Here is a 144,179-nt window from a genome sequence, read left to right on the forward strand (position 1 = left end):
AACCTCATCTGCACAATGTGATTAGTAATGTTAGGAAACACAGGTGATGTAATTGAAAAACGTGCAAATATTTTTGCTCATTTCACAATCACATCACCTGTGTTTCCTCAGCTTAGCTATCTCATTGAGCAGATATAGTCTAGCATATCCAAGAGTACGCAGAAGGTGAGGACTGTATGCAGCAGTGCAATGTACATAGTTCTTCTCCAATGACAATTACAGAAGCCTCAGCATATCCATGCCCCCTAAACAGTCCTAAATGTATATCATAATTATCATAGTGACTATGAAACTCTAGCAGTACATATTGTGAAACCTAAATGACTTCAAGAAATGAGTTTTTAAACCATCAAAAAAGCAAATTATTCTCCCATATTCATGTTGGGAAATGAAATATTTATTTAAAAAAGCAGACCCCTTGTTGTCCTTCTCATAAATGTGAAAAGTATTTCTTTTTAAAAAAAAAACGATTTTCTGGTCATAATTTGAAAACACAGCACAGCTCCTATGTACAAGCACACCCTAGCTGGCTTCCTTATTTTCTCCAAAAAGCATACTAATCTCTTTCTAAACTAAATAAATCTTTTCTCACCTAAGCACGATTTTTAAACACATCATGTAAGCAAATTAGTCTCCCAGATTCATAGGAGAAGTACCTTAAAATTGTCTAGTACACATAGGGGCGTATTTACAAGGCACATACACCAGGGGAAAATGATTTAAATTTGCAAAGCACTCATGAGGGTGTATTTACAAGGACCTTGCACCACCTTTAAAGTCACTTTTAAAATGGGGAAAATGACGTGAATGTGTCTCATAAGCCTTGTAAATATGCCCCCATGTTGACTATGTAACTCTTGCAGAACATATTGTAAAACCTAAATGACTTCAAGAAACGAGTTTTTAAACCAACAAACAGGCAAATTATTCTCCCATATTCATGTTGGGAAGTGAAATTTTTATTTAAAAAAGCACACCCCATGTTATCCTTCTCATAAATGTAAAAAGCATGTCTTTTTGTTAAAAAACGATTTTCTGGTCATAATTTGAAAACACAGCACACCTCCTATGTACAAGCACACCCTGTCAGAACTAATACTTCACAGTCACTATAATTATAATTTGTCAAAGAAGCAAAATTTTTTGGGAAAAAATAATGAAAACACTTGACACAAAACAACATTTTAAATGCACAGCTGGCTTCCTTATTTTCTCCATAAACTATACTAGTCTCTATCTAAATTAAATGAATTTTTTCCGACCTTAGCAAATGCTTTTTGAATTTCAAAACAGTCTCAGACACACACCAATTTTTCTTTAGCAGAGCAAAGGGTATGCACTCCAGAGGCTGCAACCAACAAAGGCACAGACATGCTGTATTTCATCACACATATCTCTCATGTTACCCAATCAAAACTCTTCCCTCACTTTTTTCAAATCAACACCCTTCCCCCCTCTGCCCTTTCTGCCCTTTTTCCATAGCAACTACCTCCTGAAAGACCTCTCATGTTTACAAGTTCACACAACAATGTTTCAAATGAACTCTGAACTCTCAGTACACCTGCAAATCCACTGCAATGTTTCTTAAAATCATTTTTTCTTAACCATTCAAATTACATCTTTCAAAGAACACATCCATGCACCCTAACTTTCTGTTTTCAGAAATGGAAATCCACCAATTACTGCTAGTGAATCATTAGCACTGAAACTCCACAGTTTTTTTTCTTTACAAACTCCTACTGTTTCAACTGCCATTTCATTCCCACACTTCATCTGACTGCAGCAGAACCTCCTCTCACTATGTTTTCTGTCTGGATTCTTGGACATAGCTACATCTACTGGGCTGACAGGTATGCTGATAACAGAAATTTGCACAACCTCAATTTACAAAATGTGGAAATCAAATGGATTGGCCAAAGTGGATTGAGATGTCACCAATTGATACCATTGGTGAAAACCTTTTTACATTTGCCAAACCCTGACCTCATAATAGTGCACTGTGGAGGAAATGATTTGGGCACTTTGACTGGGGTAGGTTTGGAAATGCTTTTAAAGGACACCTTTGAGCAATTGATGGCACTTTTTCCTCAAACTGCCTTGGTATATTCCAATATATGCCAAAGACAGAAATGGAGGTGGTCCAATCAAATTTGTCCACAAATTGAGAAAGCGAGGAAACATGTAAATAAGTCTGTTTCAGCTTATATGAGAGACCATGGAATGGGCGCCATCTACAACAATAACTTGCGTTACTACATGCAAGATATCTACAGAGGAGATGGTGTGCACTTCTCAGATGAGGGAAACAGAGTTTTCATACAAAATTTAAGACTGTGTATTGGTACCTACTTATAAGTACCTAGAACTTACACAGAACCCAAAAGCTCTTTTCAGAGCTACCTTAACTATAATTACTCTTTTTAAATTTCGAATGTACCTTTTTTTACTAATTTCCCTTATGTTCGCTTCCCGGTTCGCTACCCGGTTCGCGTACCAGCAGCTAACCGCGCAAAAAATTCAATTTTTTTTCCCGACATATATGAGCCTCCTCAGCCACCCTCAGAAAACCTAGGGGGTCAGGATACGTCTCCCGTGCCCCCTTATACCCATTTCCCGCATTGTTTTCCCTCCATCTTGCGATTTATTTCATCCGAAACACAAAATGGCGAACTCCTGTTACGCTACCGGTGAGCTACCCGGTTCGCGTACCGGGAAGCGCTTCTACCGCGAAAAATCAATTTTTTTTATTTGCCCCACGGGACCCTTTAATAACCCCCCACATCATTCCTAGGGGGTCAGGAGGGGTTTACCTTGCCCCCTTTCATTAAATTCCCCCTTCGTTTTTCTCCACCTCTTGTCTCTCGATCCTACCGAGAGACAAGATGGCGGCCAGTCCGGACTGTTTAGAATGTTGACAGACACCGGAGAGCCAATCAGCTTCACTTCGCGAAGTTCCGTTACGCGTCAGGTACGCGAACCGGAGCGCTAACCGGAGCGCTGTTACAGATATATCTGTTTTTTAAAACGTTAATTTCTCAAAATCCACTGGAGCACATATATTGAGACATAGCAAAGGCACGTCGGGCAAACCATATCTACAATTTTGCCAAGTTTCGTGTAAACCCATTCAGCCGTTCGAGCTAAAAGTGATTCCAACCCCCCTATGGAAAAATTTATGGGAAAAATGCGTTTTGGGATCCCCCTTTTTTCTCGGCCCCCCCTTGACAAAACCCCCCATATTTACAGTGGCTGCTCAGAAACAAAATGTACAATTTTCCTGAAAATTTCAGCCAATTCCGTCTACAAACGCCAAAGTTATTCGACATAGAATTTTCAGAAATCCCATAGGAAAAAAATTCTAACTATATATACCTACTGGCGACTGCCAGTAGGTAATATATATATATATATATATATATATATATATATATATATATATATATATATATATATATATATATATATATATATATATATCGAACTAATAAAAGAACAATATTTATTTGAAGTATAATAAATTAAATTATTTAACATACAATGATAAAATATATCAAAGCCCGATCTTGGTCACAAAATACTTTTACTCAATATTTGTCTAATTCACTGAAAAAAGTAGGCCCCCACAGTGACCAGTTACAAAAAGTTATTTTCTCTGTGTTTAGTTAAATACTGTACTTTAGAGGAATAGGTCTACTTATGAATGCAATCACCTTTTATATCATGGCGTAGGAATTAACTAAAGTGCTCATTGAAATATATTTTACACTTAGGGGACAGTTACAATGTTGGTGTGATCGACACTGAGGTGCCATCAGTGTCAGTCCCACCGACATCCAAAACCGCAGTCAGACCGCTGCATTACGATTCGGTTGGACCGACCGACAGCTTTGGACGGGCTCAAGGATCCCGTCAGGCAGTTAGTTGGATTGCATTCCCCATAAAGGAGGCGGTGCCTTCTCAGGTACCGCTGTGGGGATTATGATCCACCTTTCTGCCAGCCATTTCACATCGGTTCTTCTCCTGTCTCCTGTGGCCCTCCGCTATGGATCCTGAGGGACACTAAACAGCCCTGCATTTTGTGGTAGGCACTGTGTGGTGCCTGGCACAGGGTTACGGGATATTCTAAACATGCCTTTTGGCATTGGGGCTTGTGCTGCAGTCCTTTTCCGGGTCGAGGACTTGGGTGACTTGGACCTCAAGAAAATTACTTAAGTCATAAGGTAAAGGTTTTAACTAGTGTGACCCATTTGGCGAAGAACTATTCGACTTCTGCTCAATTGAAACTATTCTCAGTTCTGGGTCACCCATGATATGTGACATCTGATAGGAGGTTTGTGTCTTTTTGGTGCTTGTCTTAAAATTATAATTTATATTTTCAATTTTCTTTATCTTGTATCAGTTGCAGTAGTGCTTTTTCCTCAATGCATTTTTCTATTTTTCTAAATTTGGAGTTTATTTCCTGAAAATTCTTGTTACTACCTGAACCAAGCATGCATTTCTCTGGGAAATAGCATGATGGTTGTGCCACACCTATCAGGAGTTGAAGGCCCAATAATCAGCATGATCCTTTTGTATATAATGAATTTTCGTTTTGCTGCACAATCTAGTGTAGAGAATACTACTGCAGTACTCAGTATGTCAAGTACAGACTTAATATGCAATCAAAAGCAAGGGCATGTGATAAAGTAAACAAAAAAGTACTTTAGCAAATTGCATAATCTAGTTGCTGCCAGAATGCCAGCCTTAGATCTATTTTTATTTGCGTTTTCTTATTTTTCTTTTGTGTAATTCCCACAAGGATAATATCCTTTGACTATGAGCATTGGTCACTTTGGTCCTAATCACGATGCCGGTCGTACAAGCATCTGACCGGCATCATGTCGGAATATAATTTGGTGGTTCCATCTTTCGAATTTGGATATGACCGCCATGAGGCAGTTGTAAACATCAATTTTCCTAATGTGGCTTGTGCAGCAGCCAAAAAAGGGCTGCTGCACAACCTTCATTAGGAAAATGGAAGTTTACTTCCATGTATTGTGAGCTCGGCACCATGTGGTGCCTGTCAGGCAGGGTATCAATGTCTGTGGTGCCCCCCAGGACTCTTAGGTTAAGCAGTGGAGGGCCAGGGGACCTGCTAGGGTCCCCCAAAGTCTGTTTCTGACTGCCTTTCAGTGGTGGTTGGACTCCATTAAAATCCTGACTGAAGAATGCACTGCAATCCCTACGACGGTGCCTGAACAGGAACTACCCCATTGTAGGGGCTTGGTCCCTCAGCCCTCTGGTCCCTGCCTCTGACTGCCGCATCATACTGCTGCGTTTGGACTGCATGTAAGGATGTCAGTCGGAACGCAACACACAGGCCATGTGTTGCGATCCGACCAACATCATAATCCGGCCCAATGTTGTCTTTTATGTTCAAATTAGTGTAGTATTCCAGTGTATAGATAGTGACACCAGAGTAAAGAGCTAGCATCAGTGTCACATTAGTTCTTCGTCCTATAGCAAAGTAACCAATGATTAGACAACCTAGAACATGTGACTTAGGACCCTCTCAGGAATGGTGGGAAGTGAGAACACTCTTTTGTTTTACTCTCATACCATTCATGAGATGGTCCTAAGTCACATTTTCTAGGTTGTCTAATCATTGGTTACTTTGCTATAGGATGAAGATCTAATGTGACACTCATGCTAGCTGGTTGGGATTTTCTAGGTACTGAGGTGAGTTTCTGGTACACCCCAATTCACTTATGTCCTAGGTCTGTGTGCACAGTTCTGTGTATGAGCAGAAATCCTTGCAACATGGGGCCCCACGTTCGGCGATTCGCTCAGTAAGTGTAAATTACATCTGGATCGGCAAGTCTCTCTGCATCCCTGGAATCTTCCAAGTGTGTGAAATCATGGCAAATGTGCTATCATAAAGGCGCCAGAATCTTGCTCGGCTCACAGCTGCCAAAATGTTGTGTCTAGAATGTGTTACTCGGACATGCCGATAAACAGGCTTACATGTTATGACAACCTTGGCGGCTCAGCACTCACTGTACATACTGGGGGCACGATGTATATCTAGAGATGTTGAAAAAAAAATCTGTTCTCATGTATAGACCTTCGTGAAAGCTAACTTGCAAAAACAGCTAAGCAGTGTTGTGTGCAAAAAGCAGCAAAAGGTAAAATAGTGTCTAACCTTCTAATAAGTCATGCTAACATAACATGCACGCAAAAAGAGGCCCTGACCATACTACAATTTGTTTTTAATCTGAAGCACACACGAGGTGAAATAAACATATTTCTCCTTGTTATACCTCACCTGGGGAGGCGTTGCAGTTTTGGCCCATTCCCAGGTCTACCACGTATTGCAAATTTATGGAATGCATCAAAATCCATAGGTTTTGCATGGGAGCATTACCCATGGAATGCCTCCCTGGGGCAGAGTAACACACCACAGCGAATTGTGCTGCATTGTGTTACTCTGGATCTATCAAGCGACTCAGGGCCATGATTCCAGTCTAAAAACATATCCTCTTCAAAGCATCTTGCTTGATTTTCAGAATGCATCATGCAATACTGCCTCCATTGTTACGCAAAAAGCTTCAGAAAGTTCTACTGACCTTTTAGCAAGACTTCCAACCCAATCTAGTTGGGCTTTACATCATGTTTGCCATATGGGGCGCCAGAGCCTTTAGGATGCAGTGAGTTTCCCTTTGGAGCGCTATCCCACCAGAAACTCATTCTACTCCTCAGCTGATAAACCTCAGGATAGGTATAAAAACCTGGCTTTTCCGAGATTAACTGCTCCCCTACTTCCTCCCTTGGACATCAACAGGAGCACCTAACGATCCCTTTGGAGTGATAGCTGTGCTCTACAAAACTATAAATCAATAATTCACATACTATCTAATATACCACAATTACGCAAAATGTGACATTCAATAAAATTTAACGGTATCATAATGCACTGTTTGTATTCACTACAAATTGTTGGAATATAGGTTTTCTGGTGTTGACTAAATAAATATTTTCCCTCTGATTTGAAACTATTCATGAGAATTGATTGAGACCTTACTTCCATTTGATGTTCATTATCAACTCTAGCCTTTAGACAACCATATTTGTATTGTCCTTGACTGTTTTCACATATTCTCTTGTAGTCGCTGCTTGAAGGTGAATCCGAATACCGTTGATAGTTATTCGAGTGGAATGCGTCTGTAAAGCAAGCAGAGAGACGATGGGTTTTAACGTGCTTCTTACTATTTCCCTTAAAAAAATCATCCTGTGTGTCAGATCCTATAAATACAGCATGCAATTCTTGCACGATGAATGCAGCTATGGTAATTTTATTTTCACTGCTTTGCCAACGGTTTATTTTGCATTAAATCCCTCAAGCAAAACAGTTTGAAAGCTCAATAGAATGCTGTCAGAATAATTATGTAATCTGTGCATTATTGCAGTCTCTTTACTCGGTGAAGACACCCTCACTGCCCTCTTGGCAGTTCTGATGAACATCTCCATTTGTTCCCTGTCAGGATGAAGTCATATTTTTATAATAAAACACCTGCATTTGTTGATCATTATGTTCATTAAATGCTACAAGGATGCTAATGTCTTCAAATATTGTTCTAAATTGAGCAATTACATTTTAAGTTACGTTGAGCAGCAGCAACTACAAAGGGAAGTCACTTGTGGGAAAAAAATGAATGCTCCTTATTTTTATTATTTTATTTTTAGGTTTTTGTAGAGTGCACGGCTACTCAGAAAGAGTGTCCCGGCGCTATGGTCCAGCAAACACAGTCAGAGGTAGCGAGGAAATATAAAAAGCCAGATTGAACAGCCAGGTTTTAGGCACCATTTGAAGAAACTCTCGTCTTTGGTGGCCTGCAGATAGAGGGAAAGAGCTGGAGGCGGCAAGAACCGAAAAGGAAGAGCGGCCCCATTTCTTCCTCCTGGTTTTTGGCACAACAGCAAACAAGGCTTCTGAGAAATGCAGAGTTGTCATTGGACGCTAGTGTGTAAGTCTATTGGCCGAGTAATCGGGACCAGTCTCGTAGAATGCTCTATTGGCTGTCACAACATGCCATTTGAACTGAACTCTTTCGCTGATAAGTCGTCAATGCAAATCTTTAAGGTGCATACAAATTTGGCAGAATTTCTGAAGATTTAAGAGAAGTCAGGCTGCCACATTCTACACAAAGTGGAAGCTGGCAAACAGGGGAGGCCTGAGTAAAATCGAATTTGACACCCCATGTTGCATATGACTGAGACAGGAGTAGGGCGAGAAGGAGCAGAACTGGACCAGAATTTCCCTCTCCATCTTGTACGATGAATGCAGTTATGGTAATTTCATTTGGAGGGCGAGAGCCAAAAACCAGTACTTCGGTTTTGCTGGTGTTACATTGGAAATTGCTCGGGGCCCATCCATTGAAATACAGCAGACAGACGTGCTATGAATCGGTTCTGAGCACTGAGAGTGCTACTGTCCCATGTGAGAAGGATTTGTGTATCATCATCGTAGGACACCATCTGCACCCCAAACAATTCCACTGGAGTTGCCAGAGGAGTCATGCAAACATTAAATAGCGTTGGGCTCAGGGCAGAGACCTGAGGGGCACCAAATCTTAACCGTGCAGGATCAGATGCAAAAGGTGGCATCCAAACTGACTGAAGTCTGTCAGACAGAAAAGACTTGAGCCAAGCAACGATGCCCCCTATCCCAAAGATACTCAGTCGCTGAAGAAGAATAGGGTGGAAAACCGTGTTGAATGCTGCCAGCAGATCCAAGAACTGGAGGGCCACTTGCTTCCCCTGGTCTGCTGCTACCTTGATGTTTTCAGGTACCTCCATCACTGTTGCCTATGTCCTGCACCCTGGGCAGAAGCCCGATTGAGATGCATGCAGCAGCTGATTAGTGTATTTTGACAGTTGGGCATTGATCAGTTTTTGAGAAATTTTAGAAAAGGCTGGCAATAACAAGATGGGACTGTAATTGGCCAGGATAGGCTTGTCTGCAGTCTTTTTTTTCGAAAATGGAATGAGATTTGCTTTTTTTCCAGGAGCTGGGTTCTGTAGATTGAAGTAAGGAGTCGTTTAGAAGGGAGTTAAGAGTCGTTTTTGATAGCCGATAGAGTGGCAGCCAACATATGAGTAAGGGAAGAATCATCTTAGAGAACCCGATTTGCAGGATTTTAAGGCTTCGGCCAAGTCCTCCAGAAAGATAGTTGCAAATTCCCTCAGGGAGCATGGTTGCATGGTAGTGAATAGTGAATGCACGTTTTCCAGTCCCTTAGTATCCAATTATGTTAGTAGGACCTGAAACTACCATGGCTGCAACAACACCCTTGATCTTGTTGTTAAAGTAGGCTGAAAGTTGGGCACTTACTTTGGGAGAGGCTTCAAGGGCTAAGATTTGAGAACTTCTTAACTATCTTAAAGACTTCCCTAGGTTTGTGGCTGGATCTCGCGATTTCACTAGCAAAGTACTTTGCTTGGGTCTCCCTTATGTTTTGTTAAAATTATTCGTAGAGTGCACGATTACCCAGAGATGTCTTGGCACTAGCTTGATAGGAAACCTGAGACCCAAAGCTCAAATATTCAGAAATTCTGCCAAATTTGTATGCACCTTAAAGATTTGCATTGACTACTTATCAGCGAAAGAGTTCAGTTCAAATGGCATGTTGTGACAGCCAATAGAGCATTCTACAAGACTGGTCCCGATTACTCGCCAATAGACTTACACACTAGCGTCCAATGACAACTCTGCATTTCTCAGAAGCCTTGTTTGCTGTTGTGCCAAAAACCAGGAGGAAGAAATGGGGCCGCTCTTCCTTTTCGGTTCTTGCCGCCTCCAGCTCTTTCCCTCTATCTGCAGGCCACCAAAGACGAGAGTTACTTCCAATGGTGCCTAAAACCTGACTGTTCAATCTGGCTTTTTACATTTCCTCGCTACCTCTGACTGTGTTTGCCAGCGACTAAGGTAGCTGTACCTGAGGCGGAAAGCAGGGGACGTTAAGCTAGGAATTCTTGCGAAATATTCTTTACTTGTGCTGCTAAAACCATTTTAGGGAAAATCTCTTTTAATTATCTTTCGACTTTTCATGTCACGTTTTTATTAAAATGAAAGCATTTTAAAGCCCTACTTACCGCCTGATTATTCAAGAAGGGCAAAACACCTCCAGGCTGCCGATTCAGGGCTCACCTGGACGCGTGATTCCCCTCGCGGGCGCCACTTTGGGTGAGTGAGGTCGGTGTGCTAATCTTGCGCCTCTCACTCGACCTACCCTACAAATGGAGCCCACCTGCAGGCACTCGACGACTAAGGTAGCTGTCCCTGAGGCGGAAAGCCGGGGAGGTTAAGCTAGGAATTCTTGCTACATTTTCTTTACTTGTGCTGCTAAAACCATTTTGGGAAAATCTCTTTTAATTATCTTTCGACTTTTCATGTCACGTTTTTATTAAAATGAAAGCATTTTAAAGCCCTTCTTACCGCCTGATTATCCAAGAAGGGCAAAACACCTCCAGGCTGCCGATTCAGGGCTCACCTGGACGCGTGATTCCCCTCGCGGGCGCCACTTTGGGTGAGTGAGGTCGGTGTGCTAATCTTGCGCCTCTCACTCGACCTACCCTACAAATGGAGCCCACCTGCAGGCACTCGACGACTAAGGTAGCTGTCCCTGAGGCGGAAAGCCGGGGAGGTTAAGCTAGGAATTCTTGCTACATTTTCTTTACTTGTGCTGCTAAAACCATTTTGGGAAAATCTCTTTTAATTATCTTTCGACTTTTCATGTCACGTTTTTATTAAAATGAAAGCATTTTAAAGCCCTTCTTACCGCCTGATTATCCAAGAAGGGCAAAACACCTCCAGGCTGCCGATTCAGGGCTCACCTGGACGCGTGATTTCCCTCACGGGCACCATCTTGGGTGAGTGAGGGCGGCGTGCTAGTCTTGCACCTCTCACTCGACATATCCTATATAATGCAGCCCCATTTTCGTACGCTCAGCGGACGCGCCGATGGCGCGCCGGAGGCATGCCAGATGCAAGCCCGTCTGCGCCTGACCGCGCCAGACCCGGCCCAGGGCCCAGCACTCCCTCTATTAGTGCTGTGCATCCTGTTGTTTATTCACGAGATACACTTATCCAAATCAGAGAGACCCCCCAGCTGGGCTGCTCTCACAACATCCCTATGAGGTACTCCCCTACACACTGCCCGAAGTGCCCCTTCCAACTTGAGGGACTCAACCGCCTTCCTTCTACACGGGCCCAGTTAATATGGCCCTGCTCAACTGCCGCTCGCTGCCCAAACATGCCCTGGAAATAAACATGCTGATACTAGACTACCACCTGGAAGTCCTGTTTCTCACGGAAACTTGGCTATCAGCTGACTCCAACCCAGATGTCGTGCAAGCCCTGCCCTCTGGCTTCTTGATTCAGCGACTTGACAGACCATCGCTATAATATACCAGGACTATCTCTCCTTTCGCCTCGCCCAGCCGCAGACTGCGAAAACATCCTCTTTTCCATTCAAATCTCCCCTTTGAAATCGTTATCAGGCCTTCTTGTTTACTGTCCACTGGGCCCCCCAGGCCATTTACCCAGTTCCCTCCTAGAATCCGCCTTTGCACTAGCTAGCACATCCTCTAATTTCATTATTTTAGGTGATTTAAACCTTCATTTCGATAATCCCAGTGACAAAGTAGCTTCAGAACTATAAATCGATCTCGCAGCGTATCAACTGCATCTTCTTAGCAACCACCCCACCCACGCAAAGGGCCACCTTCTCGATCCCCTATTCTCAAATATTCCCAATCTTAAAACACAAAACCCAATCCCCCTCCCTTGGTCAGACCACTTTTAAATCTGTTTTCGCTGGCATTCGCCAGCCCCCTATCGGTCTAAGCCTTCTACCACCACTCTCGAACGCCGCTGGTCGAAGATGGACACAGAAGCAAGGAGGCAACTTTAGGATTGCTCCATGCCACCTAACTACCTCCTCACGCACGTAGCTGATACCAAGTTCTCCGCATGGATCGAAGATTCCCTTGACATAATTCTTCCTAAGACCCCCACCCAGACTGCTAGGGTGAAGCCTAAATCCCACTGGTTCAACCATGAGCTATGCTTATTAAAAAAACTTTGTAAAAAAAATGAAAGGGCCTGGAGGAAAGAATTTGGTCCCCAAAAAAAGAAAGAGTATGGCCGCTCAATCCTTACTTACAAAAAGGCCCTCAAAACCACCCATGCAGCTTTCTTTGAGGAGAGAATCAGAACTTCCTCTAATCCTTCTAAAGAAACCATCTGCATTATCAATAAACTTTCAAAAGTGGCAGACCCCCCCCCCCACCCTGTCAATTCTCTCCAGGACCGATGTAACGAATTCGCTGAATTCTTCAACATGAAGATTCAAAACATATTAAAATCCCTCCCTTCCCTCACAGGAGAATTCTCCTTAGAACCCCCCCTTTGTACACAGTTGCAACATGGGTCAGACTTAAACGTCTTCTCCCCCGCCACAGAAGAGAATTTACTCCCCATCTTCTCTTCCATAAAAAGCGGCTCTCCACTTGACCCAGCCCCATCAAACATTCTAAAATCAGTCACATCGACCATTCTTCCATCATTGGTCCAACTCATTAGCACGTCTTTAACCCAAGGTATTGTACCCCCCGGCTGGAAAAAGACCGTTGTAAACCCCTTCTGAAAAAGCCCCACCTTGACCCAACAGATTTAAGCAATTACCGTCCTGTTTCCCTTCTGCCCATAGTAAGCAAAACGGGGGAGAAATTTGTTAATAGGCAGCTCTCAACCTATCTGGAACTCAATGGACTACTCCATCCATCCCAAACGGGCTTTCGCCCAGGTCAGGGCATGGAAACTGCTATAATCCCGTCGTGGAAGAGGCGAGAAAAATCCTAGATTCAGGAGGATCAGTTGTAGTGATTCTCCTGGATCTAAGCGCAGCTTTCGACACTGTCAATCACTCCCTCTTGATCCACAGGCTTAGGGAACTTGGAATATTGGGGTCTGCCCTATCGTGGTTGGAATCTTTTCTTCACAACCGTTCCTTCCAAATTGGGGAGGGAATCTCCAAATCTCACTCCACCCCTGTATTCTGTGGTGTCCCCCAGGGCTCTTCTCTGAGCCCTACCCTTTTCAACGCTTATATGTCCCCCCTCGAGGAAATAGTGTCCCCCCATGGAGTCAAGCTAGTGACGTATGCGGACGACACACAGCTTGTAGTTTCTCTTAGTCACCCCGATCGTCTTCCCGACAATCTTCATTCCTGTCTCCGAGACATCTCACTCTGGATGGACCACTCCCACCTTAAGCTTAACAGTGAGAAAACGGAGATCATGGTATTGGGAAACCCTTCTCACCTTGAGTCAAATCTCTTGTGGCCTCCATGCATGGGTCCAGCCCCAACTCCCAAACCCTCTATTAAAAGCCTGGGCATATGGTTAGGCCAGGACCTCACCTTCACCACCCAAGCCAGGAAGTCAGCAGGCGCATGCTATGGTATCCTTAGGACCACTCGTAAAATCCTTCCCCTGCTTCCCCAAGACACCAGGAAGCTTATCATACAGAGCCTTTTATTATCCAGACTTGACTACGGTAATGCTCTTTATCTTGGTGCCACCAAAAAAGTCATTGCCAAGCAGCAGGGGGTAAAAAACTCCGCAGCTAGGCTCTTACCAGGCACCAACCATAGGAGCTCTGCAAAATCCTCCTTGAAAGTACTCCATTGGCTCCCTGTACCGGAGCGGGTCCATTTTAAAACGCTCTGTACGACCCATAAAATTCTCACCGACAAAGGCCCCCCTATCCTAAAAAATCTGATTAAACATTACGAAACCCCAAGAAACCTGCGTTCCTCTCACATTCACCTGGCACATGTTCCTAGGATAAAAAGGGCCCGATCTGGGGGTCGCCTCTTTTCTTATATAGCACCCAAGCTGTGGAACTCCCTCCCACTCACTTTGCGCGCAGAACCCAACCTTCTTACGTTTCAGAAGCTTCTGAAAACCTGGCTCTTCCCCTAAATTTTCCCCTCTGCTACTACCCTGTCACTAGCGCTGGGACGCTCAAGGGCAGCCATGCGCTTTATAAATCTTGCTTTCATTTCATTTCATTAACAGAAACAAAATGGAAAATGCCCTCTGCCTTGGTACATAGTGAACAGAATAAACTTGTTTGTAATGCTTTCCTAAAGGCAAGCAGATGGTTTATAGTTTGTATGGTTTGCAGGTGGAATGGCAAGGTATTGAAAGTCTGCAATGCACAGATCACCCCCCCACCCCCCACCCTCCCCCCATGAGCTAAGTCAGACTTTTGAGACTGTTGCATTTTTGGCTGTGGATGCCCGCAATTTTCATGCTGGTCTGTACCATTTAAATGTGTTTTTAGGGTAATCAGGCCCCATGCCATGGAGAAATTTATAGGCCATGTGCACCAGGCCTTAAATGCAATTGTCTGCCTTATCAGCAAACAACTCAACTGTTTTAGTGTCATGGAGGCAGATTTGTATTCAAAATACCTATTAAGAGCTGTGCTGCTGCATTCCGCAGAATCTGTAGTTCGTTCAGATGTTGCTGTTGCATATTAATATATAGACCAATTCAATAGTCTAGTTTAGAAAGAATCTTGGAGGTAAGTATGTTTACTGCAGATTGGAAGGGAGGAAGGGTAAGATCTTCTTGATTGTCCTAAGGGTGTAAAAGGCAGAATAAGTGACCAAGTTCACATGACTACTGTAAGTAAGTTATCATCAATGATCACATTACGTTTATGGTCTCTCCTGTCTGGGGTCAGAAGGGTTCCTACCTCTTGTGGCCAACACAAATGGGACAAAAAATATGCTCCATTTTCAAATAGGATGACCTCTGTCTTACTTGAATTTCACTTCAAACAGCTACTGGCCATCCGGTCATTCACTACCCCTATGCTGTCATGGAATCTCGAGTCAGTGTCAAGCTAATTTTTAGTCAAAGAGACAACAACTTGGGTGTAACCAGAATACAATGTAAGTTGGAATCCAAACTGTCTAATCAACTTGACCAGATTAGACACATACATGTTGAACAGTATTGGACTCAACGAAGAGCCTTGCAGCACTCCACAAAAAAGAGAGAAGGGATCGGAGGTGTATTCATCTAGTGATACCATTTTTTTTTTGAGCAGACAGAAAAGAATTTAGAAGGGTATGGGCTGCTCCTCTAATTTCGATGTTATGTAGTCGGCCTGTCAGCAGCTCATGATTGACTGTGTCAAAAGCTGCTGATAGGTCGAGTAGGATGAGAGCAGCTTTTCCTCCCTGGTGAAGAGTATCTCTGATCTCTGTTGCCTTGATCAAGGCTGTCTCACTGCTGTGCCCACTTCTGAATCCATATTGCGTAGGGTCTAGAAGATTATTGTCCTGTATAAAGGATTGTGGAGAATTCATAAACTTCTCCACAATCTTTGCTGGAAAATACAAGTGAGAAATGGGCCTATAACTGTTTGGGCTGTAGGGATTAAGAGAAGGTTGTTTTTATGGCAATACTGAGGCTATCTTCCACTGAAGGGAAAATATCCAATAGCAAACATATGGTCGAAGATGAATGTGAGATTTGAAGCAATGATTTCCGGTGCCTGTTTGGTCACTGAAGGGGAACAGGGGTTGCATGGGGAACCCGATTTAGTAGTTACACTACTACATGCATAGGGCATAGGAGTTTCAAACACTACATCCCCTAAAGCCTGGCTCACTGCAACAGTGCATTTATTTATATGTCTGCAAACACATCAACCAACCAAATCATTCTCTCTCAATTTTCCGAAATAGACACTGAATCTAGACAAATAACAGTATTTCTTATAAATGGAGTGCATAGATACTGACTGGGGAAATGTGGGCCAGATACCTAAATGTGAAAATGGTTACACTACTACTTGCATAGTGCATAGAAGTTTCAAGCACTGCATGCTCTAAAGACTGTCTCACTGCAACAGTACATATACTTATATATCTGCAAACACATCAACCAACCAAATAATCTCTCAATTTTCTCAATGGACACTGACTCACACTGTGATTCTAGACAAATAACAACATTTCTTATAAATGGAGTACATATATACTGACTGGGGAAATGTAGGCAGGAAACACATGTGTGAATTTGGTTACACTACTAATTGCATATTGCAAAAATCCTTCTCTCAGAATGATTCCTAAATGCACACAGAATTACAATGTGATTCTAGACAAAAAATATGAAACCTTGCATTTTACAAAAACACATTTACTAGTCTAGAAACGGTAAGGTGACTAAACACATTATATATATGACTGCTGCAATTTACTATACAACCCTGCGTCATTGTGCAAGGGTGCCTGGGTGGTAGAGCAGAAAGGGGCACTTTCTCGCACAAACGCACAATTCAACACACTTAAAAAGAGGAAACAACAAGAAGAAATAAAGATATTTTTCCTCTTTGCGCCTCCCCTGGGAAGGCAGTGCATTTTGACACATTCACAAGTTTACCAGTGTTGGTAAAACTGGAAATGTGCCAAAATCCATGGGTGGTTGCATGGGAACACCCACACTCCACCCATGGAATGCTCCCGCCTCGCAGTGTTATGAAAGGAAGCGAGTTGTGCTGCGTGGCGTTACTCCAGATTTACGAAGCCATGCAGGGCCATGCCTTGCAATGCTGGAAAAATGTTACTTTAGTGTTGTATGGCCCTTGCACCCCCTTGCGTGGCACAAAATATGCCAATGTAATTTTTAATCTTGACGGAGATATCCACTTGGGAGTGGTAAATTCCATTCATGAGGAAATAGCCTTTCAGGTGTTCCTAAATGTAGTCAGATGTTCATAAAGGCACAGCGATGTAAAATATAGCTTTTCAAGAGGGACTTTTTTGTGGGAAAGGAGACCTTCTAATAACCACAACTTGCATTTTGTGACTATACCTTTCACTCTTTCATGTCTGCAGTCGACCTTTCCATCAATTTCAGGGGTCTCTTTTTCCTCTCCTCTCGAAACGTTGCCTGATACGTTCCAATGTCATACTTAGCCCCCTAGCTCCTTTGAAAGAATAAACATATCCTAGAGAGAAATAGGAAAAAATAAAAAATATATATCTAAGCAGAGATTGAGCAAATGTACTGTATATTTCAATTCCATTGCATTTGTTTCTCCTAGTTGTCTGGACTGTGAATGACCTCGTAAAATAATGTGAAGAAACGCAAGGAATGGGAGTTGTATGACGCGCACAAAATACATAACCTGGAGAGTCACACTGGTGCATTTAGAGTACAGCTTAAATAAAAAAGGTAGAACGCAGCTTTTCTTGTTTCAGTAAAGTGGCATTTAATAACACACATTTTTGTGTCTGTCATGTTATGGATTTTAATGCTCAAAACAGTAAAATGTCATGAAGCACAATATTATATCTGTACAAAGGCATACTCATTTGTGAAAACATGAAAATGAAATAAAGAAAAACACAATATATGTGGATACCCAGGACTGTGGTGTTTCTTTATAGAATGAGGTTGACTGTCGTGTTAATGAAATTATCTGACCTTTGATAAAGCATATGGGTAAATACATTTTATATGGATTTACTTCGTATAAATTAAATATAATATTTATAGATGAAAAGGTCAGATTTCGGTAAAGTTCATGCTTAAAAAAACATTTTTACTCTGGTAAATGAAAGACCTTAATTAGTTTCACAGACTGAATGCATAACGGAATACTCCCAGTTGGGAGCCAAAATCATTTCCCACTTAGAAGTACAGCCTTTCATAGCGTTTTCTTTTTTTCCATTCACAGTTATAATTGACTTAATATAAACGCTAGAGTAATACACACCATTTACTAACTTAAACAGGTTAAATAGTAAACACCTGGCATCTTTCTCAAGAGCCACGTTGGTGTACACATGATCAAATTAACAGGAGAGCAATATGGCTCAGTGAGTTACAAGCTCCTTGCAGGGTTGTATGACAACAGTCACACTGTCTCTACCATGAATACAATTACAGGATATTTTTAAGATTATTATTAGGATTAACTTTACCACACATACCTTATCCACACACCTTGTTTAAATAAATACTGCATAGCACAATCATAAGATGAAAACTGTTTACGGGGCTGTTATACATTTACATAGATATTCTAGCTTAAAAACACCTCGGGTCCATTATAATAGCGGGTGGATTGCCACCGCCTACAAGGCGGTGGCTATCCTCCCGCCATTATCTCCCGCTCACCTCCCATTTCCCCCGCCAAATTACGATGGCGGGGGGACCCCGGTGGACAGAAAGACCATCTGCCGGTTTTCCGCCCATCAACGAGTCGACCGGGCAGAAAAGGGGCTGAATATGGTGGCGGTGTCTGCAAGACACCGCCATCCATATTACAATTCAGTCGGAGGTGTGCCTTTTCATGGCGGTGTTCCCGCCATGGAAAGGCATGCAGTGCCTGAATGTGGGGGCCCAATGCAGGCCCGCAGGGTTTTGGGGGTTTCAGGGTGCACATGGGGGGTACCTATGGTACCCTGCTGGATTTGCATGCACAACCTAACAGGCACCGTGCGGTGCCGGCGACGTTGTACATGCATATGCACAAAGTGCATCCACAGCGTTCTGGCGGGCGGTGCTGTGAGCACTGCCTGCCACAATGTTGTGGATGGGGGATGCCACCACCATGGTGGCGGTGGCATCCGAATTGTCGGTGCGTGACCGCAGCACCACTGGTGGCCAGTCCCAGCACCGCTAAGGTGGCGGGCAGACGAAAATCCGCCTGCCATCCGAATAGACCCCATGGTTTGAATTAACATTGAACAATTGAAACATAGAAGATGTTAAATTTAGATAATGTCATGTTTGAAACTTCAAAAATAACATTCCTCTAAAATGAATGGTCCAGCCATGATTTGAAAGTACAACATTCAATGGATCTCATGCATATATTGTAGTTGTAATTTACAAGTTCTATAAATCAGTCATTCACCATTTTGTGTACACTGCTCTCTGAAGTGACGAGAGATGTTTCTCAGAGGAAGCACCTCTGACAGAGAGCTCAGCTAAAAGACACTGCCAGAGATCCACCACAAGACTCATACTCAACCTTTCCACCACACCAACATCTCAGCTCACCTCGGGGAGCGTCAATGGCTACACATTCACAAACACATTCAAACTCCTCACACTCACATGCAAAGCCCTACATAACACTTGACCCCAATACCTCAACAGTCGCATGCACTTACACAATTCATCCAGACACCAACACTCAACCTCTCTCTCTCTCGCACACACCACTGCTTTCACAAAAGCAGTGGTGGAGGTTGTTTGTTCTTCTACATCACACCCAATACATGTAAAGATCTCCAACAACACTTCATACTCTCCTCCCCACTGCAGGGGTTTCACAAGAAGCTGCAGAACTGGCTCTTCGAATAATGTTACAGTGACCACAACCCTTCACACATGCCCAATCACCTGGATACCCTTGTGGGTGATTAGTATGCTTGACAAATCAATGTAACATAACTTAAATGCTACTATAAATGTGATAAATTAGGATTTTAAAGTACTATTTATTTTAAAAACAGAAATTTAAATAATACACAGACTGTTTCTGAGGAAAAAGTAAGGAGCAAAACAAATGAAGTCTTCACAGTATCAAATCGGAAAATTATCAGTTTAATAGATACTAGCAGCCCGCCCCGGCGTTGCCCGGGGCAGAAGGGGACTGGGGGCAGCATCGCAGCAGGAGAGGCGCAGCAGAGCGGCCAGGAGCAGCGGAGCGTACTTACACTGTTTCCTTGCTCCGGTTTTGTTGGTCCAGGCCGCTTCTGCCCACTCTCGTGTCCGCTGTTTCCCCCGACGTCCGGACTTTGAGGAAAAGGCTTCCGAGCACTTATGGCCCCCGCCCGTCCCACGGTGCGCACCCGCGGCTCTTGTCCGCTGTTTCACGCGACGTCCCAACTTTGAGGAAAAGGCTTGTGAGCACTCATGGCCCCGCCCGTCCCTCCGCCCGTCCCTCGGTGCGCACCCGCGGCTGCTTCACTTACCTCAGCTGCCGCTGCTGAGTTTACCGCTCCACTGCTCCTCCGCTTCTCGCCGCTCCTCACCGCTTGTCTGCCGCTCGCCGCTCCTCCCCGCCTGTCCGCAGCTCCTCCCTGCGCACATGTCCGCCGCTCTTCCTCTTGCTCCTGAACGCCACTCCTCCCCGCGCACCCGATTTCATCACGCACGTCGCGGCCGGCGCTACTTGCAAGGGACTACTTTTTTTGTATTCCTAATTTTTTTAAAGATTGTATATTTTTTATTTTTATATAGCCTATGTCCTTCTGCTTGCCCTGAGGTTTTCAAAGATGTCTTGGGTGTTTGGATTGGTGGTGTACATTTCGAGTTTACCTGGCTCAAAGGACACAGTTCTCTCTTTATAATAGTAGTATAGATTGGCGTAAGTATTATTCAAAAGAAGTGTTCTTTATTTATTTTGTGTTTATTGCATCCAGTCATAAGTTTGCTCAGTCTTTTTAGTTATTCGGTATCATCTACAAATTAATTATCTGAGAAAAAATGACGAATTGTAAAAAAGAATCACAAGACACCTGAAGGGAGGCAGATTTACTATACTAACTCCAGTCAGGGCTTACTCCAAGGAAAATGCTGGACACTGCAAGAGGGGCAGATAAACTCTTTTAAATCAATTCAGGGATTGCCTCAGGGAAAATGCTGCACGGTGAAAGGGGGAAAATGTGCTACTCTAACCCTAGTCAGAGCTTTCCTCTCGGATGGTGCAGGACACTGTAAGGGCGCAGAATACATCAAATGTAAACAGATGTTGGTTTTTGCAATTAACATTTTCTAAAACGATTTTCATCACAAGAAAAAGAAATGGATGGTAAGCATGTCAATGGTCCTCTTTCATACTCCACCTACAATTAGTCTACTGCTTTCAGAACACCTTTGAGAGTTTCTGGAACCCAAAATCTTTACCTGTATCTTCCAACTTCGAAGCATCAAATGCAAATTTAAAATTAACTCCTCACATAGGCTAAACAGCAGGAACAATTAAAATCATATTTTGTATGTGTAAAATGGCTGAACACTGGAAGGGGAAGATCTACTACTTTAACACCAGTCAGTGCTTGCCTCACAGAAGGTGTGGGACACTGGAAGGGGGACACATGTACTATTCTAGCTCCAGCTGGGCTTGCCCCAGGGAACATGGTGGGCTGGAGGGGGTTCACATTTTCTATTCTAACTCCAGTCAGGGAAGGTGCAGGACACTGGAAGAGGACAGATTTATGTTCTAAGTAAGAAATCCAAATTGTAGAGCAGGAGGTAAGTTCCAAGAAGTTCCTTTTTTTTTTTCAATTGTAGATGTAGAAAGATGATGGTAAGATTTTAAATAAGATTGAAGTATAGCCCCACCAGGAGCAGTCTCCCTCTGCTCAGCCTCTCATCCCCAACTGACACCCTTTCCACCAGTCCACTCACCAACATTCCAAGACATTATACAGCATTCTCCAGCTATGCAGGCTGAACAGAAGAGAGAAGGTTGATGTAAAGAAAGAAGATAGGAATTAACCATTACAACAATTTACTATTCCAACTCCTTTCAGGCCTCACTGCAATGAAAGGTACTGGACACCACTGAAAAGGGGAGCAGGTATACTATTTTAACTTCAGACAGGGCTTTCCTAAGGAAAGTGCAAGACACTAGATGAAGGATGGGGGGGCAGGATACATAAAATGCAAACATTGGTATCTAAAGATCACATTTTCTAAAAATGTTTTCACCACAAGCATAAGAACTAGACAGTAGCCATTTCCACATGTCTCTTTCTATATCTAAAATAAGTTTGCTGCTTCCAGAAAAGGTTGAGTATTCCTGGTTCCCATAATAACTACCTGTATCTTTAAACATTGAAACATCAAAAGCAAAGGGATCTTTAATTTCTCTAATAGCTAAAGCAGCTTTCAACATAGGCTACTGTGAAGGGTTTGGGGTAGCAGGTCAGTGGCACTCAGGCAGGTAGCTAGTGTAATAGAATAGGTGGTGGTTTGTTTAGTGAGTGTGTGGTGCCTACAGGAAAGGGGGAGACCCAGAAACCCATGAAAGAGTGAGGACCAAGAGGCCCATCCCTCAGCAAGATAAGACAAAAACCTGGGCACACAATTAGTATCAACAGTTAATACAACAATAGGAAGTAAATGTTGTCGACACCGGTAGTTTTTCTTAAAGGTTTTTATATGAAGATGTTCATAGGATAAACAACGCCAGCCGACACGTGTTTCGTCACCAGGTCAGTGCCTGTGACTCTTTAGGGCGATGGTCCGGTGATAATTCCAACCCAGAGTGCGGGTAAAATTGTTACGGCCGGAACGTCAGGTAGGGGTTTTCGGGCGGGTGGGTACGTCCGTCTCAGTAAAGGAGCCTGTAGAAGCAGAACTCCCCTCGTGCTCGTCTCGTCGGAAAAGATAATTCCTCGGATTTATCTTTTCCGACCCAAGCCTAACTGTGGATTTTGGACCCTAGCTCAGCAAGCACCTGGGGAAACCTAGCAAACCTGTACATTTTTGTAAGTGTAAATTAGACATCAAGGGGAATCTGGGATGAGGGGACTGTGTGGCTCTTATTAGGTTCTGTTAACCAGAATCCCAGGAAAACCTCAAACTATGGAAAAAAAAAACATTTTCCTCACATTTATGTGTTGGAAAGTTCTGGATTCTATGGGGAAGCAACAAACTTCCACACACCCACGCCTTACTAGGGCTGAGCTACTGGGATTTAGTTTTAATTAATTCACCCTCATGTTATATTTGATAAAAGGATTGGGATTTTGGTGTTCATATATTCTTTACCTCCTCAAAAGTGCTATGTACCTCCTATTACTTTTTTTTATGGCCAGTTGCTTCATAGCGGTTGATAGTGTTGACAGAAGTGAAACATGTTTCAGGTTTCATACTGTCAAAATGGGGGAAGGAGGCTAGCTCCTCTACAAATTAAGGCTAGGTAGGTAATATGTACGTTGATCTCTCCTTTTCTCAATTTTTTTTTAGCCTGTCTAAATTGTCTGTGAAATAGCAATGAGACATTTAATTGGCTATTCAGTAATACTGTTTTAAACATTGTTAGCATTAATAAAATGAACAAATATATAGGTTTTATTACTGTCCATCCAGTTTGATGAAATTATGACAGGATCAGTAGTCTAGATTGTTGTTCCCTTATTTTGACCTTTAAGGGGAATTAGATGTGAGTAGTTTTGTTCTACAAGTCTTAGGTGATAACACCATTATTGTAGTTTTGCAAGGGCATTGCTAGTTTTATTTTATTAGCTAGTCTGTGTAAATAAACTGACAGTCCTTATTAGAGCTGATGTGGAGAAGTGTGGCTCAATGATAAGAGCGGCAGACCCTGATGCAGAGGTCTAGCCCGGGACCAGGATTCAATTCCCCGCCTCGGCGGGTCTTGATCTCAAAATTCTATGGACCTGATAATTCTCGCCTCGGTGCCTATTCCAATCATGGAGTCCCACTCTGCAACTCTGGGCAATAGCTTGCTTAATCTCCACAACGGCCCCCACAACGCTAAGGATGCCTGGCCTCCACCTTGGAGGTGCCCAGGAGTGGACACCTCACAGGGAAAGCCAGGATGGGTTCCACAGCTATATTTGTACAAGTACCTTAAGACCCTTGCAGGTGAGTAGTGCGCTATACAAGTATCAATTTACAATTTTTTTTACATAGTTTGGATGAAAAGTAGAACGTAGGGAAGATGACCATGTGATCCTTAGCAAAAAAAATGTTTTAAAGGAAATATTCTTTTATAGATAAGAAAACCTGTTAAATTAGCAGTTTAAGATTTTCCTGCTGCTCCTATAACATGAGAGCATGGTCCTAAAATGTCCAATGTAGGTGTTTTTTATTAAGACGAATCATTTTAGAAGTGTCTGCAGTCCTGTACAAGTCATGTAAAGTTTATGAGCAAAAGTGTAGAACATTTCCTTTTTTTTTTAAAGAGTTTTCTGCAGATAGACTTCCCATGTAGCTATCTACCCTTAAATGGCAGAGGATAATGCTCTCACATTGAAGTTAGTGAGGATAATGAAGAGTACCCAATTGAAGAGACTAGAAGTACTGCCTTTGAGAGTGACAGTGCATTCTAGACCAGAGTTGTCCCATGGCTTCTGGCCACCCCTTTGAAGATTGCAGGCCATCTGCCTGCAGTCCCATTGTTAAATACAATGAATTGATTTTGTACTATATTGAAGGAAACTAACAGCGGTGTCAGGTTCTTATATCACCAGGTTCTGCAAGATCTTCCAGAATAAAAGGAAGAGTCATAATAACCTGCAGAACGATGATTAAGATGAGTCCTAACTCCCATCAGTGACAGCTACAGATGAAGGGCAGACATCTTGGACCTACAGTCCCAGCACCCAGAAAGTAACAAGGCTGGACAGCGATCGCCAGCACGCCAACAATGGCATCTCCAAAGCATCGAGCCTTCTCCATCAGACGGTGTTGGACATCAGACAAGAGGGAGGAGCTGGTTCCCTGTTTGCCACAGAACTAGAGTTTCAGTACTCATTTGAGTTTAATAAAAATGTAACTTTTATATTTCAGCTTCTATGCCAATTTCTTCCTTGTTGGTTTAAAAGGACCAAGTATCAGTGGGACCCCTAGGAAGGTGTCTTGATTTCTTTAACTTGTGTGGGAAGGCCCAGTGCCGGTGACAGGTAATAGCCCTAAACTCAATGTGGGCACCTCACATTTTTCTTGTGAAAATAGACCAATATTTCACAATGTGCCTAACTGTGAATTTTGGACCCTAGCTCAGCCGGCACCTGGAGAAACCTAGCAGACCTCTACATTTTGGAAAAACTAGACATCCTGGACAAGCCAGTGTGTGGCTCTCACCAGGTTCTGTTAACCAGAAACCCTTGCAAACCCCAAACTTTGCAAAAAAACATATTTTACTCACATTTCTGTGTAGGAAAGTTCTTCTAATATGTAGGGAGCCACAAACTTCCACCCATTGAGCATTCACCCCTTATCCCTGATAAAAAATGGTACCTTACTTTTGAGGGTAGACCTAGTGCCCGTGACGGGAAACTGGCCAAAACCTAATGTGGGCACATAACATTTTTCCAGGGAAAACAGACCCTTTTTCCACAATGTGACTAGCTGTGGATTTTGGACCCTAGCTCAGCCAGCATCTGGGGAAACAAGCAGGGTTACTTATGTGGTTACAGGGACATTATACTCAGATATCACTCGTACAAAACCAGTGAAATTCAGCAGTTATAGATACCTGAGTTAACTATAACTTACGCCCCCGCAGTGCACTGCTTATGACATCACATATTACATTTCTCATGACATGGTCAGTGACATCTCAAATTACATCACTGATGACATCACTTATGATATCATCCAGTGATTTTGAGTGTTTTAAAAAGTTTATGAGTGCTAAATATACATATCAAAGCACTCCAAAGTTAAATTAGAATAGGTTGTGCACCACTAATACTATTTCTAATATATATTATGTGAGTGGCTGTGTGACAGTGTATATCTGTGTGTGAGTGGGCATGTGAGTGGTTGTATGGGTGTGTGAGTGGCTGTGTGGGAGAATAAGTGGGTCTGTGAGTAGCTATATGAATGAATAAGTGGGTGTGTGAGTAGCTATACTGGTGAGTGAGTGGCTGTATTGATGATGGAGTGGCTGTATGGGTGAGAGATGGCTATGTGAGTGGTAGTATGAGTGGGTGAAAGGCTGTGAGAGTGGCTATATTGGTGACTGAGTGGCTATGTGAGTGGCTGTATGGGTGAGTGGCTGTATGTGTAAGTGACTATATATGTGAGTGAGTGGCTGCTTGATTGGGCATTTGGTTAACTGAGTGGGTGTGTGAGTGGGTGTATATGAGTTCGAGTGTCTGTGTGCATGGCTGAATGGGTGAGTGAGTAGACGCATGAGTTGCCTATGGCTGTGTGAATCGCTATGTAAGTGATTGTATGGGTATGTAAATGGCTCTGTTGAAAGGCTGTATGGTTGATGTCGTGTAGTTTCCTGTATCAAGTAGGAACTGTGCTTTTGCAGATAACTTAAACTTAGGATGGTGCCAGACTGATTCCATGTGCCCCCACGTGATATGTTGGTGTTTGGACCAGCTAGCTCACAGTGCAACTGTTAGTCCCTCTAAATCTAGACAGGGAGCGACAAGTTCTAACAACTATTGAACATGGCAACCCTGTTCCCTCAGGAACCGTGGAAACAGACCTAAAACTTTTCACCCAGTCACTTGTGCTCTCTTTCGCACAGATAAACTTACAAAGAATAGACAAAGGGGTGTTTTCCGATATTTATCCAACCATAGTAACTTTGTTTAGAAAATGTGTGCTGCAATGAATAACAAATATAAGCAGACAAAAGTTATAAGGAGGGTCAAAACTGTGAATAAATGACGAGTTGAACCTTCTTGTTGAGACACCTTATATGCATACAAAAACAGTATTATAACGACCTAACGTGCTCCTACGATCCCAGCCCTAACCTACTTGTCTAGGGTGTGTGTGGATGGTCTGTCAAGAAACCCACTTGTGGGTGATCTAACCCATTTAAATGAAGAGTTAGACTGTTGGACCCATCTGGGTCATGAGCTGGACTCCTTTCACAGCGATGTCTGTCAGCTGCAAGGTGAAAGCTTTAGCATGCAGGGACCCCCATGAAGTCAGCAGAGTCCTAAGTCCTTGGATGGCTGCCACCACTTCCTAGTTGATCTGGTGGTAGTCAATTAGATCTCAGCAGGAGGACTTTCAGATCTATCGAGGCTCCTCGATCCTAAAAATATACAATTCTTTTTTGCATTAACTGATTTACTCCAAAACACAAAAAACGCTCTTTCAAGAAATAGCTTTCTCTTAAATCTGATGTAAATATGTTCAGTGTTCAGTAGTTTAGCCTGTTGCTATATATATCTATATCTATATTACCTACTGGTGGTCGACAGTAGGTAGTTATAGTTATGTTCTATTTTCCATAGGAAATCCGCAACATTGTATTCCCAATAACTTTGGTGCAGATTGTCGAATATTAGTGAAATTTTCAAAACGTTTGGCCAGCTCCAGTCCGCTCCTACCCTGAAAGTCTCGGGGTGATTCGTCAAGCGGGGGCCAAGAAAAGGGGGGTCCTGAAATGTGTTTTTCCCATGCAATTTTCCATAGGAACCTTTAGTCGCAGCTACAGCCCGAACTGGTGAACGGAATTTCACCAAATTTGGCAAAGAGCTAGCCCTTGGTTCACACTTGTGGCTTTTAGTTAAATGGTGTAAATCTGTTCAGTAGTTGCAGAGAAAATCGATAGTAAAATCACATATATATCAATGGCCGCGGTGAATCCGCACACCCTGAGTGCACCCTGCGCGCACCCTTCCGATCACGAGCTGCATGCTAATTGGCTGTCAACTAGCTGTCAACACTCCAAACCTGGAAGTGTTGGCTGCCATTTTGTGCCTCGGTAGAAGCGAGGCTCAGTGGAACTAGTGTGGAAAACGTATAAAGGAGGCAGGGTAGAAATACCCTGACCCTCTAGACCTGCTTAGGGGGTCTCACAAGGACCCCCAGGGCCCCAAAAATGATTTAATATTTTTTAAAACTGCAAAAAACGCACAAGGTGCGTGGATCCTGCCTTAAAAAAAAATGTAAACGAAGCGCGGGCTCCCGCGCTTCTTTAATAATTAGCCGCCGGAGGGGCTAAATCCCGGGGGCAAAAAAATGTAAATTTGATGGGGGGCCCAGGGACCACCACCCCCGGGGCTACAAAATAAATGGGTGGGGGGCTCAAATGCTAACCCCCAGCAAAATACATGGGTGGGAGGCTCAAAGGCCCCCCTGCCGCAGGGACCGCTACCCCCTGGGGCTTTCAAAAAAGTGGGTGGGGGTTCAAAGGCCCACCCAAGCCCCAGGGACCACCACCCCCGGGGCTAGGACTGCCACCCCCCAGGGCCGGCTCCTGCAGTGTCTCGGGGTGCCCACCACCAGGACACTGCTGTTTGCTATGCAGGGCAGGAGCCGAGGCTCCCACCCTGTCATAGCAAACTTGGTTTCGATTTTGAAAGTGAGAGCAGGGAAACCTCCATACGGTTACTCACACACATAGTCATACATGCAAACAAAGCATCACACATCCATTTACTTGCATATACAGTTATACACACAGTACCACACTTACATCTACAGAAACTTACACATACTTACTTTCTTAAACAATCACTTATAGAAAACACCTACTTATTTGACCAGGAACTCTTCCAATCTCTCACTCTCACATATACTTACTTATATACAACAATACTCACATATACTAGTTTAAAACATTTGTAGTTACTTATAAAGACACTATTGAAACAGTCATTCACTCCCTAACACACGCATACACACACTAATCCATCTATACAGTTCTGCAAACATAGGGGCCGATTATGATCGCGGACGGACTTGAGTCCGTCCGCAACCCCTGAGGAGGAGGGAACGTCCGCAGGGGCTGCGGCGTTCCCTCCGAGCAGATTAGGATGTGACCGCCAGGGTGGCGGTCACATCCTCTATCTTTAACATTGCGGCGGGTGGAGCTTCAAGCTGCACCCGCCGCAATGTTAAAAATGCATGCATCTCATTTGCATGCACAAAGCGGCAGGCACCGTGCAGTGCCTGCTGCTTTGTGCATGCAAATGCAGGGGGGTACCATAGGTACCCCCCATGTGCACCCCCCATCCCCCGAAGTGAAAGTCCATATGCTTTTCCACGGCGGAAAAGCTGCCGCCTTAAAAGCATGTCATTCCCACCATCCTAATATGTCTGGCGGTGTCTGATAGACACCGCCTGCCATGTTAGAGCTTTTCCGCCGTGGTCGGAAGGCGACAGCGGCGGAAAAACTGCGGACGGAATTCCAGACCCACCAGCCATCCTAATATGGCGGTGGGTCTTTGGAGGCTCTGCAGCGGTTTTTCCGCATCCTCCGGGCCGTCGGTGGCTTCCGCCGGGCCGGAGGATGCGGAAAAACCTTAATCATAATCGGCCCCATAATATGTTCAATACATACAAACAGTGAGTCACTTCTTCATGCATCCATGCACTAAGTAATACCCCCACTGAACCATACAGACACGCAGACACTCATACTGATACTCAAAAACACAACTAATAACCCATATAGACACTCATGTAGCTACTTACCAATCCATGCTGTCATGTATCCACATAGTGAGAGACTGATACAGATAGTTACATATTTAAACATTACTCACTAACCCATGTATTCACTAAGATACCCTTAATACAATCAATTTTACAACAAAATCATCCAATTAGACACTTATATACCCATTTATTCTTCCATCAACCTTGAGATATACATACCGTATTTTCCGGCGTATAAGACGACCTTTTAACCCCTTAAAATTTTCTGAAAAGTTGGGGGTCGTCTTATACGCCGGATACAAAATTAGACTGTTTGTTTTCGAGGTTTTTTTCAACAGCGCGGACTACTCCTGAAGGTTCTCGCGCTTCCGGCCCAGCCGGAGGTGGGGGAGGGTGGCTCTAATCCAGCCGGAGGTGGGGGAGGGTGGCTCTAATCCGCCCGCCAGCCACAGAGGTGAAGAGTTGAAGAGCATTGCATCCTGGGGGCTCCCGCGCACAATTGGCTTTCAAGCCGCAACTTCGCTCCAACTTCGCCCCTACTGCCTGGTGGGTAACCCCGAGGCCTCCCGCAGAAATTGGCAGCCATAATGCCGGAGGATTCCCGCCGGAGCATTGCATCGGTGGACAACGCTGAGGATCCGCGATAGCATTCACGAAGTCGGAGGACGCCGCCGGGCACTGGAGCTGCTTCACTGCGGTAAGCTGAGCGTACTCGGAGGACTAGCGGGTGGAGAGATTACGGTAGGCTTGCAATATTCCCAGCATACAAGCAAGGTGGAAGAAACATTTCCCGCCTAAGTTACATGGTTCAAAAGTGACAATAGCGAGCAACCAAAATACATGAGGTAGCAATCGGTACATTACAAGAGAAAAAAGTGATAAGTGTGCAGGTTATAAAAGCGTACAAGGTACAAGTAGAGCGTTGGACTGTGCTGGAAGTGGGGGTATTCTTGGGGTAGTCTTATACGGCGAGTATAGCACAAAACCTAAATTTGATCAAGCAAAGTGGGGGGTCGTCTTATACGCCGGGTCGTCTTATACGCCGGAAAATACGGTATATAAAACATATTTAATTTTCAGAAAAACACACATTCACTGGATGATGTCATCAGTGATGTCATGGGTGATGTCATTTGAGATGTCATCAGTGATGTCATGAGTGATGTCACTGACCATGTCATGAGTGATGTAATATGTGATGTCATCAGCAGTGCATTGCGGGCGCACAAGTTATAGTTAGCTGTACTAACTATAACGGGGGAATTTCAATGGTTTTGTATATCTCCCCGGGGCTCTAATATTTAAATTGGGGGGTCTGTGATGGACCCCCCAGCCCCTGGGACCACCACCCCCGGGGCTTTACAAATGATGGGAGGGGGGCTGTACGGTCCCCCTCCTGGAGCCTTTGATGGCCCTGGGGACCGCCACCCCCAGGGCAGGCTCCTGCAGTGTCCCGGGGTGCCTACCCCTGGGACACTGCTGTTTGCTATTGTAGGGCGGGATCCTCGTGGTTCCTGCCCTACCATAGCAAACTGCTTTCCTATTTGGAAACCTGCTCTCTCTTCCAAATAGTAAAGCATATTGCTTTTCGTCAGGGAGAGCAGCATGTAAGCTGCTCTCTCTGACGAAAAGCAATGCCAGCTCCCTAGGGACGCGGGGAGCCGGCTGGGACCGTGGGGGCTCCCCCCAGGGTCCCCAACATTTTGTTTGAACCCCAGGGGATGGGGTCCCCGGGGATAATAAGAATTTGTGATAGGGGCTATTTTTTTTACGGTAAATTTAAAATATGCGTACCAAAGCGCGGCCGGATGATATACGGTGCAAGGTTCCTGTCGTCCCGTACGCGTACCTAAGCAAGAAAAAAAGAATAATAATAATATGTTTTACACATATCTATCAAGCTTAATTGTTTATATATTGGTTGGTTCTTAGAAGAGCTTTTCTCTTTATTGGTATGTATAAGTAAGTACCTTTTGCAGAGCCTTATCTTGTTGAGTAGTGTTTTACAGAGAGTGTTTTAAAAGACATGGAAGGTCTCGGCTTCTCCATCAAACTCAACGAATCCTCGTCCTTCTCTGGAGGATTGATATATCGCCCCCCTGGCAGTGCCACCAGATTCCTGGACTCACTGAGTGACTCCTTAGGTCACCTCCTCCTTAAATACCCACACTTCACTCTTGTTGGGGACTTTAATCTACATCTGGAGTCCAAAACCGATGTACAAGCCAACAACTTTCTTCAGACCCTAGAAATCTTCAACCTTCATCAAAGAGTTAATCAGCCCACACACTTACTAGGGCATACTCTTGACGGGGTTTGCACTAACCTCTCCCTTCGACCAACCCTACCTCCTGTCCCTCAAATATGGACTGATCATAGCCTGATCCCGTTCCATATTAAAACTTCACGCGTGCAAACTACCAGTAAACCCAGCCCACACCCGAACAACCTCGTTAACTGGAAAAAGGTACAGGATAACATCGAGTTAAAGCCCATCACCCAATCTCAGATCCCTAATCTCACAGGTAACACTAAACATGATGCTAATCTTTTCCATAGTTGGATTTGTCAGGAAATCAAAGCCCGAGAACCTCCCAATCGTCCCCGAAAAATAGATAAAAAACCTAAGACCAATGCCCCCTGGTTCACCTCAGAGCTAGCAATAGCCCATCTAGCTTTCAGAAAAGCAGAACGCAAATGGCGTAGATTGTACTGCATGACAGACAAACTTTCATATATCCAGCTGAGGAAAACTTACTATTCCAACATCAAAACAGCAAAAAAAATCTTTTACACGAACGCCATTAAAGAGTCTGAACATAAACAAAAAACATTGTTTTCAATTGTGAAGACGTTCACCCAGCCCAGAGCGTTACAACCTGAAATCCCACCATCTCAAGAGTTTTGTAACCAAATTGCCGATTTCTTTGAGGAGAAAATCGACACCATCCAAAAAAAAATTCCTCCCCCCCAAGTAACACAGACCTCAAGCAAATCCGCCCAGAAAGTAGTTCCTGTTGGAAGTCTTAAAAACTTCACCTCAGTTAATTTAGATCAAACTAGAGAAGTTATCTTGGCATGCAAATCTGGTTCACCCTCTGACCCCTGCCCCCCCAAAATTCTCCATCAACTCATTGACGTAGTGAACCCAATTATTAATAAGATTGTTAATTCCTCTCTTAGCACGGGAATTGTGCCTCGTCTATGGAAACAGGGAATAGTTAAACCCCTGATGAAGAAATCTAATAAATCCCCCTCTGAACTCACTAATCTCCGCCCAATATCGCTACTTCCTGCACTAGGAAAGATTACCGAACAAATGGTTTATAGAGAACTTAAAAGGTATCTGGAAGTACATAACGTACTCCATCCCCAACAATCAGGCTTTCGCCCCCATCACTCTACAGAAACAGCACTGATTGAACTAACAGACTCTATAAAGCTGCTGCAGGATCAGAAGAAGAATGCCGTCCTCATTCTTTTAGACCTCACGGCGGCATTCAATACCATCTCGCATTCCATTCTGATTAGCAGACTGAAAGATATTGGTATCTCAGAGGTAGCTCTAGCTTGGATAACGTCCTTTCTAACGGACAGATCGCAAACGATCGCCCTAGGTCCTTTCCTCTCCAAAGAGAAGAGGGTCTCATCTGGAGTCCCCCAGGGCTCCATTCTGAGCCCTCTCCTCTTTAACATTTACCTAATTCCACTCATTTCTCTGATCGAGTCATTCGGCATACTCGTAACTTCGTATGCCGATGACACACAACTCATTGTGCCACTAGAGGAACATTCGACAGAGGCGGAGCAAAACCTCAAAAGCTGTCTGAAAGCTGTTTTTCATTGGATGGATCTAAATCATCTAAAATGCAATTCCAGCAAGACTGAGATCCTCCCAATGGGTAAAAATGTCAACTTCTGTCCAAGCCTATGGTGGCCTGAAGATTCAGCTGCTCCCCCCCAGACCGTAACCACTGCAAAAAACCTTGGAGTCCTGTTCGATACCGATCTGTCTTTCGACCAACACGTGATGACTGTGGCTGGCCGATGTTTCGGAATCATCAAATCTCTAAAAAAGTTTTTTGACTTTCTGCCAATAGACTCTAGAAAAACCGTGGCAGTGGCCCTAGTTCTTGCTCGCTTGGATTACTGCAACGGTCTTCTGGCTGGCGCCAAGAAAACTACACTTAAAAAACTCCAAAGTGTACTTCACTCTGCAGCCAGACTAGTTCTTAAGTTACCCAGAAAAACTTCAATATCTGCTGCTTTAAAATCTTTACATTGGCTCTCTCTTCACAAAAGAATATTCTTTAAGATTCTTATTGTAGCATTTCGGGCATTTAATCACTCCAGCCCAAAATATCTCATCAAGCGTTTCCCTCACTACAACCCTAGCAGATCCCTGCGCTCCTCCAAGGACAATTTAATCCTTCCTACTAGGTTCTCTCTGAAAACCAAAGGTGGCAAAACCTTAAATCATCTTGCCACTAAAGCCTGGAACAGCATGCCCAAATACCTGAGGTCCCTAAACCAAGAAAAACACTTCAGGAAATCTCTGAAAACCTGGATCTTTAACCTCCCCGATGACTACACCATGGCAGCCATCTAATTCTTAACCTTTGGAAGTAATTTGATAGTCTACCTGGAAATCAGCGCCAAGATGCTCCTTCCGGAGCGAACGTTGCGCTCTACAAATACCCCTACAAATTACAAATTACAAATTACAGTGTGCTGAACTTTTGACCTCTGTGGACAGTTGACTTTTGCATGATCTGTTGGGGGTAGGGTTCAAAGTTATGTCAGTTGGAAAGGGTTCAAATGTTCAACCAATAGAAATGTGTGTTTGGTTTTGAATTAATGTGTGAAGCAATTTGATTTGTCATTAATATGTATATATGTGTAAATTGAGAGGAAAAATGTGCCATTTTTTTGTTTTGCTGGGAACACTGAAGTAGAGAGATTCTGTATAAGAATATCTACTGTGGGACTGGCATTCTTCTTAATCTATAAATCAATTTGAAAGGTGAGTTGATAACTTGTAAGGGAATGTATGTGGTGCATTTTGTTTTTAGTAAGAGCAATGTGTTTATCCTTCTAAAGTGGGTAGAATCACATTCTGAGTTTGTCTGCATTTGGATAACTATTGTGATAAAACCATGTGGTAAGTTAATGTGTTTAGTGAGTAAGGTTTGTGCAATAAAGTGCATCACTAAAAAAATGTAGAATGTGTGCAGTCACTTTTTCAGTTGTAGAGTAGTTCATAGTTTTGCTTGTTTAGAATTAGGCTTGTGTTTTAAATTTACAATTTTCCTGTCAGTATACATACACTATTGTAAATTTTCTGGGATATATTTACAAGCCTCTTGTGCATCTTTGTGCTGCCATTGTGTTACTTTTTTGATGCAATGTACGCACAATAATGCAGCAAGTTGTTTATGTATTTGCAAAATGACTCATGGTTGTGCAGTACAATGCAGTCATTATATTTCTGTAATGTGTGCACCCATATTAGCCCTTTAAGAGTCATTGTTTTTTTTGTCTAGAATCAGGCTTGTGTTTTAAATATACAATTTCACAGTAGTATACATACACTGCTGCATTTACTCTGGTGCAGATTTACAAGCCCCTTGTGCTCTTTGTTGTTGTATTGTGTCACTTTTTTAATGTAATGTTGGCACAAAAAATGCATCAATTTGCTTATGTAGTTGCAAAATGCGTCAGGATTGACCACTAAAATGTAGTAGTTATATAAATGGAATGTGTGCAGTCACTTAACTGTTTCTAGACTAGTAAATGTGTTTTGGTAAAATGCAAGCGCTTATATATTTTGTCTAGAATCACACTGTGCGTCTGTGTGCATTTAGGAATTGTTCTGAAAGAAGCATTTTTACATGTTTTGTGCTTTCAGATACATATGTGGTTATAAATCTATCCTTTTTTCTAGTTTTGATCAAATTAAATACCGGTTATTCGTTTTGTATTTGCAAAATGACTCATGGTTGTACAGTCAAATGCAATAATTATATTTCTGTAATGTGTGGAGTGATAATAGCCCTTCAAGAGTAATTAGTAGTGTTGTTTGTCTGGAATCAGACTTGTTTTCTAAATGTACAATTTCCCAGTAAGTATACATACACTGCTGCATACACTCTGGAGAAGATTTACAAGCCACTTGTGCCTTCTTGTTGTTCTATTGTGTCAATTTTTGGATGTAATGTTGGCAAAAGAAATGCAGCAATTTGGTTATGTATTTGCAAAATGAGTCAGGGTTGTCCACTGAAATGTAGTAGTTATATACATGGAATGTGTGCAGTCACTTAACCGTTTCTAGACTAATAAATGTGTTTTGGTAAAATGCAAGGTTTTATATTTTTTATCTAAAATCACACTGTGCGTTTGTGTGCATTTAGCAATTATATTCGGCCCTTTTTCCACCTCCCCCCTCTTTCTCCTTATACTCCCTCCTCTTTCCCAATACACACCCCTCTCTCCTTATACTCCCTCTCTCCTCACACTCCCCCTCTCTCTTTTTAGAGTCTGCCTTCTCTCCTCATACTCCTACCTCTCTCCTTAAATTCCCTCCCCTTTCCTCATATATCTTCATCCCGTATGGCCACTTTAGATTATATATAGATATCTCTTACTGCCTTCCATCTGGCGCGCCAGCTCTTGATAATACCATCTTTAGACAGCGATCACACCATTCTAGTATGCAAGATTGCCCTTAGGCAGCAACACCGCCCGATTACTCCCCTGATTGGAAGGGAATCAAACCTTCAGAATGTAAGAAAACTGAGATGGTCTGAATGGAATTGTGAAGCAATAAAAGCGGAAGTTGATAATCTTCTCTCCGAACAGCGTCTGGATGGCACTGATTACTTGACAGGACTCTCCTGGGAAACAAGATTGAGCGAATTCAGAGACCAATTAGCATTAAAACGAACAAATAGCCCCTCGAAGGACCTTCCGGTCCCAACTACTTTGTTAGAGCAAAAACAACATATAATTTCCACAAAGAGTAAATTAAATAAGTTGCAACGAGCCCATGCGAACAACGAAAGCTAATACAAATCCCTGAAGAGTGACATATCAGCTGCCAGAAAAGACTACAGGTAGGTCTAAAAAGACAGGAAGAAGAGCTCCGTTGGGCGACAGTCTTTGAGATAATCAAAACTAAGGACCAAAGGAAATTTGAAATTGGGTAAATGAGGCAACCAAGGCCACTAAACCACCCACTGCAGCTAATATCTTCCCCGTTGATTGGGAGAATTACGTTAAAATATTGTACACTGCACCGTACACATCAAATAGCAGCAGCAGTACCCAACTTACGCTCGATCTGCGAATCACTGAGGATGGCCCAACCCCCACCATCAAGATAACAACAGAAGAAATAGTAGGAGTCATAAAGAAAATGCGCTCCAGTGGTGCCCCCGGACCCAACGGTATCCCTACGCAAGTGCTCAAAGCCTCCGCACAAAAATGGGCCGCGATACTGACCCCTCTCTTTGAGGATGCAATACTGGGACACACCATCCCGCCTTCCTGGCAAGGATCATTCCTTGTACCCTTCCATAAAAAAGGCTCGCGCTCCAACCCCGATAACTATCGGATGATAGCCCTACTTGATGTGGATGCGAAAGCCTACGTAAGTGTTCTCTTAAAATAACTTACAAAATGGGAGGAAACGAAAAACCTAATCCCTTTCAGCCAAACTGGTTTCCGAAAAGGCTGCCACATCGAGGACAACTTGATCTCCCTAGCCCACCTTATGGAAACAACCCTCGCTGCAAAAGGCAAATCAATGTACATGGGATTCATTGATTTCCGTAAAGCCTTTGACAGCGTTAGTCGGCCTAAATTGTTGGAAAAACTGGCAAGATGGGGTATCCCACGGGCGCTACTAAACGCACTAATAGCCCTACACACGGACACCTGGGTTAAAGTCAGAATAACATCGAAATGGTCTACCTCCAATAAAATTTATACAAATAGAGGCCTAAAACAAGGGTGCACTCTTGCACCATTACTCTTCAATCTGTACCTCGCCGACCTACCTGAAGGGTTGTCCCGATCAAGAGCCTTCCCCCCAGGAAGCGGTCAAAGCAAAATCCAAATTCTACAATATGCAGACGATACAATTCTTCTAAATCAAACCCAGGTGGGCCTCCAAAGAATGTTCAATTCCCTCGCCCAGTACTGTAACAGCAATAAGCTAGAGATAAACGTTAGTAAAACCAAAGCGATGGCAATTTCACCTGCGAATACAAAAAATATCATGTGGTTTATAGAAGGGAAACCACTGGAGACTGTCACTGTATATAAATATCTGGGCGTCTGGATTGATCATAAAGGGAGATGGCCGATGCATACAACCGAGATGCAGGCAGTAGCTCGTAGTATAGAGGGGGCCTTCATGAGAACGAAGAGCGCTCTGCATTCCCAAGACCTTGTCCCATTGATAAAATTGATCAACGCAAAATTCCTTCCTACAATCTCCTTTGGTGCAATAATTTTTAAAGACAAATTGAACAACTGGCTAGATAGAGCACAATCATCATGTTATTGCCGGGTCTTTCGATTGCCAAATTCGACTTCCCAAGCCCAAATACGGAAAGAATTTTCCTTATCCTCTATGCGCTGGATTATGGGTGCAAGATATGTCTCATACTGTCTGAAAGCGAAACAAGCTAACCCACATACGCTGAAGAGCTGCATATGGCTCCTGCTTAACAACCCAGCTTCATCATGGAATAAATACCTGACATTCTGCCTCAAATCCCTTGAAGCAGGAGACATATGGTCCTCTTCCTTGCTTAACGAAACGAAATCGAAGCTTTTAACCAGGCAAGCCAAAATCCTATCAAATCAATCGGACACGCAACAGGTTCTTCAGCTTTTTCATGGCACGTGGGCTGCCAAACTATATGCCCCGAAAACACTACCATCTTATCTCGCATCAGCAATGAAGCCGTATATCAAACACCAACTAATGAGATTTTGTTTTGGCTTAATTCCGTTGAAGGCATATAAGTTTGGCCAATGATACAAGAAAGAAGCCTCTTCTCAGTGCCGTTTTTGCAACCAGGGAGAGGAAAGCTTAATCCACATTTTGTGCATTTGCCATTGCCTTCGGGCGCAAAGAATATTCTGGCTGAGACCAATTTGGCTTCTTCTAGGCATCATGACATGTCAAGAAGCGCTCGAGGCATGTATGAAGTGGGACTCACCACACTTGGTGACTCGCTTTGGAAAATTCATCACAGAAATTAACTGCTTGACTCTACCATACGATCAAGCTTGAACTTTAACCCCCCTAAGTGACATTCCCTTGGCTTCTTTGCTTTCCCTTCCCTTTACCTTACCTATCAATTTTACTGTCTCTTATAACAGACCTGAATACACCTTTTTACTTAACTGGTTATTTTTGTATGTGCATATTGCAATGATTTTAAATAATTGTGCAATAAAATGTGTACTTACTTACTTACTTACTCCTCATACCCCCTCTCTCATCATACTCTCCCTCTCTCTCCTTATACTCCCCCTCTCTACTGATATTCCACCTTTCCTCATTCTCACCTCTCTCTCCTAATACTCCTCCCTGTCCTCATACTCCCCCCTCTCTCCTCTTACTCCTCCCTCTCTCCTCATACTCCCCTTCTCCTCATATTCCCCCCTGTCCTCATATTCCCCCCTCTCCTCATACTTCTTACTGTCTTCTTATAGTACCCCCTCTCTCCTTATACATCCCCTGTTCCTCTTTTGTCCACACTCTTCTCCCTCTCTCTTCTCCTCATACACACTCTTCTCTCCTTATACTCCCCCTTCCTCCTCATACTCGCCCCTATTTGCACATACTCCCCCTTCTTTCCTCATACTCCTCTCTCTCTTCTTATACTCCCCCCTCTTTCCTCACACTCTCCCTCTCTCTTCTAATACTCCCCCTCTCTCTTCATATTCTGTCCTCTCTCCTTATACACAGCCCTCTCTCCTTAACTACCCCTCTCTCCTCACACTCCCTGTCTCTCTGCTCATACTCTCCCTTCTCTCCTTATTCTCCCACCTCTCTCTTCATACTTTTCCCTCTCTACTCATACTCTCCCCTCTCATCATACTCATCTTCTCCCCTCATACTCCCCGTCTCTTCATACTTCCCCCCTCCTTATATTTTCTCCTCTCATCATACTCCCCTCTCTCTCCTCATACCCCCTTCACTCCTCATACTCCCCATCTGCTCCTACTCCTCCCTCTCTCCTCAAACTCTACCCTCTGTCCTCATACACCGCCTCTCTCCCTTTTCTCCACATTCTACCCCTTTTCTTCTCTTTTTATACACACCTCTCTTTCTTTATACTACTCTTTTCTCCTCATACTCGCCCCTCTTTCCACATACTTCCCCTCTATCTTTATACTCATACTCCTTCCCTCTCTCCTCACACTCCTTCTCTCTCTTCTTATGTTCCCTCCCTTCTCCTCATACTCCACCCTCTCCTCATACTTCCCCCTTTCTCCTCATACCCCCATCTCTCCTCATAGTCTCCCCATCTCCTCATAGTCCTGCCTCTCTCCTCATACTCCTTCCTCTCTCCTCATACTATCCCCTCTCCTAATACACCTGTTCTCTCCTTGTACTCCCCTTCTCTCCACATTCTCCCCTCTCCATTATCTCCTCATACTGTCAGCTCTCTTCTCATACTTCTTCCTCTCTTACCCCTTGTACTATGATGCATTTAGTACCATGTACTAATCCATTATCTGCTCAAAGTTCAACTACTGATAAATTGATTAAGGTACTCTTCTTTCAGATGTAGTTCTTGAAAGTTATATGCAGTATGTATGCACTTCTGTTATCAGTTACACAGTTGTTTTTTATACTTAATCATTTTACATTGTATTTATTTAGTAATATAATAGTATATTTCAAACATTTATTTTTATAATGTTATATATATTTTTTATAACAGATTGTATTTATCAACACTAAAAGAAATCCATCATGCCTTCAAAAAGTGAAAAGAGGAAACAACATAATAAAATGTATTATTTACCACAAGATTTACCTGAACAACAATGTGTGAAGAAAAAGAAAAAAAACTCCTGGTAATACAACAAAGATTTTTTTGAAGAACTTACCAAACACTAGGAGTAGTGTGGACAATGTCAGAAATACAAACAGTGTATCTGCAACTAAAAAGAAAAACAAGAGAAAAGAGAAAAACGATGTAAAATCATCTTGTAAACAAACACTGTATAGTAAAAGGAGGAAGAATAAATTTCAGGAAATTATAAAAAGAATGTTTTATAATAGAGTTGTGTCGAATTTGATGAAGGAAATGAAGAAATGTAAAACAGCATTTTATAAGAAGGAGAAACGTATGGAAAATATAATTGAGAAGGCTTCCAAATTGAAAAACAAGTTGTTTATTTTAGTAATCAGTAGAATTTGATCACTAGATACACCAATCCATTTAAGGAAGGCCAAAAGTAAATGGAGAAGAGTAATTAACAGAAGTAATTTTTCTGATGTTTTTTTGGGTGAATGGAAACATAGTTCAAGTTCTGAGCCTTTTTTTAATGAAGAGAGTTATTTTCAGAGTAATGATTTGTTGCATGCAGTTGACACTAGTAGTCATGCTTATGAGGTTAGAAATGGTTGTCCTATTGAGAAAGAGAACATTGTTCATAGAAATGCAGAAGAGGTGTTAGCTGATGAAGTTTTAGGTTGACGTCCAAAAGCTCCAGTATACACTTGAAATTGCAGTAGTTTTTGTAGTGTAAGGCAGATTTTTTATGCAATTTTGTACGTGAGTACACTAAGAAAAGTGTTAAACAAAAGATTAAGATGTTGCAAGGACTAGACCAAGCAGAGTGGGAGAAAATACTAGTTTGCAAGGGCATTATCTTGCTTGTCTTCCTAAAAAAGTATGTCGAAGAGTTTTTCACCATTTTTTTCACCATTTCAGGATGTTAGCAGTACAACATACTCAACATACTCAAATGAGGAAATTAGTCAGAACATTGTATTATGCAAAAAGCCCAGCACTAATGTTAAAAAATATGAACAGTGCTCTTTTGAGTGAATCTGTATCAGATGTCATGAACGTTTGTGATGAAATTCAGGTTAGTTAGTTTGGTACTGAGGAAGACAGTGCAGAAACTGATACATTAATAGAAGGAAATGTGGAAGAGAATGTACAACATTGTAGTACAGAACATTTTGAGCAAGAAATGATGAAGTTTAAGTTGATTTCAGGTGAAAGGCCAAATTATTCTTGTATTTGTTGTCGACGAACTCATTATAAAAATCAGACCAGGACTGTTGATTTGTATTTAAAAAGTGAAAAGGAAAAATGATAATGAGTGGAAGGATTTTGCAACTTACCTGTTGGGAGAGAATTGTTTTGAATTGGGTTCTGATCAGCGTATTTGTAAATACTGTTATAACAAATTAGACGAGAATAAAATGCCTGCTAGAGCTGTGCATAATAATCTTGAGTTGGTAAATATTCCTTCTGAACTGATGGATTTAAATACCTATGAGTCTATTCTTATTCAATGTGTGCATCCATTTCAGGCTTTTGTTCGTATGGAACCTAAGACAGGGTAATTGCCTCCTTCAGATTTATAGAGAGGATTAAAGGGAAGAGTTGTATATTTGCCTCTAGATTTAAAGAGAAATATTCAAGCAATTGGTGTAGAAAACGTAGAAGATGAACCTCTAGTTATTCTTGTTAATGCTGTTCCTAAAAAAAATATGAAAATCTGGCAAGAATTAGTGTATGTTATGAAACTGAAAAAGGCAACGCTGTATCTGGTAAAAAATAATCAATACTATAAAAATGTGTATGTGGGAGAAGAAGAAATAACTGTAGAAGAAGATAGTGACTCGTCAACTGGTCAAATTAAAAAAGTGGATGTGTCCAGAACTGAAGAAATCTACGAACATTACAGTGTTCATCCACTTAATTCCAAAGAAGTCATGGGGAATACTGTAGAGTTATTCCAAATGAAAGAAGCAAAGGGAAGCCCCATTAGTGCATGGGAAGAAAGCTTGGAAGCTCGTTGTTTTCCTCAGTTGTTTCCAACAGGAAAAGGAGGACGATATGATGACCGACCTGTGCAGATTCCTGCATCTGAATAGCGGACATCAAGATTGTATGCAGAAGATCCAAGATTTCGACAATGTATTCCGTATTTGTTTCATCTTTTGTTTGAGAGTGACTTGTCTAGACTTTCTTATGCAGTCAACCATATATTGAAAACAGGTGTACATCTGCAAAATGTTTCGGCATAGGAATTTATGGATAAAGTACAGCAGAAAGATAATGTTTTAGAATCTCAGCTGATTAATCTCATGGCATGTCAGCGTGGTACTAATGAGTACTGGTACCGTCGTCATGGAGAACTTAAATGTATGCTAAGGAACTTAGGAACCCCTACATGGTTCTTTACTCTAAGCTGTGCTGAATATCCTTGGGATGATTTACTTAAATTTCTTCTAGAGGCAAATCCAAATATAGTAAATATTGAATACAATATTTACAAGTGGAGTGGTGTGGCTCACTGGTTAGAGGCGGCAGACCCTTAAGCAGAGAACGGCCTGGGACCAGGGCACAATTCCCGACGCGGCAGGGTCGTGGACCAGGGTAAAAACGGACTCGATAATTCTCGCCTCTGTGCCTACTCTAACCAGGGAACACACTCGGCAACTCTGGGCATTAAGCTTGCGTCATCTCTACAACGGCCCCCCACAGACGCTGGGGATGCCTGGTTTCACCTTGGAGATACCCAGAAAGGGACCATCTCACAGAGAAAACCAGGACGGGTTCCCCAGCGGTCTTCAGCGCCAAGATACTCCATGGAGTTGCAGTGCGCTTTACAAGTACACCCACATTTACATACAAGACACCTGGAGAATTGTGCTCCTAGGATCCAGTTAATGTATGCAGGTATTTTAATCATAGATTTGAAGCTATGATGTCTTTTATCACCAATAAAAAAATCCTCCCCTTGAAGAGGTTCTGAATTTCTTTTGGAGAAAGGAGTAATAAAGCGAGATGTGCTCCTCACATACATATGCTAATATGGATCAAAAATGCCCCCAAATTTGGAACAGATTCGGATGATACTGGGTTGCCTTTTATTGAAGAATATGCTACATGTGCTATACCCAAAAGCACAGAGGAAAAGGACCTAAGATAACAAGTCTTGCGATTCGAAATTACAAATCTAAGGAAAAATTCTACACCAAATGTCGTTTTGGATGTCCACGTCCTGTAATATCAAAAGGAAGAGTGAACAGTTTTAAGTCATCTTTGCGCCATACTATCACAAGAAAGTCTCCAAAAAATACCTACAACTTAAGAAGAAACGAAGAGTCAAAATACATAAATGAGTACAACCCAGTTATTTTGTCCATGTGGAATGCCAACATAGATATTCAATACGGTGCAGACAATTCCATTGCTGTTGCTCGATATTAAATATCCTACATAACAAAATCTCAAAAGACGGAATTGAAGGAAATGTGGGAAGAGATTTCCCACGAGAAGAGTCTGAGTAAGAAATTATATAGTTACAGTTTGAAGATGTTATCTCATCGAGAAATTGGAGCGTATGAATGCTCGGATCGCTTATCACCTGTAAGTATATACTCCAAATCTAGAAGAATCATTTGGGTGAGTCTAGGTCTTGCTGTAACACGAAATCGAGTACATAAATCTGTACAAGAAATTGAATATTTAGCTGAAAAAGAGCCAGAAAGTACAGATATTGTGAAAACAAATATGTTAGATACATATTATCCAAATAGAAGTCATCATCTTGAGAATATTTGTCTCTATAAAGTGCTGCAGAATTATATTTTTTAACGGAATATTACAGAAAACATCAATATTGGTATATATGCCGTGATTGGTTCTGAAGGATGTTTGGTGAATCAAAGAAAAGGACATTTGATTAATCACCGTAAACTGAGTTCCGAAACTCCTGACAAAAGGGAATTTTACTATTTAGCTCTTTTGCAACTCTTCAAGCCGTGGCGTTCAGAATTGGAATTACTTGGAGATTTTGAGAGCTATGAAGATTCGTTCAACGCAAGTAAAGATACTATACAATGTCCTGTTTTTGCTAATTATGTGAAAATGTGGAACGACGAATTTGAGCAAGAAGCTACAATTGCAGCTGAAATTGCTAGAGACAGTTCTCAAGAAAGTCCAACTTCTGCTCCGTTGAGTCAGGATCCACTAGGAGAACCAAGTGTTCAAAATGAAGCAGCAACTTCTAAGGATGAGGTGCAAACAGCAATGTATCAAGCTCAAGAAGATGTAAAAAACTTTGGAAACTTGGAAGAACAACTAAATGTTGAGCAGAAACAAATATATGACCAAGTGAGAGAACAGATTAACCATGGATTACTTCCTGAAAAGAAAGAGTGCTGTTGCTCATCATTTCAACCTATCCGAAAGTACGTGAGCGGACAAGCTGGAACAGGAAAATGTTTTTTCATTAAATTAATTACAACTTATCTACAGAAAACAACTGAGTCGCATTTGTCTTGTGTTGTCACTCCTCCAACTGTGTTGGCAGCAAACAATGTTGAAGGAATTACTTTACATCATTTATTATTGTTACCAGTAGAACATGAAAATAAATTGGAATACCACAAGCTATCTGGAGAAGCTTGTTGTGAAGTTTCAAGAGTCTTGAAAAAAATGAAACTTCTCATTATTGATGAGGTAAGCATGGTATCAAACTTAATGCTTACCTTTCTTAAAACAGAGTATGACGTATTATTTGGAGGATAACGTCATAGTTTTTGGAGATCTACTACAACTTACTCCTGTAAAAGGACAACCAGTGTTTAAAACACTGACGCATGAAGATACCAGAAAGTCTTTGAGGAGCATTGGAACTGCTAATATTTGGTCATATTTTGAGAATAAGGTGCCTCATTTATGAAAAGTGATGGATCGCTGCGTGAAAACAGCGATGCTTCACTTTTCATTGCGCCCTCCTTGCGACACCAATGATGCGTCATATTTACAGTAGGAAGCATCATTGCGAGAGGATTTATAGATAGGTCAGTATTTTTGACGTATCTGTATGGCGCAAAAGTGACACATTGCTGAGGTGTGTCACAAAAGTGACGCAACTCCAGCAATGTGTCCTTTCACATGGGGCAAGCCCCATGTGAAAGGGCCTGCGTCTGTCTTACGCCTGCTGTGAGGTAGGCGTAAGAAATTAACGCATTTGCATTCTAGAAGTGGCACAGTGAAATCTTATAGATTTCACTGCGTCACTTCTATGACCTTTTCTTTCATCAGAACGCCCCACTGCATACAATATGCCTGGCGCAGGTATAATGTAGCGCAAGAGTTTACAAAGTGACGCATCTACCTAGATGCGTCACTTTGCAAATATGGTGCAACAAGGCACATTTTTTACGCTGCTGGTGCATCACAAAAAGTGACGAACCGGCGGCGTAAAAGTGACGCACGGCCTCATAAAGGAGGCCCAAGGAACTTATTACAAATATCCGACAGGCAAATGACGCTGATTATGGAACTATACTTCAAGATATAAGAATTGGAAAAGTGACTGAACATGGCAAACAAGCGTTACAGGGAAGATTACTTTCCAATTTGTTTTCAAATGAAAATATTGTTCCTGAGAAAATATATATGAGAATAGCAGAAAACAAATCTGTAATCTGCTTAATGCCAACACTGCGTGAATGTTCTATATTCAATGAAGAAATTCTAAACTTGGAAAATGAAGAAATTATAACATTGGAAGCTATTGATAAAATAGAGCATGAAGGAATCACTATTATATTGACAGAAAAGTTGAAGAGGAAATTGGATTCTTTAGAAAAATCGAAAAGTAAAAATGCAGGTTTAGAAAATAATGTATATGTATGTGTAAACTATAGGGTAATTTTACGACGTAATTTGAATGTGGAAAAAGGTTTAGTAAATGGAGCAATGGGTAAAGTTGTTGATTTCGTTAATTACGTAAATAGAGATGGTATTGAATTTTTGAAAATCAAATTTGATCAAATTGAAGAAGTACCACAATTAAGTCGTTGTTCAGCTCGGTTTTTGCTTGTAAAAGATTTGTATGTTTGCAGAAAACAGTTTCCTGTTTCTTTGGCGTATGCAGTGACCATTCATAAATCTCAAGGTTTAAGTGTAGATAGTGCTTTAGTGAATATTGGAAGTACTGTGTTTAAAGAGGGTATGGCATATGTTGCTTTGTCTCGAGTCAGAACTTTATCTGGATTGAACTTGATTGATTTTGATGAGAGAAAGATTAGTGCAGTTGCAAATTGTGTGAAAGAGTATAATAGGTTAAGAAGAGAATATGCTCCCAATTTAGGTCAATATCCAGTATTTCAAAAGTGTGTGGTAGGATTGAAAAAGAAGATATGAGAATATCTGTAGCGAAGCTGTAGAGAAAGAAATAAAAACAAGATGAAGTTGTGATTGCAAGAAAAAGGAAAAAGGACACTGTTGAAGAGATTGTTGGTTATCAGTTTGAAAATAGTTCTGGTGTCAACTGCTATGCTAATGTAGTTGTCAATGTTGGTTTTTTTCATGAAAGTTTGCAACAGCAAATTGTTTAAAATCGGGAAAAAAGATTTTGTTCGTTGTTGTATTCTTTTTATGAGAAATGTAGTAGTGATAAAAGTAAAATACAAAGTGTTTCTGATATTCGAAATGTTTTGGACATATGCTCTGGTTCTACTCAATTTACGCAGAATATTCAGCAAGAATGCTTGTTGTATTGAAAGATGAAGGTATAGATATTGAAAATCTTTTTGGCCTTAATTATAAATGGTAACATGACTGTGAAAATTGTTTGTTTACATGTAGTACTAACATAGACACTGAAAGATTTATATATTTGAATTTACCAGACTGTGAATCAGTATCTTTTAACAATCTAGTTAGAGGAGCAAGTCAAAACATGGAGTGTAGCCAATGTAAATCACAAATGTCATCAAGATTAGTTATACAAAGATATGGACAGTATGTAATTTTAATGCTGCAACATTGTAGAGCTGATGGAAGAAAATTGGAAATTTTAATTAAAAATGTTGTAGCTACTCAAGTATCAATATCAGGAAGAACTTTTGTAGCTGTAGGAATTATTTTTCATGATGGTCCTTCTACAACATCTGGACATTACAATGTTTATTTAAAATGTCCAAAAGGTTGGATATATTGTAGTGATAGTCAATTGGTTTTTAAACAAAGTTTGCCTAAAGAGCTACCAAATTCTTACATAATATTATTAAAGCCAAAATTTTAGGAACAAAATTTGGCCTTTCAGGATTACTGTTGTTAATGTAGGCTAGTCTGGTGTTGTAGAGTACTTTGTGAGTGAGGGTGAGGAGCTTGAAAATGATCCTCTTGTTGACGTTGAGGCAGTGTAGGTGTATCAGATGGTGGGTGATGTCGCTGCAGCAGGGGACATCGATGATCAGTCGGGCGGAGGTGTTTTGGATTTGTTGTAGTCATTGTAGGTGTTTGGCTGGAATTCCTGTGTAGAGTGTGTTGCCATAGTGTAGTCTGCTGCTGATGAGGGCCTGTGTCATTGTTCTTCTTTTGGTTAGGATCCACTTGTAAATGTTGCGAAGCATGCGCAGGATGTTGTAGCAGTATAAGGAGATGGTGTACCCTTGCTTACACATGGAGAGGGAGGAGTTGAGGATGAATCCTTGTTTGTGTACATGGTCGGTATGTGCTGGTACTGTTCACAGTTTAGTCGGCCACCAGAAGTGGGCCCAGGCTGAGGGTGTGGGTCTGAGAGTTGAGGTTTAGAGAGCTGATCCTTATGCAGTTGGCGATGGCTTTCATTCCCTTGTGGAGGTTGCTTTTGGTGGTATGTGGCTCCTTGGTGAGGGAGAGGATGAGCTGGGTGTTGTCGGCTTAGGAGATAATGTTGAGGTTGTGATGGCGGGCCACTTGTGCGAGGGTGGGAACGCCGCAAATGATGCTGGTGGTTTTGGATCAGAAGGTGGATGCAGATTCTGAGGATTACTATTGAACAACTTCCAAACTAAGGATTTGACATATACTATTTGGCCATGAGGAAAAGTATATAAAACTATTAAGGACTTTTTGTTGTATATTCTGTCAGCATATATTTGTAAGTAACATTATTTACAGTGTATGAAAATGAATGATACTGTTTTGTTATTTTAAGATTGTTTGAGATGTCCCATATTTACGTAAGAAATTGCTCCTATTTTTTAGATTGTTATTGAGAATGTTGAATGTTTTTTTAAGATAATCTTATTGATTGTCTTTTTTTCCCGCTGTTATGTGATGAGTACTATTGAACTCACTGTTTGTAGTGAAATTCAATATATTCTGAGAACAGCAAAAAAAGGCAAATGAAATGCTTTACAAATTATATTGAGTTGTAAAATATATATTTTAACTGTATTTTTTCTCGTCTTTCACATATGCTAATTTTATAATATGTACATTTTTTTACTATTTATTATGTTTAAGGTTAGTATAAATAACTATGGTCAATGGGATGTGCTTCTACAGAGCTGAAGGAACAAGAGTACATACCTGTGCAAAGATGGTTTGTATCTTTTAAAGACATTTGAGAAAGTTAACATATATACTGAGTGTACCTGAGGACCTACTATCTTTGAACATATATTCAAAAAATGCCACAGACTTTTATTATAGAGATTTTTAAAATGAAACATGGCTTCAGAACAGCTTTCTGCAACATACCAGTATGGTATTGAATAGAAAGACATGCCTGACTAGTAGAGACCAGAGAGTTTTAGGATTAAAACACATCATATTATTCTCCATAAAATATGTCACAGAGAGTGTTTTCAAATACTCTTTTATGTTTAGAAGGACAGGATACGTTTGTGTGTGTAGTTTTTCTTGGCTATGTAAATATGTCCTCATCATACACAATACTTTGTGTTGAAGTGTTGTTCTATACCTGTTGCTGTGAGTATTTTCAACTTTTATAAGGAATCACTGCTTTCTTATTATGTTAAAAGGTGGGTACTGTATAGGTCTTTAAGAATCATTGTGTGTGAAAACACATGAAGTATTCAAAAACTAGTGTGATAATGGTACCTAAATATACACAGATACACAGTATTATTTTGGACAACCAACAGTATTCCTTGCATTTTACTAAAACACATTTACTAGTTTGGAACAGGTAAGGTGAATAGACATATTCTACATTTTTAAGTACTGCATTTTACTATAACAGCCTGAGTCTTTTCCTATAGTCAGAAGGAGTGACTGGTTTGAAAATTTAAGAAAACTTATGAACAGGATATCCATATAAATAATTATATTTATATAACCTTATAAAGTACTAAAATGTTGGAATGTTATTAGACAATGGTATTTATATAATCTTTTTAGGCCAAAATAGTTGACAAAGCTAGTTTTGTGTTCTGTATTAAGACAACTGATAAAATGAAGTGTTTATGTTTTTGTACAAGGACCTACAACATAAGAAATTGATTATGGAAAGAGAACAGAACAATATCGAGAACACTTTGAACATTACCAACAGTCTGATAGAAGAACTAAGCATACCTCTCACAAGTAGCGAAAGTTAAGAACAAGAAATGAGTGCTGCAGATATGAGCTGTGATTTCCTAGACGAAAGCTTAGATACTGATTTTGTTGAAGCATTAGATTATATCGAATTTTTCGAACATATAAATTCCGAAATTGTTAACCAGGAAATTGATTTCAATAAAATACCTGATGAACTTCTTTTAGAAGCTCTGTTAAATTTTGAGATGTTAGAAGAATACATTTATTGTTTTATAATAATACTGGTTTGAGTATTATCTACTAATGCATTTACTGTAGTAAAAGTGAAGCACTTACAGATTCACTTATACATTTTTTACATTATTCTATTGATTCAAAGTATGCAAAGTAGGTCTCAGGGCATGGACTGCTCCAAACCCCATACAGTATGCATGTTCTCTTCTATGCACCTGAAAACTTGTCTTTTAAACCTTTAATTGCCCAGTCTGTATCCTCACACATCCTCCAAACACTCTGCCACTGCTGTTTCAGTATTGTAGTGAACCATACAGCAGTATGTGCTTATCTATACACTGTGCTACAAGTGAAACAGTTATACATTCAGCTCGACACTCTCCTTCCAGAACTGTAATCATTCAAACAGTACCTAAGTACTCATGCAGTAAAGTAGGTCTTAGGGAATGGGCTTCTTCAAATCCCTATACAGTATGCATGCACTCTTATATGCATCTGTAAACTTGTCTTTTAAACTTTCAAATGCCCAGTCTGTATTCTTACACTTCCTCCAAACACTCTGCCACTGCTGTTTCAGTATTCCAGTGAGACATTCAGCAGTATGTGCTTATCTATGCACAGTGCTAAAATTGAAGCTGTTATAAATTCAGTCAGACACTCTCTTTGTAGAATTGTAATAATCCAGTCAGTACCCAAGTACTCATGGAGCAAAGTAGGCCTTAGGCCATGAACTGCTTAAACCCCCTACAGACTATGCTTGCAGTCTTATATGCACCTGCAAACTTGTTTTTTACACCTGCAATTCCCCAGTCTGTATCCTTACACTTTCAGCAAACATTGTGTCACTGTTGATTCAGTATTGTACTGAGCCATTCAGCAGTAAATGCTTATCTATGCACTGTGCTAAAACTGAAAGTGTTATAAATTCAGTCAGGCATTCTCCTTGCAGAACTGTAATCATCGAGTCAGTACCCAAGTACTCATGGAGCAAAGTAGGCCTTAGGCCATGGACTGCTTGAAACCCATATAGACTATGCATGTAGTCTTCTGTGCACTTGCAAACTTGTCTTTTATACCTTCAATTCCCTAGTTTGTATCCTTACAATTCCAGCACTCTGTCACTGCTGTTTCAGTATTGTAGTGAACCATACAGAAGTATGTGCTTATCTATACACTGTGCTAAAAGTGAAACAATTATACATTCAGCCAGACAATCTCCTTGCAGAACTGTAATCATTCAGCCAGTACCTAAGTAGTCATGCAGCAAAGTAGGCCTTAGGGCATGGACTGCTTCAAACCCCTATAGCCTAGCCTATGCATTCACTCTTCAATGCAGCTGCAAACTTGCCTTTTAAACCTTGAATTTGTCCAGTGTGTATCCTTACAGTTCCACTAAGCACTCTGTCACTGCTGTTTCAGTATTGTACTGAGGCATTCAGCAGTTTGTGTTTATCTATGCACTACGCTAACAGTGAAGCAGTTATACATTCTGCTTGACACTCTGTTTGCAGAACTGTAATCATTCAGCCAGTACCCAAGTAGTCATGCAGCAAAGTAGGCCTTAGGGCATGGACTGCTTCAAAGCCCTATAAACTATGCATGTACTCTTCTATGCACCTAAAAAGTAATCTTTTAAACCTTTAATTACCTAGTCTGTATCCTTACACTCCCTCCAAACACTCTGCCACTGCTGTTTCAGTATTGTAGTGAGCCATACAGCAGTATGTGCTTATCTATACACTGTGCTAAAAGTGAAACAGTTATACATTCAGCTCGACACTCTCCTTCCAGAAATGTAATCATTCAAACAGTACCTAAGTACGCATGCAGCAAAGTAGACCTTAGGGCATGGACTGCTTCAAACCCCGATAGACTATGCATGCACTCTTCTATGCACCTGCAAACTTATGTTGTTAACCTTCAATTAGTTGTTCATTAGTTGTTTTTTTAAGTTAATTGAGTAAGTGTCGCTTAGATAGGCTGCTGGTGCAAGAGTCTTGTAGTGGTTTATCACCATCCAGGCGTGCAACCTTGATCTTAAGATATTTTTATCCGGTATCAATGAATGGAGTTATGATGCTTTGTTTACTGCATGTTTGAACAATTGGTACGGCAGATTTTTGTTCCATATTTCCGTTGTGTGCGTGGTCGACAGGGATTTGCAAACGTATCAGTTGAAAGGAGAATTTTTGTCCTCGTTTAGTTCAGTCCAGAGTGCCTCGTTGATTTTTTAGGCAGCAGTATTTAACTTGAAGTGGTACCAGGTTTTCACTGTTGCGTACATTCTGCCAACCTCTTCGTTTGTTATGCCAAATTCTAGGCAAACCTGTGCTGGAGAAGCTGACTTTTGAGTCTGGAACACTTATTTATAGATGGAGGCTATTAGTTGGTTTAAAAGCTCTCCATCCCCGCCATGGAAGGCTGCGCTGGAATAAGTTAAATTTGGCAGAATTTTTGCCTTCTTTACGGCGAGCAATGGTTTGTAGGAGGGGCCCCTCAGCCTTTTAGCAAGTAAGCTAATGGCAAATGTTAGGGCACTAGATCTATGAGACATGTAACATTTGTGCTCCTTAAAATTTCTAGAGTTGTCGATGTAAAGGCCTAAGTATTTATACTTTTTTACCTCCTCTAGTTGGATTCCATTAAGCCAGTTTGTCTGTCTTCTTTGCAGTTTTGTCCTGATCACCATAGTTTTCGTTTTGGCTGTGTTTATTTTCTGAGATATACACTGACATTTCATTAAGGCATCTTTGGAGGCCGATCTTTGTTTGGCTCATTAGAATCACCTCATCCGCGTATGACTTAGTTCACCAAGCTTTGGTGGGTAGGAGTTTGTGCTGTCCAGCCTTTGAGAGAGATCAAATAAGAACAAGTTAAAAAGATGAGGGGCCAGAACACACCCTTGCTTTAAGCCTCTGGTGGTAGTCAGCTTCCTTGAGAGTCTGGATCCGTCACCTATCTTGATCCTTAGCCACGTATTAGAATAGAATAACAGGATGCCTTTTAATAGCCTTTCAGGGATGTCCCAGGCTCTTAGCTTTTTCCACAACAGGTGGCGATCAACACTGTCAAAGGCTGCTTTAGATCTACAAAGCAGAGGTAAAGATGCAGTTTTCTCTGCTTATACTTGTTTGTAATTAGCAATAGGGCTAGAATGTTCGTGTTTGTTCAGAGGCCTTGTCTGAAGCGCGTCTGGTTGTCCAGGATGAGGTTAAGGTCATCAGACCATTCATTAAGCTCTTCTAGGACCAGTGAGACATAATATTTAGCCTCTACATCCAGCAGAGCTATCTGTCTGTAGTGCGCCGGGTTCGCTCTGTTTCCTCCTTTGAATATCGGGGTAAGAATTGAACCTTGCCAGTTTACTGGTATGGTGTTTAAGTTCTCTATTTCTTGATATAACTCAAAAAGATGTTTACTCCAAAACGGAGTATCATATTTGAAAATTGCTTGGGGGATACCGTTGGGGCCTGGCGCACCGTCGATTCTGCCTTTCTTAATTAGGCGTCTGACTCCTTCACTAGAAGGGGACGAGTACCTTGGTGCCCATGTCAGGGAGACCATTTCCTCCATTGGGTTTGTGACAACGTTTGGTAGCCCTTTTCTTTATGGAGTCACATCCTCTTCTGGGTGTGTGATTGCTACATGCCCAGTGCGCATGCCATTTAATACGGCTAGATGGTGGATGTTACCCATGATTGGTTCTTGGTGTGCTGCTTCCCCAAACCTCCTAGATAGAAATTCCGCCCAATTAGATTCTAGACAATAACACTGTTACTGATCGGTTCAAGTTGTTTATGATTGTCCAAAACTGTTTTGAGTTGGATTTCTTTGAACAACAGAGAAGTTCAGCACAGAATTTGTCGTTACACTTTCTTTTTTCTTCCCAAAGGCCTTTTTCATAACATTTCCTGAGCTGCCTTATCCTGTCCCATGCAACAGTGTGAGGAGATGTTCTTTTTAGCATCCTTATAGTTTTTCTAAGTTTACGCTTCATGGTTCGCAGAGCTACTGTTGTGATTTTTTCCCGGTCATTTATTTGTCTTTGCTTATGTGTCTGCTTGTGCCCTGACGGCATTAATGTTCTTAACTCTGCCGTGAAGTTTTCCCATGCTTGAATTTTGTCCTGGGCTCCAGTTTTGTTAGTAATTATCATCTTTTTTAATTTTAGCTGCAGAGTTTCAATCGTGTCGCTTGACCATTTTAAACGCTTTAGATCCACTGTGTCTATGTTACCTTCCAATATTGCATTTTCCTTATGCTTAGCAATTTTTGACCTGAAGTGTATCAATTGGTATGAGTGGTCACTCCTGGTTGTGAATTCTATCGAAAAATGCGATAGAGATGGTATCAGCGATACTGAGATTGCTGTGTAGTACAGTCTTGACCTTGTCTTCCCCCATGTAATGTAAATTTTGGGGGAAGTCATCTGGAGTTCTTCCGTTTAGAATTCTCAGCCCAAGAAACTCTAGAGATTGTACCACCCCCTGGCCTACGTGATCGACTTTTGGCCACGTTGGCTGATATTGATGTGGGACCGACCAAAATATGTTGTCTGCTGATGTGAATTCGTCCTCATCCGGAGTGTAAATTAGATTTGAGTTAAAATCCCCTGTGAGTATCAAGTACCACAAGGGAAAGGTGCACCGGATGTTAGAAATGGTATCAATCAGTTGTTTGTTGTGGGGCAATTGTTTTCTGGCCATAGGATGCATGTATGAGTTAATCAGGAGGACGATTTTTGTTCAGCTAGCAGGCCCTAATGTCAATTTAATCAATTGTATATTTGGTCCTACTGAGGCCAATTGTTCACCTTCAATCTTTAACTCGGCTGAGATGTATACTGCCAGGCCCCCTTTTGGTCGACCAAAGGTCTTAGTCTTGGTTGCTGGGACTATGTAATGGATGTAGTTTGCCAGGGGGAGGGCTTTAAGTACCCACGTTTCTTGCAGAGTTATTATGTTGTAGTTTTCCCATTTTTTTGGAAGCTCTCCGCTCTCCAGCCATTTTTTTGCCCCAGCGATGTTCCACGAGAGCATCTGTATGTTGCTTGTGCCTTGAGATGCTAGATTGTTTCCCGTTGGACAGTGGGTTGTGTTCGAAGTTAGCACACCCGGTAGCCAACCAAAATTGTCATTGGCCCTGTCCGTTCCGTTGGCCCAATCGTACTGTGGTCCCTCTTTCTGTGTTGTAGAATAACTGCCACCAATTGCTCCTTTAAGGAAGGTTTGAGTGTTTGCTGTATTTTCGCTTCACCTTTGACCTTTTCCTTTGCTGGTGGCACGAATATTATTTAGAGGGCTAGAATAGCGGGGTGTGGTTGGTTGTTGCAATTTAATTCCCCAAGCTTCAAATTGCCCCTTTGCATCCATAATGTGTTGTACGTCGTCTTCAGTGAGCCAGGTGGTCAGTGTTTGCTCCTTACTCTTTTGATGTTCCATTCCTATGAATTCCACTGCCAGTAGATTCACTGTGGTTAGATATTTTAACACTGGAATGTTTGCTGTTAGCTTCAGTATGTTCCCCCTGTTCAGTATGTACTGGTGCCCCTTTGAATCGTATTCGGGGATTAACAGCAGTTGCCGTTTTGTTAAGGCGTTATGGTGACCTGTCTGTGGCATTGTGTTTTCTTCCTTTTTTTTATTGTAATTTGCTTTGTGTCATTTGTAATTTCGACTTTTATGTTGACCAACTGGGGCTTGAAGTCCATTGCTGTGGGATAGTCCTGAAGGCTATCCAGCCGTCGTCTTGGACTGGCTGAAGGTTCCTGCTTCCTGTGCTGTATTCCTTAAGGATGTGCCTACTCCCTGTTTCGGTTGGGGTTCCATTTGGTTTTCCACCAGCCCATTGATTCCACTTATTTGGTGCCGAGGGGTAACCGTTTTCTGGTCGTCTTTTGTACTGTCACCACACTTTTAGTTCCCCATGTTAGGGATTTCTTGGTTATACGGAAGATTTCTTGTTCCTTGCCGTCCATCTGGGCGAACTCTTTTAATACCTTCATCCGATTCTGTTTTGTGTTGTCCTTGTTTACTTGCAAGTTTGTTCCGAGGACCCTTTGCCTCCGGACCGTTCTGAGCTGGCCGATTACTGGTCGTTGCACGTGGTTGGTCCAGACTTCTCATGTCTTCTCATGTCTTCCATGATAGTTTTTGTTCTGTTGATTTTTTGAGGCACTGTTCTTCGCTGTTTGTTGGGATCCGGTAAGGTCCCCTGCTCGGGTGATCATTTTGTTTGGCCCTTGTTTATTATCACCCTTACCTTCTACCTGTTTGTCCATTGGTTCTGATTGTAAGCTGGTAATACTGGCAGTAAGGTCGCCTGACGAGTTCACCGAGACTGCTGTTGTATTACGGATCTCTGGTAAGCGGAACATTGGATAGATCTTTGTTGTGTGCTGATCTATAGATAGGGTCAATTTGTTCCTTGCTTTCCTGTCACGCTTTTTTTGTTTGCGTGATAATTTTCGTTCTTTGGTGCTTAATCTTTCCCGATTGTCTGTCTGTTTATCTGTTATTTTATCGTTGCGATGTTCTGGGGTTAAAAGGACTTGGTTGTTTTCTATTTTTGCTTGAGTCAAATCCTTTTCTTTCATTGTTTCTTTCGCACCCAAGGAGGATTTGTTAATTTGGATTATCTGCCCAAGTAGTGTGGGCAACAAGCTTAGTTTATCTCTTATTGGGGAGCATGCGCACTGGACGGAGTATTTTGCCTAAGTGCTTGAAATAAATTTATTCATGTTCTCCAGTTTAGAATTATTCTTGGCTATTTGTGTTGCTATAATGTTCATCAGGTCTATTTGAATGTCCATCTTATCGTTTTGCATGTTAAATGCTGCTTTTGATGTCTGTAATGTATTTAATAAGGCTTTGGATGTCTCTGAGAAGACACTTTGATTACTGACTGTTTCTCCTTGTTTAGGCTGCTGTTTTGAGTTTTCAGTCATTTTAGTGCCAAGCTCTTGGATATATTTGTGTGCTTCGTCGTACTGGTCTCTACTACAGTTATTGTTGATGTGTCTCGAAGTAACTTTAGTTCCTTGGGGGGTTTCTTGTGGTGTTGTATTGTTTTCGGCGGTAGCATAAAGTTTTCCTTCTTGGGCAGGCATTCCAAACCCAATTGTTTGCATGATTTCTTCAGTTGTTGGAGAAATTCTTCCAGTAGGGCGAAAATTGTCTAAACCTTCCTGATCTTCTTGGTCCTGCTGGTGTACGTGAGCGACTATGTGAAGCCTTGTTGATCTAACCATGTTTATTACTGGCTTCGGAATGGACGATGTCTGATCCCCTTTGGCTATTTTGAGTATTGTTGTTGTCGAGTATGATTTTTCGCTGAAGCTTAAGGCCCTTTGATCAGGGATAGCTAAGCCTGTTGTATGGTTTAGGTGATTCGTTGTTTTTTTTATCTGTGTTGTCTTCCATGGTATTAGGTATGATGCCCTCATTATTTATCCTACAAGCGTGTGCCTGCGCGGAGTCCAGCCTCAGGCTTGAGCCCTCTTTGAGACCTGATCCTTTGCCTGTACCATGCGCCAACTCCTCCATTTCTGGTGCCATCAGACCGTACTTTTCCTCTTCCAGGCTTTGTTTTCGTAAAAGCCACTGTTTAATGGTGCGGTCAGGTTTTTGTCCCACTTCGTTTTGTATCTTGTTTATCTCATTCCCTGGCGAAAATAGAGTCTGGGGGGCTAAAGGGGTCATATGGAAAGGGGAGACCTCTCGGTCACCCCGAACGTATGGCTGGGTGCCCCGACCCACCGGGAAACCTTCGCAGGCGGGGGACGTGTCCCGGCCGGTATTCCCATAGTGGCGTGGTTGGAGCACGCCCCCGCCGCCTAAAAGGGTTGTCCTAACACTCGCCCGGAAGTCCGTGCACTTCTGGGCGGGATGGGGATGCTGCCCCGCCTTCCCGCTGCAAGATAAAAGGCGCGGGAATACAGGCAGGCGTCCTCTTGTTTCTGCGCTCTGAAGGCTTCGTCGCTCGTGAGCCCTCAAGGGAACAAGCTGCAGTTTTTTAATGTGTAATCGTTGTTTTTTCTGTTTCAGTGGTCAAGGCGTAGCAGGAGTTCGAGTCGCTACTGGAAAACAGGCAGAGAAAAACAGAATGCAGATATGCCTGGTAAGAAGAGTGGAAAGAGCTCCGAGATGGAACGAATGCTGCGCACACTAGTGAATCAAGTGTCGGCGATGGACAGGAAATTCGGTAAAGTAGACCAGCTGGGTCGCGGCCTAACGGCCCTCCGGAAACAAGTGGAGGCCCAGAAGGGTGCCCTCAGGGCGACCTAAGAGGATCGTGGGGCCTGCTTTACCAAACATTACTTCAGGGGGGGAAAAGGGGAAAAAGAGGAAGGGGAAAGTGGGTCCTAGCGAGTCCCCAGTCCCGATGGAGGTCCCGCTGGTCCCAGTAGCACCAGCGTCCAGCCTGGTTCCTACACCGGATGGGGGATTGCCAATCCCCGTGGTTATCACACCGCTGGAGAATGACCAAATGCCTCCCGAACTAGCGCTTCAGTTGGCGGCTGTGTTACCCTGGTTGAAGAAGGGAGCGGGGGGATCCACGGCTGTGGAAGACCCAGCCGAAGAAGCTAGGCAGATTGTCGAGCAGCTCAGGCAGACAAGGGGCGCTGGGGCAGCAAACGCGCCTTCTATTTCTCCACAGGTGGTGAACGTGGCCGCGGTTGAAAACCGGAATAAGTCGACGGACACGACCGGAGGTACAACAGAGACCGGTAAGAGATCGCTCCCAATAATGGGGGAGGGCGCTGAAATCCTCAAGGCGGGAATACTTGGCGCAACATGTTCCTATGGCAATTAAAGAAATGGTGTGGGCAAACAAATATATTAATATATTTTCATTGTTGACAGACAATCGTGAGTTAGAATATGCCAAGACTTTATGGCACCCCAGTGTATGGAGGGCAAAAATGGCAGAATTCAGGGTAGAAGAGTCTCTGATGAACTGGATCAGGGCCTTTTCTATTTTTGTAGCAATTATGGGCGAGCGAACACCAGAACTGTTGGGAGACCTTGCTTGCTACCAGAGCAGGATCACGGGCTTCTATGAGAAGTATGGAGGAGAAGAATGGAAAGGATATGATGTGGCATTCAGAAAAGCGAAAGAGTTTAATGAAACATTGACTTGGGATTGTTTGGATACTAGATCTTGGCATGCGCAGTTCTTGCCGGGCGCAGCGGGTGGATCAGGGTCGAGTGCAAACGGCTCCAGGGCCTTTCAGCAGAAGCATCCACAGCCCTTTTGACCAACCTACGGGGGAGATACTCAGTCTAGATCGGGCGGAAATGGGAATAAGCGAGGGGTATGTTGGGGTTTCAACAAAGGAACGTGTAGCAGGCCGCAGGGAACATGTAGGTTTAGGCATGCCTGCGCAGGTTGTGGTAATACCTCTCACCCCGAGACTAGCTGCCGATCCAGAGGCAATAGTGCAGGAGGGAAAGGGGGTACCAAACAGGATTGACATGGTACCACGGAGGTCCAAACAATCGCCCGTGGATATTCTGGCTTTGACTCCCTGGCTGAACAAATACCCTGATCATGAGTCTGCTGGGATCCTGCGAGATGGCTTCTCGTATGGCTTCAGGATCCCGGCGGGTGATTTTCGGGGGGCCCCTTCATGCAGAAACCAACTGTCTGTTAAGCACAACCCGGCGGTGGCCGCCACTAAAATCGCAAAAGAGGTTCGCTTGGGGCGGTTTGCAGGACTGTTCGGTGAACCACCAACGGCCAATTTTGTGTGTTCCCCATTAGGGGTAGTTCCCAAGAAGGTGCCGGGAGAATTCAGGCTCATTCATAATTTATCTGCACCAAAGGGAGCTTCCGTTAATGAGGCGATCGATGCAGACATTTGCAGTGTGAGGTATGTATCATTCGATGACGCAGTGGTAATGTTGAATCGCCTAGGCCCCGGTGCATTGTTAGCAAAATCAGATATTGAATCCGCATTTAGGTTGCTTCCGGTGCATCCCCAGGATCAGCACCTGTTGGGTTTTGCATTTCAGGGGAAGTACTACATGGATATGTGCATGCCGATGGGTTGTTCAATTTCGTGTGCCTATTTGGAAATGTTTAGCTCATTTCTGGAGTGGGTATTCTCAAAGGCCTCAGGGCACCAATATGTGATGCATTATCTCGATGATTTCCTGTTTCTCGGCCCAGCGGGCTCTCGGGACTGTGCACGGGCATTGCAGGATTTCTGCGTGCTCATGCGGGGTTTCGGGGTACCATTGGCGCCAGGTAAGACGGTCGGTCCGACTACCTCCCTGGAGTTTCTGGGTATCGAACTAGACTCCGTGGAGGGTTGCTTCCATTTGCCGGTGGAGAAGATCGCCAAATTCAGGGCCTCTTTGTTACAATGTCTCCGGAACGACAAAGTGACACTGCACCAACTACAGCAAACAGTGGGTCAGCTTAACTTTGCATTGAGGGTTATACCGATGGCTCGCCCCTTCTCCCGATCAATTGCCCAGGCCATGGTTGGCCTAAAGGAGGGGCACCATCGTACGAGGCTGTCGGCAGAGGTTCGCCAGGACATGCTCATTTGGCTAGCATTTCTGGCGGATTTCAACGGCCGAGTAGTCTGGAGCAAAGCCCCAACCTCGTCAGCAGAACTAGGTTTATGGACTGACTCTGCGGGCAGTGTGGGGTTTGGCGCGATCCTTGGTAACCGTTGGTCGGCCCAGAAATGGCCAGCATGGTGGGAAGCAAGTGGCTTGACGAGCAACATTGGTTTTCTAGAGCTATTCCCCATCTGGGTAGCGTTGTCGGCCTGGCCAGAAGAGTTCCGAAACCACTCGGTGATATTCTGGTCTGATAACATGACTGTGGTTGAATTCATTAACCAGCAGGCAGCACGCTGCAAATGGATATTGCGATTGTTGAAAGAAATTGTGTGGACATGCTTGAAGCTAAATGTGCAATTCAGGGCAAAACATGTGCCGGGAGTACTAAATAATGCAGCTGATGCGCTCTCTCATTTCAAAATGCAGGCTTTCAGGGATTGTTTACCCTCAGCGGAGTTAGTGGCAGCGCCATTTCCGAAGCATTATGGCAAATCGGCGCCCCGGACTACAAAACCTGGTGGCAGCCAGTTTAGTGCCCAGGACAAGAAAAGCTTTTGAAGGGGCGTTCCGCTCGTATTGCGCCTTTTTGGGCCCTGCATGGGAACATAGATGGGGTCAGGAGGGGTCCTTTACCCAATTTTTAGTGGCACTTTATGAGGAGGGCCGGTCGGTGGCAACCGCCAGTCGATATAAGGCCGCCATATCGTTTATGGCTTAGCTCCAGGGGATTAGGGACCCGACTGATTCCTTTATAGTCAGAAAGGCGCTGTGTGGCTGGCGGCGCCTAGAGGGTCGCAAGAAGGATACCAGGCACCCGATAGGTTTTAACAGGTTGACCTCCTTGTTGTCTAAACTAGAGGAGACATGCTCCTCACCTAGTGAGGTCGTCCTATTCCGGGCAGCTTTTGCGTTGGCATTCTATGGGGCCCTGCGGGTAAGCGAACTAGTGGCTGCCAACAAGAGAGATGTCGATGGGGGTCTGCACAGGGACCACGTGCAAGTGAAAGGGGATTCCCTGCTAATCACGATAGCCAGGTCAAAGACAGACCAGGAGGCCCAGGGGAATAGCATTGTGTTGCAGCGCGCTCTGGGTAGTCCCTGTTGCCCAGTAAGGCATGTTGAGGCCTACCTACAGCAAAGGGTGACGTCATGGGGGGGGGCCTTGCTGCGGCGCGCTGACGGCACCCCGTTAACAAAGTTTCAGTTCCAGAGGGTGCTGGCAATCACGAATGCAGCCGCGGGCTTAACCCGAGTGATTTTGGGACTCATTCATTCAGGATAGGAGCCGCTACAGAAGCAACGGCTGGGGGTCTGCAGGCAAACAATGTTAAACAATTAGGCCACTGGTCATCGAATTGTTTCAAACGGTACGTGCGGCAGCACATGTTGTAAGTTACTGAAGAAGTGTACTCACTCTTGTTGTCTTTTGTTTGGATTACAGTTTCACGAGCCTGTGACGCAGGGCGGAAATTGGGACCGGCCCAGTATCAGCTAACCACCACTTCAGGATCAAGGAATGGAAGACAAGTGGTCTGGGTCGTGGGCCACTCTTACGTGAGGCGTGCCGCAGACAGATTCAAGACAGGTGATGCGATCCACACATCTGAGGAATAAGGTTTCAGGGTGTCCTTCCATGAGAAGGGCGGCCTATGTATTGATCGACTACAAAGTTTTGTGGAAGAATTTTTAGGGCGGCACAGGTCACCGCCATCAATAGTCATAGTGCATGTTGGGGGCAATGACTTGGTACGGTTGGGCAGACGGGCTTTAATCGAGCAAATACTTTCAGCAGTTAGTTCGTTAGCAAAGACGCTCCCGGGGTGCACGATAGCGTGGTCACACATGATCCAGAGGAGGGTATGGAGGGGTGGATTGTCCACGACAGCATTGAACCATTCGGTAAAGAGGGTCAACAATAAAATGGAGAAATTGTTTTGCTCTGCTAATCTTCAAAGCATACCTCATGGGTGCATCTGGGGGGACCACTGTTATTCAGACAATGTGGTACACCTGTCCAGGGTGGGGAATGACTTATTGATAGGGGACATGATAGCTTGGCTAGTGGGATTGAGGAGACATGACCTTTAGGAGGTGTGGGGGGGCCAGATAGTCGGTCAACTATCTGGCCTGTGGCGGTAAGGTCATGATCAGTGAGCAGTGATTTCAAGGTCCCTAGTGGGGGCGCCACCCATTATGGATGGGAGCGCCCGGGGGGAGGCGGCCATTGGCCTCTCCCACGGGGGGCGGCACCCATTACGGATGGGTCGCCCAGGGGGAGACGGCCATAGGCCCCTCCCAGGGGGAGACGGCTATATGCCCCTCCCATGAATTTCCCGGGGGCCGGATATCCACTCCGGCGGAAGAGAGTGCGGGGAAAGGGGGGGAGTCCACGCTGTCCTTCTTACGGATACCCCGCACGGGAACTCGGACGACCTTAAGATGGCGTCGAGTGAAAGGGGGCCCCCATGACAAGGGAAGTTACAGTTGGCTACGAGGGTAAAGCCACTCACACGTGAGGGTGGGAATTTGGTGATAGGATCTGACACCGGTTAAGACCTTGCCGTTGGCACGTGACGATAGGATGTACAAAATTCTTATGCAAATGCATTATGTCATGATGTTAGACTCGGTTAGGAAAATCTTTGTATTAGAGATTTATTAAGGTTAGCCTGGATACCTGTCTTCATCAAGTGTAATGAAAGTGAATTTTGTACATGATACATGAAACGTTTTTAATTTAAAGTTTTACATTTTGTTTCATATTTTAATAAATACGGCCGGGCATCCCAGACCATAAGACCTGGGATCCCTGCTGTTGGTGAATAAATGGCTGCACCGGGATCCTTAAGCAATAATAATCTGTCAATCGGCGCTGGCTTCCCTGTGGTGCCTTCCTTTACATTTCTGAACATTGTTGTTATCGGGGATATTAGAGGGCTTTTTTGTGTAGTTGCACGGCTTACTGCTTCTATTGCTACGTCCTGTTTTATTTTTTCTTATTCAGCTTGTCGCTCTTGGGTTTTTGAGATGGGGTCTGTCTGACTCTACCCGATCTCATCTCCCTTGTTTCCCTAGTTTGACTGCCCTCGTCAGACTGGGAGCCACCGGGTAAGGCTTGGGGCACGGGCTTCCTTCGCTTTTCTCTTTTCCCCCGCCTTTTACCCTTTTCCTATCAACTTCTGTGGACTCCTATGCTCTTCTTCCCCTGGATCAAGTTTTTGGCTCCAGTACATGCCTTCGAGCCCTCAGTGGGGCACTTGCAGTCAGTCTAGGCCAGTATAACCCCTGTGCCGCAGGTTGGGGGATTAGAAGGTTAGAGGCTTTCCAGACTCCTTGCTGCGCCTTGGGCTTAAGCTGAGGAAGTCAAGGCTATGCTTGGCTGTGCTATGAAGGAGGTGGGGGATAACAGGACAGTGGGAAAGCCTGTTTCCCCTACAAGCTGCTGCTGACAGTGGTAGGAGGTGGTGAGAGGTGGGAGGTGTTAAGAGAGGCTGGAGGTGTTAAGAGAGGCTCTTGGAGGGACTAGTGGCGAGCAGAGGTCGCGGGGGCTGTGGGCCAGTCAGACCTAGTCGGACTGCCTACCGGTCAATGCCCCGGGCTCTTACTTCGCGGCCGCCTCTATCGGCAGCCGCGCTCGCTCGTGTCTCTGCCCCTCCCACGCACAATGCACAATGCCGGTTGCACAATGCCGGTCTCACCTCTTTTACCGGGCGGTTAATGAAGCGGTGTGGTACGTCCTCCTCACACCTCAGGCCTGCTGGACCCCCCCGGCTACCGGCTCCTGGAAAGAGTACCACCGGCAGGCCCGCCGTGCACACTTCGCTCGGTTCCGAACCTCTCGCTGCACCTCCCGCTTGGCTTGGCTGCTTCGCAACGCTCACGCTCACGCTCTAACTCTAGCTCCAACAATTAGAATAGGAAGTGTTATGTACCAGTCAAATCTGTTCTTTAAAGTCACATGGCTTTACGTATGCGTAGGTTGCGCTTACGGTGCGCGTACGGATGACGTACTGCCGCGATTTGCGTAATTGCAGAAGCGCCGACACGACGCGTAACGTCAAAACATATTTGCAACGTATGCGCGGGTACACGCAGAGTATGATTAACCGTACAAAGGATGGTGCGATCACCGTACACCTATCGTAGGATTACCCAAAAAAATTAAAATGAAAAAAGAATATATATAGAATTTAATTTCAATATATTGTAAAAAAAAATAAAAGTAATACAAACAAAATGTTGAATTTAGTTTTTTTATTATTTTACACTAAAAATATATAATGTAACTTAAAAAATAAAATAACTAAAAATAAATATTAAAAAATGTAAGAAATTAGTATAAAAAGAAATATAATAATTAATACATTTAAAAATTATGATTTACAAAACCTTTGAAATTCACTGAAAAAACCATAGGTTTTAGCCACGTTATAGTTAGGAATTAGCATTTGAAAAACCTTGCAAATTCACTGTAAAAACAATAGGTTTCAGCCTCGTTACAGTTAGGAATTAGCATTTAAAAAACCTTTGAAATTCACTGAAAAAAAACAGGTTTCACACACATTATAGTTAGGAATTAGCATTTAAAAAACCTTAGAAATTCACTACTGAAAAAAACATAGGTTTCACACATGTTATAGTTAGGAATTAGCATTTAAAAAACCTTAGAAATTCACTGAAAAAAACATAGGTTTCACACATGTTATAGTTAGGAATTAGCATTTAAAAAACCTTAGAAATTCACTGAATTCACTGAAAAAACAAAACAAAGCAAAAAAAAATGCAAATTTCAAACAAAACCACATTCACTGGATGATGTCGTCAGTGATGTCATTGGTGATGTCATTTAAGATGTCATCAGTGATGTCATCAGTGATGTCACTGATCATGTCATGTATTATGTAATATGTGACATCATCAGCAGTGCATTGCGGGCACGCGAGTTATAGTTAGAACAACTAACTATAACAGAGGAATTTCTATGGTTTTGTATGAGTGAAATGTCCAGCTAACTATAACACTTCAGTGAATTTCAAAGGTTTTTTAAAAGCTAATTCCTAACTATAATGTCTCTGAAACTTATGGTTTATTTCAGTGCTTTTCAAAGGTTTTTTGAATGCTAATTTTCAGCTATAATGTCTCTGAAACCTATGGTTTTTTCAGTGAATTTTAAAGTTTTTTTAAATGCAAATTTTTAAGTGCAATAGTAGTTATACCTAATTTTTTGCACTGAATTTTTACCGTGTTTAAACTGTTTTTTTATAAATATTTTATTTATTAACAACATTTTATATTTTTCTGAAAATTGCAAAAATATTTTAAAATAAATGTAAAACTAAAATATTTTTAAATATTTTGTATTATAATATATTTATATAACTTTCTTTTTCCAATTTTTTTGGGGAGTTGCGCATCCAAAGCGTAGCTTCTGCAGCGGGTCCGCGTATTGTAGCTGCCATTTTGGAAAAGTCGTGAAGGATCCACGTATGGTGAGCGACGAGTGTGTGGTTTTTTTCAGTTTTGTCATATACATACAATGTTACGCGGTGTGAGCGACCGGTATGCGACCGGTCTGCAACTCCTGTGCATTCGCGACACATGCATATTACGGTACGTGACGCTTGTGTGGTGGTGGGCCCCGCGTGACGTCATGTACGTGCTATGACGCGCTTTCTGCGCAACTCCCGTGAAATTGTTTATGTTCTAAAATGATATGTACGTGTCTTTAATGTACATATTAGGGCATAGGATTATCTAAGGTATTCATAAAAATAATATATTTCTACTTGTAATAAACTTATATTATTTTTGAATATGTTTTCGCGAAGTCGCGTCGGGTGCACGCTTCATGAGCACGCGGTGCGCGGAAACCATGTGACCTAAAAAAAAGATTTGCTTGGTTCATAACATTTGCCACTGTAACTATTGAAGGACCCGACCCATTTGAATTATTCTGTATGGAGCAGTTGATGAGAGACATCTCTTCTACCTCCAGAGCTCGCTTTCGAATTTTTTTGGTGTTTTTAAAAAATTGCATTGGAGAAATGGCATCAGGTTTGCAAGCTCCTCATCATTCTTCAGATGAATATATCTTGGAGGAAGATCCACCAAAGCAGAGGCCTGAATCAGTGGTATAGAAATGTTTCACCTTTCTTGCCGGAGAAAAAAAGGTCATCGCAAGAAACGTCACATGCTGTAGCGAGGTAGTGACAAGCAATACTCCTGTGGAACAGCGAGTATGTATAAACATCTGCGGACCATTCACCTGAAGAATCTGTCAGGAGAAGAAATGAGGCGTGCAACAAAAAATCCACAATCAGGCATTGCTAGCATCCCGGCGCGTCCACTTCAGCACCACCAGTAGACATTCGCCCAGAATGTGCTTTTCTACAGCAGCACTGCACTAAGTACAAAACTATCATCTGTTATGGTGAACAGTCAGTGGATGCTATTTGTGCAGCTCAACTGAACCACAAATCCAATTTTTTTTAATCTTTTTTGTTTTTGGAATGATGTTGTATTACAAAGGCTAACTGTTTACCTACTTCCTTTTTTGTTCAATTTGTTAATAGGCACCAGAAAAAGTACAAAATTGTAAAAAAACTACAAAAAAAAGAAAACAAAAAACAGAAGAAAAAAAAGTTCAGAACTACCTTATCTGGTTTCAAAAAAGAACTATCATTGCAGGGTAATGTCTGAAAGTTTGGTTGCATGTATGTGCAGAGCATGATTGACTGAAAAAATGCATTAGTACTTCATGGTGAATTTATAGGGGCAGATCTATGAGGAAGTGCTGCAGCGTGACACTGCAAGCCCTTTAGCTGCACAGCGTTGCAGCGCTTCTGAAGCACAGGGATGTGACATATTCACATGAATATGTCACAACTCTGTTCCCCCTCTGCACTAGCACACAAACTGCAGACATTCAGTGACGCAGGCACCCTTGCACCATGGTGCAAGGATATCTGTGTTGTGGGGAGATTGTTTTTGTGCAGGAAGGAACTACTTCCTGCACAAAAACAATCACTAAAGGCATTTTCCTCCTTCAATGTGTACTGTGGAATGCAGCATGCATTGAAAGAGGAAAAAACAAGGAGAAATGAAAACATTTCTCCTTGTTGTGCCTCGCTACTCCACCTCTAAGGTGGCGCACCATTCACATGTATCTACATATTTACACTTTCTCGTCAGTCTTGAGATGTGTAAATCCATGGGTGTTGTATGGGAACAGACGCATCAACACCCATGGAACACCCCTTCAACGCAAAGGGCTGCGTTTGAATTGGTCGCATTTTCAAGGAGGGGAAAAGCCACGCAGGATGGCTTTTCCTCTCCTTCAAAACATGGAGGAGTCCCTAGCGCCATCACTACATTACAAATAGTGACGTAATGGTGGCGCAGGGGGCTTGTAAATCTGCCCCATAAGTGCTTAGGTGTTGGCAGAGTGATACAAGAAGAACATAGTGCTGGATGGCTGATTGACAAACTGCACAAGACTGACAGGAGGTATCCTAGGCTGCTTGAGTACTAATTCAGTATTTAGTGGTGGTTACCAATAGTATGTATCTGTTTGTAGGGATTGTGCACAGAATATTGTACATGTACTTGTGTTGGTGCCTAGGTCATTCTATAGGAACATCACTAGTAAGTAGAATGATGACAGTGTTGCAGACAGAGTGCTCAGTTAATTAATACGTGCATAGGTATTGTTTCAATGCCTGAGTCATTCTGCAAGTGCATAGACAGTGACTGGTTTCCTAGTGTAGTGCAGTTCCTATGTTCCAATAGGCTCTCCGCATTGGAATAGTATATCCTATAGATTAGACATAGGGCTGAGGTTGACTAGGTCTCTATCGAATATACTAAACTTAATAGTGAGTGCCAGCAAGCTCAGAGGTCACTAAAAACTTTCTCGAATTCACAAGAAGGGATTCATTTCTGACAACCGCATTAACATGACAACTTTGTTTCCCAAAGAATAAGAAACATATCTCTCAGAGTCATAGAAACAATAGATAAGTATTTCATTCAGTCAATCGTGCATGCTTCATTTTAACAGAGTTGTAGAGAAATAGAGAGACAGGCGTTTTCAATAAAAAGATTTATTGAACAGTCTTCTTTCTCATACAAGAAAAGTGAACTGCTACAATTGTTATGCAGACTGGGATAGGGAGGGAACCAGGTCAGCAGAGCTGCTTTAGAGCCAGAGAACCAGGTCATCAGAGCCGCTCTAGAGCCAGAGAACCAGGTCCGCCGAGCTGCTTTAGAGCCATAGAACCAGGTCAGCAGAGCTGCTTTAGAGCCAGACGACCAGGTCAGCAAAGCTGCTCTAGAGCCTAAGAACCAGGTCAGCAGAGCTGCTCTAGAGCCAGAGAACCAGGTCAGCAGAGCTTTGTAGAGCCAGAGAAACCAGGTCAGTAGAGCTGCTTTAGAGTGAGAGAACAAGGTCAGCAGAGCTGCTTTAGAGGGAGAAAACCAGGTCAGCGGAACTGCTTTAGAGCCAAGGGACCAGGTCAGCAGAGATGCTCTAGGGCCAGAGAACCAGGTCAGCGGACCTGCTTTAGAGCCATAGAACTGGGTCAGAAGAGCTGCTTTAGAGCCAGAGAACCATCCCAGCATAGCTGTAGTAGAGCCAGCGAACCAGGTCAGCAGAGCTGCTTTAGAGCCATAGAACTGGGTCAGCAGAGCTGCTTTAGAGCCAGGGAACCATCTAAGCCTAGCTGTAGTAGAGCCAGAGAACCAGGTCAGCAGAGCTGCTCTAGAGCCTAAGAACTAGGGGCCTTATTTATGAAGGCCTTGCGCCGCCGGTGCGTCACTTTTAACATGGGAAAAAGTGACGCACCGGTGGCGCAAGGCTTTCATAAATGAGGCCCTAGGTAAGCAGAGCTGCTGTAGAGCTAGAGAACCAGGTCAGCAGAGCTGCTGTAGAGCCAGAGAAATCAGGTCAGCAGAGCTGCTTTAGAGGGAGAGAACCAGATCAGCAGAGCTGCTTTAGAGCCGGAGAACCAGGCCAGCATAGCTGCTTTAGAGCCAGAGAACTAGGCCAGCAGAGGTGCTTTAGAGCCAGAGAACCAGGTCAGCAGACCTGCTCTTGAGCCAGAAAACAGGGCAACAGACCTGCTGTAGAGCCAGAGAAACCAGGTGAGCAGAGCTTCTCACTCTCAACTACTCTCTAATACTTACTCTCTACAACTCTCTCTCTACTACTTTCGCTCTACTGCTCACTCTGTACTACTCACTCTATTACTCTACTAATCACTCTCTTCTACTGACTCTGTACTACTCTCTACTACTCACTCTCTACTACTCTCTTTCTTCTACTCTCTACTACTCACTCTACTACTCACTCTCTGCTACTCTCTACTACGCTTTCTCTGCTACTCACTCTCTACTACTCACTATCTACTACTCTCTACTACTCACTCTCTACTACTCTCTCTTACTCTCTACTACTCACTCTTTACTAATCACTCTCTACTACTCACTCTACTACTCTCTACTACTTACTCTCTGCTACTCTCTCTACTACTCTCTACTACTCTACTACTCCCTCTCTACTTTCTATTACTCACTCTCTACCTATCTACCTCTTTCTACCTCGCTTTCTCTCTCTACTACTCTTTTCCTCTCTACCTCTACCTCGCTACCTCTACACCTCTACCTCTGCACCCCTAGCCTCTCCACCTCTCTCTACCTCTCTCTACACACACACATATGCACATATATATGCATTGGAATGAAATAGAAGAGGATTTGAGTAGTCAAAATGTGCCCTAATTTTTCTTTGTGCAGCATTAATCATAATTTCTATGGCAAAATGAAGCCCCTCATTTTGTTACTTTGCAAATTAAATGTTTTACCACTGTATTCCAATCAAGATGGCTTCAGGTGATCCATAATTTTGTCATAAGTAAGACTGTTAGCGTTCTAGTTGTTCTTTAGAACACTATGGGACATTCTGTCATTGGCTATACTTGGGCTACATCTGGGTGATATTTGTGCAACATTTGGGCTCTTTTGTCACTGGTGGCCATCTTGGGAGACTTATTTGTTATGAAGTTTCCTAATTTCCTCATTTACTACAGTCTCCTCAGTAGGAAATACTTTCAGTTTTTTACTATCGTTCCATCAAGAAGACATTCAGATGTGTCACACATTTGCCATAAATTCTGAATGTTAGCACTCTAGTTGCTCATTAGATCACTGTAGTAAAGCTACTGCTCACCAGGGAAGTCTGCTGCTGGTATTGAAAGTACATGTCTGCATTTCAGAATTGTTTTTAATGAAATAGAAGAGGATTTGAGAAGTCACATTAAAAAAGTGCCCTAATTTGTCTTTCTGCAGTACTAATCATAATTTCTGTGGCAAAATGAACCCCCTCATGTTGTTCCTTTATAAATTAAATGTTTTAAGAGTTACCACTTTATTCCAATCAAGATAGCTTCAGGTGTGCTATACTTTTTTCATAAGTCATAAGGCTGTTGGCACTCTAGTTGTTCTTTAGAACACTCTGGGAAGCTGCAGTAGAACACAAAGGAATCAACTGACAGTCTCTGCCCTTGTTGGATGTACATGTTTTACTGAGTGTATGTCAGACTTCATTGTCACATGACTGAGAAAGATAATGTGAATTTACAGAAAATATGCTCTCAGTTTAGCTTATAGATCACCTTCCAAACCTCTGTTGGAAAAGCATGAGAAAATAGTTTTCTCTCAAACATGATTCATGATATCCCAGCATAAGGCTTTTTCACATGGTAAAATTACCTTACAACACACCACAATTCCTAAAATGAGTATGGTACCATCAACAAATGATTTATAATGTAACTAAAGTCTTAAAACCTTCTATTAACTGCAATGCTTTTTAATGCGGAGCCATCATGTATTTTGGTCCCAAGATGGCTGCCAACACTTCTTGGATAAAGTGCAGACCGCCAATCAGATCTCACGATGAGATGTGTCGTTAGGCCTTGCCCAGATATATATGTATTTTTTTTCTTTAATATCTAAAAAAACTACTGAACAGATTTACACCATTTAACCAAAAGGTACGAGGGTGAACCTAGGACTATCTCTTTGCCAAATTTGGTGTAATTCCGTTCAGCAGTTCGGGCTGTAGCTGCGATTAAATGTTCTTATGGAAAATTGCATGGGGAAAACATGTTTTGGGACCCCCCCTTTTTTTCTCCTTTTTTATGCATTGTGGGAGGGTCGACTCCTGCAGTGTCCCGGGGTGATCATCCCACTCTCCCATAGCAAGGAAATCTGTTTTGTCTTTCAAAATCTAAACCAGATTTCTTTTCCACATGGGGAGCTACATGTTAGTAGCTCCCCATGTGGAAAAGCAATGCCGGCTCCCAAACGCGTAGAAGTTGTGGACGAGAGGCACTGGAGTCGTGCACCCTACAGATTATGAGTTGTGCATCCAGCGCGTACACACCAAGGGGCCGCACTGAGAGCCTCGCTGGGTGCGCGACTTCTAATTTTACCGTAAAAAAATAACCCCTATCAGTAATTTCTAATATCACCAGGGACCCCATCCTCGGGGCTTACATAAAATGCTGCGGACCGTGGGAGGAGCCAAAATGCCCCCACGATTCCAGCCGGTCCCCCGTGTCCTTTGGGAGCCGTCTTTGCTTTTCCACTTGGGGAGATGCTATTTTGCTTGTGGAAAAGCTATCTGGTTTGGATTTTGAAAGTGAGAACAGATTTCACTGCTCTGTTTTTCAAAATGCAAACCAAGTTTGCTATGGGAGAGTGGGAGCTGCGAGACTCCTGCCCTCTCATAGCAAACAGCAGTGCCCCGGGGGTAGGCAGCCGGGGAAACTGCAGGTCCCCAGGGCCCTCGAGGGCTCCAGGTGGAGGGCCACGCAGCCTCCCTCCACAATACACAAAGCCATTTCTAAAGTACTATGTCCCTCTAATGTTTGATTGTTTTATTCAATTTGTCAGGTTTATTTTTAATACTAAGTATATTACAATTTCTTTAGATTTTTAATTTCGTGTTTTTATAGCGCAGACATAATTTATTTATAAATATACTTTTTATAAGCTTAAAAACATAAAAATCACATATATAGTTTACGTAAAGTGTATAAAGTTCTTTTCATGTACCAACACAAATATTATTCTTTAAAAAAAAAATATTTCGGCATTCCCTTCTTTTAAATCATCTGCGAGAGATAGGAGTGCACGGGGTTAGCATGGAGTTGAATAAATTCCTTCCTGGAAAACAGAAGCAGGAAATTCGAGATCCCCCTTGCTTAGCAGGTCCTCAAAAGGTGGACACTGTGGATCCCTCGGTGTTCGGCGTTGAGCCCTACTCTGTCGAATATTTATCTTACCCCTCTAATCCAGTTAGCAGACAAATTTGGAGTCAAAGATATCTCCTATGTGGATAACACATAGGAGATCTGTTCCTGGAATAAGGGAAAAGAGGTGGAAAGTTCTCATATAAAAATCCTGTCTTACCGTAGTCTTCCACTGGCTAGCAAAAGCACAACTGAAGTGCCATAAGGAAAAAACATACATTCTCCTCTTTTGGGAATTTCCTCCGCAGTTCTGGCTTAGATTTTGCCCAGACGATGCTCCGCTGCAGGATCCCCAAGTAGTGCCAGTAAAGAATTGGGGATTTGGTTTGATGACAGTCTTTCATATGGGCCCCAAATCAAAAGGCAGGTAGGGACTTGCTTTGGGATCATGAGATCTCTGAAGAAATTGCCGCTGCTCCTACCGTTCCATGCTAAGAAAACACTCATTCAAGCACTAATCACATCCCGTTTAGACTATGGCAATGCTCTGTATGCAGCCCTTCCAGAATGTCCCCTGGACAAAATTCATGTGATTCAGAATGCGGCTGCTTGACTCCTGCTCAATCTTCCAAGGATAGCATGCATTAGGCTGCATCTTCGGGATCACCATTGGCTGCTTATTGGGGAAAGAGCGAAAATCAAATCTTTGGTGCTGGTTCATGCTATCCTTTATGGCAAAGGTCCTACCCTCTTGAGTAAAATATTTAGCTTCTGCAAGTCACCGAGACAACTACGAACTTCTAATAAATTCCTGGTATGAACCTCCAGGATTCATAGAAGGAGAGCTGGAGGCAGATCACTTATTCTGCTGGGGGCGGTAGCATGGAATCTGCTCCCCCTGGAACTACACGCCTTAAGCGATCCAAGGTTGTTTAAAAAGAAGGTAAAAACCTGTTTTTTCCAATGAACTGAGGGTGCTCTCTTCCTCACCTTCCAGCTGGTATTACGCTGAAAGACTTCCTGGAGTAGCTGCATGCAATATAAGTGTTAAATCATATCATATCATTTGTTTTGGTTGGGTATGTTAGTGTCTGCATTGCTGTATGTGTGGGTGTGTCCAATTCTGCATTGGTAAGTCTCTGGGTGTCTGAGTATGTACATCAGTGTATGCCTGGGGTATAATTTTATGCATTAGTGCTTGGCTGGTTGTTTCAGTGTTTGCATTACAGTATACCTTTGTATATCAAAGTCTGCTTTCATAAGTGCCTATGTGTGTCAGTGTAAGCATCAGTGTCTTCTTGGACCCATACGTGTTTTGTTCAGTGTGTCAGTATCTGTATTGGTGTACACCTGGGTATATCAAAGTCTGCTTTAGTATATGCTTGGGTATGTCAGTTTATGTGCCAGTATATGCCTGGGTGTCTTATTGGATGTATTAGTGTTTGGGTGGGTGTATTGGTATCTACAGTACTGTATGCCTGGGTGTGTCGGTGTCTATATTGGTAAGCCCTTGGGTGTGTCAGTGTGTGCATCAGTGTGTACATCAGTGTGTGCCTAGGTGTGTTATTGGATGCATTAGTGTTTAGCTGGGTATGTCAGTGTCTTCATTGCGGAATGTCTGGGTGTGTCAGTGTCTGCATTGGTAAGTCTCTGGGTGTCTCAGTGTGTGTATCAGGGTGTGCCTGGGTGTGTTATTGGTTGCATTAGAGTTTGGCTGTTTCAGTGTCTGCATTGCTGTATGCCTGGATGAATCAGTGTCTGCACTGGTAAGTGCCTAGGTGTGGCAGTGTGCTTGTCTGTGTATTATTAGATGTATTAGTGTTTGGCTGGATGTGTCAGTGCCTGTATCAGTGTGTAGTTGATGTATCAATGACTGTATCGATGTTTGTCCAGGTGTGTCAGTGGTTGTATCAGTGTGAGCCTATGTGTGTGAGTACCTCTATCTGTGTGCACCTGGGTGTGTGATTTGCTGCACTGATGTGTGCCTATGTCTGTTAATAAATGTGGCAATCTTTGATTGGGTGTGCCTACTCAAAATCTAAACCAATGGAACAACACTGCAAGAACTAATTAGTAAAGTGCATTACTTCACAGATGGTGCTTTTGATCTGTAGAAAAAAAAGCATTTATTAGTTTTACAATTAATAGAATTTCAAAAGTAACTCACCTTTTCAACAATGCATAAAGACATGATTCAAAGAAATAATTAGACATTTCTCATACCACAAAGGTATGCATTATTATAAATAAGCATCTTATTGTACTTTTTTTAGCAATCATCATTGAACAGTGTGGAAAAAAACTTTATAAAGATAGTAGAAAAAATCCTGGAGACGATCTCATTGCAATTAAGAAATAATGTGCATAGCACTCAGTACAAATAAACTAATATACATAACACAACTTTTTAAACTATTTACCAGTACGATTTGTGCACAATCACTTAAACATGCAGGGATATCTTTAACCAGCAAGCACAAAAGAAAGTGATGTCTGCAAGCATTTAAGAATACCTTCAGGGGAAAAGATTACAGCTAAAGATCTGAAGTAATATTTGTGGCGTACAGTAACCCAGATGTACTACCAAGAAGCATTCACATGGGACAAGTTCCAATTGGAAGAACTTAAAAACTATTTATTAAAGGGTACACAACTGAAAGATGCAGGATAAACTAGGCACAGTACCCTTGGGTTGAACCATCATGAGCTGCAGTCATCACAATGCCAGCAGACTGTGAAGATTTGGTGATATGGTTACTCGCTGAGAGAAATGCTGTGTTTGTCGCTGTAAAAATGTGTTCTGTGGGTCCATTTTCCCTTCTACTGGCCTCAGGGTATATACTTATACACCCCAAATGAGGTACTGTTGAAATAATCAGTATTGAACAGTTGGGAAAAAAAACAACCATAAAGATTGTAGAAAAGAAATTATAACTGCACACTATTTGTATGTAAGTAGATGCTTACATGTGTAACAGGTCTGTCATTGATGGTACATGTTGTTGAGTGGGTGTGTTAAAGTGTATATGTGTGTCCGTACCTGTGTCAATGACAGCATAGGTGTGTGAGTACATGTATGAGCACCTGTATGGGTGTGTTTTTGACCCTTAATTTAAATTATTAATAAATATATTTATAACGTTACAAGTACATTGTATTACCATATTATATTACAATTTAAAACAAACAATTAACAAACATATCATAACATTTTTAACTGTTTGCAAATACAGAAACACAATATAGCTTGAACTTTTGATTAACTACTGTAGGACCCCACCAATGTAGTTACAGTGCTGCTGCCTGTTTACTTTACTTCTCCTAATGTGTAATAGAGAAGGAGTAAGTCAGATTAAAACTAAAAAATGTAATAAAACAAAACCAAATTTAACAAGGAGGCTGAAACTATTTGAAGAAATATGAATAAGAATGTTTAGAAGTAGAGAAGTAAAAATAAAAAGGGTAACTAGGATGAGGAGAGCACCATTCAAAATATATATATATATATATATTTAGAGTGTGGTTGATAAAGTGGTTGCCCTGAAGCACAAACTATATATTTTGATACTAAACAGAATGAAACACTGGATAAAACAATGTTTTCCATGAAGAAAAAAAGCTTAATAATAAAAGTAACTTTTGCAAGATTTTTTCAAAAGAGAATGGAAGCGAACATCTAGTATTAAGTTTTTCTTTATTGAAGAAAGCTACTTACAAGAGAATGAATTAGTGTATGCAGTTGAAACAACTTACCGATGTTATGAAGTTAAAGACAGTAGTCAATGTAGAGTAGGAGATAGGTGAAGATATACAAGTATTGCGTAGGAATGCTCCTGTGTATAATTGGGAGTGCAGTAGTATTTAACCCCTTCACTGCTAGGCCTTTAACCCTCCTAAGCTAAGCCTTTTTTTGGCATTTTGGGGTAGTGCGCGCTTAGGCCCCTGTAACTTTTTGACTACATAAGGTATCCATGCCAATTTTGCGTCCTTTTCTTCCAACATCATGGGGATTGTAAAGGTACCCAGAGTTGATGGATTCCCTCGGAGGGGCTACAGAAATTAAGCAAAATACAGCAACATTTGTTTTTTTTTCAGAAAAATGGGAAAAACAGGCTGCAAATGAAAGTCTCTGGGTTTTTCCCTGCAAATGTTATCAAAAAAGGGTTTGTGGGGCTGAAATCGCCATTTTCCCAGCTTTTAGGGAACAACAGTCTTTTGTTGGAGAACCAACATTTTTCATGCAGGTTTGACATTTTTCTGGGACATAGCCTATTTTTGCTATTTTTAGTGCTTTTAACCTCCTTCCAGTTAATGTTAAAAATGAGTATGAAAGCAATAATGGATCTTGGGAAGCTATACATTTTAGAAAAGTAGACACAATTCTCAATTCAGAAAGGGGTAATTTGTCTAAATCCATGAAGGCTTCTTTATAGAAGCTAAGAGTTAAATATTGGAAAAATTGAAAATTAGTTGAAAAAAACAGCCTTTTGTCTCAATGTTTTCACCTGTAACTTCTTGAAATTATGACAGCTTGTGGGGATATATGGGACTTGTAGGTTCACCAAGAACCCGACGAACCCAAAGCCAAAAACTGAGCAGCAACTTGCAATGGTATTTTATTATGTACCGGGTATAGAGCAATTATTCTGGGAAAATGTTTACATGGAAAAATCGGTATGAAAGACACCTATGTAGTTCTGAATTGAGTACAAATTATCAAGTTTAGGAGCCGTATATATTTACACATTATCAAAATTGAGAATACTAATATTAGCATGAGAAGTATTGGTCATTTTTCACACAATGTTTCTCATTTGGAAGGGAGAAACGCATGAAAACTGGTCAATTCTTCAGTGTCCAAAGTAAGCAGCATTATATATGATTCTTTGAGGGTGAGAGGTCTGTATTTTTTAAAATAGGGGTTTAAAAACCATTTGATGAATCTCAAATAAAATTTACAGAAAAATAAAAAGTGCAGATCATCTTGAGTACTCATTCCATCACAGGGACATGGGGTGAGATCAGCACTGTGTCGATACCCCAGAGGAAATGACAACAAGAATTTAACAGTTCCCGCCCTCATTCGAAACAATAAAGCTCTCTCCCAACTAGACATAGGGAGGGAGAGATAGGGCGGGAGGGTTTGCCCACACAGTCCATTTCCTATATATTTCATAACACTTGATTTCTGGGATTCTCTTTCGAAGCGACCATTTCTGTAAAGTGCGTAGAGTGCATTTTGAACCTCCACCTTGTTCTTTGATTCAATTAACATTGGGTCGGTAAACAAGGTACCTCTATCAATTTCGTTAAGTGATTTAGAAACTTCTGTAAGTCAGGGAATGTTCATGCCATGTTAACAGTTTAGGCAGTCCTTAATAATGATTTGAGTGAGGACAGCAGCTTCATTTCTCCAGATCCTGATCCAGAAAAGAGCCGGTCTGGCTCTAATAAAATCACTTATTTAGCTCTTTGTGACAGATGAAATCAGATTAGGAAATCGGGGCACCCAGCACTTTTCTACAAAAACGGTTTTCCTCTCTTTGAATACATGTACTGCTTCCCATCCCCCACACCTCTGCTCCATACGTAGCAACAGGTGAGCACTGCAATTTAAAAATCTTTAAAATAGCCTTAGTGGCACCAATCTTCTTTGGGCGAGGGAGGCTCAGCACAGAATTGTTGGCTTTCGGGAACTTGCTCGTGGCGTGGGCCAAATGCCCACTCCAGGAGCTGTTCGCAGCGAAAACCAACCCTGAGTAAGGAAAGTTAGGAACAGATTCTAATTTGTCTGAGCCTATTCGAATTGTGTTTAATTTCCTTTTACCCGGGCCACAGGACATAATAAAGGATTTTTTTAAATTTACCTTTAGGTCCAGACCCTCCATGAATTTTACAAAGCAGTGTGCCAGCAGACGAAGGGTGTTTGGAGTCCTGGCCATGAGCACCGCATCGTCTGCGTATAAAAGCACGGGTAAAGGATTACCTAAAATCATTGGGACATCTGATGTAGCTTTTTTCAGGCAATTGGATAGGCCATTAATGTAGATGATGAACAACAGGGGTGCTAAAACGCACCCCTGTCTCACCCCCCTTCCTATCTCAATGGCTCCCGAGACCTCTCCACCCATCCCAATACGTACCCGTGCTTTCAGGTCAGTATGGAGATAGGCTAGAAATCTAACGAGAGTATCATCAAGACCATTAGATGAGAGAATTGACCACAACTTAGATCTATTTACAAGATCAAAAGCGGATGAAAGATCTATAAAAGCGAGATAGGTAGGGGATGAGCGGGCAATGCAATACTTATCAATTATAAACTTCAAATTTAAACATTGCTCCACTGTTCCTACCCCGCTCCTGAACCCCATCTGACATGGGTCCAGGAAGTCAGTATCCACCGCCCATTCCAATACCCTATTGTAAATTATGCGTCCGAGGACTTTTAGGGTATTGTCCAAAAGGGAGATGGGGCGGTAGTTTGCTGGATCTGTCCTATCTCCCTTTTTATAAATTGGGACAATTATACTAGTGGCCCAAGTAGATTGCATGGCTACTTGTGGAAGACTGTTAAAGATGTTAAGAAGTATAGGTGTCCACAAGTCGACACTATGTTTGATAATATCGATAGGGAGACCATCTGGTCCAGGTGCTTTATTTCCTAGACTTTCCCTTATGGCTTTTTTGACTTCATGATCCAAGATCTTTAGACCATCCAATTGGTCTAATTTATGGAAAGAATACTCATCAAGCTCTTCAAGAGGGGCTTCATATATTTTGGAGAAATGGCTCTCCCACGCTGTACTAGTTATATTGCAGCTTATTTGGGTGAGCTCTTTACCCATTTCCCTCTGCCACCCAAATTCGCACTAATTAACAGAGAGTCCCAGTGATCGGACAGTAGGTTAGCCTTCCTTGCCGATATTTTCTCTTTATAGTTTTTCCTGGCGGCTTGGACAGCAACTCTGCACCTTGGTTTGGCAGAGAGTACCTTTCTTAACTCTCTGTTAGCCAGGGAGCAAGATGAGTCAAACCACCTAGGCTCTTTACATTCTTTGGGCAGTGGGACTGACAGGAGAGTTTTGATGGTATGACATAATGCTTCAAAATCTGCTATTAATTTCTCATTGTTACCAGTAGGGGACAAGCAAGATTTTATCAAATGTGGGTATAACGTTTGTACGCTATCTAGAATAGCCCCACAGTCAACTCCTCTCCATTTCAGTCGAAGACCATCAATTGAGGGGGTAATATCCCTTGCCCCGTTTAGATTCATGTAAATTGGGCTAGATACAAAATTTAAAATCACCAGCAAAGGATTATGGTCACTAAAGGAAGTTTGCACAACAGAAGTGTTTGCTATACGATCCGTTAAGAGTGGTGAAGTGAATACATAATCAATAGTAGAGCTACTATCCCCACTGATAAACGTGGGAACATGTGGGAAATTCGCATTATGCCCTTCCCTCATAGCATCAGCAAGGTTAAATTCAGTTAATATTTTAGACAATTCTAATCCCCTGCGGTCTGCTGAGTCAGAGCAAATGGGATCATCAGACCCGTAGTTCTTTGTTAGTTTCACATTAAAATCGCCCCCTATTAGAATACCAATGTTAGTGTCTACTACTGAGGAACATTCAAGCATACTTAAAACCTTTGATAATGCCAATAAGTTTTTGTTCCGTACACAATAAAAATCATTGTTATCAAAATTAATTAAATAAATCAAGGTCTTTATATTCGAGAATTTGGATATTGGGATTAACAGAGTTATCAATCTGCAGATCTCTGATTATACCACCTGCCAGAATTCTGATCCCTATGAATAAGTCACCCACTGCTCGACCAAATCTAGGTTTGGGTGATGTTAAACTGAAACAGTGGTATTCCTCAATATGCAAATTCCCCACAGCCCATGTTTCTTGAAACATAAGAATATCCACATCATTGATCACCTCAATCCATGCAGGGTCCAACAACTTAGCTTCCAGCCCTGCAACATTCCAACTTAAGATCGATAAACCATAAGCATTACAACATTTACCCAATCTACTCCCAGTATTCCTAATTTTATGGTGAATTAGCTTATTTGAAGTGGGCAAAATGGGCAAAATGCTGTTGGTAGACGTGATTTCTGTAGGATCAATCAGGTCATGACAAACTGCAGCTAGAACTGGAGGTCCCTCCAATGTAATAGTTGCAGCCTGTCCATATGTTTAGTTGTTGGCCGCTGTTCCCAGTCAGTCCTGATCGTCTAAATTAGAAAAATATTCAAAACGATTGTAAGTTGGGATGTTGAATGTTGTTGGTGTAAACTGATAGGGATCGGGAGCTGGATAAGACCTTTCTCTATAGTTTTGTTGGTGCATGGCTGGGACTTGTGGATAATGAGGAAAGTGAGGGGCGGAAATTGACATTAGTGGCTGGTTCCGCAAATTGTGGCTATTCATATGATTGACAAAGGGCTTCTGATTCTGGATAAAAAGCGGTGATTTAATCCTTGCTCCAAAATTCATGTCGTGATAAGGGATTACAGGATGACTCGCCATAGCCTGTTCAGGAGGTATCAAATGCCTATAAAAATAACCTAATGGAAGGAGTGTGGTGTTAAATTCCCAGGGAGAGGGTGATGGGGCGCTGGCAAGTGTTTTCTCCGCCCATTCAGGGTTTTTGAAGCTTATGGTAACACAGTCACCCTCAAACTTTTTCCTGAGTGGGCCTATCCAACCTACTCGCTGGGTGTTTATAATCTTAATCTCCCTTGCACCATCTATAGGAAAATTGCAATTTGCAATTAACCAGTGGAGGGTTTTATTTTTAAGAGATGAAAAAGTTTCATCCTGGTCCTTCCTTAATTTGGTGACATTTACCAGCACCAATACATATGCTCCGCATTCTGGTGGAAGATTGATGCGAGAGGGAACTTGCTTGGTTGTTTTTTGTGGTGGTTGTGCCACAGAGGAACTACTTGCGGGATTCGCAGGTTGGCCAGTAGTAATCGCATTTGGTTTTTTAGTATTCTGGTCCATCCTTTTATCCAGAGCGGTGTTATTAGTACTAAGGGTGACTGCTGACTGGCTAATAGATGGACCATTCAATGTTGCTGGTGTAGCTAATGAGACTTTGGGTATAACATTAATATTTGTGGTTGGTGATTGCGGAGTATTGGGTTTGGTGCCAACTGTTTTATTTGAGCTAAAGTTTGTTGCACCATTTACAGCGCGTTCTTTGTGTAAATTCTTAATAGGAATACTCAGATCGGCTAATTGCTTTTCGATCCGAGTAAGCCTACTCTCAATCGGGGATAAGTAAATACTCAGTAATTCAGCCAACCTTTCTAACATACGGTCATTAGCACTTTCAGAGTTATCATTGATAGTATCATTGTTAACTGACATTCTACCCTGCTGCTCAATCTCTCTATCAACCTCCTGAATAGACTCTGTAGCTCTGGTTATGTTTTGGTTAGGGTTAGAGTTGGATCCTTTCCCGATTTTTCTTTTAGTCGGGCCATGTTTCCTAACCTTTGTGGACCGGGACTTTGGTGCATATACCTTATGTTTTTGGATGGCCCCCTCACGTCTTCCTCTTAGTTGTCTTGTGTTATCAACGGGTATTTTTTCTGGGGTAGGGTTGATAAGTAGATCTGGGGTCTTCTCCAAGTCCATACTAATATCTGTATCTGAGTCTATCAGAGGAATAGAGGCTGATAGATTAACCTCACTTGGAATGGTATGAATCTCGGCACAAATGTTCACTAAAGGTCTAATATTATTTGGCAAAACCTGAACAGGTGTAGTAGCATCAGCAATAAGGCCAAGGGAAGAGCGTTTAGCGTGGGCCAGATCTTGAGAGACCCTGCGCTCTAAGAGTGAAATACCTTGATTTATGGCATCATTAGCCTTAATGATGAAATTATCTATGGGGCCGATTACTGAACCACCCCCCGCAGCAGCTGTTTTACTGCGGCTGCCCCTTAGAGACATAGTGGTGACAGCGTATGCTAGGCCAGAGACAATATGGGCTAACTTTTGTTATGCAGAACAGTAATAGTGAATGATGGATAAAACAGCTAGGGGAGCTGAAAGGTTAGAATTACCACTCAATGAACACAGTGAGATAATTATAGGCCAGCATACAAGTACACCCAGCTGCAATATGAAACACAGTCAGAGTCAGTGGCATACGTTCCTCGTACACAGTGTGTCTTTCGCAGTCCAAAACACATAAACTAGATTGGAGGTACCTTACAGGGGTGTAGTTAGGGGGGTGACCCCGTCCCGTCCTCTTCGTGCCACTGAGGGCCACAGAGGGCCCGCCCTTGTCCCGGGCTTCTCCCGGTCGCTCCCGCGCGCGACTCGTGGGGCGAGAGGGGTGTCAACCTTTTTCTAGCGCCTCCGGGCGCTCCTAGCGCATCACGGGCACGCTGCCGCCCCAGAGGCTGCTGGGGAGTGTGGTTCCGTCCCTCCGGTGTGCCTCCCGGCGTCTGGCTGGTGAAACGCTGCCGCCGTTTCCCTCACGGCTCCGCCCGATGGCGAGATAGCTGTACTTTTGGCCTCCTGGTGTTCCCCCTAGGCTCCCGGGGGTCAACCTTTTTCTAGCGCCTCCGGGCGCTCCTAGCGCGTCACGGGCGCGCTGCCGCTCCAGAGGCTGCTGTGGAGTGTGGTTCCGTCCCTCCGGTGTGCCTCCCGGCGTCTGGCTGGTGAAACGCTGCCGCCGTTTCCCTCACGGCTCCGCCCGATGGCGAGATAGCTGTAATTTTGGCCTCCTGGTGTTCCCCCTAGGCTCCCGGGGGTCAACCTTTTTCTAGCGCCTCCGGGCGCTCCTAGCGCGTCACGGGCGCGCTGCCGCCCCAGAGGCGGCTGGGAAGTGTGGTTCCGTCCCTCCGGTGTGCCTCCCGGCGTCTGGCTGGTGAAACGCTGCCGCCGTTTCCCTCACGGCTCCGCCCGATGGCGAGATAGCTGTAATTTTGGCCTCCTGGTGTTCCCCCTAGGCTCCCGGGGGTCAACCTTTTTCTAGCGCCTCCGGGCGCTCCTACCGCGTCACGGGCGCGCTGCCGCCCCAGAGGCTGCTGGGGAGTGTGGTTCCGTCCCTCCGGTGTGCCTCCCGGCGTCTGGCTGGTGAAACGCTGCCGCCGTTTCCCTCACGGCTCCGCCCGATGGCAAGATAGCTGTAATTTTGGCCTCCTGGTGTTCCCCCTAGACTCCCGGGGGTCAACCTTTTTCTAGCGCCTCCGGGCGCTCCTAGCGCGTCACGGGCGTGCTGCCGCCCCAGAGGCTGCTGGGGAGTGTGGTTCCGTCCCTCCGGTGTGCCTCCCGGCGTCTGGCTGGTGAAACGCTGCCGCCGTTTCCCTCACGGCTCCGCCCGATGGCGAGATAGCTGTAATTTTGGCCTCCTGGTGTTCCGTGGTGGAAAGTTCTGGAATCTGTGTGTATCCACAACTTTCCTTCTACCCTGCATTCCCCAAAGTCTTCCAAGAAAAATGGTACCCCACTTGTGTGGGTCGGCCTAGTGCCTGCGACAGGAACCAGCACAATACGCAACGTGGTCACACCTCAATTTCGCAGTGTAAAATGATCCTTTTTTTGGTAAAGTGTCTAGCTGTAGTTTTTGAACCCTAGCTCTGCCGGCACCTAGGAAACCTAGCACACCAATACATTTTTAAAAACTAGACACACAGGGGAATCCAGGATGGGGTGACTTGACTGCCTCCTACCAGGTTCAGTTACCCAGAATCCTTTGGAAACCCTACAAATTGACAAAAAACACATATTTTCCCCACATTTCTGTTGTGGAAAGTTCTGGAATCTGCGTGGATCCACAAATTTCTTTTCACTGTGCGTTCCCCGAATTCGTCTGAGAAAAATGGTACCCCACTTGTGTGGGTAGCCCTAGTGACTGGTACAGGAAATGGCGCAAAACGCACCGTGGTCACACCTCAATTTCGCAGTGAAAAATTTGCCTTTCTTGGCAAAGTGCCTAGCTGCAGTTTTTGAACCCTAGCTATGTCGGCACCAAAGGAAACCTAGCAAACTAATACATTTTTTAAAACTAGACACGCAGGGGAATTAAGGATGTGGTGACTTGATTGCCTCCAACCAGGTTCTGTTACCCAGAATCCCTTGCAAACCTAAACAATTGACAAAATAAATACATTTTCCCCATATTTCTGTGGTGGAAAGTTCTGGAATCTGCGTGGATCCACAAATGTTCTTCCACCGCGCGTTCCCCAAAGTCTTCTGAGAAAAATGGTACCCCACTTGTGCGGGTCAGCCTAGTGCCTGCGACAGGAAACGGTGCAAAACGCAACGTGGTCATACCTTAATTTCTGGTAAAGTGTCTAGCTGTAGTTTGTGAATCCTAGCTTTGCCGGCACCCAGGGAAACCTACCAAGCCCACACATTTCTGGAAATTAGACACCCTGGGGCTTTCAAAGAGGTATGGCTTGCGTGGAACCCCCAACGTTCCCTTACCCAGAATCCCTTGCAAACCTCAATTTTAGCTGACAAAATCAGTTTTTTCACACATTTTTGTGTGGGAAAGTGTGGCATCATTGGGCTCACACAAATTTCCTACCACCCAGCGTTCCCCCAGGTCTCCCAATAAAAATGGTGCCTCACTTGTGTGGGACACCCAAGTAACCGCGACAGGCTAGGGCACAAAACATAGTGAAGCGACTTCAAAATTGCCTATTTCAAAACCACCTGCTTTTGCAAGGGGAGTTCACCTGAGTTTTTGGCCCTGTGCTCGGCGGCCATCTAGGGAAACCTACCAAACCACATATTTCTGAAAAGTAGACACCCGGGGGCTTCCAAGGAGGTATGGCTTGCATGGAACCCCAACGTTCCCTTACCCAGAATCCCTTGAAAACCTGTTTTAGCTGAAAAAAACAGTTTTTTTCACACCTTTTTGTGTGGGAAAGCACAGCATCACTGGGCTAGCACAAAGTTTCTACCACCCAGCGTTACCCCAGTTCTCCCAATGAAAATGGTGCCTCACTTGTGTGGGAGGCCCAAGTACCCGCGACAGGTAAGGGCCTAAAATGTAGTGAGGCGACTTCAAAACTGCCTATGTCAGAACCACCTGCTTTTGCAAGGGGGGTCACCAGGGTTTTTGGCCCTGTGCTCGACGGCCATCTAGGGAAACTTACTAAACCCACACATTTCTGAAAAGTAGACACCCGGGGGCTTCCAAGGAGGTATGGCTTGCGTGGAACCCCCAACCCTCAACAATCTCAACCAAAAATACATCATCCATAAATACCTGGAAATACCGTATAGGCAAATAATTTTCACAATCCACTCTGCACCCTGCATCACCGCTAAAGGCAGGCAACACTGGCTGCACCATGTTAGTATCAACCCAGAGTCCAGCACTTCCAGCAGTAAGACTAGCAGCCTCAGGCTGCAATCTAGATGCTTCTTGCACCATCGGCACAACAGTATCCTCCTCTAAAACAGACCCTTCATCTGCAGAGAACCTTCATCATCCGATGATTCCATGTGGAGAGAAAACTCACTGCCAGAATCTTCCCCTCCCTCCTTTCCCTCAGACGCACTGTCAGTATAATAATCCGGCTCAGAGGAAGATTCAAGAAGCATACCAACCACCTGCTGAGCAGTCATTCTACGGCTAGCCCTAATGATTACTAATAAAGGTAACTTGTCACACAAGTCAACAACAAACACTATGTAAAATGAGCAATGAACAAAATTCTCCTTTTTCAAAAATACCTATACACTGCAAAACGATACCATTCACTTGCAAGAAGCAGTTACACCACATACTCAGCACAGACACAGTATGGATCAACAATAACCCACTAAAAAAAGAGAACAAAATGTACACATTAGACAATGCAAAACCCAGCACAAAGATTTTCTTGCTCAAAACACTAACTAAATAGGCTGCCACCATGAGACCACTTACAAAAAAATTAATTCCTACATTACAATATACTCATTTGGAGCAAATAAAACATAAACATTTTACTTACTCAAATACTGCAAGTACGCAAAACTGCACAACAACCACAAAAAGGAATCAAAAGCTTTACACTAGAATAAAAAGGAGAAAAGAACATTACAATCACATATGCAAACAATGCACCAAACCACCATCCAAGCTAAGGGGTAGATGGACCTAAGAGTATAAATTAAATATTCAACCCCGTAAAAGGGGAGCAACGCTTGCCCTTGAGGCCACACCCAAAACAAAAATACAAAAAACTCTGGTGTCTAATGGCTTCTGCCCCCCTTGGAAGCAGATGGGCCTAAAAACGTACTGCTACTCTGCCACCCAAAGAGGGCCAAAATAATCACAATCATCCTCCCATAAAGAGGAGTAACCCATGTCCAAAGGCGGCACCCCGCCATTAAAAAAAACTTGGTGGGCTACTGGCCCTACAAAAAAAACAAATATACGTAACTGCCCCTTAGGTTGTTTTTAAAAGGGATGATGGACGGAGCACTTCAGCAAATCTAACCCTCACCCCATCAACTAATCTGGGTTTAATCCATCATCATTCTTTAGCTCACTCCACCACCTGACTTCAAAACATTTAAATCAGCCCCCCTGGGGGGCAAACAAAGAAAAATTATAGGTCCCCAAAAGGGGAGCAACCCTTGCATAAGGGGTCGCTCCCCAAAACTACATTTTATAAACTGGGTTCCCTAATATGACCCCCATGGAAGTGACCCTTGCCCAAGGGGCCACTCCCCAGCATACTGGCCCAATTTAAACATTTTTTTTTAATTCTGCACCCCCAGGGGGGGCAGACAACATGAATTATATAATGCCCCCAAAACTACATATTAAAATATAGGCAAGCTAAAATGGCCCCCATGGAAGTGACCCTTGCCCAAGGGGCCACTCCCCAGCACAATAGCAAAATGTATAAAATACAATAAAAATTCTGACCTCCCCAGGGGGGCAGACAAAGCGAAAAACGTTGCCCCCAAAAGGGGAGCAACCCTTGCCTTAGGGGTCACTCCCCAAGATTAAATATTTTCAAAAGTCAAGCGTAAAATGGCCCCCATGGGAGTGGCCCTTGCCCAAGGGGCCGCTCCCCAAAACAAAGTCCGATTTTGCACCGTTTAAAAAAAAATTATATTATTTTCTGCTCCCTCCCGGGTGGCAGACATCTAGGAAAAAAATGCCCCCTAAAGGGGAGCGACCCTTGCCCAAGGGGCCGCTCCCCAAAGTTAAAACATTGCCCAAAAAGTAAAAAAAAGAATCCCTGGCGTCTAGTGGCCATTCCTACTGCACGATCACACGATCGTGCAGCAGGAATGCTCAAAAGAGGCATCGAGGGAAAGGAAAATGCCTCCTGCCCAATGCCTCTTTTGTTTAAATCCCCCCTCCCCAGCCCCAAAATGTACCTGTTTCTCCTCTGCCACGCAAGAAGCAAATGTCTTCCTTGCGCGTCGCAGCGCGCCTCGCGCACTGACGTCATTGATGACGTGGGCGGGGGGGAGGCGGGGAGAGGCAGGGAAAGGTCTTCACCTGCCTTCCCCGTAAAAAAGAATTAGATCTCCCCATGGGTGGGGCTCATGACGAGCTAAGCTCGTCATGAGCACCCGAGCACTGTATGCCATGACGAGCTCAGCTCGCCATGAGCATACAAGGGGTTAACAGGAATCAATTCAGTAGGACTAACCATGTACTTGCAGTGCTGCTGTCTATTTACTTTATCTCTTCAAATTTGAGACAACTGAGTCCAGGTATTGTCGTCATGTCGAGCTTAACTGCATGTTGCAAAATTTAGGAACACTAGCTTGTTTTCTAACCCTGAGTTGTACAGAAATTCCATGAGATCACTAACATTACGTTCTGAGAGAAGCAAACTCTAACATTGAATGTATCATCCACTGAGCTTCAGAAAGGAATTAAAGGTAGAGTTGTGCATTTAACTTCAGATGGTAAATGCAAAATTTAAAGTGTGGTTGCAGAGAGAGACTTGGAATAACTGCTTGTTATTCTAGTGCATGGTGTGCCCATTAAAAACAAAAACATCTGGCAGGAAATATTTGATATAAATAAGGTGAAGAAAACTGCATTATATCTTATAGACAATAAAGTGTACTATAAAGATGTAGATGCTGTCTAACATGGAAGTTGCCTAGAAGAAGAAATGTTGCCTTCAAGTGGACAGTTTGAAAAATTGGATAGAGGTGGATCTGAAGAAATATATGAGTATTACGGAATACATCCACTATATTCAAAAGAAGTTATGGGGGATGCCATTGCACTATATCAGATGAACAAAACTAAAAGAACTCCAATTAGTGTCTGGATAAAGGTTTAGCGGCTCAATATTTTTATCAGCTATTTTTAACTGGAGTAAGCAGACGGTATGATGACCACCCTGTGCTAATACCTGCAGCAGAGTACAGGTCAACGCAATTATAATCTGAAGACCCTAGATTTCCTATTCCCTATGTATTCCATCTGTTGTTTGAAACAAGTTGCTTCTTAGTTCTCTGTGAAAATATAAGCATACAACTGTTAGAAACACCTTCCTCACTGGACACAGTAGTGGTGCTCTCACCATTTTTGCTAGAGTCATACAACTATTTGTCCTTCAAATGCAGCTCCTTTACACTCCAGCCAGGAATACCCTTTTCTCCTCCAAGGCTCTCCTAGCCTCAGCTTTTCTTTACTCTGAGCCCAGCTGGGCCAGCTGCAGCCGCCTCAGGTTCCACTCAGCCTATCTGTCATTTAGGTCCTCAGAGGAATGGCTATGGGAGGAGAAAGTAATGACTGCACTGTATCCAATAGAGAAGGTTCTCTCTGGGGGATACCCTCTCTCCTCTTGAGACTTTGCCTACTCATTTCTGCACTCTTCTCCCTCCTTCTGAAACCAACCAACATCATCGCTTTAATAATACGTATGGTCGATGCGAAGCAGTGTAAATACCCCCTTTACCTTTGCATTATAGGCTAGACTGCAGCCTTCAACCATATAGACCATACAAAGCTCTGGTGTAAACTGGACAGTTGGGGGATACCAACTCCTCTTCTAGATCAACTTAGGCTTTTGCACACCAACATGTGGGTTAGAATTAAGATAGGTGCATGATCGCATCTCTCAAGCAGAATTCCCACCACTAAGGGTTTAAAACAAGGATGCGTCCTAGCCCCGCTGATATTCAGCCTTTTCCTGGCGGACTTACCTGGGGAATTGGACAGCTGTTCATCACATGCACCGAAGTTAGGCGACACAATACTGACAAACTTGTTATATGCTGAAGATCTAGTCTTGATCAGTCAGACGCCCATTGGTCTTCAGCACCTCCTTGACGTAACTGAAAAACTCTCACAACGGAACACCATAAAGGAAAAAAAAAATCATGATAGAAAACCACAATAATAAGTAGATACATCCTAGCTGGTATTTGAATGGGAATCCTCGGAAAACTTGTTACAAATACTTTGGCATCCTTTTAGATCAAAACAACTCCTTCAAGCCACAGATGGAGTCCTTACAAAGGAAGCGAACTAAGACCTATCTTGCACTAAAACCCCTGAAGAAGTTGCTGCTGAACCTAACACTAGACCCCTTTTTAAAAGTTTTGCAAGCAAAATTACAGCCAACACTCACCTACGAGAGTGAACCATTAAGAGGGAAAGATGCAACAACTCTGGACAGCATAATAGTGACCTCCAATCGAGCAATCTTTCAGCTCCCAAAATATGTTTCTCCGGTCCAAATAAGGTTGGAATTTGGGCTCCAAAAACAAGTGACAGAGAGAAGGGGAGCCTTCGTAAAATGCTGGCACAAGATTAGAGCTGCCGGAGAAGGGACCCTAAATAACCACCTTTGGGTAGAGCTGTCCCGCACCAGAAAATTGCCAGCATATAAGTATCTTTTGGAATCCATCAAGACTCTAGGCATGAAAGACCTTTGGAATAGCCAAAAGGCTCACCCAGTATTAAAAGAAATTGCTACAAAGACAACAAGATTAATATCAGCCATGAGGACAAGGAAACACTGTCAAAGTGTGTCCATGGTTGGGTCGTACTCGATAATTATGATGTTCTAAAGCCCACACTCTAATTGAGTTGGCTCAATTAACCTGTTTTTACCGCCTTAGGAAAGAAGAGGAGGAGATCAGCTTTGTCGTTTGTGCGCCTGTGGCACGGAATACCTCATCCATATTTTCTGCATTTGTAAAAAACTAAAGGATATAAGGTGCACTCTGTTATAACCATCTTTTATCCAGCATGGAGTCAGGTCTTGCAGGCAGGTGGTAATGTTGTGCTTTAATACAACTTTAGTGCATCTAAACATTTTTTGATCTTACTGCAGAGAGATTGAAAAACCTAACTTTCACTGGTCACAGACTTGCCCCTCACCAAGGTCATGGGTCTCACTTGAGTAAGCTTTGTTATGCCAATTTAAGACTCTTTAAAATGGCAACAAGACGCAACAAACAGGAGTAACATGCTTTTGGCTATCTGTAGCCTGGGAATATCTCACGTGGCTAGTGCACCTCCCACACAAGATAAAGACCCTAGGCCAAAATTTCATGAAAGAATTTAGTGGACTGATAGCCCAAATAGATCATTTTTATGAAATTGACTCTTAATTAGATTAAGCCTTAACTGTATTGAGGAATTTAATACTCATGAAATAATTTTAATTGTTTTACGTATACTGTAAAGCGGACTGTTTTAACATGTTTAATTCTTGTACAAGCACAATGTGCTTTGATTTTAATGCCTACGTAATGTATTCAATGGTTTCAATTATTCAAGCATAATAAAAAAAATGTACTTACTTACTTACGCCTTCTGAAACCCATTTACTCTTTGGGACCCTGATTCTTAGGTCAAATACAATCACTTTTCAAAAGTGCTGAATAAGTAATTTTCAAATTCTTCTTGTGGTGCAGGTTATATCCTGCAGATGTTCTCCCAGGCCCTAAGATATTCAAACTTGGACATACACATGATTAAATGAGTGTTTGAATGGTCTTATGGGTGTGTGAGAGTGAGAGTGTGGCAGTCACCGTTGGCTGTATGAGTGCTGGGCACATAACTGCTTCAGTGAGAGTGTAACTGGGCCTGTAAGTGCCTCCATAACTGTGTGAGTGTGTGCAAATTATACACTGTTAAATGACATACTATAAGCACATACCACCTCTGATTTCCAGCGCATTCATTCATACTGCTCACTGCATTTTTAGATAATATTCTCATCTAAGCACCCTTCTATTTTCCCTTCAAGTTTACTGTCTAGACACTAAACATTTTATTTCACTTTACGTACCGTCACAATTTTTTCCTTAATATATTTTTATGTACTACAACCTTAACAACATACTTCTAAAAACTGTTTACTATTCTCTCAGTTTTATTTCTAAGTCAGGTAACATCTGTTTTCATTCCAAATGTCCAGTCAATACCCCTGCAAACCACCTCCTCTCTCTGTAGGAAAGCAGCTAAAATGGCTACCCCTCACCATCCGCTCTTACTTTTGATGCTCTAGTTAACAAATCATATGTTCATTTAATCTTTCTTTTTTCTATAACATTTCTAAATGGTTAGTATTTCTTTAATCCTTTCCATGTTTCCTGCTAAGAAACCTAATTTGGTTGCATTTTTTCATGACTCTGCAGATCCATTGCGAAACTCAGCAAGGCTCCCATGTAACTTTGCGGGGAGATTTGTGTATTTACATGGGGAACTACGCTGATCACCACGACGGCTCTGTGGATGATGCAAGTAGCCCCCCCAAAAAATTCTGTTTTATTTCCCATTAACACTTTTGTCGTGGCGGAATGTCCGCCGCAGTGCTGAAACAAATGACAGGTATGTGGTTGGACGGCCCCCGGTCATTCGACACCCACTGTGATGTCGCCCCCGCATGGAAGGGGCTAAACATGCTTTCACCTAATTTGTAACATACACAAGGAATCAGAAAAGCTCTCACCTGACCCTTTCAATTAGTATATAAGCAGCTTTTCAGCACCGGGGACCATTTCTCTAGATATAAAATGGCAGCCGCCTATTTTCTGTGAAGGTGTTGCTTTCTGCCAAATTTGTTGTAATTACTTCCAGCGGTTCAGTCTGTAGTAAATTCAAAAACTCAATGAAAAATTGCTTGTGCATATTGCATTTTGGGACCCCACTTTTTTCTCAGCCCTTGCTTGACAGATCACCCTGAAACTTCCCATGCACAACTAGACAAAGGGGGGCACTTTTTTGGGAACATTTTCTGAAGATTCGTCAAACGGCACTAAAGTTATAAGCAAGTCAAAAACACTTTGCTTATACTTTTTGCTGGAACCTCTCATTTTTCGGCAAATCATCTACTTGAATCCTGGCAAAAGCAACTCAGTCTTTCATTGCTCTAAGTTTGGCACACTGAGGAGCATTACACTGAGTAATTGTCACTTTTGTTATTTACAGCTTTTAGAATCGGCAGAAGTGATTACAAAAACAAATACATCATTAATATTTTAAATGCAGCGGTTAATGGAGCTGCTGAATATAAAGCAATGATATTGAACATGGGCCCAGATGGTACAGGCTCTTTAGGATTTTCAGAATAGTAACTTTATGTGTAAAGCAATCCATCCTCATTCATTGTTTGTAAATTTATACAATGTGACTATGCCCCAAAACAAGGATTCAGCCTTCTGAACTGACCTACTTTGGCTGACATTATTATACAGCATCTGTGATTCATAGAATCATCAATATATTGGATGAGATAGAAAACCAAAATGTAAATGAACAGTAGACGACGAGGTGAGAACATGACCCATGTCACAAGGGCCATCACCTCATGGCAGGATGGGGCTGGGACACATACAGAAGAGCGCTTAAAGTTTTCTATATTGGTGGCCGTTTTTGGCACTGCAGAAAATCAATCCCTGAAAAACTTACTGTTTAGCCTCTTTTTTTTCTCAAATATACTTGTCATGACCTTAATAGTTAACTAGATTAAAACATAACATTTAAAACCTTATAAATGGAAGAGATTAATGAGTTCAAATGAATTTTAAGAGCTATGTAGCAGCACAGACAACCACTAAACAAACTGATAAGATGAATCAGCAAGCTGAAAGCTCACTGCTGGTATCACTTGTTGTCACCTAGTTACAAGCACAACCCTGACTTCCATAGGACATTTAGTTCTTTGCTATTATAAAAACTATTTAACAGATTTACAGTAAAGTTGGCATGCTATTATAATTTCACTTATATAAAAAGTAGAGATATTTTGGTCACTAAACTTGTGATTGCAAAAGTTGTGAATCATATTACATTTTTTGAGAACTGTGAATGGTAAGGAAAGAGTTGTTTTCTGCCATCTAGGAAATTTGCAAATTCAGCCAAACTCAGTGCAGAGAACTAGCAAATTCTAATGAAATTGAGTACCCACAGCTGCCATTTTCTTTTTGTCAATCATGTCCTTTTTACAAAGCCCACAGCTTGCAACTTTTATAAAGACATTCCCTGAAGTAAATTCACATACAACGAATCGCCATAAGCTAAGTGGAGTGACAGGTGTTGGGGGTAGATGATGAAAGTTAATCATTTGATGAACTCAAGAAAAGACCTGATTACGAGTTTAGGAGATGGGATACTCAATATGTACATGTAGGTAATGTATACTGGCCATTGTGTTTACATATAGGAATGCACTCTAACAACATATACACACCATTGACTATACACACACACCCATCATAAAAGCCTGCCTTGAAATCCAGCGACAACAGGGTGGCTGATTACGAGTTTGGCGGATGGGATCCCATATGCCACATTACAAGTTCCATAGGATTTTATGAAATTTTAATATGGTGGACCATATACCTGTCACGTTTGTGATAAAGTAACCATCCCTTTGTGATGGAGTATTAATCCGAAACCAGGCCCTCAGTCATCTTTACAGAGAATCATCTTGCAAATTCAGGAAAGATCTCACAACTAAGTTAAATGTGTGAATTGCAAAAACAATTAAAAAAGGGTGCCACCCAAACACAAACATGCACCCACTCCAACAAGCTTTCAAGTATACAACCATATAAAGACACACCACACTCATTGATATGCATATATACATACACACAAATATAGACATGCAGGCATCGCAACACAAAAAGCACACACAGACACACACACACACACTGATTCACCTAATCATATTTGCACAAAAAGAGTTCATGTGCATGCACACAGAGTCATGCTCATTCACACATTCAAACACATTCGCCCACTTATATGAAGGTAAATACACTTTCGCGTCTGGACACCAGGAAATAGGTTCACACCCACACACACACATATATGCACAGATATGCACAGACCAATCAATGCATGCATGCACACTAACCCACACACACATTCTTAGATTCATATACAGCACATGCATTCCAAGTAAAACACACTCACTCACAGACTCACATATTGCATCATAAAAAAGGTTCAAAACACAGGTTTGGACTCTGACAGGTAGCAGCTGTCCTTATGTTCTGCTTTCAGTAATGCAGTGGGTCTGACATTGAACTGAAAGTCATTGCGAGTTTTACTAGCTCCACACTGAAGCAGTTATTATTCAACCATTTCTAGGACACTCATCATTCATTATATTCTGTTATACAATCATACTGTTCTCACAAATCAATCAGATGATAATAATTTAATTTTTAGTGTCCAATTTCAAATTCTTTCACATTTATAGAACGTTTTAAAATGTTCAAATGTATATTCTTCTTCTTCATTTATACACTTTATTAATCAGCTAACATTATTTAATTTTCTAAGCTATTGTGGACCCTGTGAGTAAGCTTCATGGTCCCCCAGTGCTTCCCAGATTACAGGTTAAGAGCCACTGCCTTAGACATCACAATCTAAATACTCTTTACTTAAGATAATGTTCTACTTTGGAAAGATTGTACAACGCAGTGGGACAAACAGGAAATACAAGAAGCAAAACAAAAAACCTTGGCTAATATTGACAACAGTGTTCAAGTTCAGTTTCAAAAACATATTTCTCATTTAACCCCTTCGCTGCGGCGGCAATTCCGCAGCAGCGCTAGGGGGGGGGCCCGAGCGGCGCTCGCATGCTCGTGACGGAGCCGCTCTGTCACGAGCCGCGGTTGCGCTGTGCTCATGACGGAGCGGTTCCGTCATGGCCCCGCCCGCTTAATAGAACGAGCCGCGCAGGCGCGAAATCAGCGCCGCGCAGGCGCGGCGGCAGGGCCATGACGGAACCGCTCCGTCTTGAGCACAGCTCAGCCGATGCTCATGACGGAGCAGCTCCGTCATGAGCATGGGAGGGGTTAATAAGAATACTACAGTATACTGGTAAGCAATCTGGTATTGAGTTGTTTACACTTTGTTTGCACTCTCTAAAGTGAAAAAACCCACCGTAGAACCGTTAAGAAAAACACTTTGCGATGACTCAGTGTATGGCATGAAAAATGGCACTAGAATCAACAGGAAAAAATTATCAAGAAACTAACAGACAAATCATGCATGATGTTATAATGTCTAAAAGGATAACAACAAAAAATGTCACCAGCCATAACAAAAGCATGACATTTGCAAAACTGAGAGAGACGAGGTTTCAAGTAATGCAAGGTAACATAGTAGGCTTGTGCCCGGTTTCCAAAAATCAGCTCATGACGGAACAACTTATAGCCTCCGTATATTATCATGGAATGTTGCTGGAGTGAGGCCCAAACTTGCATCGCCACACTGGTCCCAATATATTGATCAATTCGATATCTGTTGTCTGCAGGAAATTTGGTAGGTTACTCGACTGTATTCCTGGTTCTGTCACCTATTGCTGTCCAGCAGTCGCCAATAGAGGGGGGCTGCTGATATGGGTAAAAATAAACCCTCATTGTATTACCAGAGAACTCAAGATCGAAAACTACGATATCTTAGCCATTCATATCAGGGGCAGGAATGGTACAGGCCTTGATCTCTTTAATGTTTATGCCTCTGGCACTAAGGCTAGTAGTAGTTTTCCCACCATCCTGGATCTGGAAAATTGCCTTGAGGAAAGAGACTCAACATCACTGGTAATAGTATTTCAATACCACCTACGAACCCCTGGATTCTCATGCTATAATTGATAGTGATAAGCTGGACGATATGTGGCTTGTTCCCTCTTTAGGCCATCATTCATGCCTGTCATTATAGGGATTCACTGCAATTTTGGCTTCTGGTAAAACTAATATTAGACCTAAATGTAAAAAAATAAATACATTTGTCAAAAGGTCAAAAAACATGGGAAGAAAGGAGCAATCTTGCAGTGTTAGTCGAAACTCAAAATATTGACTGGTAGTTGTAATGTAAATTTAGAATATTGCTTTCCAAGAGCTACAGGTTTTGTTTTGTATCATAGGAATTTACCGTCACAGTTTCATAAGTGAAATCTTCAGCCCAGATGTACAAACATTTTGCATTGGGTTTGCATCTCAAAAGTGATGCAAACCGGAGCAAACCTTTTTTTTTAATTTACTTTTGTTTTGCCCTGGAATGTTGACTTTTCGTTATTCAAAGTAGCGCAAACAATGCTTTGCATTACTCTAAGTCAGAGGGGTGTTCCATGGGTAGTACATGGGCATTCCAATGCAACCTCAAATGGTTTTTGATGCAAAACCCTATCTAGTAAGAATAATAGATAGGGATTTGCCACATAAAATAGCATCACTTTGAAGCAGCATAAACAGGAGAAATACTTGTATTTTTCCTAACCTTTCCCACTTTGCATGTAGGCTGCATTGTACAGTACACATCTGAGGTGGGAAAAGTTTTAAAACTAGCCTATGGAGGGGTACCCTTCCAGTACAAAACCTATGCTAGACATGACACAAACGACTTTGTACTATAGTGCAAAGGTGCATGTGTGTCGCTGGGCAGCCTCATTGTGCACCAGTATTAGAGAGAGAGCAAGTTAGCTCCATATCCTACTAGATATGGTGCTTCCTGTTCTTTCCCTCTCAGACAATGCAGAGCAGCAACTTTGATTTCTGTGCTAAATTGTGTGACACCTTTGTCAATCTGGACCTCAATGTTTATGTTAAGCATGATGTCAAAAATGCCTCTCTGTTATGGAGTTCTTCAGGGATCAGCCCTGTCCCCTCTATTCTTTAACCTTTATCTGAATCCTTTGTCTTCACTTTTACATCAATTCGTTTGATTACATATCTCTTTGCAGGCAATAACCAACGGATTACAAAAGTAATTGATGATCAAGTTAATCCTGTCACTTTCAAAGCTGTTATTAGATGAATAATTCAAAATGTTCTCAGATCAAGCTATATAAATATGAAATCTTACCAGTATGTTATAAGGTTGTTTGGATTTGTCTGCATAGCCCCCCTTGATGGTAGAATGTCCCACCCCTGTTTGTACTAGTAGAAACATAGAGATACTTCTGGACACCACATTAAATATAGAGAAGCAAATCTCTGCTGTTACAAAAACCTGTCGATAACAACAACGACATCTCCTTCAAATCGTCCTTTTCCTTTCCTTTTCATATATAATCAACATTTCACAAACTGCTGTTTGTACCATATTTAGTAGTATTACAGTAGTGTGAATCATGTACCACAAATCAAAATCTAGAAAGCTACACGTGGAGACTACATGCTCTCCTAATTTTTCTATGCATAGATTTCCGCCACATGTGTTGACTCTTTACACATGTAGCTATTTGTTTTGATAGTAAACATGGGGGGGACATGGGAGGAACCAGGGGTAGTGCTTGGAAAATAGGCAATATTTACTTTTAAATGTAAGGTGTATAGACAGGGATTAGGAGGGGTTTAGGGAAGGATATTCAAATACAAACACTCACCCAAAAAGAGTGTGCCCATTGCTATCGGCACAATGCATTTCTAAAGTTACTGTATCCAAAAGGGCACCAATACATTAGTAAATGTACTCCAGTTTAGTATGAGTATATCTAGCAGCACATATGGCCTTTCACAGGTGCTGCATTTCACAGCCCTAGAAAGTAGTAGAAGCAGGGATTTCATGGAGCACACATATGAAATAATAATAAATACATTAATTAATTGTGACTTTTAAATTAAAAATAAATATACAAATTTTGTATGTAAAATGTTAAACTGCATTTCAGATTTGATGTTATAATTTTATTTTACCAAATAATTCAATTAACACTTTATTTAAGAACATTATTGTATGTACATAAACAAACATATATATATATATATATATATATTCATCAAATGTAATAAATAATAATTCGATATTAAAATACTACAGAGGGGGACTTAACATTTTGAATAACAATTAATATTTACTAATTAAAATAATATAATTCATTACCTAATTATTTAGAAAACAATTGATTGGGATGGGTTCATTTGCTGCAATATTTAAACTCCCCAGTGGCATAGATCTCTGTGTACGGGGCTGATTACGAGGCGGCCGGATCACAACTCATAGCTTGCTTAGTCTCCACAAAGGCCCCCTGATACACAAGGGATGCCTGGTTTCACCATGGGATGCCCAGGAGTGGACACCCCACAAGGAAAAGCCAGGAGGGGTTCCCTTGTGGTAGGAGTACAAGCGCCGGGATGCCTCCGGGACACTGTTCGCGCTATAAAAATACGCCACATTTACATTTACATTTACATTTACAACCGAGGGTCTGTCAGTTGCGATCCGACCAACATCTGCTCCTGCGCTCCATGTTGGAGGCAGCATATGAACGGACCGACAGCTGCTAGTCTGACAGGCTCAAGGAGCCCTTGTGTCCAGCTGTCTAAATGTATTCCCAACAATAAAGGCAGTGCCTCCTCTGGCACCGCCATAGGGATTACAATGTCACTTTGGGTCTGCATTTCTATAGCAGTCCGACCAACATAGAAAGTCAGGTGGGAACGGACTTTCGGGGCCCCTAGCAGGACCACCGTTCCTCCGCAGCCTCCGCTAAGAGGACACATGTGGTACCCCACCAAACATTCATGCACCGTGTGGTACTTGCCACACGTTACATGGATGTTTGCTGATATCCATTTTCCTAATGTGGGTTGTACAGCAGCCCTTTTTTGGTTGCTGCACAAGCAACTGGATCTTTACAACCCCCTCATGAATGGTCACATCCAAATTTGTCAGATGGAACCTCCGACTGCTTGTCAGTTGGTTTCCATTCCGACACAATGCTGGTCGGACTCTACCGACTGGCATCGTAATTAAGGCCTATGTGTGAAATGTTACTTGAAGCAACCTTACATACATAAATTCTGTTTTAGAAGTCTCAACTCTCTTAAATGAGGGGATGGAAACATGTAAGTCTGCACTTAGCTGCAAATCTACACTTAGAAAATGTTGAATAGCAAAAGAGTATAGACCTACACCTAAGTGCAAAAGTAATTTTACACACGAGCAAATCTACTCATATTAATTTAAAATTTGTAAATAGAACCCACAGTCTAAAATGCTTTCATATAATCCTAGATCCAATATGGCCATTCTGCCTGTCTTAACTTTCTGAAGAAAAGCATCTGCCACTTTCAAAAAATGTAAAATGCTTTAACCAGGTGTGTATTTAACCTGATTCTGTTTCGGATCATCTGCATAAATTCCTCAGGTTACCAGTGCAGAGGCAAAGCATTTTTAAATCAGCCTGAACTATGTGCAACATTGTCTATTAAACTGGCCAAAAATTGCTGCTTAAGAAATTCTTCATTATGCCCCAACCGATAATGTCAGATCACAGAATAAAGCCATTTTTAAAATCCCTTCAGTTAATCACTTCACATAAGGTTGCCGAGCCTTTCATGTTTAAAGTATTCAATTGTGGAATAAACTTCCTTTGCAAAATCATACTCAAGAAGACACTGGAAACTTGGCTTTTTCCAGCCACCCCATCTAAGTTATTTTGTAGGCAAATTGAATTCTTTGCATAGTGGCAATGGAGTCCAAAGTAGCATATGCCTACCCTTTGTAAATAGTCTCCATAAATAAACATTAACCCCTTCCAGGCTATTGACTGAACGGTTCCGTCACGGCTCGGCCGTGAGCTGTGCTCATGACGGAACGGTTCCGTCACGGCCCGGCCGCCGCACCTGTGCGGCGCTGATTTCGCGCCTGCGCGGCGCGTTTAATTGAGCGGGCGAGGCTGTGACGGAACCGTTCCGTCATGAGCACAGCTCACCCGCGAGCCATGACGGAACGGTTCTGTCACCCGTGGAGCTCACCCGCGCGCCCCCCGCGACCGTTAGCGCTGCGGCGGAATAGCCGCCACAGCGAAAGAGTTAAAATATACCCTGTTTTTCCTAGAAAATAAAATAGTATGATCAAACAACATTGAGGAGAACAATAAAACATAAATGCAATGTTTTTGTTAAAAAGCTATAACCATGTTAATAATGTTTTGATTTCACACATATATATGAGTAATGCCACATTTTATGAATTCAAGTTTATCTTGCAAAATCAGTTCTAGATGTTCACAGAAAGAACACAAAACCGTCAAGACATAGGTACAAAATAACAATATAAGGAATGGGGTTTGTAAAAAACAAGTAACATGCCATACTTAACAAGCAACATGAAGTAACACAATTAAACAGAATAAACAAAATGTTTAAAACACTATTAGATATTGTGCCAAAAAATAATTATTTGAAAAAGTCCAAAAAAGCAAATAAGAAAAATAAATTAGGGAAAGAAAGTTAAAACTAAGTTCTGGTACATGTCGTGCATTCACAGTCAATACATCACTGACAAAAAAATATGTGATTCCGAGGCAAAACCTAAAAACACTGCCATTTTTCAGTGATGGTGCATTCTGTGAGCCATTTGTCAAGCGCCATACATTGCACATACAATCACATCTTAAACTATATAATTCATGATAACACTCATGAGATTTCAAAAGATATCACAAATGACATCAGTGATGATATCACAATTTTGTTTTATAATTTAGTTTAATAGTGAGCACAGTCCTTTCCATGTAAATGCAGTTTCGTACTCTGACACTTTTATTTCCATTGAATAAAAAGTGTGCATTTGTAGCACATGAGCAATGTTGCTCTTCCTAAACCCATGAAAGACAATGCTTGGTACATTTCATAAATGTGATGTGTACGGTGTCAGCAAGGTGATAATGAATGCACATCTACTCCTATAAAATGTTTCACATGAAAACATACTTTCTGAGTGCACAGTTATAGGCAAGTGGTACATGAGAGTTTTTCATGAAAATTAGAGAATGTATTGCAGATTAGGGCCCTGATTTTGAGTTTGATGAATGGAATACTTGATCATAAATATGACAAGTATCCTGTACACCTTAATGCAAGTGCACTATATCCTATGGTACTTGCAGGAAGGTAGAATGGATATCTGTCATGGTTGTGACAGAATGGCCCACCCTCCAAACTCAAGCCCTAACTTCTGTAAATTAAAAAAAAACATATTTAAGGAAAGTTACCATTGTAATCATGTTGTGTGCTCTCTTTGTAAATGTATTACCCTTGCACATTCATACTGTTTGTTTTGTAGTTGTTGTTTAAAATAACATCACTGGTAATATTATAACTTATAACACAATGAGGCTTAGTCAAAACTTCATTTTGTAGTTCATAAATAGACCGCAATACTACTACATACATACTACAACAAGCTATTCACAAACTTATAGAAGTATACCTCCACTCTCCTATGTTGTAGTCTGGAGATATCTGCCACAGTGGTGGAGATGTCCACACAAATTGGTATACATTTCAATGGTAAAATGTGAAAAGGACAAGGGGGAATGGCTGAAAAATGGGGAATATTTACTACAAAGAATGTGGGGTTTAGAAGGGGACATTCTAGTGTAAACACACACTCATGAAAGAGTGAGACCATTGCTATACTTCTTAAGTTACTACAGCCCTAAAGGTGGATTTGTCTAAACTATTTGGCAAAAATAAATATTAGTTGATTTTATTATTCTGTGTTGACTGTAGCTGTTCTGTGTTATTATGGATCCTGATATCAACATGGATATATAAATTAACTTTAATTCTATATTTGATATGTTATAAATATGAGATGTGTATCCCAAGAATGTGATCATTGGGTCTGAAAGAATAGATAAGGAAAGCCCAGGCTTGAAAAATTAGATTCTATTTGAAACCAATTCCTGACATAATTTGATTACCATATTAAAAATATGGTTACGTTCTTCAAGTAAAACCCTGTGTGAAATTGCTCTGGTGTGATAAATTAACCATTTCATCTTCTAAAATTGCCACCTCGGACTTTGGAAAAATTAAATATATCAATCATTTTCCAGAATATTTCAGTCAAATAATATCTATCTCCTTTTCCCTTTGTAATATTTTCTGAAATCTATTAGAAATAGAAGCTACTGGAACTTCTACATAGAAATGAATGGTGGTAGGGCCTTCAAATAAAACCACATAGAAATACATTTAAATGAATAAAAAGTATATAAAATAGTTAAAAATATAAATAAACATTCTTTAATATAGTAATTTAAAAAATAAATATTTAATTATAGAATATTCTAACCACCATTTTTATTACAAACTAATGTATGCAAAAATGCTATCAAAATAAAATTACATTTGAATTAGCTCTGTACACCACTGTTAAAATGTATTAATGCATAATAATTTATGTATCTGTATTTGTTTTGCTTTGGGTGTAAATGATGTTTTTTCACCTCTGCTATTCGTTCCAGCACTAGAACTGTTGGCAATTGTAATCCAAAAAGTACAGAAAAAAAGGTATACAAACTACAGGTGGGATCATAAAGCACTTTTTTATGTAGATGATATTTTAGTGATCCTGACTGATTTGCAACATCCTAATCCATCCATCACAAAACTTATTTCAAAATTCTCCATTCCGGTTCATCAATTAGAGCAAGTGCCAAGAGCTTACAACAGCCCTTTACAATTGAACCTTCACCTGACCTGGACAATTCCCATTCAAAGGGACGTAACCCAAATATATTTTAATAAAGCATCGCAGAATATAGTCTAGGATTATGTAAACTATTTTATTGATAAAATCCAATGAGATGAAATCACAGGGTTACTTCTGAACTACAAAATATGGGGTGAGGGTCAAATAATAAAAATAAACATAATTTCCTGACTAAATTATGTCTACACTGTATTGCCACTTTGAATGAAAGCAAGTCTGATGCACATACTACCCACAATATGCAACACTTTTCTGTGGTATGGCCAATAAATAACACTTAATCTGCTTAAGATATTTGCATCCATGGAATGCGGAGGTTTCATAATGCTCTATACAGAATCTGATAGGGTGTTCTTCCAAATGGCACTGCTCCGGTACCATATACATAATACTCTTGATACACCAGACTAGGTTAAGATTCAAAATGGTATATAAAGCAAACTCAGAGGCCTGGGATTGGTGTGTACCAAAAATGGTCTGAAAAGACCAACCCTATCATACATCCAATGGCTTATGATTGTCACAAAGTGTACAGGAAACTATTAGGTAGTAGCAGGCTGCACATGGGGCACAACTGTTGGGCACATGGCAGATCTCCGTGGGGAATGAAGAGCAGTTCTGGCCTCATTTTGAGTCCAAAGATGTCTTCAAAACTGATCATTCAATTACAGCAAACAGACTTAAGACGTTTGTCGAAATGCAACCTGATTTTGGTCTCTTAAGTCATCAATATTGGAATTATCAATGTCTTGGAGAGTGTATGACAACAATATTGGGCACTGGGCCTATAGCCCTCCTAGAAATCTCAATTTGGAAATATATCATTAAGTGGGGTATCTACAAAGGGGCAGTCTCTAGACTTTGTTAGTGTGTTCGATGAAGAATGATATGTGATCCCACCCCCATGAACCAGCCATTTGCAGCCTTCACCCTTCACACTTCACACTTCAAACTTTTACTTTGTGTAAGCTTCATTTTTTAGTTTGATTATGTAAGCATTTTTCTTTTCTAAATCCAACTTAGGGCTCCATTAGGATGTCGGGCGGATCGCCACCGCCATGGTGGCGGTGGCGATCCGCCCGACAGAAATGACCGCCCGCCACCCTTTTCCCCCCTGCCACATTACAATGGCGGGGGGGACCGCAACGGAGAGAAACACCGCCCACCACTATTCTGCCCCGGTCGCATTGCGGCCGGGGCAGAAAATGAGTAATATGGTGGCGGTGTCTATGAGACACCGCCAGCCATATTACAATGGCAAGTGTGCAATGCCTTTCTGCGGCGGCAATGCCGCCACGGAAAGGCAGGCGGTGTTCACTCTGGGGGCCCCCTGCCCCCCCGCCCACCCGCCATCCTAATGGGGCCCTTAGTGTGTTTTCATTGTGTACTTTGTGTCTAAGCAGGTCTGTTAATGGATGTACCTGTGGTACTCAGCATATGATCAAGTCCCCTTGTTTAAAACAGGTATAACACATAATTCAAAGGTAAGCACAGTTCTCAAGGGTGTGCAGAGAAGATATCAAAACTGATTTCCATGGTGGGATGGGTTGACAAACATGTAGTCTTTTGGCAGGGAACAGTTACTAGAACCTTTACGGGCATGGTGGTTGATGTGTTGTTCAATTGGAGGGGTGCCTGCATACAGGTGGATGCAATAATGGAGCTACACTAGGATGAGGATCAGATTATGCACTGGAGGCAGGTAGGTTGTTGGATGGGCTAGGCTCTTCCATTGGATGTTCAACACTAGTTTTAATAATGTGGAAAAAGCTAAGAAAGGATCAGGAAAACAATGATCAAAGAAAAGAAACGGAAATGGACTGTAGAAATTAAAGAAGGGTAAATGAGAGATTGATGCCACAGTAAGAAACAAAGTGGGCAGAGAAAAACAAAGACATGTGAAAGTGGCTGCAGAAACCAAAGGGAATATAAATAGGAAGCACAATAAAGTTTTCAGTGTATACAGGCACTAACTAAAGAATATAAAGGAGAAGTTAGGAAAAATCCACAAAAAAAGGAAAATACTGTTTGACAGAAGACTAAGGTGCATAATAATATGAGTGAGATTTTTAAATTAAATCTAAGAGTAAATAAATAATAATACATGACTCACCAGCATCAGAGAGAATGCATGCATGTGTGGTGATGGCACAGGATTCCCTTTTCATCCTGGATCTTCTCATCTTTTGGGTTCCAGAAAAGAGGGAAATAGGAAGACATAGATCTGCTGTCTGCACAAATATTAAAGGACATGTAATATTTTCTTGGAATGCAAATGTACTGCTTGAGTAACTAATTCAACATTTCCCCCTTTAACTTTCTAAAACCAGTGTCCTGTCATACAAAGTATGTGTAAGTTATAACTACAAATAATATTGCTCATCTGTTACATTCATAGATTTTTTCACGCTAAAACAATTCACAATTTACAGTCAAAGAGGTTACTATGTAGAGTCTGGAGAGTCATGGAGGTGCCCCACCAACATTGAGATCCTCTCTTTATCATCCCCACTGCATGAATATCAACCTAAGCAAACCTGGGTTACACTTTGCCTGCTGATATCCTATGTTACCTCCACTCAAATTATTTTTGTGGAACAGACTTTTTTAACTCCACTCTCAGCGCTCCTGACAACCTCCCTGACATACCATATTAACCTCAGTCTGGATCAAGCTTGTCCAACTCTTCATCTACATCATATAGGGAAACCGTAATGTATACTATATCTTGATGTATATGCTAATTTATGTACACATAAAGTGATGCATTTGCATATATTTATATATAATTAACATATTACATTTGTTATTTTCTTCAGAGTTAAACCATATATATGACTTAACAAAAGATGCACACTCAGAATCTAGTGCTTTATTTACACTGTATAGTTCATCAGAAGAGTGCGACTGGAACACGTGTATTCTGTTACAAAGTGGCCTGCTTGCACTCGTACACTTGCACCCACCCTCACACACACTCACACACACACACACACACACACGCACACACACACACACACACACACACACACATACCTACTAATGAAAAAACTAAAGGTTAAACCTTTGTAACTAAGAAGTTCAGAATATTTTATTTATTCTTTCTATACAAACCGATCTTATACTATTCTACAACAGAAATGCAGATGTTATAGATATACCTTAAATTTAAAATTTGCACATCACCTTTAAGTTACTATACCTATATATATTTTTTCTACACAAACAAAATTTAAACTAGACACATTTTTTAGATTCAATACTTATATCTCATATTTATATTTAATGGAAAGCCTACTAATTACTATAAGTCATGCACCTCTGTACACAGTATTGTCACCTCACTCACCACACTACATTACCAGCGGTATGCAAAGGGACCATCTGCACCCATAATGTATAATCCTGCCAAATTTCAATATATATATATATATATATATATATATATATATATATATATATATATATATATATATATATATATATATATATATATATATATATATATATATATATATATATATATATATATATATATCACAACACAAGGTTGAGCCCTCAGTGGGAAACAGCAACACAGTCGGAAATTTGAATCCATTTCATTCAGGATCAGATGCAGCATGAGAAGCACTCCAGCACAGGCATCTCTCCTGTTCCTTGCCAAACCGGTTTCGGGATCGTCCTCCCTTTGTCAATGGCAGCTGTTCACAATGAAGAACCTGACGTGCACTTTCATACTTAAGAGCCTGCCCATGTAGGCGTGTCCAAATGGAATTGTGGTTCTCGTAGTGCTTCTGATAATACCTCAGGTGAGTAGGTTCTGCGTGGCAGCAAAGTTAATATTAAAAGTTTTAAAACCCATGTGGGCTGATGCGTTGTGGCGTTGCGCATCCTGCTGTGTTTAGTCATCTGGTCACAGGACTCCGACCTCCCGTGAAGATGACACAGGTTTGTGCCATCACGGGTCCGCCCAGGAGCGGCATACTGCATTCCCGCGGCTGGACTCCGGCCGCAAAACATCACAACAAAAGGTTGAGCCCTCAGTGGGAAACAGCAACACAGTCAGACGGTCACTAGACCAGTGTGCCTTTGCCTGCTTTTGCCTGTGCCTGCCTCTGCAGCGCAACCTGCGCTCTCTCCACCCCTCTCTGCACTGGCAATGATGGCGGCTCAATCTCCAGGGTGCCAAGCTACCACTCTGCCTCGCCTCTGCCTCGTGGCCGCTATCGAACCCCACACAAACAGGTGAGCAGGCGAGCAAGAGGGCGGGTGGGAGGACAGGTGGGGTTAGGCTAATGCAGCAGGTGCACGGTCAATACAGCGTATTAGCTCCTACCCCCAAAAGTTACCCCCAACAGTCGATGGTCAGGGGCTGGGGTTTCCTGGCTTGGTTTTCCCAGATACTTGGTCCTCTGTGGTCAGCCCTGCGACTCCGTGGTTCATGCCTCCGTAACTCATCCTCTTTCGTCCAACAGTCTTGGCATGCGCTTTCATAACAGGCACTAAATCAGAAACTATGGCCCATATTCACAAACGTCCTGCATCAGTGCAAAGCAACACATAGCAATGCATTAGTGTTTATGCTGGTGAGAGCAGCGCCAGGACTGGTTAGGGGAGTTTGCTGTGTCCCGAGTTGGAGGCTGCCAGAAGACCGCAGGAGGAGGACATCACATCGCAGAGAAAGGTACGTCTTTTTTATTCTAGTCTATTTTTTTTGTCACCTGTCCACCACATTCTGTACTTGCCAGCCACCACAGCGTTTTGACAGGAGCCAACATGTAGAAATGTTTTCTTTTCTCCCAAGAAAAGCGAGTTGAATGCGTGTTAAAGTGCACAGAAAACATCCAGGACAGATTACTTGAAGAACTAGCCCTGGTATTTTGCGGACTAGAAAGGCATAACCTGGCACTGTGTAAGCAGGACATTCCCTGCTCTTGCCTGCATATATTTATGTAAGCTTTACAGTTAAGAGAACGGAAGACATAGACCTACAAAGCTTATTCATTTAAAAAGCTGTCACCAGAATGCTCTATTACTTACCGTAACCTTCATTACTCAAGGTCACGTTGTCCTCATCCCATTCATAAATATGTGGAGATAACCATCTCCCGACAGAAAAAAAAGATCAGAAGAATGCTGGGACACTAACCCCGCCCCTCCCACCGGGGGTACATAAGGGGTACTTACCCAGCATTCCACCTGAACAGCCAAGCCCCCAACAGGAAGGCCGGCCATCCGGGAGGGAGGGCGGGCGTATGAATGGGATGAGGACAACGGGACCTGGAGTAATGAAGATTACTGGTAAGTAATAGAGCATTACCCCCAGGTCCCTTATGTCCTCGTCCTATTCATAAATACGTGGAGAATACCAAAGCAGAAAAAGCCGGCCTTCCCAAACCAAACAGAAGCCAACCCAGGAAACCACACCAAGACAGCAATCGAAGGAAGAAAAGGCAGAACCGGCGAAACCCCAGGCAGAGCCCCCGACAAGAGAAACCCCCCCAGACCAGCACACACCCAACAAAACCATGGGAGCACAGCCAGACGACAAGACCGGCAACCACAGAGATCAACCAGCCCACCGCAGGAACACCCCACAGCCAACCAGCGAAGGGGAGCGCACAGACACCGAAGCCAACACAGGCAAGAGGAAAACAACATGGGAGGCCGACCAAAGAGAAAGGCCAAGAGCCACCAGGCCCGCAAGCCAGAAAGCCAGAACCGGGCAAAAGGAGTCAAATCCAGGCACAGAGACCCCACGCCAGGCAAATCCAGACCCCAGAAAAAAGAAAACAGGGGACACGCGGGCCAGAGGAACTCAAAGGCCCAACCAAAAGCCGACCCCGGGAAACCAAAGGCCCGAGAAGCCCACCAAGGGCAGGACCATACCCGAAGAGAAGGGCAGCAAACGAACCGACCCCAGAGAGAACAGAGGAAAAAAAAAACAAGACACCACAAAAGAGGAGCAGGCTACAAGAAAAAAAGGGCCTGCAGCCAGAGGAAGCCCACCAGCACCCATCCCGGAAAGCATGACAGAGACCACGGACAGGGAAAGGGGGAAACCCCAGGCACCTGGGAACGAAGAGCAAACCCCAGGAAGCCAAGCCACCAGTCCCCGAAAGACGAGGAAACAAGGCACCAAAGGGAGCCAGCACCTCCAGGAAAAACGAGCAGCAAGAACCAACAAGGGCAACCAACCAGGACAAAGAGACCCGGAAAAAAAGGAGGAAAAGGGAACCGAAGGAAACCCAGGAACCCCAAAACACAACCCCAGCCAAACCGGAGGAAATGGGAGCAGGAAGCAACAGCCCGAAGAAGGCACACCACGATCACCATAGAAGGAGCGCAACCGGATGGACTAAGGACCTGGATAACCCAAGACGACAGCAAGGAAACCCGAAGGAAGCCCGCAACAACCACAGCCAAGCCAAACCAGAGACAGGTCAGGCATAAACGACCCCCAAACAGCCCAAGCAGAGGGCCGGGGCAGAAACCCAGAGTCCAGAGAGACCGAGGCACAACAACCTCAGAGGACCCCACAGAAGCAACAGAAGCCAGGGAGGAAAGCCCAAGCAAACCAAACCCCACAGCCCGGCACGACCCAAGGCAGGGCACGCAAAGGGGACGAACCCCACAGGCACAAAACTGCAACCGAGGACACAGACAGGAAGCCAAAGCTGAAGCTACAAGCAACCAGTAGAGCCAACCCAAACCGGGGGCTGGCCAAAGAAGGGAAGTCCCCAACAGAGCACAGGCCGGAGAGCCAACAGCCCCGGCGTCGCCCCAACGAAACCCAAGAGGAGGCAAGCAGGGAAAACAAGAGGGTGACAGCACCAAACAGGCACAGCCAGAGCTAAGATGCAGACAGGAACACAGCACACCCTTAAGGAACCGGAACCCGACAGCAGAGGGACCAGCCACCCCACAGGCAGATAGGACTTCCGTAAAGAAGAGCCATGCCAACCAGGACACCCCCAACAGAGTCCCAATCAGGCAGCCCAGGACTGCAGAAAGAGCTCAACCAGGCAACCCAGAGCTGGACGTACCAAAAGAAACCAGCAGAACAGCCAAGAACAGGAGCCAACAGTGAGGAAGCCCAAGGCAACAGGCAACCAGAGGAAGCCACCGCCAAAGGACAAGCAGAAGCAACTGCAAGCCAGCAGACCAGGAGCGACCCAAAAAAAACCCAGCCCCCCCGAACAACAGGAGAACAGGGAAAGCTGAGGCACAACTCCAGCGACAGAACCACCCGAAACGGTGGAGCCAACACCCCCCCCCCCCCTTCAGGAAACCAGGGCAGAGAAGAACACCACAGGTCAGGAGAGGCTACAACAACGGCCACCCAGCACCACCACCAAAACCAGAAGAGACAGGGAAGAAAACCGAAGGAAGAAGCACAGCCAACCACCCAGAGGCCTAACAAAAGACACCCCAGGGGAAGCCAAACACCACCAAGGCATCCAGAGTAGACGAAGCGTCCAGAACACCACGCAGCAGAGAGGCACGACCAGAGCAACCCAAGCACACCGTCAAGGACGACAGACCCAGAAAGCAGGCCAGACCAGGACCACAGCGCCAGCCAAGAACCAGGAGCCCAGGGAAACCTTCCAGAAACCTCAATAGGGTGACCTCACCCAAAACAGAAGCCAACCCCAGGGAGGAAAGAACACAGGCAAAAGCCACGGAGGACAGGATCGGAACAACCAGGCCCAGGACACAGCCAAGGAGCGCCAACACCAAGCCCGAAAGACCGGGTCAACAGACCAACAGGGCCAAATGCAGCACCACAAGTGGGACAGGAAGAACCACACAGAAGCGCAAGCAAAGACAACATGGAAAGGGACCAAAACGAGGCAGAACAGCAGCAGGAAGACCGAGACCACAACCCGGCACCGCAGCCAGGCAGAAACCCAGAGGCACCGGAGCCCAGAGCACCACCCCAGAGACACAGGAAAGGCCAAGGCCAGGCCCGGGCCGAGAAACCCAGAGATACACTCCCCTGAACCACTGACAAATACTCCGCACAGCGGAACTGTAGCCAATCTAGCACCCAGGGGCCAGAGAAACAGGGAACCCAACCGAGCGCCATTCCACACTTCCGAGCACGACGTGGCTAAGAAGACGCTTGACGGCAGAGGAAATTAAACCATGGCAAAGTATAACACATGCATACAGCAACCCCAATTCAATGGCACCCCTTCCATCGACCCTAGAAGGAAGAAAGGCCGCGTGGACCCACAAGGAACTGAACTTGAGGACAACGCCGGGCAACACAAAGGAGGCATAAATCCACGAAGCCACCAGACTTAGAGCTTTATTAGGCCAATCCCCAGAAACCTAAGGCCAGACCAAAGCACCGAGCTTAGGCAGCACCAGCGCGCGACTAGCAAACAGCCAGCCAGCACGGCAGGAGGAGAGCGAGGCACAGAGGCCACGAACACCCGCCCAGGGACAGAAACTGTGGCAGCGCTGGAGGAGCAAGCGCGATGAAGGATCCCACCTGAAAAGGAAACCAACAAGCAAGCCCCACATTGCCTAAGCGCGGCCCCAACACCAGCAACAGCACACAGAGCAACATCAGGGAGGGAGAGAGGAAAACACTGCTATGCGGGACTCACCCGGAGCGGAGGCCGGAACACCAAGAGGACCCAGGCCCCCACCCCAACATCAGGCACAGAAAACCCACTGCAACAGCAAGTGCTGGATGTCTTCCACCCGGCCAGGCCCCAGCAAGATGCCCACAGCGACCCTGAAGCAACCGGGAGGCGGCGCACCAGCCGCAAATGGCCGGTAAATAACAGGATTTCCAGCCAGGAACGGCCGAGCCCCCCAGCAAGCCCGGCAGGTCAGGAGGTAAACCAACACAAACCCCCCCCCCTGCCCAAGAAGCCAGGCAGCCAGGCCGGGGGAGAAGAGAAGAAGCGTATGCCACCCCAGCCCAGCAGGAGCAGCACCAGCATCCAGACCATTCTGTCGACAGACAGAAAAAAAGAACAGGTGGAATGCTGGGTAAGTACCCCTTATGTACCCCCGGTGGGAGGGGCGAGGTTAGTGTCCCAGCATTCTTCTGATCTTTTTTTCTGTCAGGAGATGGTTATCTCCACGTATTTATGAATGGGACGAGGACATAAGGGACCTGGGGGTAATGACTCAGTAGTTTAAAGGCTGCTGTTTACAGCGCTCTACCTAAGCCTCCAATTGTCCTGGTGGCTAAAAACGTTTCCGTTATATTTTGTAATAATCAGAGGATTAAATCCCTCTGTGGCGCGGACCGTTCAATTGCCTCCCTTTCATCCCAAGTTCTAAGATTTTCTGTGAGAAATAGGAGTCTCAGCTGCTCCTAACCACATTCTGGAGATTGGTCCCATCATTTTACGTTTTGCCTCTGGAAATATTAATATGGACAGTATTAAAACGTTAATATTAAAAACCAAGGGCCATATTATCAAGAACGGCTACAACATTATCACCGCTTTAGCGGCAGGAAGCTTCTGCTAAAGCAGTGATAAGGGGCTTGATAATACGCCCTTGTGAATTCCCAAAGAACGCCCAGGTTCACACCAGAACCTATGCTTCTATGGGAATTCACAAGGGCGTATTATCAAGCCCATTATCACCACTTTAGAGGTAGTTTCCTGCCGCTAAAGTGGCGAAAAAATGTTATTGCCGTTCTTGATATTATGGTCTCAGAGTTCCTTGGACGCTTGGCTTTTGCTTTATTTACATTAACCTCCCTTTCTAAGTGTGTATTTAGGTTTAGCCATGTGAAAGATGTGCTGCTTTAAGCCGCTAATCAGTTTGTGGTGTTCAGTTTCTGAGCTCACAGATACATAAGGTACAATTATCGACATTGTTTGGCTACTTTGTGGGTCTCCAGGCTAAACCTGACATGAGAAGGTATGCATATTTATGTTTTGAATTTGTAAGCATGGATATATGCATCTTACATCTTTTTTCAGAAACTGCACATAAGTATATGGACTAGAATCAACATTAACAAAAACTTCTCAAAGTTGGGTCATCTTTCCAGTTCCCAAGATATTCCAAGATGTGAAATGAGCTCTAATAGGGTCGCCATACACAACCAGCATTGCTCGCATACTTGCAAGTCACTGACAATTACTAGAGAGGGTGATGTTGAAAACAAACATGGCTAAGACGCAATGAAGGATGTGCTCCACGTTCAGTGCCCTGAAAGGCCCACAATTGGTGCTGAATCATCGATGCATGAATGCCCCTTGGTCTTAACCTTCAGGCCCCAGCCACTAAATGGAAAGCATCCTCCTGGCCCTACAACATTGACAAACCTTTATTGGAAATGGGTCAATCAATCCAAAACGCAGAAACATAGAACACATCGAAAATGAGCTTGTTCTGCAATCACACAAACAAAATGAGCAGGCAATCCGATTGGACGCCCTTGAAGCAAAACAGAGAGGCTTGACGTTGCCAACATGGACTTGGAGGCCCATGTGTAAGCATAATGCAAACTGATGCCCACTCTGCAGAATGTGGGTATACGTTGGCCTTTGGCTGAATGGAGGCCTTCGAAGGTTTGCGACCCCGTAAAGGGTCCGCCCCCCCTCAAAGTGTCACAGGGGCTGTAGAGGCCTACGTCAAACCCCTGCCTCTTGAAGCATTTGCTTCAAAACACCAACACTGGGGTCCTCCATCTGGAATGGACTCTTAGGGGCTTCTCTGCAGTTCTAATTTTGAGGGACCTCAACAGGGTTGCACCAAGCCCCCCCCCCTCCCTCCCCGTCACCCTTAATAGTTGTCCTATCAATGTTGTTCTTTACTTACAGAGTCAAAGTGACACAAAGAAAAAAGGGATACTTGTAAATAACCAAGAACATAAGTTAGCCCTGTATACTAATGACATTCTCTGTTTTCTCACTGGCCCTCTGCCCTTTCCAGCACTGCTGCTAATCCTCTTTGCCAAAGTCTTCGGATAAAAAAAAAAAGAGTATACAGAATGACATGAGGCTTGTAAATCTCTGATAACCAGTTGCTTGAATTGAACAACAGGACCTTTTAGATATTTAGGCATAAAACTGCCCCAAAGCACATCAAACATGTAAATCTATATCTGCCTTGAAGATGTTCCTGCTTTAATAACAGAGGGGATACGAAGTCCACGAAAAGGCACACACACACACACACTAGAATTCTGTGAGTTCCAACATTTATGAAAAGTTGAACAGTGCTAAATGCAAATTAAAACAAATTAACATTTAGATTTAAATCTTCATTGTCCACGGGGGCGTGAACGTTTGGTTTATGCAACTCAGTAAATTCTATTTTATGTTTCGGTACATGTTCTTGAGACACACTCAAGTATCCTTGATGGAACTGATTTATTTTGAAAATTGGACAATTCCAAGTTCTCTTTTTCTCTCTCTCTCTCTCTCTCCCTCACACACACACACACACACACACACACACGCACACACACACACACACATGCACAGACACACGCAGTATTTGTACTTAAATAGTAGTTATGATACCATTACACTCACTACAGTTCACATATAGATAGATCTTGAAGTGAACATTTAATGTGCTATGTCTTTAATCTAAACCTCTACTAGAAGTTGAATATTTAACATATATTTATGTTTTAATATGTCTTTTTCATATGAACAACTCCATAATAACGTGCTTTCATTTGCCCTTTGCTGTAAGTTTGTTAGTCCTCCCATAAATTGCCAAATTTTCCTTATTTGGCAAATATCTAATTCACTGCAATATCTCGCTGACAATTCCCTGGAAAACCATAGTGTCACCGAAAAACTACCATACACTTTCTCATGTTTTTGAATTACATCTATTGAGAAAAGAAAATGAAATGCGTGGTGGTTCTGGCGCTGTTATCACTCACCGAACTGCTTTTTAATATGATTAGTCTTAAAACTGCTGTGTCTTTCTGATGCAAAGCTTCCCCTCGTTTGTCAAGCTGTCTTTGGGGCAGGCAGTGCACCGCTTTGTATTACTTTCCTTATTTAACTATCAATCTTTATTGAAGTAGTTAATGGTCGGATAGGCATTGTTCTGTAGTGTGGGATTTCTTGTAGTAGGACGTGATCCTGCAAAGGCTTCTTTCCCCATACATCAGGATGTCTGCCTGCATCCTTTACATCCTATCAAAGGCGACCTGGCAGGCTCTTGTAATCCATGTCAAAAGGCACACGGGGGAAATTTGCTAACATTTCCCCTGTCTTTATTGGTGTTGTTTCCTTTGTTAGGTGTACGATTTCCGCCTTATTTTATTGCTAAACCTTTTTTTATTGTACCATTAATGAATATTAGCCTAGTGCTCACTACTGATATAATAAAATCAATGCTGACAGATCAAGCAGCACTGTGAGGCAGGCGGTGAATCTAATTGCTGGTAAAGATGGCCAGAGACACCTGCACCAGCCTCCAAAGAGACTATCCAGGGCTGGATATCCCACCCTATCCTCAAAGGTTTAACACACCTCAGTGCCACCCCATTAGTGATGTGCTGCAATGTCACACTTAGAGATAGCAGTGGGCGCTTTAGCCTTAAGCGCTTTAGTACCTGGTGTATCTGTTAATCAGGCTCTCACCTCATCCTCTCCCATCTCATCAAATGGTGGGGAGGGATGGGGTAAGGAAACTCGCAGATTCCACCCAACCAAGTCTGCACAGTGAGCAGTCCATGCGCTGCACAGTCGTCCATTTTAAATGTTCTGTGTCTGAGTCAGGAAGGCACTGTGTGCCTACCAGGGACCAAGCACCAGCAACTGAGGTGCTGAATCAGACTGGCACACTCAGCTGCAGCCAGGGAAGTGGAAACACAATCTGTTGTGTGCGTGCGCCAAAGTGGAAGGTGTCTATGTCTGTGCGTGTGTGTGTGTGTGTGTGTGTGGGGGTGTGTGTGTGTGTGTGTGTGTGACAGGGAGGTGAGTGACAGAAAGATAAAATATGAGGTGAAATGATAGGTGCAAGTGACTGAGTGAGAATAAATTAGTGTGAGACAGTGTCTGCTTGAATGTAAGTTAGTGTAAGTTAGTGTGAGGTTGTGTGCAATACTAACAAGATTGTCTCTGGCCCTGGCATCTGGCAGTAATTATTGGCCTATGGTCTATTCATGGCCGGATGCTAGACCTGGGATGTTGGAGGAAGTGGTGTATTTGATTTTGTATAGTTCTCATTGTCGGTTTATTGTTCATACTTTGGGTGTTTCGAATGAATTACACATACATTTAAATCCTTAGGATGAGACGTGAACAAAAATAAGAAACACATTGGAAAACATCATCACAGAAAGCTTTTTATGCTTGGTAAATATAAAACTCCCTTAAAAAAATATAAATCAATATACAAATATGAACCGAAGCTTTGACTACCATTAGGTTCTTATGCCACTTTAAAAAATATAATGGGTCCGCATGCGAAGAGTTCAGAGATTCCCATCACATAATTTGTGAACAATAAATGTGCCACACCATAAAAAGGACACTCAGTTTTAATGGCATTGTACTCCTCAAGATGGGCTGTCCAGGGTGACATTTATGAGGGGTTCGGCCATCCTTACACTTTTGAGTGGTGTGCTGTTACACTACTGAGCATAAAATTAAACAACATATTAAATTAGAGCAAAAACTAACTAAAACATCTTGAATGAAACTTAATGAATTTTCTTTAATTTTAGGTACCTACTGTAATGTTTAAAAATACAAGTTAATGATAACTTGTCATATTGACTAGTTCATCCAATTAAGGCCATCATGTTTCTGCCCTGGCTCATGACAAAGACAATGGTTAGGGGCATTCGTCAGGGCTTCAAGTTGCCTATAATATACTCAAATCGCTCCACCTAGGAATTAGAGGGCGGATGGACAGATGGAGGAACAGTAGTTGACAATGCTGGTTCTCTCCTTGAGGACTATGATAGGGTGCACCGAATAACATAGTTCCACATAGCAAGGGCGGATAAAGAATGACATTCTGGGGCAAAAAAATATAAACAAAAAAGATTTCAAAAGTTGGGCCAACAAAATAACACATTTAATAAACTATAAAAGGCACATTTTATGTGATGTGTAATACACATCCACGTAGGGTTCGACATTTTGGAGTATGTAAAAATGTACTCCTGTAGTCCTCTTTTACGTATTTTACATGAGTTTGTGGACTGACCCTGAAATATCCAACTCCTTTTTAGCAAAAGTGCAATTTTATTTGTACTAAATACATGTGACTATAGCCCCCATTTCCATTTGAAATGTTAGCGACAAATTCAAAAAGACATGTAAGAGTACATTAAATGTACCACAGGAGTGCTTTTTAGTACTTCAAAATGTCTCTTTTAATAGGCCCCCATGTGTCTTTCATTCAAGACTAGTTGCACTTACGCTCGTTTCTCCTGGCGGGCATAAATTACCCTTATTCGAAAAGGAACAATTTGTGAACAACACAACCAGATGTAGCTTATGCCCTTGGAACCGTGTTTCAGAAGCCCATAGTCACATTTTTCTTGGACTGATATGGACTGGTGACTTGAGAAGAAAACCAACACAAGATGCCTCGCTTTTTCAGGACATAGCGTCGATCTGACTCTTTTTAAATTTACATTTTAAGACCTTCAAAATCTGAAGTAATTACTGGGTTAAAAGTGCCTAACTGAGACTGTATCATTATTCATAGAAGCGATTATTAATGAACTGAGTTTTGCTAACTAATTATATATTTTTTCGTTCATACGGTACATAGCATGTTTAAATTTAGATATTTGGTTGTTGTACTTGATGGTATCGATCATGGTTAATGATGACATATCTGCTGCATCTGATGGCAAAAGCTGAACACGCACACCTCTCTAAAGTCAAAATGGACCCTGCTGTTTCCAAAGATTGTTCGATAAGTAACATTTTAGATTGCCATCAAGTTCCAAGGCAATTTGGAGCATGAGATGCTAACCACAGGGGAAGGCTTAGCTTATGCATTATTTAGTAACAAGCTATTACCTTTATTGAAGTTAAGCGGAGGAGAATGCTCTCTCCAGAGGCCACTATCTAGAATAGCCACAGAGTATGATTACAAGGACTGGAGATTAGCTTTCACTGCTGTCCCACATGGGTAGGAACAAGAGGCCATTCAGATAGCTGCAAATAATTGACTGCTTTAATAGTCAAGCATAGAAATGGAACTTGGCTGCAATAGGTCAAAGGTCCACCGCTTTACTTATTCACGGTGCATGAAATTATGACCATTCACTGGTCAGCTGATCTATGAGTGACAGCAATATTGCTGCTCTCCGCAGTTCCACATTTTTAAAAGCATGATTTAATTACCCATCATTAAACATGAGGAGTGTCAGTTCCATGCAATCATCAACATTTGCATAACGTGAAATATTACTAACAGAGAAAATGGGAACACAGGGATGGAAAAAGAGTTCATTTAGCACAGACATGTACTGGCTCAAACATGATTGAAATAAAAATTGTATTATATATATATACATCACCTTACCCTAAATTTCAATGACAACTTGTCTGGTCTGCATTCCCTTGTCTCAGCTGGGTTTTTAGAGAAAAGATGGATGCCATAGATTGCTGGTCCCATATCGACTATCACCCATGAGTTCCCAGAGCACCAGAGGACTGGCAGAGATTCAGACCCAGATCTTCGGGAAGCGAAGGGATGGTGGGTCATGCCAAGATGCAACCACTTCCACTCACCAATGCCATCTGCGAGTCTCTACAAATCCAAGAGAGGGACAGATGAGTGCTGTGCCCTGGAGTATCATTAACCTCTTCGCTGCGGTGGCTATTCCACCGCAGTGCTAAGGGGGAGGCGGGGCAGTGCGGCGCTCCCATGCTTGTGACGGAACCGCTCCGTCACGGCCCGCGGGTGAGCTGTGCTTTTGACGGAACGGTTCCGTCATGGCCCTGCCAGCTCTTTAGAACGTCAGCGCAGGCGCGGAATTCGCACTGCACAGGCGCGGCGAGCGGGCCGTGACGGAACCGTTCCGTCACCAGCACAGCCCACCCGAGGCTCGTGATGGAACGGTTCCGTCACGAGCATGGGGGGGGTAATAAGGGAGAGGTGTGGCACAGTGGTCAGAGTGGCTGACTCCAGAGCACGGGCCTTAAGGTTCGATCATTGGCGGCAGCTCATCAGCAAGTGACTTTGGGCAGTAGCTCATATAATCTTCCTGACACCCTTGAAACCCTCAAGGGGGTTGATATGTTTGCGCTTTACAAATAGGAATATTTTTTTTAAGTGTGGTGCTTATACGTCTCACACTCTCCATGAGAGTGCATTTTCTAAGGTTTGATCCAACATAGCAGTGAATGAACATAATGATACAATATTTTGAAGATTGTTGTTTCATTGTTCCACATAACTAATATGTTTCCAAAAGCAGCCGAATATGAAGTAAGATCATCAGGGAAAGGGCAGTCTGGGACCTGCCTTTACATCTTTATTTACATTCTCTGACCCCTAGAGGTCTTTGGAAGCACACACTGACTGCAATGTAACACAAATGTCTTTAAAATCTTCAGATACTCGATATCTCAGTGTAGGTGCACTAAAACATTTTGTTTCAAGTGGTTGAATAATCTAGAGACAAGAGGGTCCACCACCCAAGGACATCTTCATTGTACATTATCCTGCATCTTAACTCATAACTCTCACCTTGGTTCAGCACTCTCTTGACAGCTAGGCCCACACTCTAGAGAGCAAAAGAGAAACCCTTACTGCTTGTTGTATGGCATATTTAATGCATTGCTCTGCTATATTGTGGGCTTCATTTATGGTATTTTGGCGTAGGGCACGCAGCAAAGCACCTTGCTCCACTGCTGTATGTTATGTTATGTTATGTTATCAGTTATGTAAAGCGCAAACAGCTGCCCCCGCAACGGGGCGTCCCGGCGCTGGAACCATAACACAACCAACTGAAACGAGGGGAAGGGAGGGACCTAACAGGGGGGGAAGATATAGGTTTTAGTTGCTCTGCGGAAAGCTAGGATGTTGTCAATGCATCGAATATTGAGGGGAAGGGAGTTCCATAATTTGGCCCCCAGAAGTTTGAAGGAGCGCCCTCCGATGCGGCAGAACTTAGTGTGGGGTACCATTGCTAGGTGTTGCCCCATGGACCTGAGGTTCCGTTTGGGAGTGTAGGGGGTCAACAGCGAGCGGAGTAGCTCCGGGCCTTCGTTCTTCATGATTTTAAAGGCGAATATGAGGGCCTTGAACTCGATGCGGGCTTCCATGGGTAACCAATGTAATCTGTGAATGGTCGCTCTCGCCGAGCATCTTTTTGGGAGACCTACTATAGCCCTTGCCGCCGAATTTTGTATCCGTTGGAGTCTCTTAACTTCAGTTTTATTAGCTCCTAGCAACAAGACACTCGCGTAGTCCAGTCTGGACAGAATGGTAGATTGTACGATGAGTTGTCGAGTTTTGGAGTCAAAATAACCTAAGATGGGGGTGAGGCTTCTCAGTAAGCCAATGCAGGTTGCGGCAACTTTTTTTGTGTGCGACTGGAAGCTAAGAGCAGAGTCCAGCCACACTCCCAGGTTTTTAGCTAGAGTCTTTGGGGGGGGTGCTGGGCCCAGTGATTGGGGCCACCAGAGGTCATTCCAGTTGTCACTATTTTTCCCCATTATCAGCACCTCTGTTTTGCCGCCGTTGAGTTGAAGGCAATTAGCCGTCATCCATTTAGCAACGGCAGTCAGACCATCCCTAAATCTAGTGGCATCGGGAGAGGGGGCCTGGTTGAGGCTGATGACCAACTGGGTGTCGTCGGCGTACGACACCATTGTGAGGCCCCATTTCTTGGCAACCTCCGCCAGGGGTTGCATGTATAGGTTAAACAAGGAGGGACTGAGGGCAGAGCCCTGTGGAACTCCTTGTCCTATGTTTTGAGGTTGGGAGATAAACGGAGGGGCAGATACCCTAAACTATCTGTTGGTTAGGAATGATCTAAACCATTGAAGTGCCGCGTCTACGATACCTATGTTTTCAAGGCGTTTCAATAGGATGGCATGGGAGACCGTGTCAAAGGCCGCGCTAAGATCGAGTAATATCAGCGCAGCACTTTTGCCGGAGTCCATAATTTCCCGTAAGCTTTCTGTGGAAGTTAGGAGCGCGGATTCCGTGCTATGGCCCGGCCTGAACCCGTGCTGGGAGGGGTCCAGGATGTTGTTTTTCGCCATGTGCTCACTTAGAATTTTGTTAGCGTGAGCTTCCGCAAGTTTCGCGACCCTTGGGAGCAGAGAAACGGGCCGGTAGTTCTCAGGTTTAGCGGGGTCTAGAGAGGGTTTTTTTATGATCGGTGTTACCCAGGCCTGTTTCCAGCAGGTGGGGACCGTAGCTGTGGCAAATGAAAGATTAAGGAGTGAGGTCAAGGGTGGGAGGAAGAATTCCAAGGCTTCCAGAAAATGAGTAGGCCTCATCGGATCTGTGGGTGCGCCCGATTTCACCTTCCTACAAAGTTTAGAGAGTTCTTCACCGGAGATGGCGGGTATGCGTGTGAGACTAGAGTCTCCGAGGATGGTAATGGGAGGGTTGATATCCTCTGGACTATCCTGGGTGAAGGCGTTGTAAATTTTTTTCACTTTATCCGTGAAGAAGGTAGCTAGGTCTTCACATTGTTGCGTGGAGGTAATGTGAGAAGCCGGCTTGTTTCCGTTTTGTAGTTTTTGCACGATTTGGAAGATAGTTTTCGTGGGGTTAGGGCTAGCATTTATCTCAGTGGCGTAGAAGGCAGCACGGGCTACCCGGATTGCCTTGTGATACGTTCTGAGAGTGGTCAAATATGCGTTTTTGTCCTCCTGCTTGTACTCCTTTCTCCATTGTCGCTCCATTTTTTTACAGACTTTCCTCATTGTTTTGAGGTTCTCATTATACCAGGGATTGGAAGGGGTGTTACGTCCTTTGGTCCACTTCGCTGGTATAATGGCGTCCAGTCCCTTGGTAATCCAGTTCTGGAAGGACATATATGATTTTTCAATGTCATCTATATCCTCCAGGTTAGGTCTCCCCAAACTAGCTGCTAGGTCACATTGTTGGAGTTTGTGCCAAGGTCGTTTTAGGCAGGAAGTTGGAGACTTTTTTATGGTGGGATGGTTATTAGGGATGGAGAAGGTTACTAGTGAGTGGTCCGTCCAGGCCATGGGTATAGGGTCATCCGCTCTGGCCTCTGGAATATTCGTAAATACTGGGTCCAGCAGATGGCCCGCAACATGTGTTGGGGTTTGGACGAGCTGAATTAGCTGAAGAGCAGCTAGGTCTGCTGTAAAGTTGCTGATTTTAGCATCCGATGAATTGTCTATATGGAGATTGAGATCTCCTAAGATTGTGAAGTTGGCCGAGTCAGTAATCATAGCGTGTGTTACCTCAATGAGCTCTTCAGTGAATTTCGTGGAAGGCCCCGGCGGTCTGTAGATGAACAGGCCTGAAAAAGTGCAATTTGGATTAGTGGAGATTTTGAAGCGAGCGCATTCACAGTCCGCAATGCTTTCCTTTAGAAAGGAGCAGGTAAAGGAGGATCTGTGGATAGCGGCGATGCCCCCTCCTCTTGAGTCTCTATTGATACAGGTCATAGCGAACCCATCCGGTATAGCTAGATTGGGAATACTGGTTAGGTCATCTTTAAGCCAGGTTTCACTCAGAAACATTATATCTGGGTTCTCCTCCATTAATAGCGTTCTTACCTCCGCATGGTGTTTGACCAGGGATCTGACATTCAGCTGCATGATGGTGAGTGACGTTTCCTTCCTTTTGTTCTCTTTCTGGCTGATATGGCGTGGTACAGGTAAGACCAGGTTACAGCTTTTACAGTGGAGGGTGGTACGACCAATGCAGCCCTCTAGCTTGTCGCATCTCAGGCCAGGGTTGAGTGACCACAGTGTATTACTGTCGTATACGTATGACTTTTGGGCAGGGGGTCTGGCGAGAGGCGAGGACTTGGCGAGGACGGGCGAAGACGGGCTTGCCTTAGGCGCACCTTCGGCGCGCAAACGGCGCGCCCGCTGCGCCCGTCCGCTGCGCGTCCGGTGATTGCACATCCTTAAAGGTGGGAGAGGGGGAGGGTGGGCGTGTCCTGCAGGTAGGCGTGGCCTCTGTTCCTCGCCGGCAATGGCGGCAGAACAGTTTGTTTTGGCGGAATCGGTGCAGCGAAGGGGTCGCTGTTTAGGCGTACTTCTAGCCCAAAAGGAGGTGCCTGAAGGGTGAGTGCGCAGTTAAAATGCAATTTTTTATCAAGTGACACATAATACAAATTTTAAAAATATTCCGTCCTCTCCCGGCTTCCGCCTCAGGAGATTGCGAAGTTCTGGCTAGGTCGCGCTGTCGGCAGCGTTTTATACAAAGGTGAGTGGGCGTGGCCTGCAGGTAGGCGTGGCCTCTGTTCCTCGCCGGCAATGGCGGCAGAACAGTTTGTTTTGGCGGAATCGGTGCAGCGAAGGGGTCGCTGTTTAGGCGTACTTCTAGCCCAAAAGGAGGTGCCTGAAGGGTGAGTGCGCAGTTAAAATGCAATTTTTTATCAAGTGACACAAAATACAAATTTTAAAAATATTCCGTCCTCTCCCGGCTTCCGCCTCAGGAGATTGCGAAGTTCTGGCTAGGTCGCGCTGTCGGCAGCGTTTTATACAAAGGTGAGTGGGCGTGGCCTGCAGGTAGGCGTGGCCTCTGTTCCTCGCCGGCAATGGCGGCAGAACAGTTTGTTTTGGCGGAATCGGTGCAGCGAAGGGGTCGCTGTTTAGGCGTACTTCTAGCCCAAAAGGAGGTGCCTGAAGGGTGAGTGCGCAGTTAAAATGCAATTTTTTATCAAGTGACACAAAATACAAATTTTAAAAATATTCCGTCCTCTCCCGGCTTCCGCCTCAGGAGATTGCGAAGTTCTGGCTAGGTCGCGCTGTCGGCAGCGTTTTATACAAAGGTGAGTGGGCGTGGCCTGCAGGTAGGCGTGGCCTCTGTTCCTCGCCGGCAATGGCGGCAGAACAGTTTGTTTTGGCGGAATCGGTGCAGCGAAGGGGTCGCTGTTTAGGCGTACTTCTAGCCCAAAAGGAGGTGCCTGAAGGGTGAGTGCGCAGTTAAAATACAATTTTTTATCAAGTGACACAAAATACAAATTTTAAAAATATTCCGTCCTCTCCCGGCTTCCGCCTCAGGAGATTGCGAAGTTCTGTACACCATAGTGAAAGGGCAGCAATGCACCGTATCTAAGCAGTGCATTGCTGTCTTGTCCTTTCTGCCTGTGCTGACACCGACGACGTAGGCACCCTTGCACGATTGCGCAAAAATGCCTTTGACACAGGCAGTTTTGTTTTTGTGCAGCAAGGTCCACCTTCCTGCACAAAAACAATCCTAAGAGGCCTTTTCCTCTTTCCATGTGTCCTGCAGAATGCAGCACACATGGAAATAGGACATAATGAGGAGAAATGAAGGTATTCTCTTTATGCCTTACCTCGGGCGGTGTACGGATTTGGCACCTCCCCAGGTATACATGTTTTTGTAAATCTGGTTCATCATCAAATTCCATGGGTGATGTGTGGGAAAACCCACCACAACGTCCAGGGCAAAAAATAAAATGATAATTAAGCCCCTGTGATTGGTTATCGTAAGGCAGCTCTGTGGTGTACAAATGTTTTTAAAAGCCAGCAGTAATGTGGTGCGTTTTTGAGCCCGGCCTCCTGTATGTGTCATACACTTGGCATTTTTGGATCTGTCATTTGTATTTTGGACATGCTGATATTGCCTTGTGACACGTAGTCAAGTGTTTATGTTACAGCTGTGAAGATATCAAAGCAAATTAAATAGTAATTTTCTCAATTACTTAGTGCATGCAAGCTGCATCTAGCTTCTGAAAGCAGCAATTTGTGTAATATGCCATGCCTATTTTGGGACCTTTTAGTGTCATGCATATTTGTCGGCAGGCCAATTTCCACGTGCACAATAAAAGTAATGGTTAATGTAAATTTTTCACAACGAATTCTGAAGAACTCCTTCTTGCTAAACATGTGAAGGAAAATACATCAGAAAGTATGTGGAGTGCAGAGTGGATACACCAGGATGTCAGACTGCAGGACACTGCAGATCTCTCCTCTTCCAGAAATGAGGGTCATTTTAAAGATCTCTGTGTGACAATGCTCTGTTCAACACTTTAAGAGAGACCTTTCCAGAGCATCTTCACAACTGTTAGAAGCAAAAGCAGAATGGGAATTTAAAAGATGGCAGGCCATGCAGAAAGCCCTAAAAGCTAAGGACATTAGTGGATTTTGGAATCTGGTAAAGAATGGTACGGTTGTTGGCAGGAATGCCATTCAACCAAACCTTGGGGAGGAGGCTTGGTGCTCCCACTTTGAGCCATTGTATTCCAAGCTTCGAGTGGAAGCTATACCAACGGGCCAGTCGAATATTGACCTTATCTTTGTACCTCAGGTAGATATACCTCTTTGCTCATTGCCTGAGGTTATAACGGCCATATCGAAAATCCTCCCAAAGAAGGCACCTGGGCTGGACCGGATCCCCGGAGACATGTTTAAATCTGAAACGGTGGTATGGGGTCTGTGTAGAATTTCCATAAAAATGAGGAAACATTGTAGACTTCATCAGAAGTTTATTCAGGCACAAAGGATCCCATCAAACAGCTGCCAGAGTAAGCTTCAACTAAGCAGCATCCTTCAAACCCCTAATGACATCAGAACATTCCATACTATGCTAGGATGGAATTTAAGCACACATACAATTCTGATAATAGAGAATAGCAATAGGAATACCACAGTCCGTATCTGCACTGCCTATTTAATGCAATTCTTTGTGGGTTGACATCGCCGCAAACGTGGGCAGGTGCAGAGATCATTCCCATCCATAAAAAAGGCTCTCCCTTAGACCCGGCAAATTACAGGCCAATCAGCCTTATTGTTGTAACTCAAAAAATCTTTGCCCGGGTCCTCTTGGGAAGACTGCAGAGCTGGATGGATGACTACAATATATTGACTACTCTTCAAGGGGGTTTTAGGTCCAAGATTTCAACTATAGATCAGCGGTTCAGACTCCAATTAATATATGGAAAACGATAATGCTGGAGGGAGGCTCTCTATATTTGACATTTGTGGACCTTCAGTCTGCTTTTGATATGGTAGATAGAGACCAATTGTGGGACCTTTTGATCAAAATGGGGGCTCCAATCAACCTTTGTCAACAGCTGAAACGATTACATGAAGATTCATTTGCTAAAGTAAGATTTGGGAAGAGTGGGAAACTCTCTGCACCAGTCCCGGTAGAGAAGGGTGTGAGACAAGGCTGCGTGCTTGCTCCAACCCTTTTCTCTCTCTTCCTAAATGGGCTTATAGACGACCTATTAGCTGTTAAAAACATAGGAGCAGATTTACAAGCCTCTTGTGCCACTTTTGCGTCACTTTTAACATGGGAAAAGTGATGCAAAAGTGGCGCAAGGGGCTTGTAAATCTTCCCCATAGACTCTCCAAAACTCGCCAACCGTCGAATTCCCGCATTAATTATTATTATTTATTTCTTTATTTCGGCCAATTTGGCCATAAAAGACACATATGTGCATTAAAAAAACAGAGGATCATAGCAATATACATACAGCAACACTTTAAGACAGCAAATTTAAAATGTAGTACAAGAAATATTTTTCACCTCCTTAATTTAAAAACACATTTCATTTTGGCTACAGATTTTTGTAAGCATATACAGAGGTCCTACTCAGAGCATCTGATCACGTTTCCTGCGAATAATATACACAGAGTAGAGGAACCTGCTTATACTAAATACAATAAACTGGGTTGTATTGCTTTTTATAACCCTATATGCTGTAGAACAGGATCTGGTTCCTAAAAGAGTGCACATGGGTTTCAACCATTTCTTTCGAGCCTTCGAGTAAGCACTACATACAAACAGTTCTACTAGTTCTACTCTTCTACAGTTCAGAAAAAACCTGAAGACTTGGCTGTTCAATCAGTGATTCCCATCTCCGCATTTCTGTGCCAGGGTGAAACCTCAATGCAATTTCAGCGCCGAGACGCCTAAGGGTATTTGTATGCGCTCTATAAATGGCATTAAATAAATAAATAAATAAAATAAATAAATAAATAAACAGCATATGAACCTCATTCTCCATACAGGGGTTTAAGCACATGGAGCAATACCCGCTTTTAACGTTCTGTATTATAGTTCAGCATGAGGATCCCATATCTGAACTTTAAATAAAGTTACTTTGCAATAGGTGGCTCTATTTCATCCAAAAAGGATTCGAAACGGAATTCGTCCTTAAAGGATAAGAAATCTTGAATTAGAGACCCAACTCTACTTCCATGTACGAGCTTGTCACTCATGTAGGACCAAAAAGCTCGTTTTACTATGGTTTTAGAAAAAGCCGGTAGATTATCAGGATTCTCCCACATTGAGTACAGGCCCAGAAGCGTGAACCATTTCTTGATATGCACAAGCCACTGAATGGAGTTAAAAGAATCAAGATTCAGCAATTCTTGAAGTCCATTTCTGTATTCGAACAATTCTGGGGTAGTCCATAACCTAACCCAAAACATTAATGGTCTTAAAATGGCAAAATAATCTGTTCTTTTAAAGTTCAAATCGAGCTGGAGGGGAATTAAAGGTGTACTATTTGGGACCCTTACAATACCTCTCATGAATTTATTGTCCAAACCCTGAAAGCTATCTCTTGCCCAAGGTCCCCATATCTCCGCTCCATACAACACAGCAGATTGGACTTTGAATTTAAAAAGTTCTAAAACAGGGGTTACACTCTTGCTTGTGCTAGCGTTCAATCTACATATAATCGGTTTAACGTTGTGGGCATATGATACCTTGCTTTTCTCAATTTGGGCCTTCCAGCTTAGTTTTGAATCAAGTGCAACACCCAAATAAGAAAAGTTTTCCACAGTTCCTAATTTCTGGCCATTAAAAAGTCAGGAACCCTCTGTCCGGTTTGCTGGGATTTAATGCCATACATTTCGTTTTATCAGCATTTATTTCCAGGCCCTTGGTCATGCAGTAACAGCTAAAGGAGTTTAAGAGTGCCTGGAGTCCCTTCTTGGTCTGGGATATAAGAATGGTATCATCCGCGAAGAGCAACGCAGGCACCCTCTCTCCATTAAGCTGCGGGGAATCGTTAGTACAACCATTCAAATAATCGGGAGCATCATTAACAAACAAGGAGAACAAGGTAGGGGCCAAGACGCACCCTTGGCGAACCCCACGTTCAATAGGGATATTGCGCGTCAGTTCACCATTTGGACCCCACCTAATGTTTGCATAGTTTCCAGCATGCAACTCGACTATTTGAGCCAAAAGACACCCTGGTAGGCCTATTTCACTTAAGGTCTTCCAGAGCAAGTTGCGAGGGACAAGGTCAAATGCAGCTCTCAGATCTACGAAAGCTACATACAAATGACCTTTCCTGATATGCACGTACTTCCAGATCAAACAACAGAATCTAAATATTTGATCTATGGTACTGGTCTTGCTCCTAAAGCCAGCTTGGAATTTGGAGATTATTTTTGAATCCTCCAGCCAGTCATTAATCCGAAACAATAAGTGTTTGGCATAGAGTTTTTGCAGGGTGTCCATTAGACTAATTGGTCTATAGTTAGAGGGTAACAGTCTATTCCCCTTTTTGAAGATTAACACAACTTCCGCTGCACGCCAACTATCTGGAAAGCGACAACTTGTGGACAAAACATTAAACAAACGGTTCACATAGGGAGCCCATACTTCAATATCATGTTTATATAGATCCCCCGGTATTTTATCAGGGCCTGGTGCTTTAGTGTTTTTTAGTTCGTTAATCGCCCTTATTGTTTCCTCTAGTGTAAAATCAAGGGGTTCAATAGGAGGAGGGGACCATGGTATCTTGTTATCATCGCCATCATATTGTTTGTAAAGGGATGTGTAGTGGGTCACCCATGTCATTTCATCCAAACACGTGTCTTTCACAGCTCTGCCTGCGTGCCCCTCGTTTGCCACCAGCCTCCAAAAGCCAACATTGTCGTTAATTTTTGCAGCAACTAGCATTTCAGCCCAGATCGACTCTTCCCATAGTCTTTTTGATGTTTTTTGGGCGCATTTATATACCTCCCTTGCAAGTTTGACTCCTTCTTTTGATTTGCTCTTAATAGCAAGCAAGAGGTTTCTCTTGGCCAGCCTGCATGAGTGATCATACCATAGTTTTCCGTGACTTCCCACTCTTATATTTTGTTGTTTTTTCCTTGGCATTTTTGACAAGCAAGTTTTTAGTTCACTGAAGAAAGCATTGTGAAGTTCGACAAAGTGATCAAAGTGGACAGGTAAAAAGGTTTGTCCAGCTATAGGTTCAAACATTTTCTCAAAGAGAGAGTACACCGATGCTAGGGCCTTGCCATCAGACAAAATATAGGGCCATTTTACTGCACGTCTATTATTATTTATGTGTACCTCCTCACACACTTTGCCATTGGTGGTCTCAGTTGATAAAGTAGCTGGGTTGACAGTAATATCACTAAACATTTGCACATCAATGTAAAGTTCTAAAGGGTAGTGATCACTTTCCTCCCTACTTGCCACTTTTAGGTCAATCAAATAATGCCAAATACTAAGTGAAACAAGTATGAAATCTAGATTACTATTGGATTTCGCAAAGGTTGGTTGTTTTGTCAAGTCCGAAGGGAGGCGGCCGTTGCATGCTCTAAGGCCATGATCTGCAGTTAGCCTTAGCAGCTGGACGGCCAAGGTAGAACACTTAACAAAATTTGAGGTTTCAAGCTGTGGAATTTTGTACACTTGGTCCTCGTCCTCAAAAACATCATTAATGCCAGAAACAGGTTCAAAATTACAGTTTAAGTCGCCTCCCAAAATTACCGGAGTATCTCCAACCACCTTTTTCAGAAAGAGATCCAGTGTTTCCAGAGTAGGTGAGACCTCGGAATGGCCAATTGGTCTATTGTAGACATTGACAATATAACATTCATTTCCATTTGAGGGTACAACTTTTAAGGCCAAAATGTCAGGGGTTCCTGTATCAATAATTTCAACCCTCATGACCAAGGAGATTTTGAGCCATATGATCAACCCCCCTGACGGTCTCCCCCTATCAGACTGAACTGCCTCAGTCCCATAGGTTTTGTATCCGACCCTATGCGGAACATCAATTGCCCATGTTTCTTGCAATAAACAAAGGTCACTAGTGTCAACATAATCAACCCATTCAGGATCCTTAAGATTTTTACCAACACCGGCGATGTTCCATGACAGAATAAGCAAACGTGGTGTTAATCTACTACTGAAGCAGGTTTGATCATCAAAAGCCGGCATTGATACCGGCTGGTGATGCACACTACCTAACTGTGGATCGGCAGTTTGATTCTCTACCTCGCTCACCACTTCTCTTACTACAGTATTAGTTCCCCCATCTAAACAACCCACATCCAGGCCGTGACATACTTTATCAGCTGCTAAAGATATTTCCTTGTTCTGGTGGTGCCACATTCTACTACACATCCTATCTACCACACCCTTACTATCTGAAGTCATTCGTTTGTCTGCTCTAGGATAAAAATTGTCGTTACCAAGTGTACAATAGGTGTCATATAATTTGGAAATACAATCTGGCCTAGTCCCAAGTCAGTCGACAGCATCTAGACAACTGTACCTATTAAAGGTGGGAATACCAGACCACATATTTCGATCAGCCTGTCTAGCCAAGTTAGGTGCATAACCGTGATACTGATTAACAGTATTCCAGTTAGACCCATATTGTATAGGCCTGGGTGGAGGGTAGAAAAACGATAGGGGCCTAGCTTCAATGGGTGATGTGTCTCCATATGATTTCCATTTGCAAATCTGTTCTGCACTATGGGGTTCCTCAAAAGAAATGACTATACAGTCACCCATAATTGATTTGGCCATGGGTCCTACCCACGGCACCCTACGAACCATAAGGATTTTGCTTTTCATGTGGTTCGGAATGGGTTTATTTGAGTTTAACCAATATATCACTTTATTTTTTAGAGATTGAAAGTTCTCTTCATATTGGTTTTCTAATTCAGGCACCCCTGTAAGAACAATTACAAATGGGCTAGCGTCAGGTGGCAAATCTATATACCCTCCTTTAAAGTTGTTATAAGCATGGCCAGATTGATAGTTTGGCTTATTAGAAGCATTGGCAAAAGATCTATCAGACAAGGGTTTGTTACTGGCAGGGGTAGTATGAGGGTTAGCAGGAAGATTAGATGAGGATTTCTGTGGAACGAGAATGTTGGGGATAAGAGAGTGGGTAGTGACAACATTTGACAACTGAGACGTTTTACTTTGAACGTGACCCTTCAGCAAGGATTTTTTAGTAGTATTTACAGATGACGAGGTCGAGGGTAATGGATTTGATTTAGCTGTAGTATTAGTTATTGGTTTTGTATTTATGCTTTTTACTGTTCCCTCTTTTTGCTGCTGTACGCTAGTTGGGTTTTTGTTCGGAGGTATCACAGGAGCAGCAGCCGGTGCTTGCATAGACGCTATGGGTACATCTGTGCAGTTAAGACTTAAGCTAGAAAATGTAATAACACTTTTCTCTACCTCGAGCAACTGGTTCTCGATGCCAGTTAACCTGACTTCTAATGGCCTAAGTAGTTTCTTAAGCGTCTCCCATACCAGTTTTAGAAACTCTTCCCTTCCCCCTTCCTGTTCTGCTATGTTCAAAGAATTTCTCTGGCCCTCATTAACAGAATGGTCAGCCATTATGATCGAGTTTTGCTCATCTATGCTATCATTGACACTTTGTACAATTGGAGGCGCTTGGTCAGACATACTGTTAGCAATAGTTCCATTGGGTGTTTGTGGGGCACCCCCTATAATGTTTTGACTAAGGGCTACCTTAGCCTTTTTCCTAGCATACGCAGATATATGTTTCCGTTTTCTCTTATGTTTTAGTGGTGCCTTAGCAGGCACCTGGCTTTTGTTTGGCTCTATTTCCACCAATATCTTTTGCTTCTCGCCATTTTTAGTACCCTCGATATTCCCTATCAGTGGATCCGAAGGTGGAAGACTTTCAGGTACAACACTGACAGAAGGCCCAGGGGAAGCGAGGTCATGATTAGTAAGGGGGGTTATTTCTTCAGCAAATGAGTGAACCTCGACCAAGGTGATAATTGGTGTGGGGCCAGTAGTGCGCTCAGGAGTTTTTGAGGATGCAATACTGCCTAGGGAGGATTTTTTCTTTAGTGCTAGTTCAGTAGAAAGCCTCCTTGCAGACTCCAGCTCCAAGGATACTCTGTGCTGGAGTTTAGTTATCTCATTGTCGATGGAAAGACTAGTCCTTGTGATAAAATCGTCCAGGGTGCCTGTAGCCTTTTTCGAGGACTTGGTAGACTTACTCCTGGTTTCACGGACAGACATTATTTAAACTATAGGTGGTTTAAGGTTAAATAAAAATAAAGCGCAACTCGATAACTCACATAAAAACCAAGAGGGAAGGCCCGGTCCGGTCTTAATCGGTCTATAACGGCCTAAACGGCCCTGTCTTTGCCCAGCCTTAGCCCCGGCCTTTGCCCCGCGCGCGTCCCGCGTGCGCGTTACTGTCACTGATTATCAGGGAGAAGAACAGGTGGAGGGGGCGGGAAGAGGACCAGCTGCGGCCGATCAGCGCCGCTGAGCACGCTGGTCCTCGCAGTCCCGCCTCTGTCCTTGGTGTCAGCTGTAATGTCCCTGAAGGCGCGTTGGTGCTCCAATGCACGAGCGGAAACCCAAGGGCTGGATCCCCAACAAGGTCTCTTGCCTGCGAGCGGCTCCCGCGAAGCGGAGGCCGCGAGGCGTGGCGAAGTGGCCAGAAAACGGAAAGGCAAACAGGAGCAGCACTCCCAGCAAGGTTGGTGAAGTAACCCAAGCAGCTCTCACTCCTCGGTGATTTTAACGGGTGGAGGGGGCGGGAAGAGGACCAGCTGCGGCCGATCAGCGCCACTGAGCACGCTGGTCCTCGCAGTCCCGCCTCTGTCCTTGGTGTCAGCTGTAATGTCCCTGAAGGCGCGTTGGTGCTCCAATGCACGAGCGGAAACCCAAGGGCTGGATCCCCAACAAGGTCTCTTGCCTGCGAGCGGCTCCCGCGAAGCGGGAGCCGCGAGGCGTGGCGAAGTGGCCAGAAAACGGACAGGCAAACAGGAGCAGCACTCCCAGCAAGGTTGGTGAAGTAACCCAAGCATCTCTCACTCCGCGGTGATTTTAATGGGTGGAGGGGGCGGGAAGAGGACCAGGTGCGGCCGATCAGCGCCGCTGAGCACGCTGGTCCTCGCAGTCCCGCCTCTGTCCTTGGTGTCAGCTGTAATGTCCCTGAAGGTGCGTTGGTGCTCCAATGCGCGAGCGGAAACCCAAGGGCTGGATCCCCAACAAGGTCTCTTGCCTGCGAGCGGCTCCCGCGAAGCGGGGGCCGCGAGGCGTGGCGAAGTGGCCAGAAAACGGACAGGCAAACAGGAGCAGCACTCCCAGCAAGGTTGGTGAAGTAACCCAAGCAGCTCTCACTCCGCGGTGATTTTAACGGGTGGAGGGGGCGGGAAGAGGACCAGCTGCGGCCGATCAGCGCCGCTGAACACGCTGGTCCTCGCAGTCCCGCCTCTGTCCTTGGTGTCAGCTGTAATGTCCCTGAAGGCGCGTTGGTGCTCCAATGCACGAGCAGAAACCCAAGGGCTGGCCTCCCCAACAAGGTCTCTTGCCTGCGAGCGGCTCCCGCGAAGCGGGGGCCGGGAGGCGTGGCGAAGTGGCCAGAAAACGGACAGGCAAACAGGAGCAGCACTCCCAGCAAGGTTGGTGAAGTAACCCAAGCAGCTCTCACTCCGCAGTGATTTTAACGGGTGGAGGGGGCGGGAAGAGGACCAGCTGCGGCCGATCAGCGCCGCTGAGCACGCTGGTCCTCGCAGTCCCGCCTCTGTCCTTGGTGTCAGCTGTAATGTCCCTGAAGGCGCGTTGGTGCTCCAATGCACGAGCGGAAACCCAAGGGCTGGATCCCCAACAAGGTCTCTTGCCTGCGAGCGGCTCCCGCGAAGCGGGGGCCGTGAGGCGTGGCGAAGTGGCCAGAAAACGGACAGGCAAACAGGAGCAGCACTCCCAGCAAGGTTGGTGAAGTAACCCAAGCAGCTCTCACTCCGCGGTGATTTTAACGGGTGGAGAGGGCGGGAAGAGGACCAGCTGCGGCCGATCAGCGCCGCTGAGCACGCTGGTCCTCGCAGTCCCGCCTCTGTCCTTGGTGTCAGCTGTAATGTCCCTGAAGGCGCGTTGGTGCTCCAATGCACGAGCGGAAACCCAAGGGCTGGATCCCCAACAAGGTCTCTTGCCTGCGAGCGGCTCCCGCGAAGCGGGGGCCGCGAGCCGTGGCAAAGTGGCCAGAAAACGGACAGGCAAACAGGAGCAGCACTCCCAGCAAGGTTGGTGAAGTAATTCCCGCATTAATGTTTGTAGACGACACGCTGCTCCTCTCTAAAACACCTATGGGGATGCACCGTGTCCTAGATTAATTTGGCGCATTTTGTAAAAAAAGGAATTTGGAAGTCAACATTTCAAAAACAAAGTATATGGTCTTTCAGGAAGGCTCGACCAATTGTCTCAACCCTAAAATGGATCTAAGTTCCTTGGAGAGGGTACCCGCTTTTGATTACTTGGGTCTCACTTTGAATGACAGAATGGAATGGGGCCCACAGATTTTGAAGGAAAACTTAAAACTAACCCAAGCAAGCGGGGGAATTATAAAAGTTTATAGTAGTTGTGTGGCTGAAGTCATTGGTCCCCGGCTGAAATGTATACGGTTCAGATAAGGGCTGCCGCTCTATATGGTATGGAACTCTGGGGCCACTGCCCAACCAATAGTCTGACAGCCACTGAAAATCTTTTCATAAGGAATTTATTGGGCTTACTCCAGAGTACCCCTTAACCCCATTGAGGATGGACTTGGAAATTCCCCCCATCACTGACCTGATTGCCTCCCGTCCACTACTCTATTGGCGGCAGCTATGAAGCACGCCGGAGCTGGTGGACAATAAAGAAGAACTGAAGTTGGTCATGACAATCCTGGGTGCGGGCAAGATCCCTTGGCTGTCATTCATTGGGTAAACTGCTTGTAAAAGAGGGAGAAGCAATTTGTGGTCTGATCCGGAGGGTACTTGCCCTGCAATCTAAAAAAAAACATTTAACTCTGCCCTGATGGAATTTAGAGCGACAACAATTATGCTAGCAACAGATCCATCAAGTTTAACCTCTAGATTTCTAGATGCTAAATCTCACTATACATTTGAACCAGCAGTAGATATGATACAACCTCTCATAGCTAAGAAACTGTTCATCCAATTTAGGCACAGGGCGCTCCCCTCTTTGCATTTACTAATAAGTAGGTAGGAGGAAACAAATCCTTATGTCCCGGGTGCAACAAGAACGAAGAGACGGAGATCCATGTGATCTTTTTTTTGCCAAGCATATCAATTGCCTAGATCTAAATGGATTATCCAACTCTGTGTGGTAAGTGGCCAGTGGCAGTGTCCCTACCGCTTTTACTGAAGCGCATCCGGCGTATTGGTGAATAATACTCATATGCTGATTTAGCGCGTGAGCTCTTTTAAAAATCTTAAAAATTTCTTTTACCTCACCTGGCACTGTGGTGAGCCAGCGCGTGCAAGCCACTTTGCACTGTTTGTTTGTTTTGGCACTACAGCGGACATTTGCTAACTGTATCAACCTGCATTTTGCTCGGCTGAGCTCCTCAAGGCAGACAAGCAGTTGCCGCTACCTAGCAACGGAGTGCTGGACTTGCCCCTCCCTCCCGCCTCGTTCTGACGCTGGTGACTAGCACCGTTCGAGCAGAGGGCGTGGAAGGTCCGAGCCAGACACTTCCGGCAGATACCTGCAGCGCTCTAGTTGTTGGGACGCTGGGGGGGATATAAGGCACTGGATCCTGGACCCCCGTGTGGTAAGTGGGCAGTGGCAGTGTCCCTACCGCTTTTACTGAAGCGCTTCCGGCGTATTGGTGAATAATACTCGTATGCTGATTTAGCGCGTAAGCTCTTTTAAAATCTTAAAAATTTCTTTTACCTCACCTGGCACTGTGGTGAGCCAGCGCGTGCAAGCCACTTTGCACTGTTTGTTTGTTTTGGCACTACTGCGGACATTTGCTAACTGTATCAACCTACATTTTGCTCGGCTGAGCTCCTCAAGGCAGACAAGCAGTTGCCGCTACCTAGCAACGGAGTGCTGGACTCGCCCCTCCCTCCCGCCTCGTTCTGACGCCGGTGACTAGCACCGTTCAACAGAGGGCGTGGAGGGTCCGAGCCAGACACTTCGGGCAGATACCTGCAGCGCTCTAGTTGTTGGGACGCTGGGGGGGGATATAAGGCACTGGATCCTGGACCCCCGCGTGGTAAGTGGGCAGTGGCAGTGTCCCTACCGCTTTTACTGAAGCGCTTCCGGCGTATTGGTGAATAATACTCGTATGCTGATTTAGCGCGTAAGCTCTTTTAAAATCTTAAAAATTTCTTTTACCTCACCTGGCACTGTGGTGAGCCAGCGCGTGCAAGCCACTTTGCACTGTTTGTTTGTTTTGGCACTACTACGGACATTTGCTAACTGTATCAACCTGCATTTTGCTCGGCTGAGCTCCTCAAGGCAGACAAGCAGTTGCCGCTACCTAGCAACGGAGTGCTGGACTCGCCCCTCCCTCCCGCCTCGTTCTGACACCGGTGACTAGCACCGTTCGAGCAGAGGGCATGGAGGGTCCAAGCCAGACACTTCTGGCAGATACCTGCAGCGCTCTAGTTGTTGGGACGCTGGGGGGGATATAAGGCACTGGATCCTGGACCCCCGCGTGGTAAGTGGGCAGTGGCAGTGTCCCTACTGCTTTTACTGAAGCGCTTCCGGCGTATTGGTGAATAATACTCGTATGCTGATTTAGCGCGTGAGCTCTTTTAAAATCTAAAAAATTTCTTTTACCTCACCTGGCACTGTGGTGAGCCAGCGCGTGCAAGCCACTTTGCACTGTTTGTTTGTTTTGGCACTACTGTGGACATTTGCTAACTGTATCAACCTGCATTTTGCTCGGCTGAGCTCCTCAAGGCAGACAAGCAGTTGCCGCTACCTAGCAACGGAGTGCTGGACTCGCCCCTCCCTCCCGCCTCGTTCTGACGCCGGTGACTAGCACCGTTCGAGCAGAGGGCGTGGAGGGTCCGAGCCAGACACTTCCGGCAGATACCTGCAGCGCTCTAGTTGTTGGGACGCTGGGGGGGATATAAGGCACTGGATCCTGGACCCCCGCGTGGTAAGTGGGCAGTGGCAGTGTCCCTACTGCTTTTACTGAAGCGCTTCCGGCGTATTGGTGAATAATACTCGTATGCTGATTTAGCGCGTGAGCTCTTTTAAAATCTTAAAAATTTCTTTTACCTCACCTGGCACTGTGGTGAGCCAGCGCGTGCAAGCCACTTTGCACTGTTTGTTTGTTTTGGCACTACTGCGGACATTTGCTAACTGTATCAACCTGCATTTTGCTCGGCTGAGCTCCTCAAGGCAGACAAGCAGTTGCCGCTACCTAGCAACGGAGTGCTGGACTCGCCCCTCCCTCCCGCCTCGTTCTGACGCCGGTGACTAGCCCCGTTCGAGCAGAGGGCGTGGAGGGTCCGAGCCAGACACTTCTGGCAGATACCTGCAGCGCTCTAGTTGTTGGGACGCTGTGGGGGATATAAGGCGGATGTGTTGTAGGCAAAGCAGAGGACGAGCGCAGCGGGCGCGACAAAGGCGCGCCGAAGTCGCGCCTAAGTTAAGCCCGTCTGCGCCTGTCCGCGGCCGACTGCGGCCCAGGGCCAGACCCCCTGCCTCTCCATTAGACCATGTCAGCTGGAGTCGAGAGGATCTACTTCTTCTTCGCAGTGAGCATTCTGGACCTTGCTCACATAGTATGGAGGCAGAAAACAACGTGGGTTGCAGTTACTGCAGCTTCACCTTCCATAAAGGGGATGTTAAAATCAGAGAGCAACACAACCTGGTATGTGGCCTGTTGAACGTACGTTCCCTACAAAAGCACTGTCTCGACATGCATGACCTCCTTAGTGGGAAGCAATGGGATTTGCTCTTCCTCACGGAAACTTGGTTAGATCAGGATTCCATGCCGGAGATCATCGAAGCTATCCCAGAGGGCTATTGCCTGCAGAGATTAGACAGAGCACTAGGCAGAGGGGGTGGCATAGCCATAGTTGCTAAACAGGACTACCAATGTCAGCTAGAACGTATCACAATTGAGGATAGTGAAGCCGGTGCCTTCTCTATCTCGATAAGCGGTAATTTTACAGTGAAGGGCCTTCTGATCTATCGCCCGCCTGGCTCGACAGCCGCATTTATCGAGAAGCTAGTAGAAGGCGTCACAGAGGCTGCATTAAGAGCTGACAAATATCTAGTTCTGGGTGACCTAAACTTACACCTAGATACCCCTACAGACAAGGTGGCGAGGGATTTCTGTCAAGTAATGGCAGGATTGCAGTTTGAGCAGAAAGTAAAGCACCCCACCCACAAGCTGGGCCACCTTCTTGACCCAGTTTTCGCAAATTGGGACCAAGTGGAGGCTCAGAATCCGGTCCCCATCCCATGGTCCGACCATCATCTCATCCCATTCACCATTGAGTTGCTGGGAGCACGTCCGACCGAACCTCCTGCTGATAAACACCATAGGCGGAGATGGGCGGCGTTCTCTCAAGCTAAATTCAATCAGGCGCTAACTGCGAAGGGTCACCTTGGGGGTGAGGGAGTAGAAGAAATCAATTCCAACCTAGCACAACGTATCACGGAAGCCCTGGACCTGGTGGCCCCACTCGGTGTGGCAAAAGTGGGGGGCCGAGCTCAGAGATCGGCTCCATGGTACAACGAGGACATGCGGGTGGCCAAAGCAGCGTGTAAACGTGCCGAAAGGCAATGGAGGATTGCCTACTCGACCCACGCTAAAGCAGAGCACATAGACTGTAGGCGCAGCTACCACAAATTGATAAGAAAAGCTAAAACACTGTATTTCTGCAACAAGATTGAAGAAGCTGAACAGTCCACTAAGGAACTCTTCTCAATCTATAAATCTATTGCGGTAGGGAAGCCTGCTTTGGTGCCCAAGAAACTTTGCACTACGGAGGGTTGTGACCGTATTGCGGAGTTTTTTGCAAATAAGGTAACTAACATCTACAACTCCTTCCCTCAGAAGGCCGACAATAGTCCTATGCACTTGGAGGCCACTAAAATCAAAGGGGAACAGCGATTAACCACCTTCGTCACCCCTCCGACTGAGGAACTTCTCCTCATCTGCGGGTCGATAAAATCTGGCTCTCCAAGAGACCCGACTACTCCAAGTCGGTTGAAGGATAGCCTGCAAGTACTTGAACCCCATGTCCGCCACCTACTAGATGCTTCCTTCAAGTCCCAGACTGTCCCCAATGCTTGGAAGCAAGCAGTTGTACTCCCTCTGCAGAAGAAAGCTGATGTCAGTTTCGAAAAACTTGACAATCTTCGCCCAATCTCCCTCCTGCCCTATATGGCTAAAGTGGCGGAAAAAATAGCCAATCTACAACTCATGCATTTTGTGGAGGAGGCATCGCTACTCCATGACTCGCAATTTGGCTTCCGCCCCCGTCATTCGACGGAATCTGCGCTTCTCATGGTGGTCGAAGCGTTACGACAGGGTGTGGATGAGGGCCAAACCATGGCTTTGATCTTACTTGATCTAAGCACGGCATTCGACACTGTAGCACATTCCATCTTGCTACAGTGTCTGAATGAAGGAGGGTCACAGGAGAAGCGCTTTGCTGGATCGGGTCCTTCCTGTCTGACAGGTGCTTTCAGGTCCGATTGGGTGACTGCTATTCGAGGGAGATTGAGTTGGGCCAGGGCGTGCCTCAGGGCTCGTCCCTGAGCCCAACCCTATTTAATATCTATGTCTCCCCCCTAGCAGCCATTGTGGAGGGACACGGTCTACGCCTGGTGTCTTACGCCGATGACACGCAGCTGGTCATCTCCCTATCGCGTGCACCCGGCCTTGCCGCGGACATCTTCAGGAATTGCATGCAAGACCTGGCAACCTGGATGTCCGCAAACTGTTTAAAGTTGAACGGTAGCAAGACTGAGGTGCTCGTGGTGGGGGGAGGGCCATCTGCTTGGTCGTCGGCGTGGTGGCCGCCCTGCCTGGGTGAAGTCCCTGTCCCCTGCCGGGAGGCCAGGAACCTCTGTGTGTGGCTGGATATGGATATTGCCTTTGGTCCCCAGGTCAGCCGGGTGACCGGGGTGTGTTTTGGTGTTCCGAGAGCCTTAAGGAAAGTTTTAGACCTCCTCCCTATTTCTGCTCGAAGGATGCTGGTGCACGCCCTGGTCACCTCGCGATTTGACTATGGGAACTTGTTATATCTGGGGGCCATGGGCAGGGTCATGGGCCGCCTGCAAGTGCTCCAAAATGCCGCGGCGTGGCTTGTACTCAGGCTCCCCAGGAGGTCACCCTCCAAACCAGCTCTCCAAACCCTCCACTGGCTTCCTGTGGAGAAGAGGGTGGAGTTCAAAGCCCTCTCCACATGCCACCGCATTCTGAGCGGTAAAGCCCCTGCTCCGCTCCAGAGTCTGGAGACCTGCTATGAGCCCACACGCAATCTACGGTCCTCGCAGACTGGACTGCTAAAGGTTCCCAGAGTAAGGAAGGCGCGTATGGGAGGAAGATCTTTTAGATACCTTGCTCCCAGATGCTGGAATGCCCTGCCTTTAGAACTGCGACTAGAACCATCTGAAGTCCTGTTCAGGAAGAAGCTTAAAACCCACCTTTTTAGCAGGTAGCCTTCTGTGGGAGGGGGTGGGGGCAGCCACTCCACTTATCACAGCGCGGGGACACGCCAGTGGCGTAACCAGGCGCTTTACAAATGCCCAAATAAATAAATAAATAAATGTAAGAACTTAGGATCAAGGAACTATAGAGAGGTTTATAGAATTCCAAAGTTTGATACATATCCTGCTGTTGCAACAGCAACATTTCTATTTGCCATGTGGTGCAAGCGCAAACGCATAGTGAGAGGTTTGGACTAGGAACCAGTGCACATTGCCACTCTAATTGTGAATTTCCTGATTTTAAGTGGTATTAATTACCGTTGCAATTTTCTACTTTTAATACCAGTCTATTTATCTTTTTATAAAACAAAAGGGAAAAATTATGAAAGGAAATTCTTATTGTTTTTACGATGGTAGTATTGCAACTTGATTTTATAAATTGTTACTTGCTTGTGCCTCCCCTAACCTCACCTTGGGCCAAAATTTTAATGTGGAAGCTTTTCTCTGCATTTAAATTGATTGTTCTATATACCAAAGGGTCAAAATGTGTTAGAGAAATACCGATCAAATTATCCTAAAAGTTATCTTATGATATTTCAAAAAAATATGTGGTTTCTTCTATTCTCTGTGTGCTTTTATGGCAGAATTGCTGAAATAAAGTTGTATGACTGTTTGACTGACTGACTGACTGACTGACTGAATTCTGAAGAACTCCTTCTTGCTAAACATGTAAAGGAAAATACATCAGAAAGTCTGTGGAGTGCAGGGTGGATACACTTGAACGTAGAGGTAACCAGGATGTCAGACTGCAGGACACTGCTGAGCTCTCCTCTACCAGAAATGAGGGTCATTTTAAAGATCTCTGTGTGACAATGCTCTGTTCAACACTTTAAGAGATGCCTTTCCAGAGCACCTTCACAACTGTTTGCTGCTGCATTGTAATATTTACAGGGACACTCAGTATAATGCACATGAGTCTTCATAAAAAGAGTGCTTGAGTAGATTCCTAAGCTGGTCGGGTCTCTAGATTTATGACAACACAAGCCCACTAATCACACATGCACATGCAGGCACACACGCACAAATGACACATACACACCAGTGCACAAATAATGCCTGTAAAGGATTAAGCATCTTTGAGCCAGATCTACGACCAATTTAATTGCGCCTCGCAAATTGTGACTCTTTAGCGAGTCGCAATTTGCGAGGCGCAATTTACTATGTACAACAGTGTTTCTCTCACTGTTAGCGATTCCCAATGGGGTCACAAATTGAGAGGCTCATGAATATTAATGACCCTCTCGCAATTTGCGACCCCATTGGCAATGGCAGGCCCTCCCAGGTATGGTGGCCTGCTGGGTTCAGCAGACCACCATGTCAGGGCCTGCTTTTAAATAAAGCAGTTTTCTTTAAATGCAACCCATTTTCCTTAAAGGAAAACGGGTTGCATTTGAAAAAAAGAAAATGAAACATTTTCGTTTCATTTTTTAAGGACAAGCAGTGGTCCCTGGGACCACTGCCTGCATTTAAAAAATGTTTCCCCTGGGTTTGCAAAGGAGAAGGGGTCCCCTTCCCTTTTTTCACCCCATTACCACCCTCTTGAAGAGGGTGGTAATTTGCGAGAGTTTTGCGATTGGAAATTTGGTCACAAAACCTTTGTACATAGGGTTGCGCTCGCTATTAGGAAGGGAACGCAATATAGGGTATGTACATACCCCATGCCATTTTTGCATGCGCAAACTGGTTTGCAAATCCGTTTGTGCATGCAAAAATGCTTTATCCTTTAAGCAAGAAGTCCAGCATTGCGTAAAATTACTATGACTTTATAGGGTATTGGGTCCCGTCTACAGTTCCATAGGCCTCTGACTTTCAGTTTCAAGTTATAACTTCATTGTTGCATAATTGACTACTAACAACACATACACAAACCTTGGGAGGCGTTTGCATAATCTGTGCCTTGTCTCTATTGGTGCATTCAACGGACTCCTCGATTGTCCTCTGAAGAAGTCTATCTAATCCTGACTGTCATAAGGGTGCCCAGTCTAAATATCGAATCCTAAATATCGACCTACAGAAATATCGAGTTGAAAATATGGAAGGTAAAGAATATGGAGGTCAAGAATATCGTTGGACAGAATATCGACCCTAAGGTAAGTAATATCAAATTTTGTATATTGATGTAAGTAATATCGAAGTTAGTAATATCATTATCAAATATATCAATGTTACTAATCTTGATGTTACTAATATCAATATGTATATTATTGTTAAGTATTTTATTATGTATTTAATATGTCTGTGTTATATGTTTTTTGTTAAGTATTCTACTTGTTTTAAATTATATGTATACTATTTTTATATGTTAATAATGTTTTTTTAAGTCAACGTTGTGTTTTAGTACCAGAGCGGGTTGTGGGCTTATAGGGGAATAGAGTGGGAAGTAATTTAATTATACTACATTAATTATACATTTTTAGGAATTATAAATTAACTTTAATTAATTTCTGCGTTTAAGTTCTGTAGCTGGTTTTGGGTTATTAGGGAAATTGGGTGGGAAGTAATTCAATTGTAATTATGTAATGATTTGTTTT

The sequence above is a fragment of the Lissotriton vulgaris genome, chromosome 4_1 (genome assembly GCF_964263255.1).
Source record: "Lissotriton vulgaris chromosome 4_1, aLisVul1.2, whole genome shotgun sequence".
NCBI lineage: Eukaryota > Metazoa > Chordata > Amphibia > Caudata > Salamandridae > Lissotriton > Lissotriton vulgaris.